Source organism: Neomonachus schauinslandi, chromosome 4 (assembly GCF_002201575.2).
Source record: "Neomonachus schauinslandi chromosome 4, ASM220157v2, whole genome shotgun sequence".
NCBI classification, from domain to species: Eukaryota; Metazoa; Chordata; class Mammalia; order Carnivora; family Phocidae; genus Neomonachus; species Neomonachus schauinslandi.
In genome coordinates, this window is record NC_058406.1 from 170,946,793 (window position 1) to 171,057,478 (window position 110,686).

General features: G+C 45.4%; 3 protein-coding genes and 2 non-coding genes across 6 annotated transcripts; 3 read left to right on the plus strand and 2 right to left on the minus strand.

Moving 5' to 3' along the window:
• The first annotated feature begins 19,312 nt into the window (after positions 1-19,312).
• On the plus strand, positions 19,313-34,464 carry FAM83A (family with sequence similarity 83 member A). Its single transcript, XM_021688427.2, has 4 exons — positions 19,313-19,808; positions 26,330-26,497; positions 28,120-28,244; positions 33,847-34,464. The coding sequence occupies exons 1-4, from the start codon at positions 19,329-19,331 to the stop codon at positions 34,379-34,381; spliced, it is 1,308 nt and encodes a 435-aa protein (XP_021544102.1). The 5' UTR covers positions 19,313-19,328; the 3' UTR covers positions 34,382-34,464.
• An 8,881-nt stretch (positions 34,465-43,345) lies between these two features.
• Positions 43,346-63,095, minus strand: C4H8orf76 (chromosome 4 C8orf76 homolog). Its single transcript, XM_021688774.1, has 6 exons — positions 62,949-63,095; positions 59,250-59,345; positions 58,379-58,522; positions 53,391-53,848; positions 49,218-49,350; positions 43,346-43,685 (listed from the first exon to the last, which is right to left on the minus strand). Exons 1-6 carry the CDS (start codon positions 63,063-63,065, stop codon positions 43,488-43,490), a joined length of 1,146 nt encoding a protein of 381 aa, XP_021544449.1. The 5' UTR covers positions 63,066-63,095; the 3' UTR covers positions 43,346-43,487.
• On the plus strand, positions 60,395-60,541 carry LOC123324773. The gene has a single exon (XR_006540038.1).
• On the plus strand, positions 60,634-60,712 carry LOC123324761. The gene has a single exon (XR_006540027.1).
• Positions 63,096-71,708: 8,613 nt separating the features above from the next.
• On the minus strand, positions 71,709-95,510 carry ZHX1 (zinc fingers and homeoboxes 1). Of its 2 annotated transcripts, XM_044914660.1 has the most exons (4): positions 95,434-95,510; positions 88,373-88,481; positions 75,481-78,330; positions 71,715-73,009 (listed from the first exon to the last, which is right to left on the minus strand). In XM_044914660.1, the coding sequence occupies exon 3, from the start codon at positions 78,103-78,105 to the stop codon at positions 75,484-75,486; it is 2,622 nt and encodes an 873-aa protein (XP_044770595.1). In that variant the 5' UTR covers positions 78,106-78,330; positions 88,373-88,481; positions 95,434-95,510; the 3' UTR covers positions 71,715-73,009; positions 75,481-75,483. The 2 variants fall into 2 exon arrangements, with proteins under 2 accessions (XP_021544447.1, XP_044770595.1); XM_021688772.2 differs by lacking the exons at positions 88,373-88,481; positions 95,434-95,510 and adding an exon at positions 82,313-82,437 and having other exon boundaries at positions 71,709-73,009.
• Positions 95,511-110,686: the final 15,176 nt, after the last annotated feature.

Genomic DNA, 110,686 nt, shown 5'->3' on the forward strand with positions numbered 1-110,686 from the left:
GACAGGCATGCAGAGGGCTTTGGGGGGGAGTACTGACGGTTGCAAGCTTCAAGTGCTTTAAAAAAGCAGGCAGTTTGCCGGCCGGCGGGCCTCGAGGACAGCGAGGTAGAGATTCGGAGACTGCTGGAGCAGTGAGATGTTCACGTGGATCCAGGCTGTGGGCACACTGACGCTCACTGTACAAGTCTTTCAACGTTTCTGTTTTCCTGAAATTTGTCATTATAAAATGTTGCGGGAAGAGAGAGTTGTTTAAATCCCCCAGAATTTGGGAGATACAGTGGAATGTGGAAGGGAACGAATGGCAATGTGAGTCTAAGGAGGTGGAAAAAATGCTATTATTATTTTCAGAGCAGGTACCAGAACTCCTGGGAGTTGCGGGAGAGAAAGTCAGGGGTGGGGTGGGTGACAGATCTCTATATTGGAGAGAGACCCCCGGAGTGGGAGGTCAGCGCGACCCACAAGGGGAAGGACTGCGAGAGAGCTCTTGGGCAGGTGAGGCTGGGGGATGGAGGGGGGCGTGGCGGGGGACGACTCCTAAGGGCACCTTCAAGTCTCCTTAGGAGTCGTGGGTGGAGCAGGCAATCCTGGGGGAGTTTTCCCCACCCTCACCGTCCCTAGTGGAAGCCCCATGATCACTCAGTCCTCGGGGCAGCTCTCCCACCCAGGGTCCCCGGGGAAGCGGGGGGTGGGGGGGGTGGGGGGGGAGTACCCCACAGGGGCAGGGCTCCAGGTGCGGTGGCTGGGGCCCCAGGACCTCTTGCGGGTGCAGGAGGGCGGAGAACAGGGCAGAGGGGATGGAGGGGGAAAACCCCAACACACACACTCGTAGGAACCCTTATAAGGTCCCGGTCTACCACAGTTACAAATGACTCGCTCCTGGGTCCCTCAGGCCAACAGATAAACTCATCCCTCCACGATTACGCCCTCTAGTCCTGTTAGAAATGCAAAAACTTGGAAAGAGCCCAAGTCCATGAACAGGGAACTGGCCACGAGAATAAGGGTCCGTCCAGACTGAAAACAAGAAGGGGGACGCTCCATGCCCAATATGAAATGAGTGAAGAAAGCCAAAGGCAGAACTGGGTGTGGGGTGTGCTGCCATTACTTACAAAGGGGGGGCGAGAATATTCATATTTGCTAGTGTTTGCACACCAAATCTCTGAAAGGATACACAGAAAACCAAGATCAATGATTAATATGTGTTGGGGGAGGGTGGAAATTATATGGTTGAAGGCAAGGATGGGATGAATAGTGCTTACAATAGTGCTTAAAAAAGTAAACTATTATGTTGACAGTGTTAGATTTACAGAGGAGTTGCAGATAGTAGAGTTCCTATAAAGACCAGCCCCAGTTTCCCCTATTACTAACATGAGACATTAGTGTGGTATGTTGGCTACAGTTAATGAACCAGTGTTGATATGTTATTGAGTGGAGTCCATCCTGATTCAAATTTCCTTAGTTTTCCGCAAAGGTCCCTTTTCTGTTCCAGGATCCCATGCAGGATCCCACATCACATTTAATGGCTGTCCCTCCTTAGGCTCCTCCTGGCTGGGACAGTTTCTCAGGCTTGCCTTGTTTTTGATGACCTTGACAGTTTTGAGAAGGACTGGTCAGATATTTTATAGACTGATCCTCAGGTTGAAGATTTGTCTGATGTTCTTCTGGGATGAAGACTTTTCACAGTATACCTTTGAATAGTTGAAAATAAAATATTTGAACAATGTTAATCTATTACCTATTCAAAATTTTGAATCAATTAACCTAAAAGACGCGAAACTGCAGAAACAAGGAAGGAGGAGGCGGAGAAAGAAGGAGGCAGAGGGGAGGAAAGGGGGAGGAGAAGGGACCAGACGAAAGGAAGGCGGAGGAGAGTGAGGAGGGGAAGGTGAAGATGAAGGAGAGGGAGAAAGGGAAGGTGAAGGAGGAAGAAGAGAAGGTGAGGGGCATCCCTGCGCGGGGGGGGCCCCCAGTCCGGGCCTACCCGGACGGCCGCGAGGGGGTGCTTTGCCCAGAGGTCCCCGCCATCACCCAGCCAGGCTGGGTTCGCCCTGGCGCTGGAAGGCGGGCCCGTCCGTTTGGTTCCAGAGTCTCCCTGCCTGCAGCCCGGGAACAGGGGCGGAGGGAAGGGGAGCGGACGCGGGGAGTGGGGGGCGCGGCCACTTGGTCAGGCTCGCGACGCTGCTCCACGACCGCGTGCGGGGAAGCGCGCGCTGGGGCCCCAGCCCGGGGGGGACCGCGTCATCACGCAAACCTAGCAAACCTATTTATGGAAAGTAGACCACCGGAGTGGGGGGCGGGGGGAGGGGTAGAGCGAACAAATATTCCACTTATCTCCATCTTTTTTTTTCTTTTTTAAGATTTTATTTATTTATTTGACAGAGACACAGCGAGAGAGGGAACACAAGCAGGGGGAGTGGGAGAGGTTGAGAAGCAGGCTCCCGGCAGAGCGGGGAGCCCGATGTGGGACTCGATCCCATGATCCTGGGATCATGACCTGAGCCGAAGGCAGTCGCTTAACCGACTGAGCCACCCAGGCGTCCGCATCTCTATCTTTTAAATACGTGTGTCACCAGTTCTCAGACTTTCCCCCAGCGAGTCCGTGTGCCGAGACGCACACCTGCTTCCTCCCTGCCTCCATGAGGCCCACGCTCCTGCAGAACCTGGGCAGGTGCCCCTCTTGGATGCCGCGCAGGGAACCGTTGACTGGCTGTGTCTGGACTGAGTCTGGAGTAAAGGGTGGTCAGTGTCACCTGCCCACCAGGGTCGCAGACGCAGACCCCCAGGCCCGGCTAGTGGTGAGTGATGATGGCCGAGGCCCCGCAAGGCCTCAGGTGGTGTCAGCGCAGGGATCCCCTGACAAGCCCTTTCCACCTCCTGGCCTTTGGACTGGCTGTTCTCTAGGCCTGGCATGCCTTTTCCACCGTCAAGCACCTTGTCTGTGACAGGGATCTCTTCCTTGCCTTTCTCCAGCCAGCTGAACGTCACCCCTTCTGCAAAAATCTGATCCCCATTTCCTTCCTCATCCGCTTCTTTCCCCACTCCCCGCACCCCTCCCTTGGGTAGATGCAGGTGCTGCTCCCTCGCAGCTGAACACGTCCTCTGTGCCTGCTCCTTGACCCCCAGAACAACCTGAAGGGGTCAGTACCACCCCTGTTCTTCACCTACAAGTGTGCAAACTCAAATTGAAGGCGAGGAGGCGACCTGCTCAAGTTGGAGCCGCTGTTTGGCCGGGGGAGGCAGGACCCCTTGCCAGTCAGACGAGGCTGGGCCTCTCTCCGGCCCTCCCCGTACCCCCAGCAACAACTGGCCAATATGTTTCTTCACGTGCACCCCCTAAAATAATTCTGAAACATCTAGGCACTTCCTTGAATAACGTTGATAACTAAACTTCCTCATTTTAAGTTCAGTTACAAAAGATGTAATTTCCAGGATAGGCAGATTTTTCTAAAATAAACTGATTTTTTAAAACATGCATCCAATGAAATAAAACCATTCTATGGATTCCATACAAACCTTTATCTATTTTTTTAAAGATTTTTTTTATTTATTTGAGAAAGACGGTGGAGGGGTGGGTAGCAGAGAGAGGGGTACAAGCAGGATTGCTGAGCTTAGAGCCCCAGGTAGGACTCCATCTCAGGACCCGGGGATCACGACCCTAGCTGAAATCAAGAGTCAGATGCTCAACGGACTAAGCCACCCAACCCCCACCCCTGCCAAAAACCACATTATCTGTTTTAAATACATATGAACAAGCTCCCTTTTAACGTTGGGTAAGTTTACATTTATTTTCCCTTCTGAACTCCAATTTCCATTCTACTCCCTCCTTCGCAGAGTTTTGTCCTCATATAATACATATTCTATGTTTGAATGATGATTATTGATCACCCTAACATGGCTCTCAGCAACAAAAATATGTACATAAATTGCGATCTTCTTGTTTCCCATGACCATAAGGCTCTAAGGGCCAAACCTTCCTTCTAAATTGACATGTTGTTATTTTTATTAGTATTCAATGAATCAAAACTCATAAATATATACATTTGAAGCACAATTATTAAATTAAAAAATGTAAACTTTATCCAAAACAAATATCGAAGACATGGATGCAATGTTCTTTTTTTTTTTTTCTTCAGAGAGAGAGCATCCACGTTCAGGGGAGAGGCAGAGGGAGAGAGAGAGGATATTTATTTATTTATTTATTTATTTATTTTTAAATTTTTGAGAGAGAGGACTCAAGCACACACAAGCAGGGGGAGGGGCAGAGGGAGAAGCAGACTCCCAGCTGAGCAGGGAGCCCATAGGGACTCAATCCCAAAACCCTTGGATCATGACCTGAGCCGAAGGCAGACGCTTAACCAACTGAGCCCCCCAGGCGCCCCTGGATGCAATGTGCTAATCCTATGTGATTCATAGAGTGTAGGACTATTATTTTTTGCTAGAGTAAGATGGGGTTCAACATTAATTTTATTCCTATTTTTCATATTTAGAGATATAAAAGTTGAGAAACTGTTCACATAAAGAAGAAAAAAGGGCAAAGAGAGTTTTACTTCAGCACCAGAACTCAATTCCTTCAGCATGTTTCAAGTTATAGCCTAAAAAGCACTTCAAAGTTAATTTTCATCCATCTAGCACCGTGGTTGATCCTCTTTCCATTTTGAATTGGAAGCCACCATAGTCATTAGAATCTTCCGCTTTCTCAACTTCTAAGCCATGTTGAATGGAACATTCCCCTTCTGGTGATGCTAGAGGTTTCCACACCCACCTAATAGTAGGATCCTAAAAGTGGAGGAAGAAGACATGGGAAACGGGAGATGGGGAAGGAACAGTGACCTGCCCCCCTTCCAGCTGATCAATTTTAGGACCTCATCACATACCCCTGGGGGTACTGACAGGCAGTAGAGGCTGTTGTAAACCCATTTTACAGAGTGGACCATTGGTGTGCTTGAGTGTGTGTGTGTTTTGAGAGACGGCCTCGGGGCCAGCTGAACAGGGTAACTTAGTGGAAACCTGTTGCGAATTACTGCTCTCCCACAGCCTGGATGGACCCAGGCAGGGAGGCCACCAGGGAAAGCAGACAATCCAGGCCCAGGGCGATGAGAGCAGGTCTCGGGAGATGGCTATGGAGGCTGAGATTAGGGAGCCAATGGAGACACTTTTTCCAGGAGCGGCCAGGACTTGGATCTGGTTAACTGCCAAGGGTAGAGAGGGAAACCAAGAGTCACTCCAAATTAGGATGAACAATGTCCAGAAACGTCCTGGTACTGCCACCAGGCAGGAAAACACAAAAGAGGGGCCTGTTTAGGGGGAATCCAATACATGCTGATTTTGCATCTTTCGTATCACACTAATAACATGTGCTCAGTATAGAAAACATACCTACACACATACTGTCTCAGTCAAAAATTGCCAGATTTGTGCTACTTTCACAGATCATTTAAAACTCAATGGTTTAAACAACAAGCATGTATTTTTCTTTTTTAAAAATAACTTTACTGAAATGTCATTCACACACCATGCAAGTCATGACCCAGTGTGTTAAATCCAATGATTTTGCTCTTTTACGTTATTTTTTTAAATTGGGGTAAAAGATATGACACAAAATTTACCATATTTACCATTCACAGTGTGCAATTCAGTGGCGCTAGGTACATTTACGATGTCAGGCAATCGTCTTAACTATCAATTTCCAAAACCTTTGCCTCACCCCAAGCAGAGACTGTACCCATTAAGCTGTGGCTCTCTATTTCCCCCTCCCCGCTCCCGGTAGCCTCTAATCTACTGTCTATGGATTGGCCTATTCCAGACGTTCATGTACATGGAATCATACAATATTTGTCCCTTTGGGCCTAGCTTACTTCACTCAGCATAATGTTTTCAAGGTAAGCATGTATTTTCCTTGCTCATGGGTATGTGGGTTGCTAGCTCCAGGCTGTGGTTGAATTCACCTCTGATCATGGTTGTCTCCGCGTTCTCCTGGGACCAGCCATTTCCTGGGGTATATTCTTCTCACTGAGGGTCACGGCAGCCCAGGAGGTAAAGCTGTGCCAAGCAAGCACATTCAAGGCCTCTGCTCTTGGTACATCCATCAGAATTCCTTTGGGCCAACCAAGCCACCTGGCCAAGTTCAACATCCATGGGGCAGGGAAATAGACTTGGCCCATAGTGGGAGAGGCGCAAAGCCATGGCAAAGCAGGGAGTGAAGAGGTGAGAGCAGTAATCCAGTCTGTACACAAGTAAATAAAATCCCCCTCGTCCCACCCGGGCCCCTGATCTGTTCCCTTTCCAGAGGGAGACCACGGATATCAGTATCCTATTATCCTGTGACTAAGAGCAAGCTTGGGACTCTTTTCCTGCCGATACAGATAGATCTTCCTGTTCTTTGTAACCACAGCAGAATGTCTCTGAGAAAAGGAGACCAGGCCGTAGACACACATAGGGAGGGCAGAGGGAGGAGATGACCATCGCCAAGCCAGGGAGAGAGGCCTCGGAGAGACGCCCTGCCCACACCTTGGCCTCAGGCTTCCAGCCTCCAGAACTGTGACAGGCTAAATTTCTGTTGTTTCAGCCCCTCCTCCACCACCCCCCTCCCCGTCGGTGGTACTTTGTTGTGGCAGCCCCAGCTGCTCTAGCCTTCTGATTCTGGAACAGCTCGTCCTTCCCCATCAGTAACAAATGCTGTAGTGAACATTCTCGTGCGTGTGCTTGGCAGGCGCCGTCTGAGGAGCCTGTGGACAGCCAAACACTTTGTTCCGTCCTGGATGCTGGAGGATTGGCTGGGTCGCTCCCAGGGGAGCCCATCTGGAATTTTCCACTTACCTGAGGGTAAAGACCAGAAGCTCCAGGATCGGTCTGTGCCCCGGCGCTCACAGCGGTTAGGAGCTGGGACTTCTCACCCTGACCTCTCCCTGCACTTCCATCCCACCCACGGGCCGCTGACTCCATCTGCTTGGCAGGGTCACAGGCACGTGGCGAGCCGCATCTGACCTGACCTATCTTTCTTTCCTCCAACACTCTCCTGTCATTGCGCCAGGTGGGGGGAGCCAGGGTGAGCAGCTTCCAGGGCCCGTGCTCACTGTGATCCTCATCTCCTTTCTAGCTCTCTCTGCTTTAAAAGATATATATATATATATATATATTAACCATATAGAGGGCTGAGTGAGGGGAAAGGCTATCAGGGAAGGAAGGACGCTGGGGAGAATGGCGCCGTTTATGGTAAGCATGCCTGTGGCTCTCGGGGAAGCCGCTGAGGCTTCCAGGCCCGGCCCCTTCCCAGCCAGGACTCAGTAACTGGCTGCAGGCCCTCGCGTCTCATCTCATTATTCTGACTGTGACAGGCCAGGAGCGAGGGCACAGCCAGCTGGGCAGCTCGAGGGGAGACTGAGAGAGGCCGGAATGTGGGGCTGGAGGAGGAGGATTTTCCTCCTATGCCCCTAGAGGCCTGAGCTTTGGAGTTCCTCTGTCCCCTCCCCTCATCACCCTCCTCGCGACCTCTGTGTGACCTGGGTGCCCATTCCCTCCCCCCTTCCCCCTCCCCCAGCTGATTCCTCCCGCCCTGCTAGTCACCACCTACGTATGGCTGTGACCTGAGAGAGGCCTCCTGACCCTTGGGCTGGGTCAGGCCTCCCTGTTCCGCCTTCTCTTGGCTCCCTTGACCATAATGTTCATCCTGGTTTGATGTCGTGACTTCTCGTTTGCCGTCTTTCCGGTGGGCTGTGGGCACCACCACGACAGGGGTCTGCTGTAGGCCAAGCAGAACTTGCGGGGGCCCTCCAGTGTTTGCTAAGGAGGGGAAGCTTCTCACATTCTACTGTAATTGCTTGTCTTTCCTGGAGGGCAGGGACTGTGGTTGGTTGCTTTCTATATCCCCAGCTTTTAGTCTGATCAGAGACCTATTTGTTAGTTCCAAACATGGGCAGGATCAGATTTAATAACCAAGTGGGCCTTTCCGTGACCTGGCCAGGAATGGACTCCAAGATCCATATGGGGCGGGGGGGGAGGACGGTGAGGTCCCCTAGCCAGAGGAGAGGAAAGGGGGACAGCACCCATTTCTCAGGGCCCTCCCACTCCATCCCCCTCTGGCAGGTGAGACAGGGGGAGAAGGGTGTGGTCCCAGCAGGTGGGCCTGCCCCTTCCGGGGTCAGACCTAGAGCACGACAGTGGTTTTGCCTATGGATCCGACAGTTGCAATGGCAGTGACAGGGGTCACAGTGAACATCCTAGAACTCCAGTCTGTGTTGAGACACAGAGGCATGAGGCCCCCTTCTCCACAGGGCTAATGGGCGTCATGGTTCCCACCTGCAGTAGCAGGGCACCCAGGGCCTGGGCTGCTTAAATATTAATGCTTTCAAATCATATCACTAAAATCTACTCCCACACCTGTATTTCAAACACAGCTTTTGTGTCTGAATTTGCACAACTACATTATGGCAAAGTTGCATCATCCGGCTCATAATTTAAGGCTTAGAGGCTTCAACTAATTTAGGTGACAGTCTGATACCAAAGGGAGAAAGTCTGATTACAAAGTGGCACCTACTGGGAGGTCCAGGCCTCCTCCTGCTCTTCATACAGACAGACAGACAGACAGACATAGCAGACACGCAGTCGCTGTTTAAGGAAGGAATGAATGATCTACGTCTGCTCTTCTGAGTCTGTCGGCCTTTCTACTCAGAAAACCTGTCCCCACTTAACACACACACACATGCACACACTCATCACAGAGCAGAGCTTTGCTCATTGAAGGGAAGCAGGGAATTGGCCACAGTGAGCTCATTCATTTGTCACATTCACCTTAAGTCACGAGAGCCAGGGGGGGTGCAAGCCGGTATCTTCTAGACCATTGCTTTTCTCTGTGAAAGAGGCAGTCAGCAAGTGTTGGCAGGGAGGGCATACATGTAGGAAGAATAGCCCCCCGACTTGATCCACGGGAGTGGCTGGTGTTAGTACGTTCACTCTCCCTTGGGGCAAGGTAAGGGCTGCTGGAAAGGACCAAATATTTCACTCGGCAAATACTTACCAAGGGCTGCCATGGGACAGCCCCTGGGATCAAAGTGGGGAATGAGACAGAATTGCTTCCTCCCTCATTAAGAGATATTAAGTAGGGGCCCCTGGGGTGGCTCAGTCGGTTAAATGTCCAACTCTTGATTTCAGCTCAGGATCCTCATCTCAGGGTCGTGAGCTGGAGTCCGGAATTGAGCCTGCATCCAGCCCCGTGTCCACAGGCTCCACGTTCTGCAGGGAGTCTGCTGGTCCCTCCCCTCTGCTCCTCCCCCGCCAAATAAATACATACATACATACAATCTTAAAAAAGAGAGAGCGAGCTATTAAGTAGGTAAACGAATACCCAAACAGGGCAATTGCATTTTCCGGTAAGGGCTATGAAGGAAGTTGGGAAGAGAGAAACTGAGGCCCCAGGAGCGAGTTCTTCATTGCGGACAACAGAACTCAATCTAGCTGGTTGAGCAGAAGGGGATTTGTTGCAGAGTATGAGTTCATTACAGAATTTCCAGCAGGGCCAGGGAAGCATGCTCGGATGCCAGAGAGGCAAGGACAAGCCCAGGAAGAGGCCCAGCCCCACCAGAGACGGTTCCAGTGGAAACCCTGCTCCCACCGCTCTCCACCCCTGACACCCAGACCCAGAGCCTCACTCATTCCGGCCTGAGCCGCGGCTGCAGATGAGCTGGTCCCTGTTGCGATTGCTCAGTCGCGCCTTCCGAGGCCTGTGAGGACACTCCTGCCTGGCAGAGCTTGGGTCCCACGCAGAGCTTTGGCTCTGGGGAGGCCTGGGGGGGGTGGGGAAGGGAGAAGCACATTCTAGAGGGAGGTTGCAGTGGGTCCCGAGAGATCTCATTGACGCTTTTGCCACATCGCACAACAAATGTTAAAAATTATGATGCCGGGGGGTGTGGCCGTGGAAGATAGGGTGGTGTTGTTGTTGTTGTTTTCATTTTAATGAATTTTATTTATTTTGGCTTATCTGTGTTTTTTACAAATTTTTATAAGGCACATGTAACATTCCTGAAACAAAGGGCAGAGCCAACAGAATTATTTTCCAAAGCAAGGAGACAGGGTGGAGTCCTGCAGAGGAAGAGTTTCCCAGCCCAGCTCCGAGAGAGGGTCCCTCCCATGGTACCTGGGGCAGGTTCTGACCATTTGCTGACCTGTACCTGGAGCTCTATGAAATTCCTGAGAATCATTTCTAAGTTGTTGCGATGTTGCTGGGTTGACCTACTTACACAATCCTTCCTTTACCAGCCGATAGCTTCAACCTTCCTGCCCCAGTCCCTCCCAGCTGTGTGTGGGGTGGGGGTCTTCGGTGGGGGACCTCAGTGTCCTTGCTCCCCTCCCGCTCCCACACAGAGCTGCGGGATGCGGGGAGCTCATTCCAGTGCAGCGGGTTTCTCTGAAAATCAGCTAGAATTTCCTAAGCACCCATGGGTGCCCTGGCCGGGCCAGGGGCTGTGCTGTAATGAAAGAACAGAAGTTGCGTTCGTCATTCTAGAAAAAGGAACAATGCCATCAGAGAGACAAAGCATACGTCAATCGCTTAAAGAACAATACCCCAAAGAATGTCATTAGCTAGGATCTCAGGGGTGGAATTTTGTGTTAATATTATAAAAGTATTTTAATTTGGTGTCACAAATGACACACACATGAAAGAACTTTCTCCAGGCTGCCAGCATCACAGAGGGCCCGGGCTCACAAGGGCCCTACGCTTGGTTGAAGGCTCTGCTTGTCACCGTCTTGAAATTCGGGATGATGCGATCCTTGAACTGGGGCTTTCTAAGTGAAGTCCAGTGGCGGTGTGAGCGCAGGAGACGCGTGCACGGAGCCCGTCTGCAGCTCCTGGCTGACCTGAGGCACAGGATTGCCTGGTGTCCGTGAGCTCTGAGCTCCGGTGGGCCCATCGTGCGTGGGAGGTCGGCGAGACTCCCCGTGAAGACGAGGTCAGTCCCTGACATCTGTGGCCAAGTGGGGGTGAGAGCAGACCCGAGGGGTCACGCTTTCTGTTGGAACCGGAATTTCCTTCGAATGCAGGAAAGGGCCCCGGAGTTCTAAGAAACAACCAAGGAGTTCTACCTACGCTCACTGAAGGGAACAGAAAGAAGATGCTTCCTTCTGTTTTCTGTCCTTCCTTTGTCACCGGTAAGCCAGAGGTAGAGAGTGTTGGTAGAACACGCACATAGTAAGAAGTGAAATAAAAACAGGTGAGCTCATTTTGTGCAGTGTTTCTACTTTCTGGGAAAAACAAAATACATATGCATGTATGAACGAAATAGGAATTGCGTAATTTCAGTGATCCTACAGACAGGTTCAATGCGCTCCCATTTGCATTTGAAATAAGATTACACAATATAAAGATGAATGGCAAGATTCATGCTAATAGCCTTGAATTTTAATGTTTCTTTCCTCAAAACATGGAATAGCAAGTGGAAAAAAAGAACAACCACCATGAGAAGTTGAGAGAAAGACTACAGTAGAAAGGAAGAAGTTTTTTATTTTAATAATACCATTAATGGCAATTTTTTCCTTTTGTTTTGATCACGGGGCCCGTGTTTTCATTTTGCACAGGGCCCGGAAAATTTTGCAGCCGGCTCTGCTGCCAGCAGCAAAGGATATCACTGGTTTTTGAAGTCTGTGCCCTGGCAAAGATGCAGAGCTCCTGGAAGTCTCACGCATCGCTGGTGGAATGCAAAATGGCACAGGACTTTAGGAGATGGTTTGGCAGTTTCTTATAAAGTTATCGACATACCTGCCTTAAGACCCAGCAAATTCCCTCCTAGGTGTTTATCCAAGTGAAATGAAAACTTATGTTCATACAAAAGCTTATATGTGAATATTTATAGTGGCTTTGTTCATAAACACTCAAAAGTGGGAACAACCCATGGTTTTTAGGCATGTTTCTGGTTTTTATGCACACCAGGTCTTAGCTGTGGTATGGTTACATGACTATATGCATTTCTCCAAACTCATAGAGCTGAACACTAACAAGGGTAAATTTTACTCATTTAGTTCTACCTTAATTTGAAAAAAGCATCTGCAAATTTACTAGCCAAAACCTGGGAGCTCCCATGGTTTTTAGGCATGCTTATGGTTTTTATGCACACCAGAAATCTTGAGCAACAAACTGGGAACTCAAAGGTAGGAAGCTGGAGGAGGCAAAGGGACCGCACAGCTGAGGGCCCCTGGGAGGTAAGCTGTGGTCTTGCTGGGTGTCCAGTATGGGATCCTCCTCAATAATGGCAGAAATCAAAACCTTGAGCCACCTGATAGGATGAGAGGCTGCTCCGGTGAAAAGCAACTGTAGAAGGACCTGCGGGTGGGATTGAGCGTGCCTGGCTGGACATCCCGTCCCATTTTCGCTCCCTCCCTCTGCCCTTGGCTGCCAACAGAAGGGCCTTGGCTGAGCTGATTATATGCAGAATGGATTGATTGGTGTTGACAGGGAGCTCTTTACCCGTCTAATTAATTATGCCAACTAATTTTCAATTTAATTGCACTTCTTGGGTCACTGGGTAATGAGCCTACGGTTTTCATGCTGCTGCAGGCCCGGATGCAGAGGTGGTAGGGAGGAGGTAGCAGGTGCTGCTTACGGTCAAACAGGCCCCCTCTTCCTCCAGGTTTCTGGGCCCAAGGCCCTGGCTCTCCGCCCTCGGTTGCTCCACAGACAAGCTCTGGAATCTTATGCGGGTACCTTCTGTGTGAGCTGACCTCTGCCCCAGGAGCACATGGCCATCCATTCACCTAACACACATTTATTAAATGCCTACTGTGTGCCAGCTCTGAATGGCATAGGCACTGGGGGTGTCAAGAGGCTAAGTCAGGCCTTGCTTATCCCCCATCGCCCCCTAAATTGGTCACAGACTAAAGGAGGAGAATCTCACCTAAGCCAGCAAACACAGAATCTGGTTGCAGATAGGAGCAAGGGCTTTGCAGACAAACCCGATTCAGGCTCTGCTGTTGGGCCACTGAGGAATTTACTACTCATGTCATGGGACTATCCACTCCCCCCAGGTCCCCGTCCTCATCCCCACCTCCCCCTGCTTGTCTCCTAGAATGCTTCGTAGTCTGGATGTGTCTGATTGTTTCCTCCTTACCGGATCACCTAAAAAACTTTTTTTTTTTTTTAAAGAATAGGATGCTTTTATTTATTACTTTTTTAATTTTTTTTTTAAATTTCTTTTTTTTTTTTTTAATTTATTTGACAGAGAGAGAGACAGCCAGAGAAGGAACACAAGCAGGGGGAGTGGGAGAGGGAGAAGCAGGCTCCCCGCAGAGCAGGGAGCCCGATGCAGGGCTCGATCCCAGGACCCTGGGATCATGACCCGAGCCGAAGGCAGACGCTTAACGACTGAGCCACCCAGGCACCCCTATTTATTACTTTTTTTAAAGATTTTATTTTTATTTATTTGACAGAGAGAGACACAGAGAGAGAGGGAACACAAGCAGAGGGAGTGGGAGAGGGAGAAGAAGGCCTCCCGCTGAGCAGGGAGCCTGATGGCAGCCGCTCAACCAACTGAGCCACCCAGGTGCCCCCTGAAAAACATTTTTAAAAAACCAGTCAAGGGGCGCCTGGGTGGCTCAGTCGTGGAGCGTCTGCCTTCGGCTCAGGTCATGATCCCAGGGTCCTGGGATCGAGCCCCGCATCGGGCTCCCTGCTCAGCGGGAAGCCTGCTTCTCCCTCTCCCACTCCCCCTGCTTGTGTTCTCTCTCTCGCTGTGTCTCTCTTTGTCAAATAAATAAATAAAAGCTTTAATAAAAAAAACAGTCAAAATTCAGGTTATGCATCTTTGGCAAGAATATCATGGAAGCGATGCTGGCTGTTCTCACTGCATCCTATCGGGTGGCTCAAGGTTTTGATTTCTGCCATTATTGAGGAGGGTCACTTTGATCCCTTGATTGGGGTGGTAGCTGATGGGATCCTCTGTTGCCACGTTTCTTATTCCCTCTTTGTAATTACTAAGTATTTTAAGGAGAATTTATTTGACACTGTTTAAATGCCTGTTCTCCCTCAAATTTTCAGTATCCCTCAAATTTTTTGTCAGTATGGACTCAGGGTTTCCTACTTTACTTTGTGTATTATAATCGTTTCTCACCATTATTCTGATCCTCCGATTGTGCCAGGTTATCCAGTGGGAGCTCCTTCTAGCTGGCTTCTATGTCTTTTTGACACGTGTATGTTATTCTTTTGGCACTTTCTGGCACAAGATGTTTCAGGATCATTTTTGTGTTTTCCCTGCCCCAGACATGAAAGCAGCCATTTCTGCAAAAGCAGAAATCATTTTCTCAATTTGTCACTGTCAGTGGACAAATCAGGGAACCAGGGAATATATGCATATATTTACGTGTTATGTTCACATTTTATATCATGTATTTATCATTTATATATTATATATTAGAATTCATGTAACTTAAACATTTCTAAATTTATCTATCTGTATTGGAAACTGTGATTTCAAATCAGCATCTCCAGTTCATATTCAACACTCAAGAGTTCATTCTGGTCTCCCCGCTTTCTGTATGCTCTATGGCAAGAGACTTGGTTTCCAACATCCTTAAAATATTTATTTCTGGGCGCCTAGGTGGCTCAGTTGGTTGGGCGACAGCCTTCAGCTCAGGTCATGATCCTGGAGTCCCGGGATCGAGTCCCGCATCAGGCTCCCTGCTCAGCGGGGAGTCTGCTTCTCCCTCTGACCCTCCCCCCTCTCATATGCTCTCTCTCTCTCATAAATAAATAAAATCTTAAAAAAAAAAAAAGATCCATTCTCTCCCCCTCTCTCTCTGCCCCTCCCCCGCTCTCTCTCTCTCTCTCTCTCAAATAAATCTTTAATAAATAAATAAATAACCTGTTCAGCAAGAAACAGGGTTGGGGAGAAGGGAGAGGGAAGCATGGACATTTGTAATGATATGAGAAAGAGACTTCTGAGTATCGTATGCTATCAAAGAAGGCAAGATATAAAATGGCATGTAGAGCATCATATAAGCCACGTAAAAAGCTCAGAAAAAAATATTGGCGCTGTCTCAGACTGAAGAGTGGAGCAAAAATGGAACAAGGTTTGATCACTTAGGACACAGGGCTTCCCAGTTAAATTCCATGCACTTTGAGGTTCACCCCATGAGGGAGCCAGAATGCACCCATGGCTACCAGGTGGACTCTGGGACCAGACCACCCACGTGTAGCTCCTGGCATGGCCACTTCCCAGCCAGGTGACCTTGGGCAAGTTAGGTAACCTCTGTGCTTCGGGTTCCTTTATCCATGAAACAGAAATGGTAATAGCACTTACTCTTGGGGTCGCTATGAGGATTGAATGAGTTCATACACATGAAGCACTTAGAATGGTGCACAAGACATGTTCCCTAAATGTCAGCTGTTCGTATATGGACAGAAAAGTGAAGTTCAGTGATGTCCTCTAAGTTACCTGCCCAAGGTCACATAGTATCATTGGAACCCAGTTGTGCCTGTTCCGAAGGCATGGACGCTTTTTCCCTGGCACTGGGGAAGATGAGGCACGCATCTAGTACAAGACTGACTGAGGCAAGTTCTATAAGCACCTTGTAGGCTCAGAAGAGGAAGGAAGTCAGCAGCTTGGGAATTGGCAGGGAAAGTGAGAATCGAGAAAGATCTAGGACGCTGAGAAAGCTTTGCCTACGTTGTGATGGTGGAGGCCAGGACTTCCAGCGCAGGGGGCAGGCTGAACAAGGGCGGGGCACTGGACCTCCCACACGGGGAGGGTCAGGCATCCGCTCAGCGGGGTCTGCGAGCGCACCTGCCTGGACCCTCCACAAGGTTCCTCCGTCTCAGCACTGTTGACGTTTGGGGCCAGTTAGCTCTTCGTTGTGGGGGGCCGGCCGGTGCATTGTAGGACGCAGCAGCATCCCTGGCTTACACCCCCCGATACCAGCAACATCACCCCCATCGCTGTGACAGCCGAAAATGTCTCCGGACACTGCCAGATGCCCGCCGGGTGAAGACCCAAACTGCCAAGCCCCACCACCATTCATTTCACTCATTGCTAATAGGAGCCTGCTTCTTATTCTTGCTCTCCTCGTGGGTGTCATCAGGAGCCGGGGAGACTACACATCAGGCGGAAGGCAGGAAGGAGGTGAGTCCTCTGCAAGCCTCCGGGCCTGTAGCTCGGGGCTCTTTGGGAAGGATTTCTCAGCATATGAAGGTGTGGCCCAACAGCTGGTGGGACGCGCAGTCCCAGGTCGGGGAATTTGTTATTGCAGCCAGCAGACCCAGCAAGAACGGTGATGTTCCACAGGGCTGGGGCTGCGGAGGAGAGGAGCGGAGGACGACCCCGATGACCCGCACCGGCCAGTGGCCGGGACGTCCCCTCTCTGCGCTTCTGGCTTCTCATCAGCAAATGGAGTGTCTGCGGTACATCCAAGATTCCTCCAGGGGAGGGCTTCTCTCTGAGCCCTGTAGAGGGCAGGGAGGGGTGGTTCCCAGCTCCTGGGGAAAGAGTTCTGTGATCCACTAGTCATGTCTGCCAGGGGCACAGTAATAGAGGGATAAGATGTGTCCGCGCACATAGAATGTATCTGTGTCTGTTCTGGAGGATTTAAGTAGAGTCTCTGGGTCTTTGTGAGGGCATGGAGCTGAGGAAAGGAGAAACGGGTCTCTTCTTCCTCCAGCAGCTCTAGAGGTGAAAGGCCCACTCAGATTTTTGTTTTTTGTTTTTGTTTTTGTTTAAATGAGAGCTACTCGGCAAGTGCACAGCTAAAAATAGTCCCTGCAGGCCCGGGAGACAGGCCACTGCTTCAGGGGTCCCTCAATTCATTGAACAAAGAGAATTGGGCCTGGGTGAGAGGAGAACCCCATCACATCCACCCCTTTTTTATCCTCCCCTGTATACATTCTGAAACTGGTAAGAGGATGTGGATTGTTCTGAGAGTAGAAAGGGAAAGGGGAGGGGAGGGGAAGGGTGAAGTTTGGCCAGGGGAAAATACAAGGGGTTTGGAGTGACAGTGCCCAGGCTATGCCACTCACTAGCTGTGTGATCTTGGACACGTTACTCAACCTCTCTGAGCCTTGGGTTCCTCATCTGTGAAATGAGGCCCACTAATCTGTATCTCCCTTAGCACAGATGGCCAGCCTGCTGCGAGCACTCAAGGACAGCCCAGGCTGGAATGCTCACACAGGTCTCAAGCACACAGTGTCTCCAACATGAGCTTTGGAAATGGAACTTAACATGGCAGGCAATGGAGAGCCGCGGACAGTTTTCAAGCCTGGGTGTGAACCAGAACAAATCCCAGGGATCATTCCTCCCCTCCCCAGGCTGGTGTCAGCAGACTGGGCACTGGACGTAGGTGACGCAGAACGGGAGAAGGGACTGAGGAGGGCCAGAGAGGAGGCAGGTTCAGAGGAGAACGTGGGAAAGAGGTTAAGTCAATCAGCATCAGCAAGACTTGGCGGAAGGGCATGGAGCCAGAAGGGCACTGGAGAGAGTTTGTTAGGTTTGTCGTCCCGAGGGCTCCAGGGATTAGATAACCTCCAATAAAGGCAGGGTCGCTGAGGGTGTGAACTGGATTTCTTCAATGACCTTCAGAAGAGGAGAAGAGATTTCTTTTAATTTCTTTTTCTCTTCTTTGGGCTGTGCTTTTTTTTTTTTTTTTAAAGATTTTATTTATCTATTTGAGAGAGAATGAGAGACAGAGAGCATGAGAGGGAGGAGAGTCAGAGGGAGAAGCAGACTCCCTGCCGAGCAGGGAGCCCGATGCGGGACTCGATCCCGGGACTCCAGGATCATGACCTGAGCTGAAGGCAGTCGCTTAACCAACCGAGACACCCAGGCGCCCTGGGCTGTGCTTTTAAAAATCCTGCTCTCCCCCTGGACGGAGCCGCTTGGGCCGCAGCTTCGGTGGGTTACAGATGCTGACAGCGATTTTCCTCCAAATAGACAAGCCCCAGACAGACTTCTGGCTCTTCCTCAATGCCAGCCGTGCGAGGACCCCACAGTCCCAGTGTTCTGCAGAGTTCTTTTAGCAGACATTGTCAGGGCCCTACTCGATCCCCTTAGCCCTCCCCTCTCCCGTGAGCCTCTGACCACGCCCCGGGGAGTCTGACCGCATGCCTCCTCTGGCTTCAGGGTTGTGCTGGGTGAGCACAGGGCAGGCCCGCCCCGTGGGGGTTAGTGGGCCCAGGAGCAGCCCTCCGCCAATGACAAATGGAGGCTGGTAGATAAATTCTCACCCTTTGGGTAGGAAAATTCAAAGAGGTCCCCTAGACCATCTCCCAGGGGGCCCGGCAGGAATGACCCCAGATGGTCCCTCGATGTTAATAAATCCCAGATGTGCACCACAGTAGCCTGCTCGTAAGCGTGCCCTGTGGTGGCTCCCTGCCTGTCCCATCCTGTCTCACTCCTCCCTCCCCGACTGGCGCTTCTTAGAATCACCTTCCAATGGGCTACTTATACTCGAATCCTGTCTCGGTCTGTTTCTGGCTGAACCCAAAGACGGACATTGCATTCCGCCGACATGGACTTGACCATGACCTGACCTGGAGAGAAAATGTGCCTTCCCCCTTAGCTGTTCCTATATTTCAAAGACACCTGCTACCCCCTACCCCTCCCGCTGGGAGACAAGTCCCAACGCCCCCGGGGCCCAGGCACAAGGGTAGCTTCCTCTCCAGGCCCTCCTCCAAGCAGGTCGTGCAGCCCACAGACTGGAGCTTCTCTGGGGGGCTCTGTTCAAACACGACTGTGGCCAACACAATAGGGGAGAGAGGGAGCAGAGCAAAGCTTTTTCAGAGGACCGGAGGCCGGGAACTCGCTGTCTCTGGGAGAAGGGAGTATGCCTGGTGGACGGCTCTGCCTGGCCCGCGGCCAGCTTCCCTCCCCATGCTGGCGCAATCTCAGGGGCAACTTCTTTCTCCCACAGGGGAGTTCTCGTCTTGCACCAATGGCGTTTGAACTGAGAGCACGGGAGGGGCCGAGGCCCCCGGGGGAGCTGGGAGAGCCTCCCTGCTCTGCATCGCAGGCCGGGGCCCCGGAGAGTTGTGCAAGGCACGCGGGCCGGCTGCTGGGCGCGGAGGACGGCTCCCAGGGCTGAGTGTGCCAGGGTGTGGTGGAGCCGGCCCTCGGGCCCGCGGGCGGGGCGGTGGCACCCAAGATAAGCCAGGGCCTGGCCAGGAGGGTGATCCCGGGCAAGTGTCGCTCAGGCCAGTGGTAAGTCACCTCGTTGGAGCGGGCGCTTGGCGTGGCAGGTGGACGCTGCATGCTTCCCGGGAGCGCTGAGGGCTCCCCTCCCCGGTGGTGCGGCCCATTTGCCCTGACATCAGGAGGAGCTCAAGCCTCGGCCTCCTGCCCGCCACGACTCAGGGCTGGGGCAACATGAGCCGGTCCAGGCATGTGGGCAAGATCCGGAAACGCCTGGAAGAGGTCAAGAGCCAGTGGGTCCGGCCCACCAGGGCCGATTTCAGCGACAATGAGAGTGCCCGGCTGGCCACAGACGCCCTCTTGGATGGGGGTCCTGAGGCCTACCGGCAGGCGCTCAGCCAGGAAGGTGAGGTAGACTTCTTGTCCTCGGTGGAGGCCCAGTACATCCAGGCCCAGGCCAAGGAGCCCGCTTGTGCCCTGGAGCCCCCAGGAGGGGCAGAGGCAGGCCCCCGGGGAATGGACTCCCACTCCCTGCACTCAGGCACCTACTTCCCCATGGCCTCTGAGGGCAGCGAGCCGACCCTGTTGCACACCTGGGCCTCAGCCGAGAAGCCCTACCTGAAGGAAAAGTCCAGCGCCACTGTGTACTTCCAGATGGACAAGCACAACAACATCAGAGACCTCATTCGCCGCTGCATCAGCCGGACCAGCCAGGTATCCGTGGTGGGGCCTGTGTCCCCTTGGCCATGGGGTGGGGGGAGGAATGGTGCTGGCGGAGGAGGAAGAGGGGGGTGGGTCCTGCTCCAAGGCACGGAGTTCACACGACCGGGTCTGAGGATGGAGTCAGGGATGTTATTCTCTGTCTTGCCCTGGATCGCTGACTTTCTGATCCCACCTGTCACAGTCCCCGTCCAGACCACCCCTACCCATCACTGGAACTCCTGCAGTAGCTTCTTGCCTGCCCCTCGTCTTCCATCTTGACCCCCACCCACCCAGTCTCCCTGTTGTAGTAGAGCACTTATTCTATGCTTCAACTCTAACTTGGTCCCTTCCCTGCTTAGAGCCCTCCATGGCTCCCAATTGCCCACAGTGGGAAGAGCAAAGTCCTTATGGCTCACAACCTCTCCAGCTCCTCTCCCAGCTCCTGCCACTCAGTCCCGAGGGACCTGCAGACTCTCCAGCCCCCCTTGCTCTGTCTTTGGGGCTTTGCATGTGCCGTTCCCTCTGCCTGGGACCCCCTCACCTTCCCTGCTTTTCACCTGACGGAGGCCTACTCCTTCCTCAGGACGCAGCACCCATGTCCCTTTCTCAGGAAGGCTCTCCTGAACTCCCCCCTGGCTAGGCCAGGCGCCTCACCTCTGTGCTTCCAAATGAAGGGGCCAGTCCACTGAGACACACGCTTGTCCCTTGTCCTCTCAGACTCAGCATAGACCTGTCTGCCCACAAATGACTGGGCAGCCCCTGAAACCAGCTGGTGGTCAGACAGAAGACAGAATAGGCAGAGAGAAGGTTTTTCCGCAGAGTATTTACGTTTTAATAGATGACTTTAGAAGAAGAAAAATAGGGGCACCTGGGTGGCTCAGTCGGTTAAGTGTCTGCCTTCGGATCAGGTCATGATCCCAGAGTTCTGGGATCGAGCCCCGCATCCAGCTCCTTGCTCAGAGGGGAGTCTGCTTCTCCTCCCTCTGCCCTTCCACACCACTCATGCTCTTTCTCTCAAATGAATAAATAAGATCTTTAAAAAAAAAAAGAAAAAAAATATTTCATGACCGGAGCTTGGCCGGTAGAATTTCAGGCACGGTGACGGGCATTTGGTCATCAGTTCTCCCATCCGGTGGCTTCCCGCTGCAGCTGGGGAAGGGGCAGAGGGACTCCAGCAATTGCTGAAGCAATCCCCCGGCTGAGACCTCCCCTGTCCCCTCCTCCCCACCCAGCGAGGCTTCCCTCCCTCTGTGGCCCCGAGGCCCCTGATATGCTTTGTTTCACCAATACAGCATGTTACGAATTTAAGACAACACTTAAAATCCTGAAGATTTCACCTGAAGTAAGAAGGTGGCAACCCCCTCTTTGGTGGGTGAGTCCCCTTTGCCACAGTCCCCACCACGCCCTCTTGTCCCAGGCCTTGATGAGCTTCCCCCACTTTGTTTTCTTTTTTTTTTTTTTAAATATTTTATTTCTTTATTTGACAGAGAGACACAGCGAGAGAGAGAGAAAGAGAGGGAGAGCAAGCACAAGCAGGGGGAGCAGCAGAGGGAGAGGGAGAAGCAGGCTCCCTGCTGAGCAGGGAGCCCAATGCGGGACTCGATCCCAGGACCCTGGGACCGTGCCCTGAGCCGAAGGCAGACGCTTAACGACTGAGCCACCCAGGCAACCCCCCCCTCCGACTTTGTTTTCTCTCAGGCCCCTGTAGGCAGAGTGTGTTGATAGTCTTCTCACACACACACACACACACACACACACACACACACACACACACATGGGCTCAGGGGTGACCTGTCCCCACAGAGATGCCAGGGGGGCTGGAACCTCGTCATAGGCTGTCCACGGAAGCAGGCTGTGACCCTGCCTCCCCACTCAGAGCCAGAGGGTGGGTAGGTTTGCATGTTCCCCCTATGGCTTCAGCCTCCTGAGAGGAAAACAAACAGAGTTCCGTGTTTTCCAGACCAGCTTCCACTACCTAAACTAGCAGGAATTCTCCCTCTTTCCCTCCGTGCTCGCATTCCTTTATTCCCCAAAGCCTAATTCATAGCCGGGCCCTGCACCCAGGATGGCAGAGCAGAACCAGAGGCCTCCCTCCCTCTGGGGAGCTCCCTGCCTCTGCCTGCCCATTAGGGGAGGAGAAGGGGACATGGGGTGGGAGGAGCCCTGAGTGTGAGCAACGCTCTGTGCCCGCGAGGGGAGGACAGGGTGACTAAGGCAGGCTTCACGCAGGAGGGGGCCCCTGAACTGAGTCTCAGAGGCTGAGTAAGAGGTGGTCAGGCAGAGAGGGAAGGGAAAGGGAGGGGGAGTCCAGGCAAAGGGCAGGAGGTGTAAGAGGGCTGGGTGTCCCGCCGGTGGGAAGACGTGCCATGGAAATGAGTGGCAAGAAACAAGGAGGTTTTGCTCAGAGCTCTCTAGAAGCAGTAGGCGGAGCAGGCCATGCTGGACCACACAGGAAGCACCACAGTGGGGTGGGAGGCAGAAGGGGCCAGAAGAACGCATGGGCACAGGCCCTTACCGTGCTTTTGCAGGAAAGGGAGGGCAGGCAGAGCGAACAGCTTAGGACTGGCTGGTTGGAACAGTGTCAGCAGGCTCTGGGCTGTCGGTGGTCCCTCGTTGTCCAGGACCTCCTCCACCCTGCCATTCTCGAGGCGGCAGGGTTTCCTGGTCCGGAGGAGCTCCCATCTGTCTGGCAGGGCTGAGGGACTCTCAGCCAGGATTCAAAGTCCCCACAGGATGACCCTTGCCTATGGGTAGAGCCCCAGAGGACCAGCATCCCCCTGGCGGGGCTCCTGGGTCTCTCTGCAGCTCAGATTCCCAGAGCCGGCCTGCCAGGCTGGGCTTCCTCCTTCAGCGAGGGGTCGAGGAAGCACTTCCTTCTTCTCAGCCAACCCCACCCCAACGTGCTGGCCCAGCGGATTGGCCTACTTTATTTCTTTTTTATGCCCCTAGAGGTGTCAGCACTAATTTTAGTCCTTTTCCATACCCTGGACTAAAGCATATTTACGTGGTGTTATTCTAACATGATTCATATTTGCTCATAATGCATATAAAATCATAGTCATATTTTCACTACAAACAAGAATAAAAACCTTTGCTTTTTGCACCTGGTTTCATTTATATTATCTGGGCTCAGGGTTAGATGCAGCTTGAATGATAGCTAATGTTCTATTTTTGAGCAGTGTTTTATCGGTAAAGAAACTGAGGCCCAGAGAGGGTGAGTGACTTGTCCAAAGGCTCTCAGCTCATCACCAGTAGCACGGCGGCTGGAGCCACGGTTCCCTAACACCCCGTAGAGCACTGTGGCCTGGACTGTGTGTGACCCCTCCGTATTAGTGTCCCAGGACTGCTGGGACAGTTACCACCCCGCTGGTGGTTTAAAACAAGAGATATTTATTCTCTCCTAGTTCCGAAAGCCAGACCGAACATGAAGATGTCAGCTGGGCCCTCCTTGCTCTGAAGTCTCTGGGGGAGGGTCCTGTCTTCTGCTTCCAGCTTCTGGTGGCTGTGGGCGTTCCTTGACTTGTGGCCGTCTTACTCCAGGCTCTGCTTCTGTCTTCATGTAGCTCCCCCTCTTCTCCCTGTCTCTCCTCTGGGTGTCTTCTACAAGGACACTTGCCATTGGATTTAGGGCCCACCGGATAATCCAGGATGATCTCATCTTGAAAGTCTTAATTGCACCTGTGGAGACTTTTTCCAAGGGGGAGATCACGTCCACAGGTTCTGGTGGACATATCTTTCGGGAGGTCGTCATTCATCCCACGACACCCTGTAAGGTAGCACGACCACGCAGGGGACTGAAGAGGTTATGGGCCTTGAGTCAATCCGCCTGGGAGCCAATCCCAACAGGAGGCCAACAGGATAAACCTAGACATCGTGAGCTTGTTTTTCCAAGCATCCCTTCAATCACGACCTGGGGTTATTTGCAAACATGGCCCCTTCTCTGTTCAATCTGTCACCAGCCCTGTCTCTGGGAAGCAAGGACTCGCTGGAACACACCCAGGGAGGATTTACTGACCTCCTGGGGAGAGAGAAGTGTCCCTTTCACCTATACCGCCCTCGAGGAGGACGCATTTCTCTTCCGGCAGAGAGGGCCTTGGTTGCTGTTGGCACCGTAAGTTTAAATGTGCGGAGACAATCATGTGCTGACAGGGCCACGGCTCTAAAGGAGCGTGGCCTCGCTATTTCAGCATCTTTTCTGACTTCTAACCTGGGCAGTTCCTTCCCCTGTCCGGACAGTCACATCATCTGAGCAGCAAGTCAACTCCATGTGGGTACCAGACATCTCCTTGGTCTGTTTCAATGACCCTCTTCTTGTCCTGGCTACTTCCCAGATGTTGATGGACAATATATCTACGTATCTGTATATACATATATATCTCTATATTCCATATACATAATTACTATATATACTATATAGTAATTATTAGAAAAATGGTGGAACGTTATTACAGGTAATGTTGAAAACTGCCATAGTGCCCAGTCCAAACGTGACTGCTCGTTTTGGCTTTGTGCTCGCTTATGTGTCTACACACCACTTTCCCTCACTGGCAGTCATACCGGACGGACCATCATTTCGTGCTCTGTTACCCTTTTTCACCAAATTCATTCATTGCTAATACATCTGTGTCGAGCATGGATCATACAGCAGTTTTGCTTCAACATTTCGCCACGTCTCAGTTTTTATGTGACCATTATAATTATCATTGCTAATGGCTGCCATATCCACATGTCGACGTGCCACGATTTGGGTATTAGGACAGACTTTTGATTGGCTGACAGCCGTCTAATTCTGCTCTAATCCCACTGTGTGGGGGTCCCCACCACCGAGCAATTCTCAGCCACCAGCTGGGTGTCCCAACCCAACCCATGCCAGTCCCAAGCTCAGACTGGAGACTCCAACGACCCCCTCCTTAGGTTTGATCAATCTGCTAGAGTGGCTCACAACAAAGAAACATTTCACTTTCTAGATTACCAGTTTATTATAAGGGGTAGAACTCAGGAACAGCCAGATGGAAGAGATGCACAGAGCAAGGTATGGGGAAGGGCACGGAAGTTCCATACCTTCTCTGAGCACTCTGCTCTCCCCAAATCACCACCCCAGAAGCTCTCTGAACCCATCCTCTTGGGTTTTTAGGTAGGCTTCAGTTACACCCCGAATGATTACATCATTGACACTGGCAGTTGATTCAACCTCCAGCCCCTCTCTCTTTCCTTGGGGTAGGGGGGTAGGAGGGACAGAAAATTCCAACCCTCTAATCACTTAGTTGGTTCCCCAGGCAACCAGCCCTCATCCAAAAGTCACCTCATTAACATAACAAAGGACCTTTATCTCTCCGCTCTCACCACTTAGGAAATTCCAAGTGTTTTAGAGCTTGGTGCCAGAAACAAGGACAAAGACCAAATATACATTTCTTTTTATAAATCACAATACCGTGGAAAACAACCCCAAACAAGTCTAAGAAGAGGAGCATGCACTGACATCTACAGTGGGAAAGTCAAGGGTAGGACTGACTTCCAAGCATGACTGGAACCAGATGTTCGAAGGACGCTGCTGGCAATGTGCTTGGTCCTGCTTCCGCTGGGGCTGACTTCAATTTCAAGCAGGCTGTCCTCACGTGGCGGCAAGATGGCCGCTAGCAGCTGTAGCCCCTCCTCCACGAGCTGAGCAACCCCCCCGCTCCTTTCCCCCCGGCCCAGCAGAAGTCCTGGGCCGGCCCTCATTAGAATAACTTAGGTCACGTGAGCAGCCCTGGGCCAATCTCTGTGGCCAGCAGGGGATGCCGTGCTCTCATTGGTCTGGCCTTGGTGATGTGCCCTCCCCGCGCCCAATCCGACGCCTGGCAGTGGCCCCGCCCAAGCCACGTTGCTTGTGGAGAAGTGATTGATTAAAGTGAGATTGGCTGGCAACAGGAGGGGTGGGTCCTTGGCAGGCGGGCGTACACACGTCTCCCCCTTTTGCTGGATTTCTAGGGCTCTCTGCCCCCCTCCCCAGGATTCTGTTATGATAGAGGAGGACTCCCTTCTGCATCCCACTGGGGCAGCTCAGCCTTGTCCAGTCGATCTGTAGGGTCTCCACGGGGATTTTGTTCGAGGCAGTATTGCGTGGCTTAAAAACATTTGAAAACCAGGGGCCATAGAGTGCCTTCGAGCTCCACATGGCTGAGCAGCCGTGACGTTGACTCCAACCCTCAGCTCTGAGCCTGCCTGGTCACCTCCTGTTCTCCTTTTCCCCTCCTGTGCTCCTTCTCTGCCTTCGTCTCCTTCCTCCCGTGCATGCCGCACTCCAGCAGTGGGCCGGGAGGCCGGACGGTCAGTGGTAGGGCTGGACAGATGGAGTCAGGGCGGAGGCCTCCCCTCCAGCTCTGTTCCCTCGAATGCTGCCCTGGCGAGCCCCCCATCTCACGCTTTCTCCTCCAGGGCAGCAGCAATGGGAACTGCTCTCTTAGGGCCACCGGGACTTGGGAAGCTCTGCTGAAACCAGTTAGCACCTGGCCCCTGACTCTTTTTGTTTCCACCCCTCTGCCCTGGCCCAGGTCCTGGCCATCGTGATGGATATGTTCACGGATGTGGAGATCTTCTGTGACATTCTAGAGGCGGCCAACAAGCGTGGGGTGTTTGTCTGTGTGCTCCTGGACCAGGGAGGTGTGAAGCTCTTCCAAGAGATGTGTGACAAAGTCCAGATCTCTGACAGCCACCTCAAGGTAGGGGCCCCCAGTGAGCATCCAAAAGGGATTTTGTATTAGGATAGGATAGCTTACGCCATGCTAACAGAACCCCCCCCACCCCAATCTCAATGGCTTAACGTAGTAAAGGTTTATTTCTTGCTCAAAGTCCAGCGTAGGACAGACAGCCCTCCCTCATCCTGTAGCTACACCATAAGGAATACATGGCCTCCCAGATGGCAGTGGCAGGGAGAGAGCAGAGGGATGTGCAGGACCTGACCTGGAAGAGATTGCCTTCGCTCCTGCTTACAGCCTCATGAAGATACACGGGAGCTGGGAACCGAAGGGGGCCCATGGGTGTCTCGTGAGCAGCAATCTCTGCTGCACATGCCTTTTGTCCTCTTGGCTGAAGAAACCCCGTGGCCTCACTTCACAGGCCAGGGCAGCATCCACAAGTCAGCCCTGACGGGAAGCTGATCCTCTTGGACTGAACCCAACTCCCCACTGACTTCCTTCTTCTGGCAAGGAGAAAAGAAACCCAGAGATAAGGGTTCATTTAGTCATGTCAGATTTAGGGCAGCTAACTCAAGGTCCGATGTAAAACCACCCAGTGTTTATGAGCAGGCTCCGAGGAACAGCGGATGGGTGGGCCCCTTGGTGACCCTGCTCTAGCTCGGTCAGGTCAGCCTCCGGGAGACCCCGCCATCCTCCCTTTCTCCTGCGCGTCCCCTCCTCACTGCCTGGGACGCAGCTGAGTTCAGGCACCTCCCGGAGAGGCAGGCCTCGGTCCTGGGCTTACTGGGTCTGCTTGACCAGGATCACACCTCCTCAACAGGAGGCCATCGACAGAGGTGCAGAGAGTCAGCGCAGGCCTTGCCTCCGTGGCCCATGCCGGCCACGCCTGCCAGTCCTCTGTCCCCCAAGGGACGGTGGGATGCGGCCCTCCTCTTAACGTGTCACAGAGCTTATGGAGGGGCTGGGAATCGCTGTTGGAAGCATTGCGCATCCCCTTCCCAGAGCCTGCCCAGCCACCAGGGACATTCAGGGGATCCCAGCAGTATCCTACCTTTCTGAGATACCCGTGCTTTACCCACCTTTTCATTTCTCCAGCCTCCCAAGGGTTCTGGCTGAGGGCTGGGGCAGCAGGTTCCTGGGGGCAGGGGAAGGGACAAACGGGGCCATGATTTGGGTTGTGGACACACCTTTCCTTAGGAAAATCTAGGGTCCACTGAGGTCTCCGCAAAGGTACCCCCTCCGGCTGCACTTCCCTCTGACCAGCTTGGGGTCAGGGACTCATGTCACTAAAGCCACTTAAAGGGCAAGGTTGGGCTTGCCAGGCCTCTGTGGTCCCTGGGAGCCTAGATGGAGGGCTCCATGGACATTAGGCCCTCATCTTTCTTCTGTTTGCCACTTTGTTTAAATTCTACCATCTCCTTTTTCCTCCCCCCTTCCCCCACCATGACTCAAATAATGTCAGGACAATGAAAAGAATTTAGAAAATTCAGCCAAGGGAAAAATAAAAATAGCCAGTGAGCCTATGAATAAGAGATAACCCCTGCCTATGTCTTGCTGAGCATCCTTCCAGATGTTTTCCTAGGCAAACGTGTGTCTATCTATATGCATGTAATGAGTGAATGATGCCTTGACTCTCCTTCCAACAGAACATTTCCATCCGGAGTGTGGAAGGAGAGGTGTACTGTGCCAAATCAGGCCGGAAGTTCGCTGGCCAAATCCAGGAGAAGTTCATCATTTCGGACTGGAGATATGTCCTGTCGGGATCGTACAGGTGAGCACTGGGTTTCACCTGCCGACGGCTTCGAGGAGGCCAAGGCTGAGCCTGGTGCAGAGCACCCCCAGCCGCTCAGGCACTTACCCCTCCCAGCCCCGGCCACGCTGGGGCTGCTTCACATACATGAGGCTGGAGGCAGGACCAGCCTGGGCAGAAGGGGGACATCTGGACCCTTCGTGGAGGGGGCGGGGGGCTTCAGGGTAGAGAGGCACTTCCAAGTTTCCTTGCAGATTGCAATAGGACACAGAATCTTCTTTTTCCCTCCTCAGCTCTCTCAGGCGTGATGGTAAAGCTATGCAATTTGTTTTGGGCTGTGTGTGTGTGTGTGTGTGTCCTATTTTATTTTCAGAAGTGTGTCCAAATTCCATGGACCTAAGGCTGGTGCTAGAGACTGGCCGTGGCAGCAGCCTAAACTAGGAGTCAGACAACAGAGGTTCAATTCCTGGCTCTGTAGCTTCCTGGCTGGGTGACTGACCTTGGGCAAGTCACTGCACCTCTCTGTTCCTTCATTTATTCGACAGCTATGTAGAGACCCACGGGTACATACCAGGCATGCTTCAAGGCTGGGGTGCGGCTCTGGAGCTCCCATTCAAACCAAGGAGATAAACAACAGTCAGTCGTGGCGGGCTTAGTCGGTAGAGCATGTGACTCTTGATCTTGGGGTTGTGAGTTCAAGCCCCATGCTGGGTATAGAGATTGCTTAAAAAAAAAAAAAAAAAAAAGGAACCAGTACAGAGAAGAGACGGTCTGTATTTGCCCTTGTGGAGCTCATCATGCCGAGGTGGGGGTGGGGGTAGCTTGCCCTCGGTAGGGGCAGAAGGAAGCAGAACTAACCTTGTTGAGCTTTGTGTCAGGCCCTAGGCCAGGTGTGATCAGACCTTTAGGAAGGATTTAATCATGACAACCCTTTGAGGGAAGCATTATTCTTCCAATGGACAGATGGGGGAACTGAGGCACGGAGAGGGTAGGTGATTGACCCAGGGCCACCAGCTTCCTTGACGAGGATCCCCAGCTCTCCAGCGTCTTCCGGGCTTGTCATCCTGATAGGGGAGGTGTCAGGAGGAGGGAGCCGGCGGGCTTGAAGACATGCAGGGCCATTCCCAAGAACTGAAGAATCCAGCTCCCGGAGAGAGGGCAGGACAACTATAACCTGGTTTGCACTCAGCAGTCAAAGGTGATCTGCTTGCCAGCCTTGAGGACGATGCTTCTCCCCGGGTCTCTCAGGGTTGTCTCTAGTTAATACAAAACACAAGTCTCCATCCCATCTTTCAATGCAGCTGTCCCTGGGCTTCAGATATTTTGGCCCTGGTTGTAGACAGTTCTCCCAAACTGAAGAGCCCTGTCCACATCTTCAGCTGAGGGTTGGGGCTGAGGAGGGGGGGTGTGCATTTCAACATTTAAGCTCTTGTCTTAAGACAAGAAAGTCTTACGCCAGCATAGGCACCGCGCCAGGTGCGGGGGACACAAAGCTTGTCTCTGTTGTCAAGCAACATGGGTAAACGGCCACAGAGCGGTGTGGTGTGTGCTCTAAGATCAGCATGAGCTAAGAAGTTGCCCTGGGGCCAACCAGGAGGGAGCTCTGGCTTCTGCTGGCAGGTACAGGAGATTGGTGCCTTTGGAGTTGGGCTTGGTGGGCACAGCATGAGAACCTAACTGGCCCTGATTCCTTTCCTGCCCTGACCCACACTTCCACCTCTGAGCTTTCTCTACCTGGAACAGAAAGATTTTTAAACACAAACCAGATCAGATCACTTGCATCCTTAAAATCCTTCCATGCTTGTCACTGCTCCTAGTAAAGGAAAAAAAAAAAAAAAATCATGCTTAGCATGGCCTCTGTCTGGGCAGGATTCTCCTTCCTCCCCAGTATGCTGTGGCCACACTGTGTTCCTCCAGGTCTCTCATGCTCTTTGAGGCCTCAGGGCCTTTGCACTTGCTGTGTATTCCCTCTGCTGGAGAGGTCATTCCTGCTGTCTTATCCTGCGAACTCCTTATCTTATAGTTTCCAGATCATCTCCTAGAGAGCCTCTCTGTGGACTTGTTTAGCCAGGATTGTAAACATGACGTCAGGCCCTGGATTGGGTCTGTTTTCTTCTCTGTTGTGTTCCTGGCATGAAGTACAGTTCATCCAGTGCCTGAACATTATATATGACCATAATATTTGCTGAATGAATGAATGAATGTCCATGTAAGGTCCTGGCCATCCAGTGTAGCTAGAGGAACAAAGTGTTTTCAAACCCTGTGCATCATTATCCGTTAGCAGGATATGAAATCAATTTAGTGGATGATGCCTGGAATTTTTTTTTTTTTATAATGAAATAGGATAGAATAAACATACTGAGGGCACACTGAGGTAAGGAATGTTCTGAAAACTGTTGTGTGGTGATGTATGTGTTTGTATATGTGAGTAGGTCATGTATTAAATATATTTCTCCAAGATTAGCCATGATAAGTCTGAAGAAGAACAGGCAGGGAGGACTTGCCAGAGATCAGGACGCCTCGTGAAGCTGGAGTCATCATGACAACGTGGCATTGGACGAGGAGCAGACAGACTGACAGATGGAACAGAGCAGAAAGCCCAGAGACAGGCCCACCCATGATGGGGCGTGTCAGAGCAGTGGGGAAAGGAGAAACTGGAAAAAAAAATAATTCTCTACACGGAAAATTAGATTCCACTTCATACATACACACATAAAAAAAATCACCTTCCGATAGATTAAAAGGCCTGAAATGTCAAAAACAAACTTTAAAACTCTTTTTTTTTTTTTAATTTTATTTATTTATTTGACAGAGACAGAGACAGCGAGAGCAGGAACACAAGCAGGGGGAGTGGGAGAGGGAGAAGCAGGCTTCCCGCCGAGCCGGGAGCCCGATGTGGGACTCGATCCCAGGACCCTGGGATCATGACCTGAGCCGAAGGCAGTCGCTCAACCAACTGAGCCACCCAGGCGCCCCCAAACTTTAAAACTCTTAGTAGAAAAGAATAAATGAATATCTTTTAGACCTTAGCATAAGGATTAGGTGTCTTAACACAGACACCCCTCTTTTTTTTTTAAGATTTTATTTATTAGAGAGACAGGGAGCCAAGCAGGGGGAGGGGCAGAGGGAGAAGCAGGCTACCCGCTGAGCAGGGAGCCCGATGCGGGGCTCGATCCCAGGACCCCAGGATCATGACCTGAGCTGAAGGCAGATGCCCAACCGACTGAGCCCCCCAGGTGCCCCCAGACACCCCTCTTTTGTGTTAAACACAACACAAAAAAGCCTTGACTCTAAAAGATTGCTAAACCCAACTACATTACGATGAAGAACTTTGGTTCATTGAAAGATAGCTGAAAGAAAGTGAAAAGTCAGATTACAGAGTGGGAGCAGGTTTTCATGATGCCCTGACAAGATTAGTGTTAAGAACCACAAAGAACTCCTGTGAATCATGAGCAAAGCAGCACAAGGAAGAGCAGGTGGGAGGCGGGAGTGGGCATTTCAGCCAGGAGCAAATGCATGTGAAAACATGAAGGGGTGTTCTGCATTATAAGTGACCAGAAAAATGCAAATCAAGGCTAGAACCGGTTGCCATTTTATACCTTTTCAAGTAGCAAAAAAAATAAGACTGACAATACCAAATGCTGGATGTACAGGATCTTTTCTTTTCTTTTTTAAAGATTTTATTTATTTATTTGACAGAGAAAGACACAGCAAGAGAGGGAACACAAGCAGGGGGAGTGGGAAAGGGAGAAGCAGGCTTCCCGCCGAGCAGGGAGCCCGATGTGGGGCTCGATCCCAGGACCCTGGGATCCTGACCTGAGCCGAAGGCAGATGCTTAACGACTGAGCCACCCAGGCACCTCATACAGGATCTTTTCTACATTGATGATGGGATTGCAAGTCAATATAGTGACTTTCAAAAGAGTTTGGAATTTTCTCCTAAAGCTGACTATTCACCTGGTTTACAGTCCAGCAATTCCATACCTAGGGTTATTTCCAAGAGAATGAGTCCACGGAACAGTTAAAGGTGTGTAAGAATGCTCGTTATAGCACTGGTCACAGCAGAAATACTGTTGAAGCAATGGGAATGCTTGTCAATGGAAGAATGGATGAATAAATCATGATCTAGCCACTGGTGGAATATTATACAGCAGTCAAAAATGAACGAGGGACAGCAACCAGAGATAACTTGGATAAATCTTAGCAATATAATATTAAGTGGGAAAAAACCCCAAATATTACATATATGTTAAAAACAACCAAAATATTTTCTTTCCAGAATACATAAGACATTTTTTTAACAGAGAAAGGAAAGTATGGGAACTATGACACAGGATTTGGGGTGATGATTCCCTCTTTTGAGGGGGACCTGGAAAATAGGTTGCTGGGAGGGACCATATGGTTAGATGCTAGCTTTTTATTTTAGGTGGTGGGTTTGTTGGTGCTTATTACATTATTTAAAATAACTAAGTAAATAGCTACAAAAATTAAAAGGGGCCAGGAATAGACCAGTCATGAGAGATTGTGACGAAGTCAATTCCATGTACTAAGGGCCAGAAAGCAATAGATATGATGTGTATTTCCTACCACGGGTGGTGATAAAGTATAAAAGCTAGGGCATGGAATGAAGGCCACGCAGGGTGTGAAGGAGGGGAGACCGGGACACCGAGGGACCTGAGGGGGGGTGCAGAGGCCCCTGGGGTGGAGGGCAGAGAGGGCGTGGGAGCCTGAAAAGTCTCCAGGGCACCCTTGGACCTGTTTCGTTGTGTAAAGCACACAGTTGCTTGGCCTAATCTAGTCTGATTTCAAACAACACAGGGTGACTGACATCTTAGTGTAGCCAAGAGTACCGCTGTCCCCACGTTTGCCGCCTTCCCTGCCACCTGGCTGGCCCTAGGCTCAGCATCAGCTGCTCACCTCTCTGGGGTGTGTGGGTGGCTCCTGGGTGGGAGGTGAGGTGTAAACAAAGCCTCATTGTTCTTCCCAGGACTGGCCCAGCCTTGCTTGGGCCCCACCGTGCCTCACAGAGCAGGGACTCTGCAGGCTGGGCTGGGCTGGAGGATGGGGGTTGGGGGGGCTTGTCATTCCTGTTCCTGCGGGCCTGCCTTGTGTTCCCTCTTCCACCTCCCGAAGAGCATGGGATTCTCCCTCCCCTCCCACTAAGGAGCAGCCCGCGTTTTGCAGCTGCCTTCCCCAGACCCCCCTTTGGTTAGAAGAGGCAGGGGTTCCCACACTTCACAGGGGGCTTCAGTAGCTAGGGGACTCATCAGCACAGAGTTGGGGACACTGGGACTCAGCTGTCGCTTAGCCGTTTGGGGCTTCAGCAGGGAGAGGCGAGGATCTGAGCACCAGGAGGGAACCCTGAGGCCAGAGATCCAGTCTCGTGTCTTCACTGTTCACCTGCAAACATTTGCTGGTTTCTGCGCCACGGTCTTGCCATCCGTGAAGGGGGTACCAAGGTGGCCCTCCGGGGGTTCTGCCGGGATGAAATGAGCAGGCCAGAGGAGCGGAGGGCTAACGTTAAGTCGTTCCCCCCAGCCCTGCATGAGCCCCCATCCCCCCCCCCCCCACCCCACAGCAGGAGCCTCCCTGGTCCCACCCGTCACTCTCCTCCTCCCCTGCAGCTTCACCTGGCTCTGCGGACACGTCCACCGGAACATCCTCTCCAAGTTCACGGGCGCCGCGGTGGAGCTGTTTGACGAGGAGCTCCGCCACCTCTACGCCTCCTCCAAGCCGGTGATGGGCCCCAAGTCCCCCAGGCCGGTGGCGCCCCTGCAGCCCAGAGCAGGCCGCAGCCCCCCACCTGGCCGCCTCAGTGGTAGTAGCTGCTCAGCCAGCGACCACACATCCTCCGACCCCTTCAGCAGCGCCTCGACGGGCAGCAACCCCCAGAACCAGAGTCGGCCGGCGGCGTCGGGGCCCAGCAGTCCCCTGGCCCCCAGCCCTCCCCAGCCCCCCAGGCTTTGGCCCCACCATGGCCCGTGGGGGGCCCTGAGCCCACAGGCGCACTTCTCCCCGAGGCCCCTCGCCAGCGCCCCAGCTCCCTGCAGCAACCTCAGTGCCTACAGGCCCACGCGGCAGCAGCTAGAGCAGCTTGGCTTGCTGCCCCGGACGGTCCACATCTGGAGGCCATTTCTACAAGCCTCCCCTCATTTCTGATGGGTCGCATCCCCCCAGCAGCCCTCCCAGGGCCGGGGCTCGGCATGCCTGGACTGTCTGGCCCAAGGACCCCACCTCAATGACTAGCAGCTTTTGAACTTGCTTCCCTTTGGACTAAAAGTGCTTGGACAACATCGTTGCCTGTGTTTGTTCCCAGGCCTGTGACCATTCACTTGCCAACACCCCCCAGTCCCAGGGGTTCCCTCTCTAGTTTGGCCTATGGAGCACATTCCAGAAAGTTCTAGGGAGGTGGGGGGTGGGGAGCTAGAGGACAAAAGCATGAAAATAGAGTCCTTTTCTTCCAAAGGGCAGAAAGAGCAGCCAGTGCTTTAATAATAATGTTTCCTGAATCTCTGTAATATAAGAAGGGGCAGATGCAGCCCAGGTTTCACATATGGGTAAACCGAGGCACGAAGAGGCAGACTGTGGGTGTGACCAAGGTACTCCTGTTTCCCAGTGCCCGGGAATGGCCCACTCTACAGAAGGTATGGGAACATTTCGGGATGTTTCTGGGAAGGGTGGTAAAGGCATAGTAGTGAGGTATCCCTGGGGCCGGTGAATTAGGGATAAGGCCCCAGAATGTGCCACTCTAAGTAGTGTGGGGTCGGTTGAAATTGTAGCCCCCAAGGATGGGGCAAGCCAGGGTGTCTATGGGATGGAATTGGGCCAGGCGGTTCATCAGCTCACGTTCTGGCTTTGGGGAGCCTTGGGCTGGTCTCGAGGTCCCTGAGTCTGGGCCAGTCCCAGGGGCTTGTGTTGTCAGGATCTGGGAACCGCCCTGCAGCAGCGCCCAGGGCAGCCCGAAGCAACCAGGAAGGGTTCGCCATTGACCTTGCAGCCCCCTTGCAGTCAGAGCCGGGGACTCCATCTGGCTTGTTGACACCTGAAGCAAGGATGCCGGGCCCTCACAAGCCCCATCATTCATTCACTGTCAGATTCACAGTGCACCCTCTGTTCTGGAGGTGGTCCCAGATCTTGGGGTACAAGGAATACAGCAAGCACAGGGAGGGCCAGGCAGCCCAGTTTGGGGAGGTCAGGGGACACTTCCCAGAGAAGGGGCAGTTAAGGAGGCCTGATGAACAAGGGCATTAAAGGTGGAGGGAGGGTTGGGGCCCAGGCTGTCCCAGCCTGACAGAAGTAGGCACAGAAGCCCCGCAAGCATCTTCCTGTTTCTGTGACCTCCCCCTGCCACCAACTCACCTCAGCAAATGTCTTCTCGTCGCTCGTCTCTGGCTCAGCAGCTTTGCCTTTGCCATGGAGGGCTGGGAGGACAGAGCCCTTCCTCCTGTTGGCTTCGAAACCCCAACAGCTCGTGGCATCCCAAGTCACGCTCTCCAGAGGGCTCCTCCCTTCAGCGCCTCCCCGTGTTTGTCCAGAGTTTGGCAAAGGCAAAGGCGTCTTTGCTTCTGTTTTCTTTTAAATAGCATTCCTGTCCTCATTTCACTTTTTTCCTCCTTAGTTCCTGAAAGTCCAACAACAGCAACAAACCCTTTGGTTCCTGAAGGTTCTTTAAGCCCCGGCCCTGATGTGCTGTTTTCCAGCTGACCGCCGTAATGAGGTTAGAACAGTTGGGTGCTGCTGAAGGTTCTAAACTGGATTCTGCAGTCTGCTGAGAAAGCTTCAGGAAGGTAAAGCTTGCCCGGGACCCAGAGCCCCAAGGCCTGCTCTGCCTCTGCCTGCATCTAGCTTAGTCTGAGTGGAGCAGAGCAGCCCTCCTGCCCGCAGGCACTCTCCACCAGCCAGGCGCCCCGCTGCGGCCTTCTGACTGGCTCACGGATATTGTTCCTCCTCCTCTGGACACTTTGTCGTGCGTGTGACCCCTGCCTGCTGGGACGTTAGCTGCGGTTTGCTGTGGCTGGAGGACTAGGAGCAGAAGTGAAGATCACTTCCAGGCAGAGGCTTTAAGGGCCTGGGTGCAGTTGGCCATGCAGGAGCACGCCGCAGACGGAGCCCCCTCCACCAGCCCAGATTCCTGAGAGACTGGTGAGCAGGACCTCCCACTTCTTCCCACCGACCCCGCCGTGGATAAGTAGCAGGAGCCAGAAATAAACCTTTGTTGTGTAAGCCACTGAGATTTGGGGTCATCGATGACCGCATCATGAGCCAGCCTAGCCTGATACAACGTTAGGAGCCACTCACGTGAGGCTGGGCCGTTCCTTTGTGGGACTGGATTCCCAAGGGCCCCCAGCCCTGGGCTCTAACCCCAGACACTATTTCCACCAGACACTAGGAGGGTTTTACACACACGGCAAGGGGCTGACTGAAGATCCAAACAAACCCTTATCCAAGTTTCCAATCCTCCCAAACCCCATTTGCCCCATCTTGAATTCTGCTCTGGGCTAGAATCACACCTGTAGCTGCCTCGGCAGCCCTGCTCGCTGGGGGCCGTCCTGAACATACGGCGTCTCTATCGCAGTGTGAAATTCCACAGCAACAATGGGGTGCCCACCCGTATGTGCTGACACCATCTCAGCGCCAGGCAGAGACCCAGACTCACCTCTGTCCGGAGAACTCCAAAGTCGGCCGAGGCACCAACACCCACCTGAACCACCACCATGAAGAACATGAGAGAATGAGAGAAATAGTATGATAGAGTTGCCCGGGGTGGAGCGGGGACGGATGGATCCCTAAACCCCACACCAGGGATTAGGGATCACATTATCCACACGTGGGATTATCAGCCACCGGCTGCAAGTGTTGGTCCCCCAGGCCTCTCCTAGCAGTTATCTGTTGTGTTCATTTGGTCCTCACCAGATACTGATCTCTCATCTCCCAGTCTGCACTGAAAGAGCCGGGAGGCCAAGGACACTTTGCTGGCCCGAGGGACCCTCACCTCGGGGCCGGGCTGGTCCCAGCGCACAGCGAATGCCGACTGACTGGTCAAGGAGCTTTGCTCCTGCAGGGGACACGAATACTCAGCGCGGGACGACTTCTCTCCCCGGCCCTGCTCGCACCTTGGTGTGAGCCCCCCGCGTCCCTGCCCGGAGCGCCAGAGCCTCATCTCCAGGCGCTTCATTCTCTGGACCTGGTCCAAGAAGTTGTTGGACGCAGAGCATCTGTCATTCACTTTCTCAGCTTCCTCCTGAGGAGCGTATGTGTGTCAGAAAAGCTGTCAGCAGGGAGTATAAACACCACAGACACACCCGCATGAGCACAAGCACAACCTCCTTTTTCTCGTGCTCGCTGGGTTTGGACTGAGGCAGACGTGGTGCGTCCCGAGCTGCTCCGTCCTTCTCTCCTCCGCAGGGCCTGGTGACCGAGGGGGTCCGCGCGCCGCGGGGCCTCGCTGACCCGACAGCCTGCAGAGGACGAGGAGGCTGACCCTCCTGAGTAAGGGAGCATTCCTCCTGCCCGACTCTGCCTTTGAACTGCGACACGGGTCTCGCCTGCCATCAGACTCGAACTGCCACACTGGCTCTCCCTGGGGCTTGAGCCTGGAGCTACACCCTGGGCTCGCCCGGGGTCTCCAGCTTGTCACGTCCCCCCGCGGCCCGCGGGACTTGTCCGCTTCCATAATCACAAAAGCCAGCTCATGTAGTCCATCTCTTGTACAGACAGGTGGCAGAGATATGGGTATAAATATGCACGTTGTTGGTCCTGTTGCTCTAGAGGGTTCCGACTTGTAACAGATTTGGCGCCGGGCGCTTAAAGGCCTAGTCTGCAAATGCAGCCCCAGTCTGAGGTACTGGGTGAGGGCTTCCGCATACCACTTTGCGGGGCGGGGGATGGTGCGGTGGACAGAGTCCAGCTGTAACAGGCCTGGCCGGTCCATCCGCCCCCCCTGCTGCCTGCCCCCCGTCTGTCCCCTCGGCACTCCTCTCCTGCCCTGCTGCGGGACAACGGACGGCCGAGTCAGCTCAGCCGGGCCTGTGGAGACGGGCCGTTCTCCATTCCAGCTGCGTCTCTCCGCCGGCAGGGTCAGGGGCTTGCTTCCGGCGGCTGCGCTTCGAGAACGGCACTTCCCGACTTCCCGACTTGCAAACGTCGGCGCGGGTGAGCTGCTCTCCCAGGCCCTGCGGCGCTGCCCGCTGTCGAGGGGCGAGCCCCGCACGGCCGTTCCGGGAACCGTCCCTGCGGGCTCCCCCTGAACAGACGGCCGGTTCGCATTTCCTTGCCCAGTTATTCTAGCCCAAGTCCTGGGAGGCCAGCCTTGGTTCCCACGCCAGAAGGGCCTGGAGTCCCGTATTTCACCGCCAGTTTGGCCCTTCAGGAGTGCCGGGAGCTGGGCGGCCCGTACGGATGGAAGCAGATGTGCCCCCGGCTCTGAGAGCTTATCGTCAAGAGCCTCGCGGCCTCTAGCGCTTGCATCTTGCTAACCTGTGGTTTGCTGGGTCTGAGAGTGACCTGGTGGGGGGGGGGGGGGGGGGGGGGGGCGGGGTGCGGGCCTGTATGAGAGGAGACAGGAGCCGAGACTGGAACGTGAGAAGCCCTCAGCCATGCGAAAGGTGGGAAGAGTGTGCCCGACGGCCGGCAACCGCTAGCTGCAGTTGTTGGCCTCATTCCACGTGAAATGGGAAGCCCCGAAGAGTAGCAAACTCTACAACAGTGGGAATCCCCTAAGGCACTTGGGACATCTTGGGTATCCTGAGGCCACCTCCACCCTCCATGTTAGTGCTAATATCCGGGGCTTTCCTAGACCCCCAAAACACATATTGCATGAAGCGCAAAGACTTTAAACATTTGGAAGTAAAATCAGATTTATCAGTCCAAAGCATAACCCTAAACCAGCCATTCCCCTGCTCAAGAACTTTCTATAGCTGTTATTTGTCCCCTGAGTGAAGTCAAACTTTTTACCGTGGCATCGATGACCCCCCTCCCCCATAATTTTATGCTGGCTCACCTGCCCGGCCTCACCACCCATGTCCCTTCACACCCACTCACCTGGATGACCAGCCTTCGTGTCCTCCAGGCCGTGGCTCTTTTCATCTCCCTACTGAGAAACCCAATGTGCCTGCCTTTCGTTCCCCACAGAGCCTGCTACAATCTTTTCCCTTTCCAAGGTCCAACTCAGATGTTTCCACCTTCCTGAAACTTCTTTGAAAGCCCAGCCTTCCTCTGTACTTCTGCAACACCCAGACCTCCCTCCTGCCTGCTATCTACTACTCACGTGGATGTCCCCTTACTTCTGCTAGAGAACGGAAGCTCTTGAAAGCAGCTGCTGCATTTTTTATTTGATACCTTCTACAATAATGTTCTATCAAGGTTTTAAAAAGGAAAGTCACGTATAAAAGAAATAGCCTTCTAAGAAACAAAGCCTTATTCTAAAACCAAGATTGAAAGGACCCAAGTGGCCTGTCTTAGGATTCTTTGGTTGCAAGTAACAGAAACTGAAACTACTTCAATAGATTCTAGTAGATTCTAGCAAGATTCTTCAAGATTCTAGTAGTAGATTCAAGCAATCAACTTAGGACCACAAACGTTATAGCTTAAAACAACACAAATTACTTACAGGTCTCTAGTTCAGAACTCCAACGTGGGTTTCACTGGGCTAAAATCATGGCGTCAGCAGGCCTGTGGTCCTTCCTGGACACCCTAGGAGAACACCCATTTCCTTTTCTTTTCTAACTTCCATAGGCCACCTGCATTCCTTGGCTCATGGCCCCTTCCTCCATCTTCAAAGCCAGTAGCATAGAATCTCTCTGACCCTGACCCTCTCCTTTTGCCTCCATGTGATGGCTAACTTTATGTGTCAACTTGTCTGGGCTAAGGGATGCCCAGATAGCTGAAAGAACATTATTTTGGGTGTATCTTGAGAGTTTCTGGTTGAGATTAGCATTTGAATTGGCGAACTGAGTAAAGAAGATCACCCTCCCCAATGCAGGTGGACATCATTCATCCCACTGGAAGCTGGAATGGAACAAAAAGGCAGAGGAAGGGCAATTTTGCTCTCTCTGCTTGAGCTGGGACATCCTTCTTCTGCCTTTGGACACTGGCCCTCCTGGTTCTCTGGCTTTGGGACTCAGATCAAGACATACACCATTAGTTCCCTGACTTTCAGGCCATTAGACTTCCCAGCCTTGAGAAGTGGTCGAGCTATGAGCAGGTAAACCTTCCATCCTCTTTCCAATTAGTTAGAGTCATTGAGCACAAATATGGCAGCCAGGTACCCACCTGTGTGGGTGAGAGGGTAGTTCCCAGAGATAGGGGGTGGGGAGGTTGTTAGCTCAAGGGCTAAGCAGACACAACACTGAAGCTTTAGGTGATGAAGTCACTGCCAAGGAGGGAGAAAAGGACAAGGGTTGAGTCCCAAACAGATGCCAGTCCTTTATCTTCTCTATTATAATCCTATATATATATATAAAATCCCATTTGGGAAAAAAAGCACAGGCACTATGAAATTTAAAGGGGGACCTGAGCAAGTCTGGGATCAGGAACATCTTGTCTGAGGATGATTCCTAAGCTGAGATCTGTAGGAAGGGGAAGCTGATGGCAGGATTGGGAGATGGCAGGGAAGAATGTTCCAAGTAGAGGTAACTGGATGGGCAAAGGGCTTGGGTGGGAAGGTGCTTGGAGTCCTGGAGTCCAAGGACATGAGAAAAACCAGTGAGTTGGAGGGGGGAGGTGGGCCAGGGCCAGACCACGCAGGGCCTCACACACAGGCTTCATGAATGAGTTGGGAAGTCACTGCCAGACTGAAAAGTCTTTGTAAGATCCTTTGGCCACAGTATGAAGATTGTAGAGGTGTAAGAGTGTAAAGGAAAAAGGACTCTCACCAGTTCAAATACCGGGTACAAACTCCTCCTTGGGAGAAAATTTTGAAGGCAGGCCTTTCGGGAGTCTCAAGAGGCCAAGAATTGCCCTTGGGTCCCACCCCACCCATCTGGAGTGTAGTCACCTCTGTGGTTCACCTTTGCTCACCTTCCCAGTGATTCATTCATTGACAAGAGGGTGGAGTGTCTAAGTAGACAGGCCTGAGATTTTTCTTTAGCATAATCATTGTTCACTTAACGCTACCCTTCACCATCTGGGCTGGAAATGATCAAGATGACGTGTGTAATAAAACTCTGAGGTGCCCGGTATTCCTGAGTGCTCTCTCCTGCCCTGCATTACAGCTAAACATCACACTGCAGGCTTCTCACACACGTCGCCACATTGCTGCCAGGAAAGTGAGGTGGGGCAGGTGTGCGGGAAGATTCCCGAAGACCACTCAGGCAGTTTGGGACAGCACAGACGACGGATCTGGGAGGACAGCCAGATGGCTGAAAGCTAAAAGCATGGACAAAGTTAGAAGGGCACTAGGATCGAGATGGGAAGCCAAGCCAGACTAGAGGGAAAAGGGCATTTCTAGGAAGCCTAGACTAACAGGAGAAAGGGGTTTAGCTCCAGAAGGAGAACAGGCAGGGTGCTTCTGCCTTAGCACTGTGTTGGATCTCCGGGGGATTAAACTTTTGGGCCAACAAAATGAGATGCTGGCCAGTTCAGAAATTCAACAAATATTTCATGAAATGCCAAGTATTCTGCCCTGAGGATACCGATATGAAAGACAGTCCTAGTCACTGATTTTACAAAGTTTAAATTCTATCGTGAAAAACAAGCAGGCGATTACAATAGAGTAGGTAAGAACCAAGATGCAAGTGAAACAGTGAAGGAGCAGGAAAGAGGGAAACCTACTGCCACCTGGAGGTCAAGACTTCTGGGAAGCTGTAAGGAAATGGAGACCTGGAAGGTGAACAGCATCAGCCCTATGATGGGGGGTGGGGAGAGGTGCCAGACCAAATTGCCAGTGTGAAGGCCTAAATGCAAAAGCTATGGTGCCTCTAAAGCTCGGGAGCAGGGAAAGAGGGCGCCTGGGAATCAGAGGCTCTATTGTGAAGGGATTGGCAGTTCAGGCTCTATCCTGAGGGGCCATTTGCAACTAGACCATAAACTCCGAGACAGAGCCAGTGTCTCCATGGCAACCACACAATGCTTGTCACGTCACAGGAGCTCCATAATGATTGTTCATGACTCCGTGAGTGGATGGAGGGCAATGGGGAGCTGTTACGAGGTTTCCATACTTTTTAATGGTTCCTAAAAATTATGGGTGTCTATTAATCATACCAATCTTTTGTTTCACATTAGAGATAAATGACAACTTGCAATTACTAGTCAGGCTATCGTAGGTACTAAAAGAGCAGTCAAAACAGAAACAGAATCAGACGTTTGTCTGTTTTGGGAAGGGGCCTGCGAAGGGGTGAAGCAGCAGGTGAAGTAGAAGGGAAATCCTGAGGACCCGCTTCTTTGCCCAGGGCTGGAATTCTTTTCCCTCTGCTGAGAATAAAAAGCTGTGTGGGACAACACTTGAGGCAGTTTTTGGTTGACTACTAAATTCCACTCCTCATGAGGGAGCTCTTCCATTCCAGATGATGTGAGTAAGGTAACTGCCTTCTGTATCGAAGATGTCAGAGACTGTGACTATAATCCGTGTGTCTGCAAGGACAGGACCATCACCCTGCAGGACAGTGGCCCGCGGGCCTCGTGTTTCTGTGCATCTGGTGAGCAAGGCACTAACCGCCCTTCGTTCCAGACTATCTTTTCATCACGATGTCTGCAGAGCAAACAGCCTCACAGGAGAGATGGCGTCCCCCTCTGCAGCACCAGGCAAGCGTGCTGACTGCTGCCCAGTAGAGAAGGCCCGAGTTTCTAGAATGCAGCCCACTCCATGTGCACTCTTTCGTTTGGGCCCATACACAACTCTCAGAGCCTTCGTAGACTTTGACACACCCTTCTCAGAAATGGTTTACTTTTTACATTTCAATATTCTTGTTCTTTCCTGATGAATTTACCTGAACAATGCGGATACTTTTACTGCTAATTATAACACAGTGCCTGTTTTTAAAAAATATATAATATCTAAGAGCCTCTTTTATTCACTTTCCCAATAGATATTTCCTAAAGGGAGAGTAGGTCTAAGATAAGTGAATGGCAAAAGTCTATAAAGAAAACAAAACAAAAAATCAAGAAACTGAACACAGTAGAAATAATCTGGAAGAGAAGCTGTTTTTATAAAACATAAATAATCACTTTTAAATTCACTATATTCCATGATTAGCAGTGGATTCTGTATGAAATAAAGAAGGACAATTAAAACAGTACAGGATGTTTTCTTTTGTTTTTAAAGGGACCACTAAGCCAAGATTTGTATCTCTGTATGGAACTGATTTTCAAAGGGACAGAAGTGGTCTTTGATCTTTCTGAACCACTTGTCTTCAAATTCTTTCGAAGATGCAATCACCGAGGCGGTCAGGGCTGTAGAGCCAACACACTTCACCTCTGCGTGAACCTCATCTTTTATTTTTTCTGGGACGATATCTTCTCCCATAACCTGCGAGAAAAAAAAAAACAAACAAAAAACTATCCCAATAAAAAGGGGCAGCAGACGTGGAGTGGAAGACTATGCTATTCATCAAGGGTAAAGGATTTCATACCAAAAAACAAAACAAAACAAAAAAACCCAGCAGAAATACTTCAGCAGCCAGAGGGATTCTAACATATTGAAAAGAGGTTTGTTCAGAAGTAGCGATCCAAGGAGTACATAGGTAAAATACCCCATATTTCTCCTCTTATCTTCCCCCTGAGTGAACAAATCACTGAAATACTAATGTGGCAGCTATTCAGCCTACAGAGAGTGCCCGGTCAACATTCTTAAATCAAAGATCATCTTCTGCTGGCAAGAACGTATCTGCGAGTGCTTCTCCTCCTCCTAAAATAACCAGAAAGCGGAGCCTGGGCAGAATACTGCTGCTGGGGGTGGGGTGGGGGCACAGATTCTTCCTCTTAGAAGTTCCCAGAGAAGTCGCAGGCAGCCAACAGGCGAGTAGCGGGTAGCTGGGCCTACCCCTTCCTGACCCAGAGAGACTCCATCCCTCGGGAGATGTCACAGCAACCTCCAGGACCGGAGGAGCTGGCCTGCCCTCTGAAGGCAAAACACTGCTCCCTACTGGTCAGAATCAGGCCCAGATCTTGTGTTCGTTTCTCTGCTAAGACATGCAAAAGTTAAGTTGTGGAAAGCTTGCACCTGAACCCACTAAGTGATCAGCCCATCTTTGGTAAGGACAGTGAACTAAAATCAAGTCCCAACACATTTCATATCGTTGGCACAAAAGGTTAGGGAGCCCTCTGGCAGGGATGCTGTAAAGGGAATTTAAGTCACTTGGATTTGGATTAGATGATGTCTAAGTTTCCTGAAAACCCTGAGATCCAATGTGTTCATGAACACTCAAATTATAATGCATTAGAAACCCATTCAAGAATGGTTTCCACTGACTTTAAATCTTCAAAGACTACTTATTATTTGAGGCAAGAGCTAATGAGGTGAACAGCTTAACCAGGCAACTGTCAGCATTTATTAAAGCTTGGTACTTTCATCAATTCTTTTTTTTCATCAATTCTAAGACAATTTCTGTTTTGTGTTTTAACATCTCTGACATCAAGAGGTACCTTACAACACAGGTGTGGCACAGCATAAATGGCATCTTACTTTTCTCTTACTGGCCCATCAAATAATGATGTGTCTTACAACTGATAATTTCTGGGACTCAATGAAATGTAGTATTTTAAAATCTGGGATATAACACCAAAAGCCTTTTTTTTTTAATAAAAAAGAGAACTGAATAATAGTAATATCCAAATAATGCAATATCCCAAAAAGAGGGATTAGCAGGTGCATCATTCACAGCTGTCAAAATATCTGCAAAAATATTTGACCATATAAAAAAATGTAAACTTCTATATATCAAAAAAATCGTAAGCTTCAGAAAATACTGCAACATATAAAAGGTAGTAAGCCTAGTATAGAGCTCTTAAAAAATTATTAAGAAAAACAGAAACATACAAATAGAATAATAAAGAAAAAGCATGACTAGGTATTTCACAAAATATAAATGGCCAATAAACATATGAAAAAACTGTTCATCTTAGGAGTAACCAAGTAAGTAAATTAACACTAAAAAGAGCCATTTTCACCAATCAAATCGCAGATTTTGAAAAATAAGTTAATAGGTATAAAATTGTTTCTATAGGTCAAAATGATCAACTATTGACAATTTCACATGGTTCAACCTAATATCTAGGACTGGAGAAGGAAAATCAGTATTCTTATATATGATATGTAAATTGAACCAGCCTTTTTGAATCACAATTTGGAAATGAGCTTCAAGTCTTTAAAATGTTTGTATAGTTTAACCTAGTGATTCTATTCCTAGTAGTCTATGCTAAAAGGAACAAATACACTGATTTTTTTTGCAAAGAAATAACTTATTAAATAGGTACTTTATATCTGTTAAATGTTCAATATAGAGGACTTAAATAAATAAATGATAGTTCATCAAAAGTTTTAACTGGACTACTATCCAGCCATTAAAAAGCACATACTCAAACGATATTTAAAGATGCGGGGCTAGGGCCCCTGGGTGACACAGTCTGTTGAGAGTCCGACTCCTGGTTTTGACGCAGGTTGTAATCTCAGTCATGGGATCAAGCCCCACATCGGGCTGTGCACCCTGCGCTCAGTGCGGAGTCAGCTTGAGTTTCTCTCTCCCTGTCCCTCTGCCCCTCCCTAGTATGTGTGCACTCTCTCTAAAATAAATAAATAAATCTTAAAAAAAAATAAAGATACAGGGTCACGATCACATCACAATGTTAGGTAAAAATAACAGAGTATAAAGTGAAATGTACAGTTTGGCAATTCCTCCAAAAGTTAAACAGAATCACCATTGACCCACCAAATTCCACTCTTAGGTATATATCCAGAAGAATTTAAATCAGGAACTCAAACAGATACTTGTACGCCAAAGTTCACAGCAGCATTCTTCACAATAGCCAAAAGGCAGAAATGATCCAAGTGGCGTTCACCAGATGAATGGATAAACAAAATGTGGTGTGTATGTACATACAGTGGAATATTATTCAGCCATAAAAAGGAACGAAGTTCGGACACATGCTACAATATGGATGAACCTTGAAAACATTATGTTAAGTGAAATAAGCCAGACATAAAAGGGCAAATATTATAGATAGGATTCCACTATTTGAAATATCTAGTATAGGCAAATTCATAGACACAGAAGGTAGATTAGAGGTTACTAGCGGTTGGGAGGGAGGGGGAAATGGGAATTATTGCTTAATGGTTACACAGTTTGTTTGGGATGGTGAAAAAATTTTGGAAAGAGTGCTGATGGTTGCACAACACTGTGCATGTAATTAATGATCTGTATACTAAACCATGATTAAGATGGCAAATTTTATGTTATATATATTTTTTATCTTAAAAAAAGCAGAGAAGGGGAGCTGCTACAGAATAAAAGAGATATAAGAGACAGAAGAACCAAATACAGTCTGTGGACCTTATATGGATCCTTTAATTTTTTTTGTAAGTAGGCTCCACACCCAACGTGGGGCTTGAACTCACGACCCTGAGATCAAGGGTTGGATGGTCTACCAACTGATCCAGCCAGGTACCCCCAGATCCTAATTCAAATAAAACAACGATAAAAAGAAAAAAAAAAAAGTATGCAATCAATGGATATTTAAGGACACAGGGTCATGCTCATGTCACGAAGTAAGATTAACAGAGCACAAAATGAAATGTACATTATAATCCCAATGAGGGCCCAGACATTTGTCTTTTTTAAAAAGCTCCACAGGTACTTCACATGCATTGTCCAGGTAGAGAACTATTCTATGCAGTCCACAGATACACTGACCATGGTAAGGAGAATGTCTTCTTTGTAAGGATAACCTTACTTACAAGGAAACCTAAAATCTAGTTGAAAAGGTAAGACATACTCTTGTATTTTGTGGGGGGTGGGGGGTGGCAAAGTGCTATCTATTCAAGCACTGACTCTCCCTGAGCTCAGAGGAGGGAGTCCTTGCCACAGACAGGAATGTTTGGGGAAAGCTTCCTAAAGGATGTGGGACTTTGGCGGGGTCTCTGAGGATGGGAATACGGTCAGTGGGTGGAGATGAGACTACCCATGGCAAGGCTGTTAGACGTGGCAGATGAATCTAGAGGATGCAAAAGATTTGTGTAAGGAATTACGAGGTCCTAAGTTTGGAGTTACTCTCTGGAAGGGCCTGGATATCATGTGGAGGCACCTAAATGAGACCTGACCTCCAAGGTGATGGGGACACACGTGCTGAGTTTTTGAGCAGGCAGGTAATATGCTCAAAGCGATGCTGTGAGGTAAACCCAGCAGCAGCATGGTTTCAGAAGGATCTGAGGGGAGAGGGCAAGGAAGCGAGGAGAGCCGAGCCAGGAGGTCACTGTGAGCCGGGCACGAGGTCGTAAGGACGAGGGTGCTGGTGGTGCAAGAGAAATGGAAGGTGGGCCTGAAGGAAGGGCGGCTGGGTGCCTGCTAGAGGTGAGACTGGAGAGGAGATGACCCCCAGCTAGCGAGGTCCCAGCTCTGGATAAAAGAATGACAGACAGAACTGATGAAAAAAACAAAGTCTAGAATGAAGAGATGGTTCTCTCCAACTCCTCTCTGCTAGATACTGACAGAAGACTGACCGGAAAGTGTTTTGATGAGCAGCTCCATTTTAGACACTTTGTAACCTGAAGTGACAGCAGGATCATCAATCATTTCAGATGAGTCACTTAGGAGGTAACTAGTCTGAGATGTGAGACTAGTGTTTCAGAGATGGGACTAGAGATATAGATTAGAGGGTAATACCAACCCAGAGGTGACAACTGAAGACATGAGTGTGGTTATGATTTCTGTGGGAGATGGCAGAGAGAACAGAGAACTTAAGTGGAACCTCAGAGGATGTCATGACTTAAGACACAGGAAACTAGGAAGTTCCAAGAGGCAGAGGAATATTAAGAATACAGGAGAAAATCAGACTGCTGTGGTCCCTCGGAAGTAAAGGGAAGAGTAAACAAAAAGCGGGTGGCCAACAGCTATGGACGCCAGAAAGATGAAGGAAAACAAAGACTAAGGAAAGGCTACACAGTAAACTTAAGAGGGACAGGCTATCCGCTGCGCCTGTCTCTGGGCTCAAAGGAAAGGCTGAAAAAGGCTCAGAGAAAAGTGATAGGAGAATGTGGTCCCATAAGAGGGAAAAGGGGTCCAAGTGGGCGCTTAGTTTAGAGAAGGAAGAAAGAAGCCTGGCAATTTACATGGGCAATAAGTATTTCTTGAAAGAATGATGTTAGGATGGATATGGATATAGACTTATTTCATGGGAAAAGTACCTGAACTATCAAGTTTCAGTCACATACTAACAGGAACTAGTGTGAATAACTTAAATACAAACACAGATAATCTCCAAATGCTATCTTAAGTAATTTCAACATCACTTTTAAAAAAAAGCTAATAAAGGTTAAAAAAAAACAAACCCCAAAACCCTGACATTTGAATTTCTCTGCAACCATCAAGGTAGCAGAAAGGTGGAACAGTAAGAAAACGGACTTGTAGTGGGCCAGGCTCCAGTCTAGCTCTGCAGCTTAAAATTTGGGGCAGGTGCCACCCTGTCTGAGCCTCGCTCCCAGCTCCACCTGTCCCCACAGGCTGTTCTGAGTGTTATGAGGATAAATGAAGGAAAAACGTACAGAAATGCTGCAAGAAATGTCAACATTCATTCATTCGTTTAATCAGCACTCAAAAAACAATAACTGGGCATTTATGATGTGCAAGCAGGCAGGTACTAACAAGCACGGACAGGAAAATGAAACAGCCCCCGCCCCTAGCACCCTGCAGGAGAAAGATGAAGAAGAGGCCGCTTTCGCGGATTAAGTGATCAAAAGGCACGTAAAGCAGGGAAAAAGTCCCTTAGTAGAGGAGATTTGGCTATTTTTTAAAAAACGGTACTGGAGCCAGGAAAAATACCTCTGCTGCCGTGGTTCACATAAACCCACCTCAGCTATCAACAGCAAAGTGTCTTCTTTGAAGCTGAACCCTTTCATTTTATCTTCAATTTCCTGCTGAGTCCTTAAGTTCCTCTCCAAAGCAAATGATGTTTGCTGAGGCTGGGTGAGCTGAAGCAAGAGCCTGAAAAACAGTAAGTCCCAACGTGTGTGCAACAGGGAAGGGAAAGCAGTGAGGAAATGTTCACAGAGAGCACAGGTATTGGGCTGGATGGGAATCCAACTAGGCTCAAGGAAGGTACTCACCTTCATTTGAATCCCTAAAGCTTCCCACTTGAGCAAATTGAGCAAACTGCATTGGAGAGTCATCTTTTCTAAAATTCATAGACCAACGCTTCTCAAAGAAATCTTTAGGGAGAAAAACCTCAAAAGGGCTTCCTGTAGAAGTCAAGTGATTGAAAGCACAAACAATTTGGAGTGAAAAGGACAAGCTTCCCAATCAAAATCAAAGGCTCCTCCTCACAAAATGTTGGGATGTGCTCCTTTGAAGTCAGTGTTCTGTGACCGCTGAAATCCCCCCGAACCCACAGCCACTCGACCTCAAGGACTAATTAGATCCTCCAGCATACTTTAATTACCAGAAACAGGGTCAAATCTTTGACAAGCCTCTGATGACCTCCTTGGACTGCCTCACCACTAACTTCCCATCATAAGCATAACCTGGTCTTCTCTTTCCTCCTCCCTCCTGTCCTTGCCACATGGCTCCTTCTCTTCATTGTTTTTTTTAAAGTACTGAATGTGGGGACGCCTGGGTGGCTCAGTCTGTTGAGCAGCCAACTCTTGATTTCGGCTCAGGTCATGATCTCGGGGTGGTGAGATCGAGCCCCGCATCGGGCTCTGTGCTCAACAGGGAGTCTGCTTGGGATTCATTCCTCTCCCTCTGCCCCTCTCCAGGCTCATGCGCACTCACACGTTCGCGGGCGCGCTCTCTCTCTCTAATAAAAAAATAAATCTTCAAAAAAATATTGAATGTGTAGATTTTCCAGTTTCCCTCAGGCCTCACTGGTCCCTATTGCTATTCCCACTAGCACTCAGCTCTCCTGTTCACTCATTTCATGTCTTGAATGGACCACTCACTACTCTAGGTATTGGGAGATGCTGGTAGGCAAAACAGCTTCCTGCTTCATGGAATGAAAGGTCACAAATAAGATGATTTCAGGTAGTGAGGAGTGCTGTGCAAAAAAAAAAAAAAAAAAATCCAAGCAGGGTGGATAAAGTATCTGCTTCAGGTGGAGCAGTGAAGGAAGGCTTTTCTGAGTTACCACTCAAGCTAAGACCAAATGATGAGCCAGCCACCACAATATCTGGGGGAAGAAGGCCCTGACACATGAATTAGCTTAATGTGTTTGAAAATCATGAAGATCACTGTGGCTGAAACAGAGACAAAAAACTGTAGTAAATGAGAAAGGTCAACATCTCGCAGGCCATGGAAAGAAGCAGGGCATTTATGTTCGGGCAATGGGAAGTCACCGGAGAGTCTGGTAGGAGAGCATGCTCTGACCCACATTCCCCCGACTCACTCAAACCTGCTTATGTTACCTACCTGACCTCTGGAAGCATGTACATTTGTGACCCCTTTTATCTTTGATGTCCTTGCTTTCCCCTCTTGCTCCTGAAAGTACTTGAAAATATAGCTTACACTTGCCTCTTCCGTCTCATGTTCATTCAGCCCTCTGCCCTATGCCTTGTCACCCATTGCTACTCAAACTGCCTTCTCAAGGGCTGCAAATGACCTCCTCACTTTCAAATCCTCTCCTCAGAGTCGATCCTACCTGACTTCTCACCATCATCTGGTTGCTCATCTCCTTCCTGAAACTCCTTCATCTCCAGCTCCCTTCTTCTGAGCTCAACTCGTCCTAGGGAAAAGCTCCAACGGGATGTCCTATAGGTACTTGAATCTCAGCACATTAAACCAAAATCTTTACTTTCACCCGAAGTCTGCTCTGCTCCTCCTCCTGTGTGTCCTGTCTCCTCAAAAGGTGCCACCATCCACCCATACACCCAAGGTAGACTCTTGACTCGTCCTGGACTCTCCCCTCCCTGTCTTTCCCACATCCTCAGCTGGTCACCAGGTTCCGTCTATCCCATCCTGCAGTGATGTCCATGTCCTCGTTTTATTACCAGTGCACTATCCTAGGTCCGAACCTCATCGACACCCACCGATGACTCTACAGCTCCTTCACTGGTGTCTCGGGATCCCAACTCCTTCCTCCAAAATCCCCTCCCAGCCACCAGATCTCTCTCTCGAAATCACAGCTCTTGTCACACCGCTTGGACATTTAAAACCTTCCAATACTATTCAGGCCTTCAGCATAAGGACCAAATCCTTCAAGATGACATTTAACATCTTAGGCTAACAGAAGTACAGCCTTTACTGAATGCTGACCGTGTACTGGGCACTACACCAAGAGCTCAGACACGTGAATTCGAACCACCCCATGGACAAGGCATTTCCCCCTTTCTCCATGAAGATGAAGATGAAGGAAGCAGGGAGCAGAGAGTTTAAGTAATTTGTGCAAGGCCAGACCATTAGCAAGGGGAGGGGCCACACCCGTTCACTCAGTAACAATCTATTAGGTTGCTTACGGTGAGCCCTGACTCCCCCACCCCCCCCACTGTGTCATCCTGGATCGCGGTCTGCGGCCCCCTCTCGGCTCCACCATCAAGGCTGCTGTCACCGCACCTGCTCCGGGACGACCCTGCGCCCCAGCGGCCCTTCCATCCGCAGGCTGTGCTTTCCTCCACTTTACCTAGCCTGCCTCTTCTCATCTGGGGAATGGTCCAGAGTCAGCAAGATGCCCCTGAAAGCACACAAGCTGTGGACTCAGAGGCCGGGGTCCCAGTCATGGCAGCATTTCATGGCTGTGCCACTTTGGGCGTAATGCTGAGTTAGTTCCCTGGTCTCTACGAGAGGGTGCCAACGACCGCCCCATGGAGGGGGAGGATTAAAATGAAACAACGTATACAAAGCTCCAGTACACATTTCTCTCTATAGCTGATGAAAGTTCCCAGAAACATCTGGCAGAAGCGTCGCTCCCCCAGTAAAGCTTTCTTCTTCCCGCTACAGTGGACAGCTCCCGTAGGGGTCTGCTCCTGCTACCAATACCCCGTTAGTGCCCGGGCCACCTGTCACTGACCACACGTGTACTGTCCTCAGCACACTGAGTGGTGTAAGGAAAGGGCCTTTAAAAAAAAAAAAGACTTCCTTATTTTTAGAGAGAGAGAGAGCATGAGCGGGGGGAGGGGCAGAGGGAGAGAATCCTCAAGCCGACTCCCTGCTGAGCGGGGAGCCCGACTCAGGGTTTGATCCCATGACCCAGAGATCATGACCCAAGCCAAAACCAAGAGCCAATGCTCAACCAACTGAGCCACCCAGGCGCCGCTAAAAGGGCGTCTTTTTAAGAATCTTTATGATCCCAGCACCCAGCATGTGCCCAGCACACCACTGGTTCAATGTACTTCTGAATCAAAGTAATGTAGTCAACACTAAACATTTGCTGAATAAAGTTTACAATTTGCTTCATAGATAGCATTTCTCAGTAAGCCTCACTGTTAATATTTCTAGAATTCTCCAGAGTTAAAAACAATAACAACACTCTTTTGGCATCACCTGAGACCTAAGAGAATCTGTTTCTCTCATAAAGTATAGAATTTGGTCAAGTGTATGTTCCCTTTTCCCTTAAACTCTTATAACTATGGATTTAAAGTGTTTGCAGTCCCTAAATCATGGGAATTCTCTGTAGAATGAGTTAAACATTGTTTATTCATATTGTCAATAGTGATCCAAACACAAGAGTCAATTTTTGTCTTTAGTAGATCTCTGTGGAACCTACAAGTGAAAAATTCCTTGTTTAAAATACCTCTTCCCCTTTGTCAATGTTTTATACATTTAATTTTCTTTGCCTAATTTTAATGTTTTCCAATTTTAACATTTTATCTTGAGTGATGATACAAATCATATTCTTGAGCAAATATAGTTTTGTTTCTAAATCTGACATACTAAAAGGACATGTTCAAAGGATTCCATCTAGACCATAGGGGAAAAAAAAATCTCAAAAACAAGCCAAATGTCTATCCTAGGACTTTTTGAAGCTTAAAATTAGAAAAATCACACCTTTACCCTGGGCCTAGTACCGTGTGCTGTTTAATCCATTCTTCACTTACCTGGTTCGTATAAAAGAGGCACATGCTTTCATCTGAGTCTCTAGCAACTCTGCTTCTCTCTTCGCTGCCACGCAGTTTTGAATATTTTTCAAAGCTTTCTCATTCTTCTGGTTATTACTACTGCTTGCTTCCATAGAAAACACAGAGCTCTCAGGCAACGTTTCAGGAAAACACAAAAGACAGTCTTTTCCTGAGTGTGGAAAGGAGGATTTCATAGTTTTGTCACTGGAGGTGAAATTGTTCTGTTTCTGAGGTGATGCACACAATGTTGACAGAGCTGGCCCCAGATTCAGGTAAGCCTCTGCCAATTTGCCCCAGTTCCAAGGATCAAACGGATGCAAAGAAATTAGTTTCTGTAGGCAGAGAACTGTTTTCTCCAAGTTCGGCAGACTTGAGCAAATAGCCAACTGGAGGTAGAGCACAGTGGTTAAATGGTCTGTGTTAGTTGCTTTATTTTCCTAAGGAGAAAAAACAATTAAAAACTTTATTATTTTTTTAAGATTCTATTTTTAAGCAATCTCTATACGCAGTGTGGGGCCCGAACCCACAACCCTGAGATCAACACTTATATGCTCCACCGACTCAGCTAGCCAGGTGCCCAAGAGTTAAAAACTTTAAACTGCGGAACGTTTTCCATGTAAAAATGGAGATGCCTAAAAACCCAAGTTGTGTATGTTGTAAATTAGACGTATCTTTCAATAGCTACAAGTAGAGATAACTGTTTGAAGTTATAAACCTAGAGAAACACATACTACCGACCAAAATAACCACCAGACACTCCCAAACATCCTGTCATAACCATAGCATAATTCACGTGACAGTGGCCTGACAAAATTCAGCACCCAATCATAAATGTCAGTTTATCTTCAATTTTTATTGTAATCTTTATTGTCTTAGCCAGACAGCTGAAAGACCCAAGCCAACTTTTGTTTACCCTGGGGTAATGGTTCCATTTTAATATTCCAGGCTTCCTAATAATCCAAATGGCAGTTTCCTTGAGGATTCAAATGGACTCCATTTCCAAATTTGACTTGGCTTAGACATCTTAAACAGGATAGCCCTGAAGCTCTCAGTGCTTCATGAGGCATCATAATTGAATCCAAATGCCGTCCCTGGTAACCATTACCAAGGCCAATTATTTTTGGCCAGAAGGGGTTGCTTGGTTTCCTTCTGATCAGAAAATGCTTTTCAAGTCTCTTTAACCAGAGCCACCACCTCTTGCCTAACTTGACATATGGCAAAAGCCCTGTGGGTTAGGGAAAACAAGGCTTCTTTTTCTACGTTAGTCTGTGGAGAGCAGATGGCAGACTAAAATTACCTTTCAGTTAATTTTAAGCCTAAAGAAAACCTGGCCTACTAGTATCCAGATCAAGCTCCTGCGCACAACTACAATGGGCGAAAAATGCAAGTAAAACTACCCAGTATGCAGCCTGAAGAAACAGGCCAGTGAGTGAAAGCTTGGGGAGAATCTAAATATTTATATATTAAGTGATAATACAGAAAATAAAGCTCCATGTGACCTATCTGGTGATACTGCACCTTCCCAATGACAGAATACATCTGGTTTTATTCATACTATTGTTTTGTATTCTGTCCTTCCTAACAGACCATTAGATTCCAAAAGGGGTTTTTGTTTTACTTTTTAAAATTCATTTATTTCAACCTCAGTCAGCTCTGACCACACATAAAATTCTTCTCTGAAGTTTTCCCTTCAGAAAACTTCTACAATTTTTTCTTTTTACTTTGTTTTAATTCCAGTTAGTTAACATACAGTGTTATGTTAGTTTCAGGTGTACAACATAGTGATTTAACACCTCCATACATGCCCCTCTGCTCATCAAAAGTGCACAAACCTTAATCCCCATCTCCAGGTTCACCCATCCCCCCACCTCCACTCCCCTCCCCTCTGGTAACCATCAGTTTGTTCTCTATAGTTAAGAATCTGTTTCTTGCCTTTTGACTTCTCTCATTTTTTTTTTGTTGTTGTTCATTGCTGAATTCCTAGTACAGAGCATAGCCCCTTGGACATAACACATGTTCAGTAACTAATTAATCTTCATGTCTTTTATTTATAAGGAGAACAACACATACAGATTTTAAGAAATGCTACCTTTCTTCTGCAACTAGTCTATAGTGCTTTATGCTGTTTAGTAACATTTCATATCAAGAATGTATGTTGGGGTAGAGGCTGTTACATACAAACCATGATTTTTTTTTTTTAAGATTTTATTAATTTATTTGACAGAGAGAGAGAGCACAAGTAGGCAGAGCGGCAGGCAGAGGGAGAGGGAGAAGCAGACTCCCTGCTGAGCAGGGAGCCCGATGCGGGGCTTGATCCCAGAACCCTGGGATCATGACCTGAGCCAAAGGCAGAGAGGCTTAACAACTGAGCCACCCAGGTGCCCCCAAACCATAATTTTGATGGGAGGGTTTTTACAGCATAAATAGTAAATAACTCTCTGGAAATTAAATTCCATTTAAATGACTTCGTGTTATTTTTCCAGAATAATGCAACTCCTTCTGAAATGCAATAATGATGACTAGAGTTAATATTTATTGAGTGCGAACATATGCCAGGCACTATTCTAAGTGATTTACTCACTTAATCCTCATGACAATCCTTTAAAATGGATTCCACCATTATCCGCATTTCATCGAAGAGGGAACTGAGTCACTGAAGTTAGGGAACCTGCCTGAAGTCACACAGCTAGTAAGTAGCAGAGCTACAGTCAGCCATACCAGAAGGCAAAGAATGAAGGGTATTTAGAAGAGCTGACGCATGCTAGCTGGCTTAGGATTCTCCCTCTAGATGAACAGTGTATGTGCACGGTATGGATCTGCTTCATCTGTCACCTTAGCACTGAACCCAGAACCGGGCACATGGTGAGACTGAAATCAATGTTTGTAGAGTGCACACATTTAAAAGAGTCATTTACCGTAGGAAAGCAATGTCCTTAACCACAGCTTATCACATAAGCATATCAGTTACTGTAAGATGTTTAATTATTTAAATAAGAAATAAAATATAAGTAAGTTCTATTACAAATTTTGTCCAAAAATCATGAAGAAGAGAGATGAATTAGAAGTTGTGAGCATAGGGGCACCTGGGTGGTTCAGTCGTTAAGCATCTGCCTTCGGCTCAGGTCATAATCCCAGGGTCCTGGGATCGAGCCCCGCATCGGGCTCCCTGCTCAGTGGGAAGCCTGCTTCTCCCTCTCCCACTCCCCCTGCTTGTGTTCCCTCTCTCACTGTGTCTCTCTCTGTCAAATAAATAAATAAAATCTTAAAAAAAAAAAGAAGTTGTGAGCATAACGTGTTCATATCCCAACAGGCACTCCAGGACGAGCTGTCTATTTTGTTCAATGCTGTATACCGACCTGTCCCCCACAGAACACGAAAGGACGATAACTACCGAGACAGAAACAGGACAGAGCTAATAACAAAACAGAAAGGTCTGTAAGTAGGGAAGAAATTTTAAAAATAAAACAAAACCCGGGGTACCAAGCAGTGAGAAACTGCAAAATTGGTAGGCTCCACTGAAATCATGTGAAGAGACCCAAAAAAGGGGGAGACCCACAGGCCTACACTGCTGGTTCCTTCCCCAACAGGGTGCCTAGAAGCCTGATGGGCAGTTCTCAGTCCTGCCAGGGGAGCTGAAGGTCTTCTGACTGGTCCTTCCTCCTGCTTCGTAACATCCCAAGCTCTGGACACCTGGCATCTGCTGACAGGCAACAGATGTTTCTCTGAGCCGCAGAAACAGACTTCCGAAGCTGGAAGGAACCACAGGAATGATCCAGACGCTAACACTGCCACCACCTTCTGTAGGTTAGGCAGGGAGGAGCAGAGCAGTGACGTGCAAGAGATGCCAGGAAGAGAGAGGTGACAAGAGAGCACAGAACAGGAACGAAGGACGGGGGCCTGATGTCTAGAAAAAGGTACCAAAAGGGCCAACGCTGCGGCTAATTTGCAGACCCAGGCGACTGAGAATGAACGCTGTTTACGCTGTTAAACACCAAGTTCACTGTTTGGGCCATGTGCTTCCTGAACAAGGTAATCTTACCTTCCAGCTTGAGAATTAACGCACATTTATTAGAGGGGAGAAAAAGAACAAGACGCAGCTTGTTTTCCACGTCCCAAAGACAATTTCTAAGGTTTGCTCTCACTGCAAGAGGCTGAGGTCGCAGGCAATGAACCCCATCGGCAAGTAAATTTAGGGATTTTTCTTAGTTAATGAGATGGAGGGGGACGGCTCAATTGCATGCATACTTTAGGCTGACCAGCAGCCTGATCTGCAGGGTTCAAGATCAGTGTCTGGGTCCCTCATTAATTCCCTCTGAGGAAGAAAACTGGTCATCTATAAACTAAGATTGGTCAACTTAGACCAATCCTCATATAAAATTTAAACACAGAAAAACCAGAAGTAAATAAAAATGCCTTCATCTGAAAACAAAAACAAGCAGAATCTAGAATTGCAAATAACTGCTTTTCTTTACCCCTTTAAAAAAGGATTCTGTGAATTCCATTTAAGAATAAAAAAGGCTGTTAAGCTTGGCTTAGTATGATATTTAGGGTTTTTTGGGTAATTTTTTTCCTGTTTACAAAAGTAATCCATGTTCATTATAGAAATTTTGGAAAATAAAATCTTAAAAAAAAAAAATTTAAAGAGAAAAACATTACTGATGATCCTCCTACTCTGAACACTTACTCCTAACAAGAGTAAAACCTTTTTTACAAACGAGATTTTCAGGCAATGAAGAATTTTGAGCATAACACAGGAAAGAAAAAAATATTACAAGAAAATGACTGTCTAGAGCTCTGAACTGTTCATCATTATAAAGTTCTTATACCACTGAAGATTTTCTTCTACTTAAGCAAACCCACAGATTTTGCTGCTAGCAAGTTTTTTTTGTTTGTTTTTTTGTTTTAGAAAACAAACTATTTAACAATCCCAGGAAAGCGAAAGGAATGTAAGCAGTGAAACCACTTACCAAGTTTGTAGCAATCTCCAGTGCTTCTGTGTGCCTTCCCAGGTGAACCAGACACCGAACCTGGCCTTCCTGGACATCCCTTTTCATGGCAAAATTCGTAGATGGCAATTTTTCAGAGATACTGGAATACTCTTGCAGTGCTTTCTGCCAATTATTTGTTAAATAAAGGAAATGAAGAGAAGGGATAAAAAGAGAGGCAAAAATATAGTAGAAGAAAGGATTCAGTTATAGGGATGATTTTTTTCTTGGCAGAATATTATTATAACCGACTCTACAATGAACTGAGGAAGACTTGAGTATTTGTCAGTACTATTTTTCTAAAAGGTAGAAAAGAGATGGCTGGAGAATATAACCACTACTACCATGGGAAACACCGTACAGTAGGAAGAGCATTTTGGAGCCAAACAGACCAGGGTTTGAATCCTGGTTTTGCCACTAACTTGCTATACAACCTTCCTTCTCTCATCAGCAAAATAACAACTACTCTTGTGAAGAAGAAATGAAATTTTATATGTAAAGCAACCTAGTATCTACTTGTTCTTCCCTTTTCTCCACATTTTGGGGTGCTCTGCTCCTGTGACTCCATGCGGCATCTGTGCTAGAGGCTCCCACAGAATGAGGAGATACAGAACGTGGGGAAACAGACCTGCAAGGATCCCCAAAAGGTCGCTATATTGTAGGCACAGGAAACAAAACAAGTGATACAGAGCCATGTAGAAAAGGACAGAAACTTGGGATTCTGAGATTACAAACACTTATCACAGAAGATTAAATTCACCCTCACAAACAACATGCTCATAACTAATATGCTATAACTGATAGAACAAGAGCCTATTTCAAGTAGTGCAACCTTATAGATGTTGAATTCTACCTGATACTCTTGCCGTCTGTAGGCGAGGTCCCCTTTGAATTTCTTCAAAGTTAGAGCTTCAACATCATCACTGCTCTCTGTTTCTTCATAAAACCACTAGAAATTGTGAAAATAGCATATTATAGAGAATTAAGTTATGCTTTTCCCCCTCATACTCAAGTCGAAGCAATTTCCCATTCATAATTGATTAAGCCTCAAAAATTGACATACTTCTGGGACGCCTGGGTGGCTCAGTCGGTTAAGTGTCTGCCTTCGGCTCAGGTCATGATCCCAGCGTCCTGGGATCCGAGCCCCGCATCAGGCTCCCTGCTCAGCCCAGAGCCTGCTTCTCCCTCTGCCTCTGCCCCTCCCCCCAACTCATGTTCTTCCACACTCTGTGCATGTGCTTTCTCTAATAAATAAATCAATAAAATCTTAAAAATATATATATTTCTTTAGGATGAGACTCACAGGAAAACATCCAACAAGAAGAATGACAATTTTAGCGATGGCTCAGTTTTCAAATTGAAATTATCATGAGTAATAAACATACCAATGTTCATACCAAATGAAAATATCATAAAAGCAAAAAGTAGAATCTAACCAAAGAGGGCGCCTGGGTGGCTCAGTTGGTTAAGCGACTGCCTTCGGCTCAGGTCATGATCCTGGAGTCCCGGGATCGAGTCCCGGGATGGAGTCCCACATTGGGCTCTCTGCTCAGCAGGAGGTCTGCCTCTCCCTCTGACCCTCTTCCCTCTCGTGCTCTCTGTCTTTCATTCTCTCTCTCTCTCAAATAAATAAATAAATAAATAAAAAGAATCTAACCAAAGAGATTGAAATTAAGGCTACAAGGAGGTTTCCATTCCAATCAAATGCCAAAGACCTGTAGAAGAGAAGTCTGAGGAAATGCCCATCTGGAATATTTTATTCGCTCTTCTACTGATAGAAAGGAAAGCGAGACTGGGATTTCTCGGTTAGTGAGTAAAGAACATTAAGATGAGAAAACAGGTGTAACAAAAAGCAGTCCAGGGGTGCGGCTGCGCGGAGGGGCCGAGGTCCAGGCCCCTGGGCCTGAGAGGCGCGGGGAGACCCGGAGACTGGGCGCCGGGTGGGGGTGGGGGCGATTGGCGTCCGAGGGAGGGTAGCGAGTGTGGGAGGGCAGGGAGTCCCCGAGTCCCCAGTGTAGCCCGCAGATGAGCTCGCAGGATTTTCCTTATATGATCGGGGCCGTTGCTGGCGGGCGCGGCGCCGCTGGCCCGGAGCCTGAGAGGATTATGAAAACGTTTCAGGCGAGGTGTGGCTGGGGACCGGGGCGGGGAGACGAGGGGCAGCGGGCTAGGCTGGAGATGAGGGAGAGTTAGGGAGGTCTCTGCCGCTTTAACTGCGAGCCCTGAACTGTGAGCCCTGGTCGATGATGACGTGACCACTGCGCAATCTGAGTTCTAGGAACCAGGTGATGGAGTGTGTGCTGAGAACTGAGACCGAAAATAAAACAAAACAAAACAAAAAAACAAAAAACAGTCCGTGTGCCAGTTTTTCCAGCCTCAAAGTAGTAGGTCAAGCTCCGTTTTACTCACAGTAAAACATACTGAGGCTGAACGTAGTCTATCCCCAGGTAAGTGCTATCAAAACGCAACTGCATTTGTGGTGGTTCTACCATCATGTCAAAATCGCTTGGTTCTATTTCTAAAAGTGTTGCCTGGGTATCACTACCCTCCTATTATCTTAGTAAAAGTTTCTCTCCTTTGCCTGATCCATCACAGCGAAGAAAGCTGTTAACTGCTGTTTTTCTGTTGTCCCTGAAGTACCACGTAAGTCAACAAGTCTATGTCTTGAACCCGTAATTTCCCTTCGTGTTCTACCGCTCTCCAGTCACAATGCCGATCCCAGCTGAACAAGAACTGCCCAACTGCAAACCTTCATGCAATTCTCATGATCCCACTGGGAAATGATCAAGAAAAACTGGCTTTCAAATGATTGTTTCTATTCTCCCACATAACCTGCAGGCCCGCAACCATTCGAACAGGAATGGCTTCAAATCCCCCTTTCTGGTAAGAGAAAGGAGGGAAGAACTGTGAGCAAGGGTGGAACAAAGAGGTGAAGTGCTGGATAAGGCCGACCTCTGACCCACAGAGACAACAGAATTCTTCTACCCCAAGCTCCCGGTTTTATACCCAGGGAAATCAACATGACTTGAATAAGGCTTCTTTGAGTTTACGAGCAGCATCATACACCAAACAAATCCTAAAGACAAGTGATCTTTGGATTTTACTTTTTAAGTGTAAGCACATCACACTTGACCAAGTATCTCACCCATTTCACTCCACAGTAACCCTGTGAGCCAGCAAATATTATTTTTCCCAAATTACAAATAAGGAATTAACACCTTGGAAAGCAAGTGGTAAAGCCAACGCTGCAATGCAGGGTCCTATCTCATAACCACGGCTTTTAATGCTGCACACATAACTTCCCAAGTCCATTCCTGGTTTTAGTCTACATGATCAACTACTATACGTAACTTTGAAAGAATGTATGTGATAAGGAGAAAAGATAAGTTAAATAAAACAAACATAATTCAGTAATTACTGAGCACCTGACATCTTTAAGTACAATGGGGTTCTTTTGTTTTTTGTTTTTTATTTTACTTATTTATTTGACAGAGGGAGAGAGAGCACAAGCAGGGGGAGTGGCAGGCAGAGGGAGAAGCAGGCTCCCCGCTGAGCAGAGAGCCCAGGACCCTGGGTCGGAAGGCAGACGCTCAACCGACTGAGCCACCCAGGCGCCCCCTAAGTACAACGGTTTTAAGGAAAAATGAAGACAATACAAATAAAGGAACTTAGCACAGTGCCTGAAACAGGTTAAGTTTCTGATACATAGTATTGTAGTTCTTATACATGAGATGAGATTTACATACATGCAATAACACCAAGTTAATATTCTACCAATTCAAAATATTCACGGAGTTCCTGTTATTAACAAAAACTGCCAGGCACTGGAGGACATAAAGTTAAGCCCCCACTCTCCTGTGATCATTTAGCACTCCGGGTCGAAGAGCTTTAGGTTACTGACAAGCGCTGTAATACAAACTGAATGGCGGGGGGGGGGGCGGGGGGGGGGCACTCCAAGTCAAACATACTTGCTCAGAAGGAGGAATCAGAAAATACTTCCTGGAGGAGGCGGCATTCAAGGTGTGCTCTAAGAAATGGATATAACTGAACGCTGTGACCATGCGAGCGGGGCTGACGTGGGTTGAGAGAATCACTGAACAAGGGCAGGCCCGTGGGTGGGACGTCGCTGTCTGGGGAGCAGAGAAGTTCTGGAAAGTGGGCGGTGGCCGGATTTCTGGGGCCCCTGACTGCCCGGCTGCAGATTCAGTGAGGGCGCACAGAGTTACTTAAGATTTCAGGATAGCGAGCCTTGGCGACACCCGCCAAACGCCCCGTGCGAGTTAATCGCCGACAGCTCGGGGCCCAGTGGGCCGAGCGCACCGGGTGGGGCTCCGGAAACGTCCCGGCCTCGTGGGGTAGTGGGAAGACAACTGGAGGGGAGGCCTGCGGGGGCGCAGGGTCGGCCGGGCGAGGCGGCGGGCACCGGCACCGCGAGGACCTGGGTTCCGTGGGCGGCGGCGCGGGAGCCGGGCGTTTGAAGCGCTCCCCGCCCGGGACCCGCGGAGGCCAGGCCCGGGGTCCGGAGAGAGGCCAGCAAGCCCCGCCCTCTCACCTGCGGCTCGCAGCGCTTGGCGCGGTAGGACGCCGGCGGTCCAGGCCGCCGCTCCCGCCTCTCTTCGAACACCGAGTCCTCGAACTCGCCGCCCAGCAACCAGCACCCGGTCTCCATGGCGCGCTCGCCGCCGGGGATCGGGAGGGGGCGGTGCCTAGAGAGGCGCCCTCGTGCGCCCTCGTGCAGAAGGGGTGGGGCCGCCAAGGCCAGAGCGCGGCATGCTGGGACTTGTAGTTTGGGGGGGTGGCAAACTGGGATTTGGCCGGCTGCGGGCGTGGAGTCACGGTGGAACTTAGACTTTTATCTGACTCACAAACTGACCGAAGCCGGGGACAGAGTGTTTGACTGCTCCGTTTTAGGAGATGGACCCAGAGGTCTTTACCTGCACGCATCAAAAAGCCTGGCTCCAGGGTAGCTTTTTAAAAATTCCTCCGTGGCACTGTGTTAAGCACATTTTTTGCACTTTGTATTCTCTTCCAACAATTTATGAAAGGCGCAGGGGTTCCCACTTTGCAAATGAAGCTATTGGGGTTTCGAGAGACGTTAAGCAACGTGCTTAGGATCCATTTTTCCGTGGCTAAGAGCTGGGAAATACAGAAATCAATCACTAGTCCCCTTGTCTCTAAAAAGAGACACCACCACCACCACCAATAACAAAGACCAGAGAATTCACGCATTTATAGAACGGAGGACAGAATTTACTCTGGATGCTCCATCAAGGACTATTAATTCTACCTGGAGAAAAACACCAAATTCCAGAAGTCTAAAACTAATATTTACTAGAGTTCTTATACATTCCTTGAGACTAGAAAATTGAAATTATTGACAAAATGCTGGTCAATATTGCACAGCACAATATTACTGTGACATATTACACAGCAGGTTTTCCCTGGTTTTCCTCCTATTTCTCCTCACTCACCTGTTCCTCTTCCACCATTTGTCGTACAAGTTTTTTTCTCCAACCCAGTCTTCTATTCCACGAACTCATCCTGGGAGAGCATAATCCACTCCCCAAGGTTTCAAAATCCATCTCTCTACTGATCATTCCTCAAATCTAGAACCAGCCTGTGTATCCAATAGCCTTGAGTGGAAGGCTTCTCCAGGACAGCCTCCAGACATTAGCTACTGATGCATTCATCCATAGAAGGGAGAAGAAGAAGAAGAATTAGGAGGAGGAGGAGGAGGAGGGGGAGGAGGAGGAGGAGGAAGGAGAAGGAGAAGAAGAAAGTTTGTTTTTCCATCAGAGATGTAATAATCCTAATTAGGAAAAATTCAGAAATTATAGAAAAATAGAAGAAAAAGAGGTATCCATAATATTATCATTCAGAAGTAATGGAGTCTAAAGAGGGTAGAGATATTTGCCCTAATCCTAATATGCCCTGTTCTAGCAGAAAAGACAATACAGCATAATGTTGAAAGGGCCCCAAGCACCGGATTTGTCTGGGTTCATGATCCTGGTTCAGTTATTCACTAGCAGTGTGACCCAACTTGTGAAATGGGCATTGATTAAAATAATGCACGTAAAGTGCCTATCAGATAGCAAGTGAGTAATATGTGTTCATTCAAAATTCCTGTTTCAGGTGCAAAGTAAGAAGAAACCAAAGGCAGGCAGAGAGAACCTTTTTTCAGTTTTTTTCTTCTTTTTTAAGGCTGTTTAGTTTTGAAATGTCCACCCTCTTGGGTCCTGTGCCCCCCCACCCCACCCCAGCCTCCTCCTGGCCCAACTACCTGAGCCAGATATTCTGCTGCAGTGGTCAAGAAGGCACAGCATGGCAGTTTATGAGTAAGAGAGGGTTCTTTGCCCTTTGAAATCAGGATAACTGACCTCATGGGTTTCTTGCCTTTTTACCACTCAGAACCCTTTATTTTCCCCCAGAGGGAAGGATTTGTGGAGGATTTGTGCACACAATAAAACTGCATTAATTAACTAATAATTGCTTCATTTTCCTTTAAAAAATTGAATCCAAGTCCTATATAACAGCCAATACAAGCTTCTGCCCAGCCGGAGCCTACCAGCATTGCCTCATTCTGTGTTAGGGTTTTAGCTGAAAACAAAGAGGTAGCTGTTAGGGACCCCAGGAAGCCTGGGGAAAGGTTAAATGTGATTAACATTGGGCCTTTGGCAATAATGAAAACAGCTCAAAGGCCCCTATCAGTATTGAGGACCTGGCATCTGGACCCCAAGTTTTAAATCACTGCCTCATTTGATACAGAGACCCTAGGATAATGTCATTTTTATTTATTTATTTTATTTTTTTAAAGAATTTATTTATTTATCAGAGAGAAAGAGGGGGAGCACAAATAGGGGGAGTGGCAGGCAGAGGGAGAAACAGACTCCCCAGTGAGCAGGGAGCCTGATATGGGGCTCGATCCAGGATCCCAGGATCATGACCTGAGCCGAAGGCAGACGCTTAACTGACTGAGCCACCCAGGTGTCCCAATAATGTCATTTTTTTAAAAGAGAGGAGTGCAGGTGTGCCTGGGTGGCTCAATTGGTTAAGCGTCAGCCTTCGGCTCAGGTCATGATCCCGGGTCCCGGATTGAGCCCCTCCCTGCTCAGCGGGGAGTCTACTTCTCCCTCTCCCTCTGCCCATCCCCAGCTCAGACTCCCTCACTCACTCTCTCAAATAAATTATAAATTTAAAAAATATTAAAGAAAAAAAAAAGAAGGGGTGCCTGGCTGGCTCAGTAGGTGGAGCACAAGATTCTTAATCTTGGGGTTGGGAGTTCGAGCCCCACACTGGGTGTGGAGCCTACTTAAAAAAATAAAAAGAGGAGACTAAACCAATAAGAGAGAAGGGCACTTTGTAACTATTAAATACAACTTACATACTTGGGAAAAGCTAGGTGTTGGGCACTGTTAGGAAGTAAAAGGGAATTCTGCAAGTGTTTAAGATTGTGTCGGTTGTGATAAAAATCTGTTTTTATAGATTTTTATTTGTAAAAATCTGATTTTTGATTAAGGGGTGTGATTGAGTTCCCTACTGCAAGATATCACCTCCTCCAGGCAGCTCTCCTTCCTCTTTCCTCTAATTCCTCCATGCTGTTATCCATTGTGGCATTTATCACACTATGGACTGTTGGAAACTAGAGATGGTGTCTTTCTCACTCTTGGAAACTCAGCCCTCAGGCAGACCTTGGCCCAGAGCTGCTCAGGCGATGCTTGTTGAATGGACAGGAAGTGGCAGAAGGAGCAGACAGGAGGACTTCTCAGTTCTAAGTCACATATTGAGGTCCTTTCTGAGAAGGAGGGGAGAAACCAACATTTATTGAGCATCTATTATGTACTAGGTTGTGCTGTGGACACCCTATTAACTTCATTTTAAATAATTCTCACAATATCTCCCTCTGAATTAGACATTATAATTTCCATTTTTGCAAAGGAAATACAATCTGAGAGGTCACTTGTCCAGGGTCCCAGGTAGTGAGTAAAAGAGACCAGACTCAACATCAACTTTATCTGACTTCAAAGTCTATGTTCTTAACTATCCCCCAAAACCAAAATGGCAGGGTTTCATGAAGACATGGAGAACTGAATCCGAGGCTGGCTCTCCCTGCCTCATGTTCTGAAGGATTAGGAGCTCTCATTTCTTCTTTCTGTGTCTCTGCAGAATGGCTTTCTCTGCCTTGCTTGCACACATTCCAAGATGGCCTCTGAAACCTGAGCAATTCAAGCCCCCAGAAGAAAATCACAAGCATCACACTGTGTCTCCATTCCAGGTCATTGGCCTAGAGATTCTACTGGCCAAAGAGTGAGATGCCCTTGCCATTTCAAAGAGCTGAAGGCTGAAGGTTCTGGTGGTCTCCTGGTGGCTCAGGGGCAGCTGTGGGACTGGGAGGTGGCAGGAAGCCAAGTAGACAAACATGTATGGTCTATGGAATTGGCAGTCACTGTGCCAGGCAGAGTGCTGGGGGTCTTCGCTCTGGCCTTGGCTGGGAGCCCCTGGGCTAGACTCTAGTCTCTTGGGTACATCATTTCACAGCCCCAGGGGTGCTTCCAGAGTGTAAGACTGTTCTCACTATACTTAGAAATTACAGACCTCTACACCCATCCCAGTCTTGAGCCCTGCTCAATTTCTATTTCTGCCTCTCAAAGATACTCCCTTCCAGAACAACAAAATATTACCTTTGACCATAGGCTTTAACCAAGGGTGGGAAAACTGGTTGTTTTCAAATTGGTGTTGGAATTACCCAGAAATCCAGATGTTCTATGAAGCAAGAGGAAGTTTTATTCAGCCCTCAAAACCTCAGTGTCTGAGGTTACTACTTTCCTTCCTGGCCCAAGGGAGATGTTAGAGGTACTTTGAAAAAAGGGTGACACTTCACTAACTATACATTCCTTAGTCAGGCATTCAAAGCCATCTCCAGTCTGTTACCAAACTCATACTGTTTTATTATTTGTTTTTTTAGTGTTCTTGTTTCTACAACTTCATTGAGGCATAATTGACAAACAATCAACGGCACATATTTAAAATGAATTTTGACATAGGTATGTATCTGTGAAAACTCCCCCCCTACCCCACTCAAGATGATGAACATATCCATCACCTCTAAAGGTTTTATCCCTTCCCTACCTTATTTCTTTAACTGAATCCTGCTCTGCAGCCAGGCTGGTCCTCTCCAGAATGGGCCTCCCACATTGCCCCCACCCCCAAGTCCTTCCTTCATCTTGCAACCTTCCCGACCTTACCAGGTCCCAGCGCACCATTTCCTTCGTCAGTCCCGCCCAGTGCCCTGCCACCATAACCAAGTGGGATTTATCTTAGGAATACAAGAGTGGTTCAACATAAGAAAATTAATCAATATAATACATCATATTAATAGATGAAGGGGGGGATCCATACAATTATCTCAACTGATGCCAGAAAAGTCACTTGGCAAAAATCCAGCACCCTTTCACGATGACACCTGTCAGAACACTAAGACTAGAACTTCCTCAACATGATAAGGGACATTCATGAAAAACCCACAGATAATGATACTTGATAGCAAAACTGAAAGCTTTCTTTTATGATCAGGAAGAAGACAAGGATGCCCTCTTTCACCAGTGCTATTCAACATAGTATTTGAAGTTCTAGCCAGAACAATTAGGTGAGAAAAAGAATAATAGCTGTCCAGATTGGAAAAGAGTAAAACTACATCCATTTAAGGAGGACATGATCCCACATATAGAAAATCCTAAAGAATCCACAAGAAAACTACTAGAGCTAACAAATGAATTCAGCAAAACTGCAGGTTACAAAATCAACAAACAAAAATTAGTTGTTTCTATACACCAGCAATAAACAATCTGAAGAACAAATTAAGACAGCGATTCCAATAACGATAGCGCCTAAAAGAATATCTATGAATAAAATGTAACCAAGGAGGTGAAAGACTTTCACACTGAAAACTACAAAACTTGCTGAAAGAAATAAGACCTAAATAAATGGAAAGGCATTTCATGTTCATAGATAAGAATACTAAATATTGCTAAGATGTCAGCACTACCCAAAGCAATCTAAAGAGTCAACATAATTGCTTCCATAGTTCATAACTCAAATTTTCAATAACTTTTTTTCCAGAAATGGAAAAGCCAATCCTCAAATTTATATGAATTGCAAGGGACCCCAAGAAAACAAAATAATCTTGAAAAAGAAGAAAGTTAAGGACTCATACTCCTGGTTTGAAAACTTACTATAAACCTACAATAATCAAAACAATGTGTTCATGGAAAAAGGATGGATATATAGACCAAAGAAATAGAAGTGAGAGTCCAGAAATAAACCTTCACATATATAGCCACCTGATTTTTGAGAAGGGTGCTAGGTCCATTTAGTGAGAGAAAGATAGTTGCTTCAACAGATGGTGCTGGGAAAACTGGATTACCACAAGCAAAAGAATGAAGTTGGACTTCTACCTCACACCATATACAAAAATTTACTCAAAATGGATTAATGACCTAAATACAAGAACTGTAACTATAAAACTCTTAGAAGAAAATGTAGGGGTAAATCTTCATGACCTCGGATTTGGCAATAGATTTTTTCTTACTAAGTAATCTCTAGGCCCAATGTGGGGCTTGAACTCACAACCCAGAAATCAAGGGTCCATGCTCTACCAACTGAGCCAGCCAGGTACCCCCGGCAATGGATTCTTAGATATGACATCAAAAGCATGAGTACCAACAACAATAACAAAGACAGATAAACTGAACTTCATCACAATTGAAAATTTTTTGTGCATTAAATGACAATAGCAAGAAAATGAAAATACAATCCACACAAGGGAGAAAATACAGTCAATTCTCGTTCCTCTCAATAATTATGTTCTATTATGTCACCATGAACACTGAATTAGTGAATACTGAACAAATGCTCCTAGGGTTAAGATCCTGGGAGCTTTTGATCATAACACTTTTGTAAACTGATCAATACATAACCTGTTCTATGTGTTTTTCTGTTTAAAGATACCTTATTTAATATACACTGTTGATTCATTAACATTGAACTCTCGGCCAAAAGCAGTATAACTCATGCCTGAATGAAGCTTGTCTAGTATGTATTTTCTCCATAAGGCACCTCACAGCCTTCTTGGATTTACAAGCACTAGACAGCACCCCAGCACTACACTTGGGGGTCATATTAAACAGCGAAATCACCAACAAAAGACACAAAAATACTTAAAAAGTGGCACTAACAGACTACAGAAAGGATGCTTTCTATAATCTGAGAGCTGAAATAAGAGGCAAAGCACCACCTTTTTTTTTTAACTTCATCTGGGAACATGCAGATTGGCAACTCAAATGTTTTGCCACCATTCACATGTGCATGGATGAGCACAGAAGTGCCATGAATATTTATTTGGGGATTACAAATACATTTTAGTGAGTAGTCAAATTTCTATAAACAGAATCTGTGGATAATGAAAATTGACTGTATTTGCAAATCATATATCTGATAAAGGTGTCATATAGAATATACAAAAAACCCCTAAAACTCAATAACAAAAGGCAACCCAATTACAACTTGGCAAAAGACTTGAACACACACTTACTTCTCCAAAGGAAATATGCAAATGGTCAATAAGCAGATAAAAGATGTGGAACAGCATTAGTCATTAGAGAAAGGCAAATCAAAACCACAAGATACCACTTCATACCTATTAGAATAGTTATAATAATACTTTTTTAAAACTGAAAATAAAAGGTGTTGGTAAGGATACAGAGAAACTGGAGCCCTTGTATGTTGCTGGTGGAGTAAAATGGTTACAGACACTGTGGAAAACATTTTGTCACTGTGGAAAAGTTTGATGGTCCCTCAAAAAATTAAACATAGAATAACTATTTGATTCAGCAATTCTACTCCAAGATATATATCTGAAAGAACTGAAAACAGAGATTCAAACAGATACTTATATGCCCATGTTTACTGTAGCATTTTTCTAGCCAAAAGGTAGAAACAACCCAAGTGTCTGTCACAGAAGAATAGATAAACAGAAGAATAGATAACAGAAGAATCAACAGAAGAATAAACAAAATGTACACATGGGGCTGTTGAATCACTATGCTGTGTACCTGAAACTAATGTAACACTGTGTGGCAACTATACTCAAACAAAACAAAACACAGATACACTCTGGAATATTATTCAGCCCTAAAACGGAACAGGGGCACCTGGGTGGCTCAGTTGGTTAAGCGTCCAACTCTCGATCTTGGCTCAGGTCTTGATCTCAGGGTTGTGCGTACAAGCCCCACACTGGGCTCCATGCTGGGCTCCACGCTGGGCTCCACGCTGGTCGTGGAGCCTACTTAAAAAAAAAAAAAAAAAAAGGAACAAAGTTCTGATATACTACAACATGAATGCACCTTGAAAACATGATAAATAAGTCAGGTACAAAAGGAAAAGTATTGTATGATTCCACTTCCTTGAAATATCAAGAATAGGCAACTTCATAGAAACAAGGTAGATTAAAGGTTACCAGGGGCAGGGGGGAAGGGGGAATGCAGAGTTATTGCTTAATGGTTATAGAGTTTCTGTTTGGGATGACGAAAAAGTTTTGGAAATAGTGGTGATAGTTGCCCAACATTGTGAACATAACTAATGCCATTGAATCATACACCTAAATAGTAGCAAATTTTGTTATGTGTATTCTACCACAGTTTTTTAAAAACTCAGTTAATAAAATGGGAAAAAAATCACTGAAAACTACTAACTGCTGCTAACTTTTATTCTGTATTGAAGGACATAATCAACCGGGAGAAGAGGAATTTTGCTCTGTCAAATAAATATATTTAAAAGCTAGCAAACATCAGAGCAGAATGAAGTACCAATTTATAAAAGAGACAGAGGGGAAAATTACTACTAGTTATTTATGGCTATACGAAGTTGACATATTGCAAGGGAAACATAATATAAATGTATTATTCAAAGGCTTCATTTCCAATACTTGACATTTCAAATTTGAAAATATGAAAATTGTCAAACAAAACTCAGACCACATTAGCAATGGTTTAAAAAAGGGAGCAATTTAATTATTATAATACAGAGTGCTTTAAGAAGTTTTTGAATGTGTAAAAGAAAGAACAGTTTAGTGCATTAAATTGTTACAGTCTTTACATTGCTTCTTCTTAAAAAAGTTAACAGTAGTATGAAAAAGCCTTGAATATGCATGCTGCTTTCATTTTTATAAACTTTTTATTTTTTAACTATAGCTTTATTAGTAATTCCAAAATGCTGCAATTTAGCTGATTTCTTCACTCAGACAGCTGGCTTTGTGGGTGGCTTTTTCATACCATTTCATTAGCTGACAAACATTTAGGTAAAAACAAGAGCTTAATATTATTCATTAAATTAGACAAAAGAAACTGGCCAAGCCCACTACATCCGGTCATTCAGAAAAACATTTTAAAATCCAGAGCTAATTAAACTGAACATTTTTTCTATGAAGAAAGCACATTTTGAAAAACAATCCTGTAGTCACAAAAAAAGGGTCCTTCTCAACATGAATGAACAGCACCGGTCTTTACAACGTTTATAAGTTAGTATGAACTTTCAGTCTCCTGATACGGCAAGAGTTAACAGTTAACACTCCCATGATTCATAAGTGAAAAGCTAACCTTTAACTCATTATGATCAGTTCAGAATTTTTTCTCTCTTCACTGAAATTGCTACATAAAGTAGAATTTCCCTGAAAGATAATTCTTGAAAATTCTGATCTGATACCTGTACAAACATTTCTGATTTCTATGATTGTAAGAAAACACTAAGTATATATGTACTATATGGTTCTTCTTCACATTTTTGGTAAAATATTTCAGAGTTTCACCCTATCCAAATTCTTATGCCATTTTCTTCTCCTTCTTCACTATTGATTATCTTTAGTTTAATACAAAGCAAATTCAGCTTCTAATAAAAAAATGAACAGATTATTACAGAGTAATAGTGGTATCCATGAATGTGTTCAATTAAAGATCAATCATTAAGGGCCAATGATATCACAAAATCTTACTGTTTCAACATGTGTCAATAGGCTGTTTTTTTCACTTACATTGAAATTGTACAAGCCCACACACAAATTTTAATCTTAGTGCAGGGCCTGATAAATAAGACATAGAAATAAATCAGGTTTTTCTTTTTCCTGTTTCTAACAATTTTTACTCTGTAAAATGTTTGGTCACTCAAAGCTATAAGCTTAATCACATATCAAAGAATACAGGCAATAAGGCCCATCTTACTAGACATACAGTATTAAGCTGGACAAAATATGAGGACAAGCTCTAGTGGTCATTAAACCCCCTCAGAAAGTCTAGGAATCATATCAGAATAAAAATGTACTATATTAAAATTCGAATTTTTACAAGTTGTTTAATTAGTGTTCTATTTACATTGCAGAACTTCCGCCAAATGCAGTAGTTTAACTTTGGCACAACATTAAGTTCCATTTCTTTTGGATATTGGATCCTATTTTTTGAGAATGTGTATGCCCCAAAACGTTTTCAGTGTCATCAAAGATTGGGCCCACTCACAGTAAATCAGACATCTTGCATTGAAGAATTGATTCTCCTCCAACGTTTTAGGCAGCTATAAAAGAAAAACATAATAAAAAACTAAAATTTTAAAGAAAACCATATTTTAATGTTTACCAGTTACGAAACAAAAATTATACCAATTAGCCATGAAAATACATCCTCTGTATTTGCTTATTAACACTGAGATCACTTGTTATATACATCTTATTTAAAGCACTAGAGTTTGTGTGCAACTCCTATGTATATGTTCTGCATATAGACATTTTCACCTATATGTAATAATTTATAAAAACAATTATTAGTAGGAAGTATATATTTCACTGTCAGTTTTTGTAATAAACAGACTGAAATCTAAAGGCTTTTGTAATTTTTTCTATTTATATACAAGTCTGGCTTGTGCAAAAGATATATATGTATTTCACTTTTTGCAATAACTATTTTGGAAAAATTCTGGTTACTTATTTTTGGTAAACTGAACCGTATTTAAGTGAAGAAATAGCTATTAAGAGGAAACTTATGGTGAATCCTTTTATAAGATGAAACATTTTGTTAAGCCAACAGTAACTTACTAATTAATGTATTTTATAATTTTAGACTTTTGAATATTTTAAAAAAGGCATGCCTGAATATGTACCATGAAAGTGCATGTCTAACATATATGATACAATTTTTTGAAAACTGTGGCTTTGTATGTATTTTTTTGATCATAGTATCCATTAGAGTATCACTATAGAACATGAGAATTATCCACACAAACTTAAAGTCAAAACTACAAAAAAGTTCCCATTATTTTTAAAAGATTGCAGCTCCCTGCAGAATCACTGCTGAGGTTACTACAACCACAGGGACAATTCACTGCAGCAACACATTTGTTGATTTAATTTTGGCTGAGTGAGGATTCTTGTGTTTAGCAATTAAAAAAATGCCTGTTAAAAATATTTTATGCATCTGGGTCAGAAGAAAGCCTGTTCTGAAAATTTCTGACATTAGGAAGCGGAGGGTTGTACTCTAGGATAAAGCTACACAAAACTGTTTAACTTCCTGTGACTTACATTATGCTCTATAACCTGCAGTGAGATTTACTCTCAAATAGGTGCATTTTTAGTTTCATCTGTTTTTCTGCTTGAAAAAAAATGTTAATGAAAAGAAAGCCTGGAAAAGGACTGCTAAGCAATAAGAAAATTGCCTGGTACATATTAAGCTCTCTATAAATAATTGTTTAGCAAAAATAAATAAAAGCAGCAAGGAAGACATGGGGGAGTTAAGGAAATACTGCGCAGAATAACAAAGCATAAAAGTAGAGGATGGGTAGGGATGCAAACAGCTAAGAAAGTAAGTAAATAGGCTCATATGATAATAAGGATCTATGTCTCGTTTCCTTCTTTACTGTTTGAGAACACCAGAGTAATTTCTGATAATAAAATGCTTTGGACTACTGATAGACATATACAAACATTTCAAAACAAGTGTGTTATTCTCAATATAGTTTTATCCTAGAACACTCCAAAACAGAGAGTAGAAAAGAATAGAACTATGCTATTAAATTCTAAAAGTATTAAGAATTGAAGTCCTAACTCCAAATCAGGTATCTGATTTGCAGCTACAGTGAAATTTCAATTAATTCAATCTATAAAAGAATTAAAATTTAAGGAACATGCCAAACCTTTCAGATTTAAAGCATATTTACTCGTGCTTTTATAGCAAGAGATGTATTTTTAACCAAATACAATGTTTCTGCTGGTAGCAGGTTTATTTTCTATCAGAGAATGAAAAGACACTTTAGGCAAATGAGTTAATTTAATATCAAATCTGTTATTTACCTTTTGATCTCTAAGACAGAAATAATTTATATCACAGTTTTCAAAAACAGATGCCATCTAAGCAAATATGAATTTACACAGAGCCTAAAACAGACCTTTGGCTTTCAACAAAAAAATTACTGAATAATTTTAACACATAAAGCATTTTAAACTCTAGTTAAAAACCTAATAGTTCGGGGGCAATACAATGAATAAAAAAAGATACCCATTTTTCACCTAGTTTCCTAAAACTGAGCAATCCTCACCCCTGTGGTAAGTCTGTCCTTCGGTACACTTTTCCCCTTCTTTTTAGTTTTCGTTTTTGAATTCTTTCCTTAAATAGGCAAAAAATGAAGCTTTAGTGAAGGAGGGTTGCAAGCAATACATTTTAGTTATCTTTAGTATTTGTGAATCCCCCCCACCACCAGTCTCCCTTCTCTGAGAATGGGCAACTTTCCCTTAAAACAAAGTGAAAAAACATTTTATATAAAAAAGTAAATAATTAAAGCAGCATTAAATTCTACATAATAAATGTAACAATCATAATAATCAGACCACTCATAACGATCACATATCTCTTGGCCACAGTCACTGTCCCTAGTCCTCTTATTAGCTAAAAGGAAAACCATTTTAGAAAAAACTGTCAAAAGTGAAGGTGTCAGATACAAGGGGACTATTCTAAATGTATGTGGTTGATGAATATACACTCAGATTAAAAACTTACATTTCAGTCATCTGATTTAGAAAGCTTCCGCTTCACATGTCGTGGGGGTTCCCAAGTGTCACTATCATCTGTTTCTTCTTCGTCCTCTTCCTGATCATCAATAACTTCATCTTCCTCCTCATTTTCCTCAAATAATTCTATACCCAACTCTGATCTTCTCTGTCTTTCTGCAAACCACTCTCTGACCTGCTCATAGCCCATATGTGATTTGTTCACGAGTTCGTCAAGGTCTTGCTCATTAAGAAATTTGTGCTTCAGGTAATAATCCTTAAGTATTGCAGTTCCAGTTTTAAATTTTATGAGTGATGGCCCCCTGTCCCAGTTGTTCATTCTCTTGCTTCCTCTTGGCCGCCCACGTGGTCTTCCTCTTCCCCTTCCTTTGGGTCTCCCTCTCCCCCTTTTCCGAAGGGAGGACAGACCATTCATACTACTTGAGTTGGCACTTTGATAGTAGTAGTACCATTTTAGGTTTCCATTTTTCCAAGCATAACGGGTGTCCCCAAACCAACTGACAATGTCTGTTCTAGCAAGCCCGCTCTCTTCGGCCAACTTGTCATACTCTTCTGGCGATGGCCACTGCGTTCGCACAAAAGCACTCTTAAGCATGTGCAACTGCTCGGGTGTTTTTTTACAGATCTTGCCTGTACTCCCTGGCTTAGGTGCACCAGATTCATCTCTGGGAGAAGTTTCTCCGGCTTCTTCTTTGGAACTACCTGCATTATTTTCCTCTATTTCCATTTTCTCTTCCTTTAAAGCTTTTGATTTCTTCTTCTCTGTAAACCAAGCATCAATTTCCCTCCTGGTAAGTTTGGTTTGCGCTCTTAACCTATTTAATTCTTCATCTGTGAGGACAGAGCTGTTGAGAAAACTCGCCTGAAGGGCACGAAGCTGCTCTGTGGTCTTCTCTTTAAACTTCTGGGGAGTGAAGTCAGGAAAAGGATTCCAGGATTGTTTAGGCTGTGAAGTAACAACAGTTGGGGATTCCGTGGTTTCATCACTGGAGTCTATAATAATAGTGGTGGAGGAATCATTGTTGAGATGTAAGCACTGATTACTCTTTGAATTTCTCTGATTGTACCTTGTGTCACTAAACCATTTCTTAATCTCTCCTTTAGTCAGGCCTGTGATTTTCATAAGTCTGATAATTTCTGAATCGTGGGGAAACTGATTTTTAAGGTAGCTGACTTTCAATTCGGCCAGTTGCTCTTTAGTCTTTTTTGCCCGAATGCCAAATGAATCAGGGTTTGCCGCTGTGGTTTCGTGTTTGACGAGCTGGGAAGGTGGGATTGCTGCTGTGGCTGGCTTTGTTTCTGCAATTGGCTGCACGGCAGGTGGCTGACTTTTTTGTACATTTGTTTGATTTGGAACCCCCGCCACGGTCAAGGCTATAGGTGCCGTGACCGGCAAGGTGTTTGCTCCAGCTACTTGTGTGAGGACCAGACCTGGCTGACCAACTATTTGGCATGTCTGTAAAATGGATGGTAAACCATTACTCCCTGTGGAAATGTGTGTAGGAATAACAGTTATGGTCTGAGGTACAGTGTGTACTGTTCCATTGAATTGTTTCCTTCTGGCCTCCTCTACTTCCTCAGGGGTCCAACTAACACCATGTTTTAGGCGTTGGGCTGAAAACCATATCTTGATCTGTTCCTCCGTGTATTTTGCTTGAGCAGAAAGAACAGTAATTTCTGACATTGTTGGATAAGGGAATTTGTTGTAGGTGTTAAGCAAAAGGGGGTTGTTATCCAATGCAGCATTGTAGGTGGGAATGCTATTAACGGGGATTAAGACTTTGGGAATCAAACTGGAATTCTGCTGAGCTGATACAGCAGTTATCACCTGTGCTAACCCAGGAAGGACTGCTGCTGGGGTCACCACTGTGCTGGCAGTGTTCGGATGTATTCTGTTCACAATGGAAGTACTTGTATTCGATTCAGAAGCTGAAGAACTTGGATTTTCCACAGTTTCTTCACGGTCTGGTTTGATTTCATTCTCTTTGTCTTCAGGAACGTCCTCAACTGAGTTGTGGTGAACTGTAATCCGTTTGTTCTCCACTTTATTTTTCATCATCTTCATAATTGGAGTTTTACTGATAGATATTCCTGAAGAAGAAACTTCTGTAGGTTCAGCTTGCTCTGAATTCTCCTCTTTAACAAAACTACCATCAAAAGTCAGATCATTTATTGTCTGTTCAAAGATTGTCTGGTTATTTCGTTTCACCATAGTCAACTTAAAATTCTCTTCTCCTGGGTGATATTTCAGATTATGCTCAGAAAGTGCATCATACCTTTTGGTAAGAAAATTGCATTCGACACAAACATAGGATGAATTTAGCACTACGTTGGGGTGTTCCGAATCCACATGAAAAGTAAACATATTTAGATCTGGGGTTTGAAAAGTACAATATTTACATTCATAGCCACCTTCAACTTTTTTATTTTGCTGATTGTCAGAATCCACAGATTCATGAACTTCTTCATCACTTGAGATACTCTCTGCTCTGGTGTTTTCTACAGGTGTAAGTACAGGAGGACCTTCATCCAAATCTGATATCAACTCGAGGTCTGGATCCTGTTCACTGGCAAGGACCATGCAGGGTGTTGTGGATTTTCGCCTGCTTGCCATTCTGATGTTATGAGGAAAATCTCAGTGGTGATTAAAAAGCATTGAGGCTTAAAACCGTTCAGTATTCTTCATTTGAAAACAACGGCTTTTGGTTCTTCAAGTCCATTTTTGTGTTCAACAAGTTTCATTAGCAGCTTTTTCATGGTGCAATCAAGTAAAGAGCTTATTGTTGGCAGATAAAATACTGTTGAACTGCTGAAATTTTTGAAGCACAACTCCAATTACCTACATTAAAATAAATTTAAAAATGTGTGATTATGATCTTTTAAACAAACTGCAGTTATATTTCACTTACATGAAGTTGTTGGATAGCTCAGTTATAAAGATCTAGAATAAGACCAGAACCAGGAAAAAAGTCCTCTAAGGATCAAAATACATGTCTCCAAGCCAAATCACTGAAGGTCACATACTGTACTCATGGTCAGCCCCCAGGCCTCTTTACTTGGATTTTTCAGCCACCTCTATATTGACAGGGAAGTGGGAGAAAAGTCTGCTTTGGCAAGCACGCTATTATCAATGTGAAATGATAATCTGTTAACAAGGGAGGAAATTTAAAACTATAAAAAGCAGTCACAGGTACCCAGAGACTATGGCCATTAAGTGTATAAGAAATTCAACCCATCACTTATGTCCTCTTCCTCCTACTAGTCTGTTTTATCATTCCAGTAACATAGCCAAGTACGACAGAAGCAGCAAAGATGGGTATGAATGATCAAAGTCTTAGAAACATTATTCTTTTTTTTTTTTTTAAGATTTTGTTTATTTGACAGAGAGAGACACAGTGAGAAAGGGAACACAAGCAGGGGGAGTGGGAGAGGGAGAAGCAGGCTTCCCACGGAGCAGGGAGCCCGATGCGGGGCTCGATCCCAGGACCCTGGGATCATGACCTGAGCTGAAGGCAGATGCTTAACAACTGAGCCACCCAGGAGCCCCTAGAAACATTATTCTTAATCATTCTCCACAATGCTACCAGGATTTATAAAACATATCTGATCATATCAGTTTCCTGACGTAAAGTTTCCCCAGTGCTGGAAGAATGAAGCCCAACTCCTTAAGCCACGTGTAGTTCTCTTCACACTTGCCCTCAACCTCAACTTCCTGACATCTCTCTCCTGACTCCTATTTCTTATGCTTTGGGCACAGTAGACACAATTGCTGTTCCAGGGGCACACAATGGAGGCTGTTCCCTATGGTAGGAGCCTTGTTTGTGCATGCTCTGTGATGATCTTTATCTGTCCTATAGATCTCTCCCTTTAACTTGGATCCAACCTTCCCCTCGGTTCATCTTCTAGTCTAGTACTTACCGAATTGTGGCAAAGGAGTGTTACATTTCTGACCTACAACCTATCCATACTCCTGATCTCCTTACTATAGGTGAGTCTCAGTTTTCCAAGGACCTTTGTATCTTCAATCTAATATTCTTCTATCTTGGCTGACTTCTCATTCATTTCTGTATCCCCTCTGCATACAAAAAGCCTAGAAGGAGGGACTCACTAAATGTTTATTAACTTGAACTAGAATGAATAGGAAAACAGTCCTATGAAACTCAACATGCCCTGCCAAATTATGGAAAAAGCCCAAATGTCCATCGACTGATGAATGGATAAAGAAGATGTGGTGTATATATACAATGGAATATTACTCAGCCATCAAAGAGAATGAAATCTTGCCATTTACAGCAACATGGACGGAGCTAGAGGGTATTATGCTAAGCGAAGTAAGTCAGTCAGAGAAAGATGAATACCATATGATTTCACTTATATGTGGAATTTAAGAAACAAAACAGGGGGGCACCTGGGTGGCTCAGCTGGTTGGGTGTCTGCCTTCGGCTCGGGTCATGATCCCAGGGTTCTGGGATCGAGTTCCGCATCAGCGGGGAGTTGGCTTCTCCCTCTGCCTCTTCCTCTTCCCCCCTAACTCATGTTCTCTGTGTGTGTGTGTGTGTCTCTCTCTCAAATAAATTAATAAAATCTTAAAAAAAATAAGAAACAAAACAGATGAAAATAGGGGAAGGGAAAAAAAAAAAAGGAGAGGGAAGCAAACCATAAGAGATTCTTAACAATAGAGAACAAACTGAGGGTTGATGGAGGGATGTGCGGGATGGGCTGAATGGGTGATGGGGATTAAGGAGGGCACTTGTTGTGACGAGCACTGGGTGTTGTATTTAAGTGATGAATCACTGAATTCTAGACCTGAAACTAATATAATCATATATGTTAACTATTTAAATAAAAAATTGAAATAAAAAAAAAGCAACTCAACATGCCCTGAGAGCATCACCACAGAGAACAGTAGCTGAAATTCACAAGAATGACCATGACTTATCAAGAAAAAGTGAATCATGCTCATACACATACATTTTAATAATTTTGTACACAAATATTTGAAATAAAATTTTAATGCTACATCAATGAAAGGCAGTGTGCTTCTGAAGTCTAACCCAAAGGAAAATGACTAAAATGAGTTAAGTGGTCTCATTTATTTTCTACCAAAAATTAGAACTATTTTCATTTATTAGTATAATCCTTGTCCTAGCTGAAGTGAGGAGAAAAAGTTTAAAGATTACAAAGCAAAACCTGGTCCGTATGAGGAGATATACTGACTCAGGAAAAGGAGAAACATCACCAAATTTCCCATATTATAAAATAAAAAGTATCCTATTCTCAAAGAATCCCTATTCTCAAAAGGTGTCATTCCTCCCCTCTGGAAAAAGCCTCTGATCTCTAAGGGAATATGAGGAAATCACTGATATTTAGAACTATTTCTTAACTAAATATTATACACTAAGCTAATGCCATCTCTCCTATTCAATTCAGTAGGATTTTAACTATTTTGTTCAAGTGCTAGTATAGCTGTTTGATCATTTTTTTGTCATTAGAAATAGGGAATTCCTCAAATAGTTTGAAGTAAGGAAGAGCAACAAATGAGCAGCACCCACATTTTTGGCCGTGAAGGAGAACTGTTGAAAGGCAAGGGAGTAAGCTATTTTGTAACTGTTATTCTCCTAGAATCTCAGATTATATTTAATTGGGAGTATACTAATAGTTAAAAATCAAAGATAGGTTTTTTTCTGAAGCTACCTTTCCTTAGTGATGGTTTTCAAACTTTTTGTTGTAAGCAGCAGAGCCCTTTCTTCAAATAAAATTCTATGAGAAGCCTTGGGGCAAAACAGAGAAAAGAACAGCTGTCTGGCTGGAGAAGTAGAAAGGCTAACCTACTTCCTGACCGCATCCCACGGATCCTACAAATCCTACTTCTACCTCTGAAGGGTTCTGAGATGTGTTTGAAAGCCTGTGCCTTAAAAACTTAACTACTTTCAAGACAGTGTATCAGTGTCACCAAAAATCCTTCTCAGCTTACCACTGCTGAGCCATGAAATTTGAAAACTAATCTAAAGTGAATTTAATGTGTCCTTCAGGTTGTTTCACTGTAGAAGGCAGGGCTTGGGCACCCAGGGGTAGAAGAGAGTAGCCAGTACTAATAAGAGATACAGAACTTGAGGATTATATAAACTTGAGGAGCTAAGACCCCTTTATCGTCCTATTTAAAAGCTTAAATATTTTTTGCTAAAGTCGTAAAAATTACAAAATATTCATAGGTTATTTTACAATCTAATGATGTATATGCACCATTGTGTGTTTTCCTTTGAAAGCACTGGTTTTGGCAATATAAACTTAAATAAGCTACTTAAAAGAGAAACTTTAAAAAAAAAAAGTCTTCAGTAATGCAACACTCAAATCTGATTATCTTGGGTATTAAAGATGGCCTCAGCTCAGGTTACTTCTATACCCAAATACACAGACCCGACAAACACTCTTCCCACTTTACTCCTGAAACTGTTTACATTTACCTAACAAAACCAGAGTCACTATATTATTTAACGTATTTCTAAAGGGAGACAGAATTCCCAAAAGAAGCTCAAGATTTGGTCCAATGGCTCAGTTCTACTATAATGTATACAGCTCAAAAATAGGCCAAAGCGCAAAGGCATCCTCATGGTCCCGATTATATAAAGACATGATTTGGGGGGAAGCAGGGAACTCAGTACAAATACCCCATTTTTATGACAGAAGAAACCCAGGCCCAGAGGAATACATTCACAGAGGCGCTGTGATATAGGATCAAACCACAGGTTCTGGAGTCTCCTTTGTCACTCAGTGGTTCAGTGACTATAGAAGTTACTCAGTATCAACCTAAGTTTTCTCACCTCTAAAACCAAGATTCTTCATTTCAACAAATTCACACAACTATTTGTTGGATGCCAACCATGGGTCAGGCACTGTGTTAGGTAGTACCCTACGGCGATGACTGTGACCGACTGCCTCAGGTCTGTCAGGTACTAGCAGTTGAGTAAGAAAAACAGGCAGTAAATTATCACTTAAAATAACTGTGATCAATGCAATGAGAGAGGAAGTATCAGGAACTCTATGAGCACACTGCAGGAGGCTTCTAGAGAGGAAGCAGAAAAGGTTGCCTTGGAGAAAATAAGAAGGGTGCTATCCACCTCAGAGGCCGACGAAATAAAAATGCTTCACACACTGTGATGCACAGTAGATGCCTAATTAATGTTATTTTCCAGTCTCTGAAAAATTCTTTTGGGAGATGAATACCACTTATTTAGTATTATCCTCTTTCTCTCTCTCTCTCTCGAGCAATTTAATCAGCTGACAAGGCACACAAATTGAATGAAAAAGCGGAAAGGGTAAAAAGTATAAGAATTTCTTTGGTGTGGGTCCAATTTATCTCCTTTTATCATTAAAGTGCAGTGCAGCTGAGACAGGAAAATTGCCATGCAGAAATCGCTATTAGCTGACAGGCATCTCATCCCCTACTTGAAGGTCAAATAAAAACAGAGCTCAAAATCAATTTGGGGAACCTTGCACTATTTACCTGTAAAAAGGGGTAGAGTTCAGTTGCACAACTGAGTAGCTAGCTAGGTGGCTTTGCAATTAAAACACAAAGTGAAGACTGCCAATAAGATAAAAAATTATGCTCTAAATGCATCCAGCACTATAAATATAATTATATTTGAAAGCGATTTTCAGTAGAAAAATGGTAAAAACAAAATAAAACAAAAAAACCCTAATCTGATCAATTGTTATATGATCATTAAAAAATGGTAATCAAGAGTAATTAAGGAATATGAAAAAATCGCTTCTCAGTCTTTTGGCTTAAGATCAAGTGTAGGAATATGAAAAAATACCCATTTACTGTTAAATTTTTTAAAAATCAGAACAAAATCTGCCTATTAACTATAAAGTAACTATGGGAAAATACGTAGGCATATGGAAAAAACTAGATGAGAATATATAGAAATGAAATATTCACATGAGATTATGGGTAAAATTTTTATTTATGTGTGCTCTTTACAAATTTTCTTTAATATTATTATAACATTGCTTTATTATAAAATACAACAAACAATTTCAAGGCCTTAAAATTGCAAATAGACTAGAATATTCCGATGGTCATTTGTCTAGAGTTGGAAACAAAGTTTACTTTCTACTTTTAAGGAAAAAACATGTGCTACATAAAGGTTTTTCTTCAGGGGAAGCAGAAATCTCTGAGTATGTATAACATTCAAGTGTTTTCCATACATTTTTGGGAGCCGCTCCATGGTCTGAGAAGTCAAGCTAGTTCTATGAATCCTCAAGTGCACTCAGAATCTGCAGCGTATGGATCTAGGTCAAGCCAATTTCCATGGTTCTATCTGCATCCTGACTCTTCTTCTGAGGGTAGGATACTCCTTAAACAATTCATGATTCTTAATTCATCAAAATAATGACAACAAAGTTTCTCTACAGAAAAGCATTTAATGAAAGTAAAATTCATTTTATCACAGTATAAAAACTGGGGACAATCCTAACAGCAGTTCTTACATGGTCAAAAAGAATGTCTACTTAGCTCTCTACTATATATCCCCAGGGCCCAACACATTGCCTATCAAGGCCTCATTCATATTTGCTGGAAAAAAAAAAAAACCTTTAAAATTGTGTATTATAACATTTTACTTCATTAAACACTCATTTATAGAGGAGTTATAAAGAACAACTGCGTTTACTTTATAGTAGATTATTTCCAATGGTAAAATCCTTACTAATAAAATTACCTTAGTCATTAGAATATTAAAACATCTTCATATATAGACCATTCTATTTATTAAAACATAGCAATGAGGGGTGCCTGGATGGCTCAGTTATTAAGCGCCTGCCTTCAGCTCAGGTCATGATCCCAGGGTCCTGGGATCGAGCCCTGCATCGGGCTCCCCGCTCAGCGGGAAGCCTGCTTCTCCCTCTCCCACTCCCCCTGCTTGTGTTCCTGCTCTCACTATCTCTCTCTGTCAAATAAATAAAATCTTTTTTTTGTTTTTTTTTCAAATAAATAAAATCTTTAAAAAAATAAATAAAATAAAAGATAGCAATGAATATTCAACAAATATTTACCAACACCTATAATTCTGTTGTAACAAATCAGCTTTATGTATCAGTAGTATATGTCTAAATTTGTGGACTGTTTAAGAATGAAACAAGGGAGGGGCACCTGGGTGGCTCAGTTGGTTAAGCGACTGTCTTCAGCTCAGGTCATGATCCCAGGATTCTGGGATCGAGCCCTACGTTGGGCTCCCTGCCCAGCGGGGAGCCTGCCTCTCCCTCTCCCTCTGCTTCTCCCCCAGCTTGTGCTCTCTCTCTCTCTCTCTGTCAAATAAATAAATAAAATATTTTTTAAAAAAAAGAAGGGACATAAATTCATTCACAGAATTAGTCCTGCAGTGAAATTCAGGAGAAAAGTGTTCCTGTAAAAACAGGAAATGCAAATCTGAACTTAGAATCATTATTTTTCTATTCCTGGAGAGAACTGTACTCTAATGGTGTTCTACATTTTTAAAGAGATTAAAAAATAAGTTCTCAATGTGATACACTATAAATAGTAAATTGTTTCAAATTCTATGCTTAGTGCTACAAAAAGTCTAAAATTTTTTATAGTTAAGCAGAGCCATAACTATACTGAATTTCCATGCCTCTATTTTTTTTGGCTGTCTTGTACTTCAAATTAAATTATTAACAGACAACAATTTATTTGCTTCGTTAGCCACAAAAGCATATTATATCGGTAAGATTTTATGTGAATAAAAAACAACTTTCTTACCAATTCTTAGTCAAATATGAACACATAAAATAACTATAATTTTTAAGGATTATGTTAGTTTTGAGCTGGTACTAGCTAAAAACTGTTCTCAGAGTAGCTAAAATATAAACTGATAATCCTTTGGGATATGTATTCATACCTATTCTGAGAATTCTTAGAACTCTGTATTCTATTTAGTTTCACTTCTTATTCTCTGAGTTCTATTTAGCCAACTGAAAATACTTATTTTTACATGTTTGTATTCAAACTAAAAGTTACAAATCCACCAAAATCACAGACTGCATGAAATAATAACAGAAATAAAGAATAAGGGGGTCAAATTAAAACAAAGAATATCCACCATGTTAAAGAAAAAAGTGTCTAATAAGACACTTTCTTTAACTAAAAAAAGCAAAACAATTTTGGCCTTTTTACACTTGAGGCATTTCTCAAAACCAAAATGTAAAAATACTTAGAAACAACGGTCAAGTTCTTAAAAAAATTAAATGAAAACTTTGACAACCCAAATTTGTATCCACAGCAAATGTTTTTGTTTGTTTGTTTGTTTGTTTTTTAAATTTATTTATTCGACAGAGAGAGAAGCGAGAGAGGGAATACAAGCAGGGGGAGTGGGAGAGGGAGAAGCAGGCTTCCCGCTGAGCAGGGAGCCTGATGCGGGGCTCGAACCCAGGACCCTGAGGATCATGACCTGAGCCGAAGGCAGCCGCTTAACAACTGAGCCACCCAGGCGCCCCCACAGCAAATGTTTTTAAGAATTATGGTAACCTAGAATCATTACCTAAGAAATAAATCTCAAGAAAACTACCAAAATGGTCTCAAGACAATCAAAATTCAAGTATCAAGGTGTATATAGAGAGGAGTAAATGTGATAAAAAGGAAAGCACTGGAGAAACTGTGGCCAAAAATCATCTAATTTCAGAAGATCCTTTTGCTAATGCTAAACTAAGGGCTTAAGGGTTTAGAAATTCTATCCTCTCTACCTGCTTTCTTTCCACCTGAGAAAGCCAACCTTAATACTGCTAAAGATTAAAAGAAGAATCCAAGCTGGACAGATTTCTCCTGGCAAGCACTGACTCCAGATTTGAGGAGTGAAATGTCTTTTTGAAAGGTCTCTACAACACTAACATCCTGGTTTTCTACCTTCTGCTGGCATGTAGGTAGGTATGTAAATATTGAGTGTGATACATAAATAAGTACTATAAAGAAATCTCCTATCTTTGTTATTAAAGTTTGTAGTATTACCCCAAAATAATTGTTTTGCTGGAAATAGTTTTCCCCTACTTTTCTCAAGGAGGTATGTTAAATCTTTCACAGTCTAACACAAGAACGCTATTCTTGATTATAAGTGAGATTATCATTGAGAGGCCGAAAAACCATTCATCTGTCTGTTACCTTCCCAATTTATAAAATAACTGTTACATGTTTCAGTCAAGATGTAATCATTCAAGGGGCCCCTGGGTGGCTCAGTCCTTAAGTGTCTGCCTTCAGCTCAGGTCATGATCCCAGGGTCCTGGGATCGAGCCCCACATGGAGCCCCACACTGGGCTCCCTGCTCCGCGGGAAGCCTGCTTCTCCCTCTGTCACTCCCCCCGGCTTGTGTTCCCTCTCTCACTGAGTCTCTCTCTGTCAAATAAATAAATAAAATCTTTAAAAAAAATACTTTGAAAGATAATAGTAATTGGTATTGGTAATGTCAGCTTGTAAGGACTCTAACAATTTTTAAAAAATGAAAGTTGAACCACCACATTAATAGCTATGGAATCTGGGGCACCTGGGTAGCTCAGTCGATTGTGTCCAACTCTTGGTTTTGGCTCAGGTCATGATCTCAGGGTAGTGGGATCAAGCCCTGGTTTGGGCTCCACACTCAGCTGGGAGTCTGCTTGAAGATTCTTTCCCTTTGCCCGCCCCACCCCACCCAACTTGTGTGTGCACATGCACACACACTCCCATTCTCTCTCTCTCAAAAATACATAAATAAATCTTTTAAAAAAAATCTTTCCTGGGCGCCTGGGTGGCTCAGTTGGTTAAGCGACTGCCTTCAGCTCAGGTCATGATCCTGGAGTCCCGGGATCGAGTCCCACATCGGGCTCCCTGCTCGGCAGGGGGTCTGCTTCTCCCTCTGCCCTCTTCCCTCTCGTGCTCTCTGTCTCTCATTCTCTCTCTCTCAAATAAATAAATAAAATCTTTAAAAAAAAAAAAAAAATCTTTCCTAGTACTTGCTGGAATTATCTAAAATAACAATTGGACTAGGGATGCCTGGGTGGCTCAGTCAGTTGAGCGTCTGCCTTCGGCTCCAGTCATGATCCCAGGGTCCTGGGATCGACTCCCACATCGGGCTCCTTGCTTGGCGGTGAGCCTGCTTCTCCCTCTGCCTGTTCTGCCTGCCGCTCCCCCTGCTTGTGCTCTCTCTCTCTCTGACAAATAAATAAATAAAAATAAATAAAATAAAATAACAATTGGACTAAAGTGTAACTATTTCAACACTATAGTATGTGATTTAATGCTTCTTATAAAAGCCAATTTATGCCAGTTAAATAAAATATAAAAGTAATTATGTACAAATATATTCAAGTATTTAAATACTGGCATGCTTAACCTAAAACAAAGTATTTAATCATCAATATCCTAATTTTTAGAATTATAATTAACTATTATTAGTAGACTATATATTGGAAATACATTTTCAGGAATTGTTATTTTAAGTCCTGAAGCATTTTTCTGGATATAGGTAAAAAAACAGTAAAATTTCTAGATCAATTTCCCACCCTAAAGTTCTCTGCCCTTATGACCTTCATTCGTCTTATTTCCCACTGTTACCACAGCACCAGTACAGTGCCTGATACACAGTGTATTTTGGTAAATATTAATTGAAAAATCAATCATTAATATACCACATAGATTTATCATGAAGTGTGATGCTGTTTCCTTTGAAATTAAAGCAGCCAATACTCCTATATTTTTAAAGTTTGAAATTACATTTCTTAACAAAGTGTCAAGAGTAAGCGCTGCTTTTTTAAGAAAAGCTTTTAAGACGTTAGCCAAATATAGGATCATGGGATCTAAAGGAAGCATATTCAGGATCTGAGTTTTACCATAACCAAACAATAAAACACATACTTGCCATAGCTTCTTCAGCATTCTGTTCTTTGACACGGAGGGTGTCCCTTCAAATTAGGTGTTTAGCTCAGGCCATCATTACCAACAGGTCTGACGTACCTATCTGCCATTTCCTACAAAAAAAAAAAAAGTCACCACTTTATTATTCTAGATATAGTCCAGTCTTAGGACTTTAAAGTTTATGCCTTCACTTTTTAAAAATAAATGTAATTTTGAAAAAAAAATTTAACTTCCTCATAGAAATTGTAAAAGACTCATTTAAATGCCAAACCCAATATTAATAAGAAACACAAAATTTAAAACATTCTCAAAAATTCTATTTATATTATATAAAACCACCAAATACTGTTTTCACTATTATGTTATTTTCAATAAAAATTTTCAAAATGTGGGGTGCCCGGGTGGCTCAGTCACTAAGCGTCTGCCTTCGGCTCAGGTCATGATCCCAGGGTCCTGGGTTCGAGCCCCGCATCAGGCTCCCTGCTCAGCGGGAAGCCTGCTTCTCCCTCTCCCACTCCCCCTGCTTGTGTTCCCTCTCTCGCTGTGTCTCTTTCTGTCAAATAAATAAATAAAATCTTAAAAAAAAAATTCAAAATGTAAATATATGCAGTCTGAGTATAAAAGCTGAGATGAAGAAATTGGGAATTGTAAAATATTAAGTACACAAAACTTATGAAAGACAATTTAGTTAAACTAAGAGGTGGGAGGAGGTGTATGTTTATATATTTACACATAAACCCACTGATATCTGTATCCTAATTTACAATACATTAATTGGAATGGGGTGGATTATTAATGCTGGCAACAAGCCAATACAACTTAAATAAACTAGTGGTATTCTACCCCAAAGCATGTGGTATCTAATAGAATGACCTGTGTTATTTCATTTTTGCAAGAAAGCTACTACCAAATGGCTTTTCAATCAGTGTACTGTGAAGCATCAGACTGTACAATCAAACAAAATCATTCTCCAAAAATTGAGATATGTGTCCAAAAATGTTGTGGCATATTATTCAGAGTACTTAAACCAATCAGGAAATTGTAATAAAAACTGTAATTGCTTCTCTTAATAAATAACAGTAAATAGTACTTTTGAAGGGTTGAAGCATTTTAGCTGTTGTTCTTTAAGCACTGAAACTCTGTAAACCAAGTGAATAAATATTAAGGAAGATGATCTTCCAAACACCTTATCCTTTGATTCTGTTCTTATATACATGTTCATGAAGAGGCTCTTAAGAAACAATGTAAATACCCCAACCCTTTAGTAAAATACTTCTAGGTTAAGTTAAAGCTTAGGCTGAATAGCTACACTATTTTCATGAAAAGGAAAAGAGCATTTTCCTGGTAGGCCCAGTGGAGCATCCTGCTATCTGCAGCCTGGGATTCTACAGTTTCATTTCCTGGTATCTCCTTGTTTGGAAACTCCTTAGCTATCCATCTACAGGATGTGGACTAAAAGAGAAGATCGGAAACAGCTGCCAAAGACGGGAAGTTATTTTCCAAAATGAATTATTAATATTATAGGAAATTGGTAACCTATTTGAATCCATTCTTGAATCACACAGTAATTGCAAGATGTTTTACCGAACGAGAGTCTCTTGAGAAGAGCTGCTGAGACATGTAAAGGCACAAGGCAACTACAGGAGCAACAAATGAGCTCCTTGATACTTCTGGATGAAAAGCATACTTGCCTGATGTTATTTCAGCTCCTGATACTGACATTATTTTACAATACTTCTAACTCAAAGTATCTTTTTAAATTTTAAGGTTAGAATGAACTTCAAAAAAATTAAAGAAGTCATCTCAGTCATATACATTATATAATAAAACAGATGAGTTGTTTTGGCAGAAGATGAACTGTAAATAAAGATGAAGAGCTTGGGCTTTGGAACCAGACTGCATGGGTTCAAATCTCAGCTCTGTCACTTACTAGCTGTGTGGTCTTAGACAAGTGGCTTAGCCTGTCTATGCCATCGCCCCCTCATCTAAAATGGGGCTCTACTAACATGTATTTAAAATAACACGTGTAAAGTGTTTGGAATATTTTCTGGCACTTAGTGAGTCCACACTTAGATTTTTCTGACTTTTATTTAAGGTATTAACTTTAAGTTATACAATAAAGAAGTCTTCACATAAACTTTGCTAAATGTTAAGACATTATAAAATATTTTTAAAGTCTGGGCAACAATCAATCAATTTTATTTTCCATTTCATACCTTAGAGCATATTAAGCAATGCTAGAACAAGTTGGCTTTAACAGGTAGACATTAATCAATCATAATTTATATCCTCCACCCCAATATACACATACTTCCTCTGACCTTAGCTTCAAGGAGAATCATTAATGTATGACACATTTTAAAAAGTGTTTCACAGAACTAACAAAGCTCTGACATAAACCATCTTATTGTAGTCATGAAGAGAAATTGTTCTCTCCTCCTCACTTTCAAATACAGTCCACACCCAGCAAAGTTTTAAACAAATTTCTTTTTGACAATATTAGAAGGTAAAAAGGAATAGACTTAGTATAGAAGAACATAATTATGAGCGAAGTGCTTGGAAATACCAAATCTTGGGGCGCCTGGGTGGCTTAGTCGTTAAGCGTCTGCCTTCGGCTCAGGTCATGGTCCCAGGGTCCCGGGATCGAGCCCCATATCGGGCTCCCTGCTCAGCAGGGAGCCTGCTTCTCCCTCTCCCACTCCCCCTGCTTGTGTGCTCTCTCTCTCTCTCTCTCTCTCGCTGTGTCTCTCTGTTAAATAAAGAAATAAAATCTTAAAAAAAAAAAAGAAATATCAAAATCTTTCTATCTCCTTTCATTCTTCATAATAACCAAAAAAAGAGAAAGAAAGACCTTCAGGAAGGTGGAAAAGGGAGTCAGAAATCCTATGAGAAGTATGAAATCACTAAAATTTAATGACAAAGTTCTTTTATTTAAAATAATATGTATATGGCTACTACTTTAATGTTTTGGTTTTTTAGATAGGCTTTGAGAATACTATTTTTTAAAAATCTATATATAAAAACTAAAAACAAAAATCCTGCATAAAAATTTTGACTGCCTTGGGTGCCTGAGTGGCTCAGTTGGTTGAGCAACAGACTCTTGGTCTCAGCTCAGGTCTTGATCTCAGAGTTGTGACTTTAAGCCCCATGTTGGGCTTCACGTGAGCTAAGTGTGGATCCTACTTAAAAAAAAAACAAGTAAAAAATGTTGACTGTGGGGGGCCTGGGTGGTTCAGTCGTTGGGTGTCTGCCTTCAGCCTGGGTCGTGATCCCAGGGTCCTGGGAACAAGACCCGTGTCAGGCTCCTTGCTCCGTGAGAGGCCTGCTTCTCCCTCTCCCACTCCCCCTACTTGTGTTCCTGTTCTAGCTATCTCTCTCTCTGTCAAATAAATAAATAAAATATTTTTAAAAAAATGTTGACTGCCTTGAATAAATGTCATTCTTAACCTGCTCATAAAAACTTCTTTTCCGAAGTATATCATTATATTTTTGTTTGGATCAAAGGTATATAAGACCATCTTACTAACTCCTGAATACATCATAGAATACTGATAATATAAACTGCAAAGATTAAGTATCTTTTAAGGTCAAAACCTGACAAATACATAAACATTTACATAATTTACTTTAAAAATTAACTGTATAAAATACAGATCTCCAAAATGTAAACTCAAATGTATATCCTGATTAGTAATCTAACTCAGCAGCTTCAGCCATTCAAATTTGGTTACTCACAACCACAAAAATATCAGCAACAAGGATACAATAAAATAGATCAGTAATATTATGGAAACATTGGCTATTATTCAAAGGCTAGCATTACAGTTTTTTCCCCCCTTCAAGTAAATGTAATTTAAATTACTTTTGAGATTACATAGGATGATTTAGAAGGATTTTAAGTTAGAAGAAATTTAGAAGTACAAGTGAATGTGTTACACTGGCTACAGTGCAATAGATATTTCCGAACACCTCCCTAAATTAATGAATATTAAGGAACCTAGCTTAGGGGGCGCCTGGGTGGCTCAGTCCTTAAGTGTCTGCCTTCGGCTCAGGTCATGATCCCAGGGCCCTGGGATGGAGCCCCCATCGGGCTCCCTGCTCGGCGGGAAGCCTGCTTCTCCCTCTCCCACTCCCCCTGCTTGTGTTCCTGCTCTCACTATCTCTCTCTGTCAAATAAATAAATAAAATCTTTTAAAAAATAAAAAAAAAAATGAAACCTAGCTTAGGCACTGAAGTTTAACACTGCTAATATTCAAATAAGTAGAGTCTCTTGAGCCCAAATCCACAATGATGCAATATACATAAAATGGTTATCTCCTCAGCTACATTTTAATCATTTTAGTAATTTTAAGAGTATCTCCGTTTAAATATAAAGCCATGATTTACAGCAAACTGAGTCCCTAATAACCCATTTTTTGTGCCCAATTAACCTTATAAGAAAGAAAATATAAATACATTATAACATCACCTTTCAGTCTTATTGTAAAATATAAGGGAGAAAAGGGAGAAAATCTCCAACATGAACCACCTCACCTACGCTATTAAGTTCACTAATAAAATAACTGTAAAACTTTATTCACATTTATTGAAAAAAAAAAAAAACCTTACAAGTATCACCAAAGGTGAAATAATTGCTACATCATTCACGAACTGTCCTCCACATCCAGTGAAATAATAAGCTCGCTATAAGGGAAAGAAATCTACTATTAATGAGTATAAGCACAGCACAAGCACATTTATGTTTTCAGCCTTAGCATATTTTCAAACCATCTGGCATCAGTGCCACTCTGGTTCATCCAGCCTAATCTGTTCAGAACTGAATACAAAACTAGAGCTACATGCACTTTGGGGAAACCAAAGAATAGCTCACATGTATAATAATACTCCAAATGTGCAGCTCTCAACTAGTTTATACTTGAAATGTGTTTGAGAAGACATTGCCATGAAAGACATTAAAGCTCTTTTAAAAATACTAGAATGGTTCAAGAAATCTGTATGAATCATAGCTGTCAGCAGGTACCCAAGTCTTACTTTCTTTTTTTCTCATTTTAATCTTGATCATTAAATAAAGCATTTGAAGAGGTACTTCTACAAAACGATTCACTGATAAGTGAAATGCTATCATTTCTATACTGAAAGAACCCAAGACTTTACATTTGATTTTGCATAAGATTAGTCAGCTTTGCCCTCAAATGCTTAAGAGTAAGGAGAGACAGATTAAGAGGAAAAAATATTCATGAGGGCCCTTTTACATCCTGTTATGCATTATTGTCTTTGGCAGCACCCACATTTCTTTTGCTTGAAATCAAGAATCAGAATTGCTACTTAAGAAATTTTTTTAAATCTATGGATATACTAAGGCCAATATCCCTGTTAAAACCAACTCCCATTCATCCTGATGGCATAAAAACAAACGACTTTTATTTTTTTTGGATAATTTTTCAGACACAAAGATAATTCATGTAACACATACAACACAAGTTAAAGCTTTCAGACAAAGACTGAGATACAATGACCAATACCAACGAATCTAAAGGAGCACTTATGTAGGTGGGTACACATGTACCCTCCAAACCCACAAATGGGCACTCTTCCTGGAGGGAAAACTGCTTCTTCCTCCCTGTGAACCCTGTATCTCCCAATCCTGTGATTTCCCCCGTTTCTGTTATCCTTTTAACCTTTAAGAGAATTGCTTTTTCAAGTTACATGGAATTCCAACCTAGTCACATTACAAACTATCAGCCTTTTTTTTTTTCTTTTTTTTCTTTTTTTAACATTTTCCCCCACAAAGATTAGCTCCTTCTCATGCTTTTCTTCAGCTCTGGGGTGTGATGACAGAAAAGCTCTGTGGAATTCCCACTCTGCCCCATTTCTACCCTGGATTCCTCCTCTATCCACCCCTTTCCCCGCTTCCTACTTCCCCTACCCTGAGTCTCTCTCATTGAAGCCTGGCCAGAGCTCGCTGCTTCGCTAACCTAAACTAAGGATATCAAGCGGAACCTTCTCCTTCTTTGGGGTTTTGCTCTTTCTTTACTGTTATCTACAGAGGGGAGAGGTGGAGGGAGATGCACGAAACAAAGAATGTCAAGTCCCTTTACCTAGAACTTTGGTGTAAATCCACAGGGAAAGGGCATCCGCCCGGGCTCTTCTTCCCTGCCGTTAGACCCCGCTCCCTGCGCCCTCATACCTCCTTCCCAGCCCTTCATCCCCGGCCAAGATTAGGAGATTGTTCCCGTTAGGCCCCGAGGCTCGGAGGAGTCCCTGGTCGGCCTCCCTTGTCTCCCTTCTGAAAGGGACGGATAACGTTTCCATTCTCTTCAATTAACTTCTAAGTCCCAGTCTTCCTCAAAACGGAATACAGTTCTTAAGGACTCAATTCTGAGTCTGGCCCCAAAGTGGGGAAGGGCCTGGCCCCGAAATGGGTGCCTAGCCTTCTCTGAAGTGGGGTACAGCCTCCCCGGAAAGATTTCCCGGGGCTCCAACCCCAATGCCAATGCGTTCAGCTCCAGCAAGCGGATCGCTCCCTACTCTCCGAGAGGCAGTCCCCAACGAGGCCACGCGCCCCCTCAGGGCAGGCCTTCCGACCTCCTCTAGGACCCTCAACCTCGCTGGGCTCCTCCGCCCCTGCGGCGCTTCCCGCCCCCCCACAACCCCTGGAGGCCCCGTCTTCACTCCCCTCAACAGTCCCAAGTTGCTCAGTGCTCTCGTAAGGACGGGGGCTGAGATTTTCCCTCACAGAGTGCACCCCGAGCTCCGTCCACGGCCGCAGACACCCCGAAAGCGGGAAGGAGCCTCAGGGGCCGTCCCTCGGTGGCGATTCCCTGGTGCAGGCAGGCCGGGTCCCTCCCCCTCGGACGCCCCGCGCCGCGGCCGCTTCGCCACCCGCCGCCGCCAGTGCGCTGAGCCCCCGGGGTCTCTGCCCTGGAGCCGCCCTCCTCCGGTCGGCCCGCGAGCCGCTCGCCTTCCCCGGCCGCCGCGCCGCTCGCGGGCTCTGCGCTGCCGGTTCCCCCCCGCAGTCCCCCGGCGTCCCGGCCCACTCGTCCCGGAGCCGGCTCGCGCCGCTACCTGCAGGGGCCGCCGCGCCTCTCAGCGCCCCGCCGCCGCCATCTTGCATTTCAAACCGGCTGCACTTTTCAGGGAGTCAACTCTGACCTGTGAACCCTACACCCGGAACCGCTCGGCGGGCCGGCACACGGCCTCGGCAGCTCGGCGGGCCTCGCGGAGCGTGGAGGGTCGGGGGTGGGGGTGCGACGCGAGGCGCGCGCCCCAGCGGCCGACCGGGGGCGGGGAGGGAGGGAAGGAGCCGGCCGAGGCGGGGCCCTCCCGCGCGCGCGCCGTCCGCGCGCCCCCACCCCGCTCCGCGCCAGGCTCTCCACTCCCGGACCCCGCACCCCGCTGCTCCCTTGGGGCTCGACCCGAGCCTCTACCCTTTGGATTGGCGCACGGGGAGGTAGGGAGCCGCCCCGCCCCTCTGTCAACAGAAGCCCCGCCCCGGCCCGCGGTAGCCCCGCCCCCTGTCAGCAGAAGCCCCGCCTTCTCTAGGTCTCGAAGCGGCCCCGCCCCTTGCCGCCGGTAGCTCCGCCCGCTATCAACAGAAGCCTTGTCTTTACTCAGGTCAATCCCCGCCTTCTGTCACTTGTGGCCCTGCCCTCTGGGCGCTCCGCCTTGCTACTGTCACCACCGGCTCGCAAGAAACGCCCCTTGTCATCGTAAGCCCCATCTCCTGGTGGCAGTCCACCCAAGCCCCGCCCCTTCGTCGGAATCCCCGCCCACTGTCAAAAGAAGCCCCGCCTCTCCGAGACCGGTCTGGATTCCAGCCCGAAGCCCCACCTTCTGTCAACCGCCGCCCCGCCTCTTCTCGCCTCCGGGTCTCTACTCCACCACCAACCGCAGCTCCACCCCCTGACACCGAAAGTTCAGTTCTGCTTCACTTCGAGCTGCTGTTGAAGACGGAGCCACCCTTTGCTCCCCGAAAGCCCTCGTTTCCCCCTTCGCGAGCCACTCGGCTGAAGGGCTTTCTTTTCAAGCCGTGGTGTTCAAATTCGGACAGCTTCCATGTGAGCTAGTCCCGCAGAGGGGGCCAGCCAAGGACCCCAGGCTTTGGGGAAAAGAACGGCGTCACCACGCCTCCTCACCCTCCCATCACTTTCAAAATTATGAAACGTGCAAACCAAAGCGAACAGAAACGTCTTACCCTCCAAGCTACTCTACACAGATTCATGGGCCTGGACGCTGGACCCTCCGTTCTTTGACAGCAATGCTCCCCTGAGCCACGTTAATCCTAAAATGTGCAGTTGCTTAAAGTGAAAGCCTGATTTTTGAAATCAGTGTACACCAGCTTCTTTATTTGTATGTTTCATCTTATAATCCTAGAACTTGAGGAAGCAGAAGCAAGCAAAACTTAATGATCTTATAAACAGAGGTACTCAATCCTACATACTCAACATCCTGTATTACAACAAAAATGTAACACCGCTTTACTCTCCTGGAATTAAATTCACAGATAATGTAAACACACAAATAAGTTCAATAAACCAGTGTAATGTTATAAAGGTGGAAAAAGAGAAAGTAGTTTATTCTAAAATACTAATATCAATAAAAATAATAAAATATGTTTTTCACTATGTAAATACTCTGGCCCCAACATGAGAACTGCGGAACAAAAACTGCCCCTACAAAATCTCAGGACGCCCGGTAGGGGGCAGTACTGTGCCCACTGAGAAACTGCTAAGGACTTCTTTCCGAGGAAATGCTTCAGATACAGAAATTCATTCTTTTGTTCATACACTTAACAGCTAGGTTTTTGAGCACCAGCGTTCGCCAGGCGCTTTGGGAGATGCAAAGCTGAGACGCAATATTTCTGTCCTCAAGGAGGCTACAGTCGAGTAACCAAGTGAAAAACATGAGCATAAAAACATCAAGGTGAGAGGGAGAAGAGATCAAGATGGAATACAAAAAGAGATCCCTTTTAAGGGTATGGACTGATGAATATAAATCTCACCCTCTCTCTCTTCCTTTCTCCCTCTTCCTTCTTCTCTCCCTTCTTCCATTTTTCCTTCTTTTTCTCCTCCTCTTCATCTTCTTTAGCACCAGTTTATAGAGTCACCTCCTTCTCACTATAAGCTGTCTGCCTGGTTCACTGCCCGATGCTAGCAGCCCAGAGTCCTCCCAATTTAGGGCCATGCCCACAGGGCAGTTCTGTCCAGGAAAATAACTTCAATACCACAGTGCTTAGAACAGTGTCCTTGGCTGAATTGCTGCCAATTATTTGGTATCCTTGTACAAAGCAAGAGTGTTATCACCCTCAAAAAAAAAAAAAAAAAACCAACAAAAACCTGCTTGCAGACCCAAGCAATATGAATATATGTTTAGCATAGCAGATTGTGCCAGCCCACATAAATCTGTTTAGAGATCATGCTCACAGAGTAACTTGTTTTTATTAAAATAAACTCATTTGTAAAAATTGTAAATATGACTGATTTCAACAGCTGTGCGGCTCCAGAAGTAAGTTTTGAGCCATGGATTGGCACAATTAGAAGAGTCTAGATTTTTTATGCATATGTTTTGCAGTTTGTCATACACAGTCTGGTATGGCAAAACTTCAGTACCGCTAGAGATGAAAAGTTGTCCAGCAGGTTTTTAAAAAGCACAGCACTTTTGCTATTCAGAGCCTCTTCCATATTTGGAACGGTGAAAAAAAAATATTTGTAGGAAATGAAGAGCTTTGAATCCAAAGTTCTAAGCTCTGGTGTCATCTGAAGAGGAATAGGCTTCCAACAGCACTTTTTTGTAGTAGTTCCTTCTGTTATTATTTTTCCTTTTTCTACTTTTGGTGACAACGTCTGAAAAACATGATAGTGTGAAAACAGATTGGCCGAGAAGATGTCAAACGAAGACTCTTTAAACTTTTAATTACAGGTAGGTGAACTCAAGAATTTAGCCTGAGTGAAATACTCCCACAGTGCTCTCCAATGGCTAGTTCCGAAGGTAAACAAAAACGTTCTGGCTAAAGCTGGTTCAGACTGAACAAACTTTCAAAGTCAGGTTAGGGTCAAGTCATTTCCTATTTCTCTGAATGCTGGCTTTGTGAAAATAGGAATGTTGATAATAACAACAGTAAAAACAAGGTAATATTCTTAGTAATGCTCTCCGCATTCCACTCCTCCCCTGTTTCTGCATCTAGCCTAAGACTATATACATATAGGACTATGGGACTACAGATGCAAAATGAGAAAAACAGGAAAAACTGATTTCCCAGTATTTATTCAAGGAGTAACATGTTGATATGCTTTTTTTTTTTTTTAATCATGGTGTCATCTGGGTTGGTTCAATCATTGCTATGTATTCTATTTTCACCAAAAAGTTAGTGGCTATGTCAACACTATCTCTGAAAAAAAAAATGGTGCCAGTGTTATCTTTTTTGACCTAAAATCTTAGGACATAAGTAACCCTAGAGGAATACCCAACTAAAAAGCAATACTAGAGTGAGAAGACGAAACACTTCACTATATTTCAAAGTCTTAGCAAAGGAGTCTACAGCGGCCGCTCTTAAACTTTAATGTGCGTGAAAATTACTGGGAACTTTGTTTAAAATGTAGATTCTCAGACTCTGCTCCTGGGACAGTCGAATTCCGTAGGTCTGGGATGAGGCCATGACTCTGCCAGGCAGCTGGTGACGCTCAGGTAAGTGACCTGTAGGCTTCACTTTGAGAAACCATGATCTAGAAAAATGCTTATAATCGAGAAAAAAGTGATTGCATTCTTGTAGAACTAAGGGTTACAAGCCATCAAAGGTCATTATCTCTGAGATATCCATTCCTAAAACTGTCGGTTGGTTGGACATCAACACTGAAAGGGAAATTCTACTTCAGTCTTCCAAGAACTTTTGGACCCATGGCAGACGTCCATCTTCCAGGGAAACTCACGTGGTACACTAAACACTGGGCCCTTTAGATACACTGTCTCGTTTTACTGTCCTGGCGTCTCTGTGAAGTAGTTGCTATATGTGCTGCTGAAGTGAGCATTCTGTGAAGTAGTTGGTATCGCTTGAAGTTAACATGATGAGGATGCCAAGGTTTGGTTGATCTTGGCTGGACTCACTCATGCATTGTGGTCAGCAGGTGGGTCGTCCGGAGGCTGCCTAGTCCCAGGATAGATTCCTTCGTGTAGCTAGCAGTTGGCTGATGGTCAGTGGATCGTCTAGGTGCTGGCTTATCTAGGATGGCCTCGGTCCTACCTCCAGTGGGTGGCTGGCTATTGATCATAGGGGTGACTGGGCCACTTGTGTCTCATCTTCCAGTAGAATGTAGCCTGGACTCCTTTACATGCGCAGAGTTCTAAGAAATTGAGAAGCGGTGTTTAAGACTTCTTACGGCTAGCCTCAGAACTGACACACTGTCATTCCTGCCACATTCTACTAGTCAAAGCAAGTCACAGGGCTCGCCCAGATGCTGCCTTTTGATGGGAGCAGCTGCAAAGCCACACTGCAAAGGATGAGGATACAGGAAGGGTAAACAATTGTGGCCATTTTTTGTAATCGATTTTCCACAGTAACTATATGACCCAAGGCAGGTTTCTTAACTTCTATTTCTACTCATCTTCAAAATGAAGATAAGATTACAAATGTTGTGCCCTGTCTCCAAGGGTGGATAGTTCATGCAAAGGGCCTGGCTTACCTTAATTTTTCAGAAAATATTGGCCAAGATAATGCTGATGCTGCCCTCTAGGGTCTTCCTAGCCTGAAAGGCTTGTGAATCTGCATGACAGAGAGAGGAGGCGGATTTTTTTGGTGACCTCGTAGGGCAGGACTTTGGCCCTGATTTTCTCTGTTGATTTCATGCTGTTCCACTTAGCACTCTTCTGGTTGTGGTACAGAAACCCATTCAAGCTAGCTCAATAAAAGAAGCCAAAGCTACTGTTTGTTCCTGCATGTTCACGCCATCCTCTCCTCCTTTGACTCTCCATTTAAGACTCCTCTAGAACATGTCCCAGCCAAGTGGCCTTAGCCCTGGAGTCCAATATGACTGTTCAGCTTTGTTCATTAGAGCTAAATGGCCTGGTTCTCAGTGTCCCAATTCCAAAATCTAAAGAGAGAATCTGCTTGGTCCAACACATCTCTTCTTAAAAGATCAGTTTAGTCTAATCTGCTGTGGCAGGAGGGGTGGACAGTCTTGGGGGGAAGGGGTAGCTCTATGTGGGCAACAGAAGCTGTGAGCAAAAGCAGTTCCTTCAGGAGATGGCCGTGAGCCAGCAGACACAATGATTCACATTTCCTGGACACAGGCAGCCTTCTCTAATATTTTAAATTACCTTCCCATCAAACAGTCGAAGTACATAACTTCAAGGACTTTATAAAAATCCACCTCATCTCTGAACAGCTCTTAATGAAGTGGAGGTAGGTGGCTATTTCTCCCACCCACTCACCAAAAACCTACCACAAGTTTTTGCTGTAAGCAGATGTGTATTAGTTTGCTAGCGCTTAATCACAAAGTACCACAGACCACAAAGGACACTGATGTGGCTTACACAACAGAAGTATATTTTTCTCACAGTTGCAGGGGCTACAGATCCAGAGGTCAAGGCAGGATTAGTTCCTTCTGAGGGTTGGAAGAGAGATACCTGTTCCAGGTTTCCCTTTTCGACTTGTGGATGGCTGTCTTCTCCCAGGGTCTTCACATCATCTTCCCTCTGTACTTGTCTGTGTTCAAATTCCTCTCTTATAAGGACAACAATCATATAGGATGAGTGAGGGTCCACCCTAATGCCCTCATTTTACCTAATTCCCTCTGCACAGACTATATCTCCAAATACAGTCACATTCTGAGTAGGTTAGAACTTCCAACACATGAGTTCTGAGGGAGACACAGTAATTCAGCCCATAACAGTGTGAAAACAGTCATTTCTATAAACAATGTAAATGGTATCTGAGCCTGTTCTTTCCATTGCAACATCACTGGGCTTATCTACAGTTCCGCTTATCAGAATGCTCTTCAGTCCCTGAGAGCATCCAGTAACTACTTATTGACTCTTTGTCTGTCATTAAAAATGAGCCTTCTTTAAAACTCCAACTCTGTGAAAAAGTGGTCACACTGTGTACTTTTTGAAGGTGCTTCTGAAAAAATTCTGTTATCAAATAGCATTTTGTTTATATGTTGCCTAAGAAAATGGTTCTCAACCCTGGGTAGACAATAGAATCATCTGGTGCTTTTATTTATTTATTTATTTATTTATTTTTTAAAGATTTTATTTATTTGACAGAGAGAGACACAGCAAGAGAGAGAACACAAGCAGGGGGAGTGGGAGAGGGAGAAGCAGGCTTCCTGCTGATCAGGGAGCCCGATGCAGGGCTCAATCCCAGGACCCTGGGATCATGACCTGAGCCGAAGGCAGACGCTTAACGACTGAGCCACCCAGGCGCCCCTCATCTGGTGCTTTTAAAAAACAGACCCCCGCCCCTTCACCAGTCCTACCTCTAAAGATTCTGATTATTTGGTTTAGTTTGGGATACAGGCACTGATTTTTTTTTTTTTAAAGCTTCCCAAATGATTCTAAAGTAAAGTGAGTTTTGAGAACCACTGGCTTCAGATAAAACATAGGGGAGGCAGACAACTCTTATAAAGCACCTCAACCTGCCAGGCCCTGAGCTAGGTGCTTTGCTATGTAATTTAATTTTCAAAACAATCCTATGAGTATTAGTACTATGTCCTCCATTTTTCTAGACAAGAAAACTGAGCCTCAAGAAGATTGCCTTACTCAAGTCCCACAAGCTGTAGAGGCAGAAGGTTTATTCAGGTTTAAATATGGGGAAGGAGGAGCCTAGATAGAGCTGGAGGTTGGTCAGGACTTTTCTATTGCGGAGACAATCAGCACAGAAAAACACAACAATTTTTGGCCACTTTTAAAAAAAACAGATCTGGGGGCGCCTGGGTGGCTCAGTCAGTTAAGCATCTGCCTTCAGCTCAGGTCATGATCTCAGGGTCCTGAGATCAAGTCCCACTTCGGGCTCCCTGCTCAGCAGGGAGTTTGCTTCTCCCTCTGCCCCGCCCCCATTGTGCTCTCTCTCTCTCAAATAAATAAAAATCTTAAAAAAATAAAAATTTAAAAAACAGATCTTACTTTCACACTGATTCTTCCATCACAAGCCTCAACAACCATCAAGGGAATATATTCTGTTTGTCAGAACAGACGAGGCTTTGCTGCTGTTAACAAACCCACCTAAATCTCGGTTTAACATATCGTGATTTATTTCTCATTCAGCAAGTTTTCTCATAGCTCTCAGTGACTCTCTGGGTCAACTCCTACCAAACGGTTACTCGAGGTTCCAGGCTGCTCCCTCATTTTGGCTATACTTTTTGGAATACATGTCTTCTAGGTTGCTCAGGTGGGGTGTGGGGGGAGATTTCTACCAGCTATCAAATGTTTTGGTTTACGAGTGACACATGGCACTTCTGCGTAGAGCTCTTTGATCAGCCCTAATCACAGGAAATGTGGGGGAACGAGGACATTTTGGTGAGCAGCAAATGTCTCTGCCACGTTACCTCAACAAAAGGCATCTTTTTTGGAGAACATGTTCAAGACGATTGAAACCCATGTTTGGGTTTCCACAGGCCCTCCTTTCCCACTGCACAGTGAAGCCTACAGTCCATTCTTCTGTAAAGGCAAACCTAAATTCTTAACTGAGGTATGAGGCACTTTAGGTGTGTTAACATGTAATTTTGCCATATTATACATTCTTAGGAGACAGAGATCATATCTCATTTTTCTCTCTCCTAATGCATTGTACACAGTAGGTCCTCAATAATAGTATGTATGGGGGCGCCTGGGTGGCTCAGTCGTTGAGCGTCTGCCTGCCTTCGGCTCGGGTCATGATCCCAGGGTCCTGGGATCGAGCCCCGCATCGGGCTCCCTGCTCCGCGGGGAGCCTGCTTTTCCCTCTCCCACTCCCCCTGCTTGTGTTCCCTCTCTCATTGTGTCTCTCTCTCTCAAATAAATAAAATCTTTAAAAAAAAAATAATAGTATGTATGTACACATATACATAAATTCAGCAAATATTAATTGGACAAGATAGACATAGTTTCTGCTTTCATGACTACCATTAAAATACCCTAATAACAACATATTGGTTTTGTGTCTTGTCATTTGTAATGTACTTTATACCATTATCTTGTTTTAATTATGAATGTCATAAATTAAAAATATAGACCAATTAGCTTGGGCTTCTCATTAATTTCTCAGCTGTTTTGTAGGTCAGATATTTTATTATCTACCTCCTTACACATTTCTTTCCCCCCCGCTTCATAGCTGGATGAGAGGTATGTCATTTATAGCCGGCAAGGTGATACAATGCTATGCTTATGTTATTATGCATGTACTCAGAGGTTACACATCTCTTTTCTGATCATGCAGAGATATGCAGACTCTTAACAACTTTTTTGAGATATACTTGCCCAAAGACAGTTGAGGGACAATATAAAAATTTTTCAGTTTAGATACACAAGTATATTTTTTTTCTGATTTGTGCCTTCCTTTAGATACTTCACAGTTCATAATTAAGAATTATATCTTAAAAGCAACTTTAAAATTTTTATAACATATTTTCATCACCAAAGGAATATAATCACTTTGCAGAAACTTAAAAAAAAAACCAAAATCTGCGGTAGGAACGCATCTACAGGTCTCCCTAACTACTATTAGCATTTTGGTGTATTTCCAGATTAGCTATTTTTAGATGAAAGAAAATATGTTATCTTTGTTTTTTCTCCTGCAAGGTTATTTCATGTAAGAATATTAGAAAACTGTCATTTTGGATAGACATTTCCATTTAGCTAGTATTTTAGTGATTATTATTTCATGCAACAGCTGTGAGGTGAAGGTTCGGAAGAAACCAGGGAATTCATTTGAGTGATGATGGTAAATTACATTTTCTCCCTAGTGGGGTGGGGACGGAGACTTAGGAAAAATTTGAGGAAGAAACAGAAAAGAGACATATGCTGTGGTCCTAAATATAAAACATGTAAATTGAATGAAAAAAATAATTACAGAACATAAGATTAGGGTAACTTATTTTTCTTCCTAAATAATTAAAGCAAAAGCTTGTGTCTTTTTTTAAGACCCTGATTTTCCTAAATATTCACCACAGTAAATAGCTATAATTAAGATTCATCACACGTAATCAGTTTCCAAATTATTTCACGAATACATTATCTCCTGCAACAGGCCCCTCCTTTTCTCCCCCCAAGTCAATCTTTAAGCAAGCTGAAGTTTCACAATGGTCCTTTAAACCAATATTTGTAGCTCACAATGTCTGCATGTCCAGAGTGCCCAATGTTTGGCACGCTTTGATCCAGTAAATGTTTTAGTCCCATATATTTTGGATGTTTAAATCACTTTGATTTGGCATGTGGTCTGAAGGTAGTGGTATTCCAAGAGCCCTCTCACTGCATGTTAAGTGCTGTTCTCTGACTCTCAGCCAGAGCTCGGATGTTGGCAGGGTTGATTGCTCAAATGTAGTGATTTCATTTCCAACCTTTGCATACTAAAATTACGTAGCCCAAACATGAAGCTTCCAGATTTTTCCTCTTGAAAACAGAATAAAGACATCATTTAACATTGCTACAAAATAATTAAGACAATCTTTGAAATGGTAATGCATTTGAAAATTGTTAAGCTGTCACAATACTGAGGAACTTAATGCTGGTTTGTGAGGTTCAATAACAGCTGAGAAACCAAACAAAAAAAAGTATAGTTGTTTAGGGAATTTCCTATTTTCCTGCTTTTACCTTATAAAGGGAGTGTCATAGATTCGGTTCTCCCTAAAGCAGACCCCGAATACAGGATGTAAGAGCAAGTGGTCATTTGGGACCTGATGCCGAGCAGTACAGGCAGGGGAGAGAAGCGAGACAGGGAAGGAAGCTACTAGCAGAGAGGGAAGTTTCAGGATCTAGGGCCCAACCCCAGCGGAGACTAGAGACAAAGTGTAGAACACACCTCAGGTGCCAGGGAGCTGGGGTGTTATTATCCATCAATGTCACTGGCAGCTATGGGATGTTGTCCTTTGTCACTCCCAGCCTGCATCCAGCATGGCCCACGAAGACACCCTCGGTGGGGTCACGGATACCGGCAGGAGGCTGCCAATGGCACATACCAGAATGTGGAGTGCCAAGACCGTATGAGTAGGGCACCACAGTGTCTGGTTGTGGGAGGTGGTTAAGAACATAGCTTTCAATCACACACACCTAGTAGAGTCCTGCTTTTGCCACTTACGTGTGAAATTGAGTAAATTACTTCATCTATCCGTTTAATTTGTAAAGTGAAAATAATACAGATTTTTACCTCCTAGGGTCTTTGTAAGGATTAAATCAGATACTGGGTATATACTACATACAAGGTGAGAGTTCACCATACGTATCAAAGAACTGGCTCAATATGTCAGTCAACTGTGACTTTTTTAACCTCTATGACAGACAGCTCTTGGGGTGGCTTCTTTCGCCCTTCCTTGTAATGGTGATTTTCTTTTTTTTTTTTTTAAAGATTTTATTTATTTATTCATGAGAGACAGAGAGAGAGAGAGAGAGAAGCAGGCTCCCAAGGAGCAGGGAGCCCGATGCGGGACTCGATCCCAGGACCCTGGGATCACGACCTGAGCCGAAGGCAGACGCTTAACCATCTGAGCCACCCAGGCGCCCTAATGGTGATTTTCTTTAACAATGTCTGAATTATGTGACCCTGGCCTCTGGCCATAGCTAGGGGGAACATCAAAACCAATCCAATTCTTTGATGGGGGGGGGGACACTTTGTATATGTGCTGCCGAAGCAAGCACGGCGGTGGGGGGGCACTTTGAAATCTGAAATGGAATTGGGGCGCCTGGGTGGCTCAGTCAGTTGAGCATCCGACTCCTGATTTTGGCTCAGGTCATGATCTCAGGGTTGTGGGCTGGGCTCTACACTCAGCAGGGAGTATGCTTCTTCCTCTCCCTCTCCCCCTGCTCATGTTCTCTCTCTTTCTAAAAAATAAGTAAATCTTAAAAAAAAAAAAAATGGAATCAATGAGCATGGGTGTCATTGTTGTGTTACATTAATAGCAACTATTTTAAAAACTCCTGCAAGAGCTTGGTGCAGCCCTGGTTCTCTCCACTGACTTTTTTTTCTGACCATCCATGAGGTAACTTACATCCTTTCAAAAATATGCCTTTTTGCTAAAGTTAGCCAGAGAGAATTTCTGTTGCTTGCAACCAAAAGAATCTCAACCAGTAAAATCCATCTGTTTTTTTTTTTAAAGATTTTATTTATTTATTTGAGAGAGAGAGAATGAGAGAGAGCACATGAGAGGGGGGAGGGTCAGAGGGAGAAGCAGACTCCCCGCCGAGCAGGGAGACCGATGTGGGACTCAATCCAGGGACTCCAGGATCATGACCTGAGCTGAAGGCAGTCGCTTAACCAACTGAGCCACCCAGGCGCCCTAAAATCCATCTGTTCTTAATTCAACACTTTAACTGATGACTGCTCTCTCATCAATATTTATATATACACATAATTTAAAAATACATATGAAACAATTTAATTACATATAAATTATATATTTATATTTTATGCATAAACATAACTTTTATTAAATATGTAAATATTATTTTATATATGTAAATATTCCAGAGCTAGTGAAAAACAAAAATGAAAAACCCCACAACCTTCCAGTCTTTCCACAGTCATTGTACTGATGACCTGTATCATCAGTTGCAAAGCTAAGAAACACTCATTAGATGGGTTTCAATTTCATGACAATGCCCAATATATGGACAATTAACTGTTAGCAAACTGAAGTGAAAATCTGTTTTTTTAAAAAACATTTATTTATTCTTGGGGTGCCTGGGTGGCTCATTCAATTAATCATCTGCCTTCTGCTCAGGTCATGATCCTCGGGGCCCTGGGATTGAGCCCTGCATCGGGCTTCCTGCTCCGTGAGGAGTCTGCTTCTCCCTCTCCTCTTGCTCTCTCTTGCTCTCTCTCTAATAAATAAATAAATAAAATCTTTCAAAGAGAGAGAAAGAGAACCCGTGCAAGTGATGGAGGGGTGGCGGGGGGCGGGGCAGAGGGAGAATGAGAGAATCCTTAAGGAGACTCCCCACCCAGCAGAGAGCCCTACTTGGGCTTGATCCCATGACCCTGAGATTATGACCCGAGCCAAGAGTCGGGATGTTCAACCAACTGAGCCACCCAGGCACCCCGAAAATCTGTTCTTTTACAGCCTTGGAGCTGTATAAATCTAACAGAAGCAGCTTCTAAAAATATAATCAAGATAATTTTGTATCTTTTTAAAAATTAGATGCTGTTAGCTAGATCCTACTCTTTTTCTGAGGTATGGGCTTCCCTTCACTATAACCCCCATGGACCTCCATTTTCTAAAGTCAACTTTATATCTTCCTATTCTGTTTCTTATCTTCTGATTCCTTATCTATTACCAGTCATTCAGTCAACTGATATTTATTGTCAACTATGGACATTATGTAAGTGTTGGATCTGTAAACATAAAACAAAACAAAATAGTTCCTGACCTAAAAAGCCTATAATCTCATGGTGAGACAAATGTTAACTAATCACTATAAAATATATAGTTAAAAATTATGAAAAATGTCATGTACGAATATTGGGGATCAAATGAAAGATTAAAATAGGAAATCTCATTTAGATTGAGGGGGCATCAGGAAAACTTCTCTAAAATGATGACTTTTATGCTGAGAAATGGAGGATATAAGTAGGAGTTAGACATGCATTGGTGGAGGGAAGGGCATTCTAGACAAAGGAAATAGCATGTGAAAAAGCACAGAGGTAGGAAAAAATAACTGAAACAAGGCTAAGAGTGGCTGGAGTGTTGTAGGCCAAAAGAGTGGGGAGATGAAGCTGAGAGGTTGGTAGGAGCCATGAGCATCTGCAAAGGAAGCACTAGGCAGTAAATGGTATCACAGATCTAAGATCCTTAAAGGAATATTTTGACTACTAAATGGAGAATGGATGGTAAGGGAAAGAGGAGAAGCAAGGCCAATCAGGAAGCTCTTGCAGTAGTATAGGCATGTGATTGTGCTGAGGTGAGAGAGCTAGTGGAAGAAGGAGAGAACTGAGAGGTATGTGGGAGGCAGAAAAGCAGGACTTGGTGACAGACTCAAGTTGAAGGAGAAGGAAGCTTTAGGTTTCTGGCTTCAGCATTTGGATGGATGGTAGTGGCATTTTATTGATAAGAGGAATTCTGAAGGAACAGAAGGTTTCAGGGAAAGATAAAGATATGTTGTTAGTCTGTAGTTCAGGAAAGTGATTATGGACTGGAGACATAAACTTGGGAGTTGCTGAAATACAGGTAGTATTTAAAGCCTTGAGATCAGGGAACACCATGTAGAGAAAGAGTGTAGAGTGAGAAGAGAGCTCAGGACCAAGCTCTGGAGAACAATATGAAGGTTAAGGATAGAGAAAGACCATCAAAAAGGCAAAAGACAAAATAAATAAAAAAGCAGTCCTGGAATCTGGAGTGCAGTGTTATAGCAGGCAGGGGAAAAAAAAAACTTACGAGAAAGATATGCTCTATGGTAGGAAATGATGCCAAGGGGTAGAGTATGAAGATGACTAAGAAGTCCATATTTGAGTCAGTGAAATGGCAATCATTGGTCCCCTCAGTAAGAGCAGTTAAGTATTTTTGCAACCTGCTATGCCCTATTCCAAATGTGCCCTAACCCCTGACCAAAAACCAAAAGAAAACAAAAACTACTTTTTGCTTTGAAACTTATAGCACTCCTCCAAGGCGAGAAATTCCTCTTCCTATAAAATTGATTCAGAACTCCTATTATTTCCTTCCCCATCTTACTTTCATGTGACAGCCTCATTTCCGGAGTAAAACTCCTCTCGAGGAAAGGTTCTTCTCACCATCATTACTTATAGACAGTATGTCACCCCTCCAATTCTGAAGGCCAGAAACCCAAAGTCAGTATCATCAGGCCCAAATCAAAGTGTTGGCAGGTCTGTATTCCTCTGAAGGAACTAGTGGAGAACCTGTTCCTTGCTTCTTCCAGCTCCTGGAGGTGGGCTGCGAGCATTTCCTTGGCTTGTGGCCGCATGACGCCAATCTTTGACTTGATGGTCATGTTGCCTTCTAAGATCTTCTAAAATCTCCCTCTGTTCTCCCTTCCATAAAGATACATGATTGCATTTAGGGCTCAACCCAAATGATCCAGGACAATCTCCACATCTCAAGATCCTTAATTACATCTAAAGACCCTCTCCTTTTTTGTTTCAGAGAAGGAAATATTCACAGATTCCACTGATTAGGATGAAGATATCTTTTGGGTGGCTACTTTTCATAAAAGTTATATGACAAGCGTGGACTATAAAGGCTGTATTCCTTTCTGCCTCCTGGCATCCCTATATTACCGGAAAATCAAGATATTTCCAACTGTATTCAACTCATCCCTAAAATCGACAACTCTTCTTTATTATTGTCAATATCCTCAAAAATCCCCTGGGAGTTCATCTTTACAACTATGGAATTATCTTTAATGTGCTCTCTATTAACAAATAAGGTCTATCTGAAAAACAAACTGAGGGTTCTAGAGGGGAGGGGGAGGATGGGTTAGCCTGGTGGTGGGTATTGAGGAGGGCACATTCTGCATGGAGCACTGGGTGTTATGCATAAACAATGAATCATGGAACACTTCATCTAAAACTAATGATGTAATGTATGGGGATTAACAGAAGAATAAAAAAATTAAACAAACAAACAAACAAAAAAACCAAATAAGGTCTAAGCCTTCCTTTGCAAAAATGCCTCTGAGGGCTTCTTTTAGACTCTCTTGCCTGTAGGCTGTCACTTTTCTAGACCATCCAAGAAAATCTTTCAAGTCCATTTGATCATGCCACCTGTATAGTATACTCAATGACTCGGTGGCTCTATTTTTTTAGCTTTTACTTCCTATGAACAGCAAGTCCCGAGTAAGACCTTTCAAGACCCTAAGCATTGAAAATATTAATGTCCCTGATTCTCTACGTATCCTATATGCCTTTGTTGGCTAAGAATTGCATTCCATTATCAGTAATAGAGATCCACCTAACAGCAGTTTAAACAAGGAAGTTTCCCTTTGAGTTAAGAAGTCCAGATGTAGTTAAGCATTGGACTCTCAATTCCCTGAAGTTATTATGAGCCAGGTTCTTTCTTCTTATACTTGTGTGAAGTAGGGCATGGGTTCCATCTTTAAGGTCACCTCATAGTCCAAGACAGCTCTGGAGTTCCAGCCATTATATATATATATATATATATATATATATATATATATATATATATAT

Excerpts from the sequence above, each read along its gene's own strand:
- C4H8orf76 (XM_021688774.1), bottom strand. The coding sequence starts at position 63,065 with ATGGAGACCGGGTGCTGGTTGCTGGGCGGCGAGTTCGAGGACTCGGTG. Across the intron at positions 58,523-59,249 it reads ACAGACGGCAAGAGTATCAG|AAAGCACTGCAAGAGTATTC; the intron begins GTAGAATTCAAC and ends AATAATTGGCAG. Across the intron at positions 43,686-49,217 it reads CTTTGCTGTTGATAGCTGAG|GTTATGGGAGAAGATATCGT; the intron begins GTGGGTTTATGT and ends TTTTTCTCGCAG.
- FAM83A (XM_021688427.2), top strand. The coding sequence starts at position 19,329 with ATGAGCCGGTCCAGGCATGTGGGCAAGATCCGGAAACGCCTGGAAGAG. Across the intron at positions 26,498-28,119 it reads TCTCTGACAGCCACCTCAAG|AACATTTCCATCCGGAGTGT; the intron begins GTAGGGGCCCCC and ends TCCTTCCAACAG. Across the intron at positions 28,245-33,846 it reads GTCCTGTCGGGATCGTACAG|CTTCACCTGGCTCTGCGGAC; the intron begins GTGAGCACTGGG and ends CCTCCCCTGCAG.
- ZHX1 (XM_021688772.2), bottom strand. The coding sequence starts at position 78,105 with ATGGCAAGCAGGCGAAAATCCACAACACCCTGCATGGTCCTTGCCAGT.